The sequence below is a fragment of the Littorina saxatilis genome, linkage group LG12 (assembly GCF_037325665.1).
Source record: "Littorina saxatilis isolate snail1 linkage group LG12, US_GU_Lsax_2.0, whole genome shotgun sequence".
Taxonomy (NCBI): Eukaryota; Metazoa; Mollusca; class Gastropoda; order Littorinimorpha; family Littorinidae; genus Littorina; species Littorina saxatilis.
This window is the reverse complement of record NC_090256.1, coordinates 60,271,372-60,396,640: the sequence shown is the minus strand read 5'-3', so window position 1 is coordinate 60,396,640 and position 125,269 is coordinate 60,271,372. Positions and strand designations below refer to the sequence as shown.

Genomic DNA, 125,269 nt, shown 5'->3' with positions numbered 1-125,269 from the left:
GATCGTAACTTTGTCTGTCTGTGCGTGCGTGCGTGCGTGCGTGCGTCTGTGCGTGTGTATGTCTGTGGTAGAAACTCTAACATTTGAAGACGTCACATTACATTGACGTCACATTATGACGTAAGAGGGTTAGACGTCACGCGAAGGAAGTACTGAAAGTCTCGGTCATTATTATTTTGAGCGCGCCGAGACTAGTTGGCAGTCGTGTCCTTGTAAGTAGGCTACATGCAGACAGACAGATCTAGATCTAGTGTCTCGCTTTCTTGCACAGTTTCACCTATGCTCTTTCTGTGTGTGTGTGTGTGTGTGTATGTGTGTGTGTGTGTGTGTGTGTGTGTGTGTGTGTGTGTGTGTGTGTGTGTGACGGAGTGATTGAGTTTGTGTTACTGTTTGTCGATTTCTTACGTGAGCCTTGATGGCTTCGCCTCTTGTTTCATCTAAACTTAACCGCAATGTAACCTTGAAACTTAAGGAGGGTCAACCAGACTTTGGTTGTGTTTAACAGCCTAACACTGCTCATTATAAACACTACCCTGATTGCTCAGGTGAGTCAAAAATGCACTGGAGAACTACTTACCTCCTCCAATAACAACGGCATCATAAGAAGTTTTCAGAGACTGCAAGCACTGCTTGTTGACACTGCTGTGAAAATGTCGTAAGACTGAAAACTGCCGAGGCGCAGTTAACTTTGCCAATGAATTCATTACTCCGATCTGGAGAAAAAAAGGTGTTTTAATATCAAAATCAGCCGGTTGGCAACTAAGAAACAAGTCGCGTAAGGCGAAAATACAATATTTAGTCAAGTAGCTGTCGAACTCACAGAATGAAACTGAACGCAATGCCATTTTTCAGCAAGACCGTATACTCGTAGCATCGTCAGTCCACCGCTCATGGCAAAGGCAGTGAAATTGACAAGAAGAGCGGGGTAGTAGTTGCGCTAAGAAGGATAGCACGCTTTTCTGTACCTCTCTTTGTTTTAACTTTCTGAGCGTGTTTTTAATCCAAACATATCATATCTATATGTTTTTGGAATCAGGAACCGACAAGGAATAAGATGAAAGTGTTTTTAAATTGATTTCGACAATTTAATTTTGAAAATAATTTTTATATATTTAATTTTCAGAGCTTGTTTTTAATCCAAATATAACATATTTATATGTTTTTGGAATCAGAAAATGATGGGGAATAAGATGAACGTAAATTTTTTTTTACAATTTTCAGATTTTTAATGACCAAAGTCATTAATTAATTTTTAAGCCACCAAGCTGAAATGCAATACCGAAGTCCGGGCTTCGTCGAAGATTACTTGACCAAAATTTCAACCAATTTGGTTGAAAAATGAGGGCGTGACAGTGCCGCCTCAACTTTCACGAAAAGCCGGATATGACGTCATCAAAGACATTTATCAAAAAAATGAAAAAAAACGTTCGGGGATTTCATACCCAGGAACTCTCATGTCAAATTTCATAAAGATCGGTCCAGTAGTTTAGTCTGAATCGCTCTACACACACACACACACACACACACACACACACACAGACAGACAGACACACACACGCACATACACCACGACCCTCGTTTCGATTCCCCCTCGATGTTAAAATATTTACTTGACTAAATATAAAAACCGGTCACGTCGGACCCGTTTGTCAACCCGAGGCCGCTATTGTCTTTTTGGATAAGTAAAAGCACAGGTTCCAAAAAACGCGTCAGCTGGCCGACTGCGAGTTGCGTGTCAAAAGTGCAGAGCACGGGACGCGCAACGCATTTTTCCTATGCCTGTGACCGATTGTAATACCTTGATAAACACATCAAAAATGATCAGAAAGATATAATATTAATGTATACGGACAGCTTACTTTCATCTTGTACCAGCCTTTAAACATGTCTCAGAATGTTGTCAAGAGAAACGGTATGGCCGCAACTGCCACGAGACAAAACCACCGAGTAAAATATAGACTAGTATGTAGGCCTACGTATGCACAAAACACACACAAAGGAACAATGGTGCTGTAGAACCTTTTTGCTTTATATCAATTTAAGTTTATCTCGCCTCTCCTCTCGGCCTCTGTACTTTGGCTATTATAAAATCATACAAATCTCGCGAAATCCTAGCCTTGCTGACTGACTGACTGACTATTTGGGTTTAACGTCCTCTTAGACCAACTGGTCTATATTGGGACAGGTATTAGTAATACGTTGAAGATATGGTGTGATACCAAAGAAACTACAATGGGAACCTTATGTATAATACAGTGTTTGGTGATACTTAGATTCGAATAAAGAGCCCGCTGTGGCTGTCTTCTTCGACACACTAGCATTGGCTTGTCTCGTCAAAGTATCGAAATACGATCATGATAATCGGAGACGAGAGATGATGCATGCGTGTCTTCGACGGTGTTTTCCATGCCCTGAGACTTTCGCTGTGAACGTGGGATCTTTTTCGTGCGCATGTGTGCACACGGGGGTGTTCGGACACCGAAGAGAGTCTGCACAAAGTTGGGCTCCGAGAAATAAATCTCTCGCTCGGAACGTGGGGATCGAACCCACGCTGATAGCGACCAACTGGCTACAAAGCCAGCGCGCTGCCAACTGAGCTACGTCCCCGCCCCCTAGCCTTCTCGCCTGATATGCCAAACGACCCGGCTGAGAAACGGGGTGCAGGGCGTGATGTTTGCACTTTTTCTCGCTAGCTCTTTGAAAATGCATCAGAATTAACTTTGTTTTTACTTCTCTGACTTAAAACTCGGTTCAAAGTATGATCATGTTGTGAAGATACTAGATATATAAAATATTACATGAATATTATTTAGTTTGAGGTTGAGCCTGCGTTTTTAAATCAATGCGAACATGGTCTGACGCTGAACCACGATGCTTTCACTTTCGCTCGATAGCTCGTCGCAAAATACATTATAACTCCGTTATTTTTATTTTCTTTGACTTAAAACTTGGTATAAAGTCAGACATTGTTGTGGAGATACTATATAATTATATAAAAATATTCGCTTATACAGATGGTTCGGCAGAGTGCACAACCAAGAATGGAGGAAGTGGCGTCTTCATTCAAATGCCAGGAAGACCCCCAGAGACACTGACCACACCATGCGGTGTTCTCTGCTCCAACTTCAAAGCAGAAGTTGTTGCCCTCCATACAGCTGCAGACTTCCTCACCTCTCTTGAGGAAACCCCACCCAAGGTTGTCTTCCTCTCTGACTGCCTGTCCGCACTACAAGTCCTCAGTCACTGCCCCTGCAGAACACCTCGTGGAAGAGCTGAAGAAGTCCCTGAACGACTTGTCCCACTGAACTGAGCCTCCGTAGTTCTGCAGTGGATTCCAGCGCACTGCGGCATCGCTGGAAATGAGAAGGCGGATCATGTCTGGCCAAAGATGCAGGAAGACAGGAACAACCAGAAACCAGCCTGTCCTTCCGAGAGACCAAAACCCTCATCAAGCATCGCTGGAAGACAGCATTCAAAGAAAGAAACGGAGGCTACAAGCCAGACCAAGACCCCATCCACCGCCTCAGCCGTGCAGAGCAGACTGCCATCTTCCGGCTGCGTACAGGGCACTGCGGCTTTAAAGCGCACCTGAAAAGGATCGGCGTAGCAGAGTCGGCATTGTGCGATTGTGGGGCGGCCGACCAGACAGTAGAACATGTATTGAATACATGCACAAACTTCACCCTGCTGCGGAACCAGATCTGGCCAGAAGGAGCTACACTGGAGACCAAGCTCTGGGGAACGTCAGAAGACCTGAAAGCGACGTTCCAGTTCACGACAGCAGCGGAACTACGACCCTAGACACAACCGTCGAACGCAGAAGAAGAAGAAGATATAAAAATATTACATGTACATGCTTTAGTTTGAGGTCGCGCAAGGTAGTGCAAGGTCGCGTGTGGTCGCGTGCGGTCGCGTAGTAATTAGTCAGACCCGGGTCATGTGACTCGTACACAGCGCTTCCGGTCTTCACAGCAAGATGAATACTGCTACGACAGTCGGAATCATTTCGGCCGTTTGGGCCTTCATAGGAATTATCCTGCCCATTCTGATCCAGTTTTTGATGTGGAAGTCGCCGAACAAAGGGTAAACTACTGCCGTATTCGTGTTTTAGGGGATAATTCGAAACCGACGCTTGACAAACACCCATCACTCAGAGTCACAAGTGAAGAAAATAAGCATCTTTGAAGCGTAGCTTTTAACTCCTTCCCTTGTTCTTCACAATAAAATAATGTAAGTTTTCGAGAAAAGTTTTGATTTCATATGTTAGTGTCTGAGACATGATGGACATTTCGTTCATTATCAGTGGTTGTTCGCAATGATCCGATTCACGATCATCAATGAATGATGCATGCATAATGCATAGCCTACACAGTGGGGATCAGTTTCATACTGTCATATATATAAATGTAGGTTTAAACACTCGTGTAATAATCTCAATGTGGGTTATGAACAGATTGGGCAAGGAAAGGTTGAATGTCTGTAAGTGTGACAAGAGTGAAACTATTGAACATAATTATAAATATGTATACGTGTACGCACTGGTTATACGCACTCAGGGTGTAGGCCTATACAAGATTCTGACTCCTGTATACCCTCCAGCGTTAACTTCCGGTCGCGAAGTGAATGTGCCATTTGACACCACTTTGCGGTGGGAACGCAGAGCAGTTCAGTTGATTATAAGATTAATGCTAATAGTACAAAAAAACGAAAACAATCTGATGCTGCACGACCTTTGCTGTAAAGTAGATTACATTCTCGGGGTGTACTCTAAAGACCAGACACTGAACCACATCAACACTCGGAGCATCATTCAACACCATTTTGCGAAGGAAAGCTTCACTTTCCATTCATGGTATAAGAATAAGAATAAGAATAAGAATACTTTATTATCTCATAGAGAAATTCAGGGGTGGTACATAACAATAATACAAACAAGACATTGATTTTACATAAAACATATAGCACTATATAACATGGACATCTTTAAAGCACTGCGCTTATATCGCAGGAAATATACGGTTGTACATAAAACCAATACATACATGTACATTACTACTGATTGCACTGGCAGAAGAGGGGCTGAGTCGGGTATGTGGATGTGTTTCCATGTTGCTAAGGGTGATGGATTTGGGGATGAAGCTGTTTTGCAGCCTGAGTGTCCTAGCTTTGTGCGTGCGAAGTCTACGGCCAGAGGGAAGGAGTTCATAGAGGTGGGCTAGGACATGGGACCTATCTGAAGCTATCCGCCTACTCTTTCTCACCACACGCTTTTCATTCATGGTATCAAAGTACGCTAGGGATAAACACACACAAAACTGACACACAAAGCGGCGTATGGGTGCCTAAATGGCGGGGTAAAAACGGTCATACACGTAAAAGCCGTGGGAGTTTCAGCCCATGAACGAACAAACAAACAATGTGAGCGTTAGAAAGTTATTCATTTGCGTGAGCGCGTTTGTATACATGTATCCATGTGTGTATGAGGTCATCAAGTAGTGCTTGACTGCCTTTAGAATTAGAGTAACAAGAGTGACCACCCATGCAATGATGCATTGAAATTGATGCATCGACTTCGTAGAAATTCCGGCTCTAAACACACAAATTTAGGGTGCATGTAGCATGAATCAGGCATGACTTCTCACAGACATGTTCAAAGCTTCACTTTGAAGATTGATTTAGATGGGGTTTTTGTGTGGAAGTTTTCGGAGTAAAGTAGTACCCCAGTGGTTGGTACCTCACCTCTATTTTGTTTATGGCTCCCTCAACATTACAACCCTTTTTCTCTGACACTGACAGAATATTTTCCCTTCTATTTCTTGGTATTTCTTACTCCATATTTCGTCCCCTTCTCTGTACCGATCATCAGTGGACCAATAAGGACTTTTCCCAAAATTATCATGCAAGCAGCATGGACTCACTTTCTACTGATCACTAAACAGAAGTTAACTGCAGTGCATAAATCATTAACGTGGGAACAAAGAAAAAACAAATCTCGGGTCTCGTGTTCAACAGTGTCTGTGCTGATCCAGTGAACCACGCCTCTCGCTTTGGTCAGTCGCTCATGGACATGCTGTGGCCAAGATACGAGTCTTTTCAAGTCTTAAATTGATTTCTACGAACACACAGTTCTTTGCATTAAACTTACAAACCTATCTTTGTTAATGAATGACTTGTCATGTCAGTTCTCGAATGAAAAAGGAACCTCTACTTCAAGAGCTAGTCCAGAGTGCCAGTTCTTCAGCCTGGTGGCTCTGTTACTGGCTCATCAGTTCTTGAGCCACTGCCTAATTAATATTGATGGACGGATTGAAAGTTAGTGCTACTGTTACTGTGTGTTAGAGTTAGAGACTGGGTCTAATAGTCTCCTGCCCGCCCAGCGACCTTCCCCTTGACCCTGCTTGTGACCTCAATGTTTTTTTCCCCCGCAAGGGGTACGGTACTCTCTAAGCACCCAAAACCACAAAGAGAGATAACTGGCGGAAACCTTCCTATTATAGTCTCCTGTATGACGGCTTATACTTGTGCCAAAACCTCATAATTGTAATTATTAAGGGAAAATGAGTAATACCATTTTCACGTGTTAATTACGGAAAATTACTGAATTTTTTCCGGAAAAATTACTAACTTTTACCTGTTAATTACTAATTTTTAGTTTTGGCTCACTTCCTGATGGATTGCTAGTGCCGAAACTAAAAATTAGTAATTTTCCCGTGAAAATTAGTAACTAACAGATGAAAACAGTAACTGACAGCGTTAATTAGTGATTATCACGTGATAATGGGTAACACCAGGTTTTGGCACTAGTAAGCCGTCATACTCCTGGCCGACCTTCCCCTTGACCCTGCTTGTGACCTCGATGTTTTTTGCCCCCGCAAGGGGAACGTACCCAAAACCTCAGAGAGATAACTGGCGGAAACCTTCCTATTGGACCGAATGTGGGTGCATTTCCTGTAGGTGGACTTCCTGCTGGTGTTTTACCTGCATACAGGGAATGCTCCCAGGTGGAATTTCTGGTGAAAAAGACATCAGATTCAGTCCTGTGCCCTCTGCGAGACTGCCAAAACTCATAACTGCTGAGTTGAGTTTTACTTTGATCAGACTGAAGAACCTGTACACCGCCATGATTCTTTACTTGACTACCCAGCAGAAGGTAGAACAGCAAAGCAATTCCACTGAGTGCTAGTCAAGTGGTCATTTACATTGTTGAGTAATGCGTTACATCACATTAACTGCAATCGAAAAGCCACTGCAAAATGTTTTAATTGGCACATGTTTTTACAAATAAGGTGAAAATGGCATTTTTGTTGTTGCAATTTGGAGTACATTTTTGTGTCAGAACATTTCTAAATCATCAAACTTTGGGGAAAAACAGTATTTTTGAGGGTGTAGCAAAATGACACATGGCGTCCAATGAGATCCATGGAAACCATGAGGAACTCTACCTAACCACGTTTTCTGTGAACCTACAGGAAGACCACCTACAGACTATGCACCTGGTTTGTGCTCAATTAGACCCCTTTTGTCATACATGTAGTGACTTACATTAAAATTATGCATACATCAACTGTTGACTTCTTATTTATGCATTTGAAAAAAATCGGGTGAATTGCTTTTTGAAAGTTTTATGATCTAAAAAGATCTTGACAGTTACTGATTTTTGTTTCTTTGCAGGATCATCCAGATTTGTCTCATCCTGACAGCTGTATGTTGCTATTTGTTGTAAGTATAGCTAATACTTTGGTCCTTAACTTCGTAGTCATAACATTAATACATTATATTTAGTTTAACTAAGTGTACAATTCTTGTTAAGTTTTGACGGAAAATCCCTATACTGTATCTTCATAAACAACAGATGGGCAAACTAAAAAGAGTAAGAAGATTTTTAGTTTTTTTGTTTTAAACTGTCAATGTCATAAATATGTCAGTCCTCAAAATAATCGGCTAGTCTTGCTTTCTGTATATAATTTGAAACTTATAGTAGAAGAAGAAGCAATTGGAGAGGGCTTTTAATTCTTTACTCTAATCTGAATTAAATATACAGTGAAGACCCCTAATGTTAAACTTAATAAGACTTAGTAAGAAAGCATACATTAGAATCTCCCTTTTCAAACTCCTACTCCTAGATTTAATATTCCCCCCATGTCAACACCTTAGACTTACTTTCTCAGATTTTGTTTTCATAACGTCTGTAAACGTGTGCCGCCATTTTAAGGCCCACAGCCTCCTTTAACTCATTGTCTCCCAGGTACGGATATATCTATATCCGTACCCACTCATATGGTTCTATCTGACCTGGTACGGATATACCTGTACACACCGTCAGTTCAGTCGCTTCTTGTAACGTCGATCTTACGCCTGCATTCCAGCGTGTTGATACACAGCGAATACACAGTTACTACAAATCTGAGTGACCTGCTGCAGCACAGCTGGTCTTGGCTAAAAACAAACTTGGTCAACATAGTCAAAGGTGTGGTAGTAAGTGTTAAAAGATTTTTTGTTTTAAAATGGGGAGGGGGGGGGTCCATATGATATTGTGTTCATTGGTCCTTGTGTGTTGCAGCTGGATCTCAGTTTACCTGTGTCAGCTGAATCCATTGATCGGCCCACAACTGGAGACCGACCTCATCAGGATGATACAGATGGAATGGCCCAAAGATTGGTGAGTGCGCACACAGGGATGATGTTTGGATTCATTTTCTTCTGCAAATTTGTCTAAATCTAGTAAATGGCCACAAAGGTTTATACAATTTTCTGAAATTTTAAGGCAGGTTTTGGCGTTGACCGTTGTCTTTCTTGTACTGAAGTGCTAAAGAAAATACCAGGGTTAGAAGTGCACATGTGGCACTTGATCTTTCTGTGTGTACTAGTTTCCTATGCACTGTCACTTCAGATGTTATGAGGGTCCTTAAAGGTCTCAAGTTTTCTTGTTTTATTTACAGTCAAAATGCTGTACACACTCTGTTCTAAGACCCCATTTTCTCACATTTTGGGAAGTCTTACAAAGGGCGTTCCATTGTAATCAGAAGCATCCAGAAGTAGACTATTATCTATGTAACTGTAACATCTTTTGACCAGATAACGGATAGATCTTGCATTGCATTGGTGTACACTCAAATACGTCATTCCTCTATTTCAGATTGCCACAATGCCAACCTGGTGGTTCACACTAACAGAAATGGATTATTCATTTGAGGGTGGAAAAGATTACTCACATTCCCAATCCCATGAGAAGGACAAGAATTGTTTCAGTATGTGTAGCTGATTAGATCAAAATTCAAAGTCATTGCTGATTCTGCATTTTATACATGCACAGAAAAAATTCAGCATGCCACAACCCAACAGCAAACTTACGCATGTCCATACGCACGCATGCACATACATACACACACACTAACACACAATCAAAGTTTCATTTGTTGTAAGAGCATTTGGTACACATACATTGATGGGTTTTGTTTCATTTATTGTAGAAACCAGCAAATGATGATAGAAGCACTCTGTCTTGATACAGGATTTTGAAGCTGATTGAATCTTGGGAACATGTGCACATTAAAACAGGATCCTGTAAAATTGTGATATGTTTAGTAAATTGCTGTGTTAATTAGTGTAATCTGAATTGGTGTAAACTATTTCAGTAGTAAGTTGTCTATAGAGTACAAATGAATGACTGACATTAGTGTATTTTTTTTAACCTTTTTTTTTTCTCTTTGATTGAAGTCCTGTTTCTTGGTACACATTTTCAGAATGTTGGTTGTTAATTTATGTATCTTCTAAATTATGATTCGAGAAGGAAGATGTGTAACTGTAGCTTTCACTTTTGTAAAATATGAAACGCATGACCATGTACATGTTTTTCTAATTTCTTTATCAGTTTTAAGCAGAACAGAACGTAGAGAGGGCAAGAGACTGAGTGTGTGGTAAAAACAGATTTTTTCTCAAATGCCTTTCCTTGGGCTGAAGTACATGTACAGAGGGTATCTTTCATGTAAAGTGTTTTTGTTTCCAGCAGTGTTTGTTGTTTTCTTTCAGTTCATAGATTTGTGATTTGAAACTGAAGTATGAGTTTGAATGACTTGCGTTTTGAATGTCAGGAAGATTGTGCATGTAGTTAATAAATGGAAGAAAGCAGATCAACTATGTTGTGTTACATTCTATTTCCTAGGTTGTCTTTTTGTGTTTGTTGTTTGTTTTTCTTTGTGTGTTAGTTGTTTTTCTTTGTGTGCTGTTTGTCTTTCTGTGTTTTTTGTCTGTCAGTTTTCAATGCACTGTAAGTCAATGCATCATCTGGTCATCTTCACGCATCAACATCCAAAATGTGAAAAAAAAGTCCTTTTTTGTTATTTCAAGTTTACTGGACTACATGATGATACATTTCCGCGGCTTACAAATGTACAAAGTTGTATTGACACAATTGAAAATACATATAGGTACAGAGGAACCTCCCTTTTCAGACTCCCTAATGGCGGGGATGTAGCTCAGTCGGTAGCGCGCTGGATTTGTATCCAGTTGGCCGCTGTCAGCGTGAGTTCGTCCCCACGTTCGGCGAGAGATTTATTTCTCAGAGTCAACTTTGTGTGCAGACTCTCTTCGGTGTCCAAACACCCCCGTGTGTACACGCAAGCACAAGACCAAGTGCGCACGAAAAAGATCCTGTAATCCATGTCAGAGTTCGGTGGGTTATAGAAACACGAAAAAAACCAGCATGCTTCCTCCAAAAACGGCGTATGGCTGCCTAAATGGCGGGGTAAAAAAACGGTCATACACGTAAAATTCCACTCGTGCAAAAAACATGAGTGTACATGGGAGTTTCAGCCCATGAACGCAGAAGAAGAAGAAGACCCCCTGATGTAAGACTCCCTTTCCCCCATCCCGTCTCCTTTTAAGAACTTGGTTTTGCAGACGTTAATGTTCCTACCACCTGTCAATTTAAAGACTAGCTCAATTTAACAACGCAATTTTCTCAAGAGTTTTGGAAGTCTTAAAATGGAGGTTTCATTGTGTAACAAAGTAAAATGTGGCAGTTAAAGCTTTTATGTTGAAGTACAAAGTGGATACTGTACAGTATGCATGAGGGATACTCAATATGAGGTGATAAAACATGATTTTTGTAATGTATGTAAACAAGTTACAGATTCATTATGGTCAAGTTCACGCTAGTTTGAACACTAAAATTAATGTTCCCTAAACGCATAGCTGCTTACTGTTGTGTTAAGAAGTTTGCTACTGAATTGATCTCAACCCTTAGGCTGGTTGTCGCGCTACTTTACATATACTGTCACCTGGTTGTCACGATATATGTCACGCTACTGGCTCAGTCTGCTTGGTCGGTTCCGATTACCTCCCATTGTATTGTATTGTATGGGGAGATTTATATAGCTCTTGACGTTCTCTAGGCGCTTTACATATTAATTTCTGCCGTGTGAGATGGAATTTTTTACACAATATATCACGCATTCACATCGGCCAGCAAACCTCAAGCTTTTTAGGGCGAGCTTTCACGGCCTTTATTCCAAGTCACACGGGTATTTGGTGGACATTTTTATCTATGCCTATACAATTTTGCCAGGAAAGACCCTTTTGTCAATCGTGGGATCTTTAACGTGCACACCCCAATGTAGTGTACACGAAGGGACCTCGGTTTTTCGTCTCATCCGAAAGACTAGCACTTGAACCCACCACCTAGGTTAGGAAAGGGGGGGGAGAAAATTGCTAACGCCCTGACCCAGGGTTGAACTCGCTTCCGAGGCAAGTGCGTTTACCACTCGGCCACCCAGACCCATGGATGCGAAAACCTATATGACCGTTTTTCTTTATTTTTCTCTCTGTTAATTCACCAGTGGCTATGTTACATGGGTTACAGAATTGCACTAGTGCAAGGGTTAATTATGGTTATTTATATGGAAATATTCCATCATTTTCAGTTGCTACCGACGGCTCCAGAACAAGTTCAGGTATCATCGATTTTGGACATGACGCTTAGCTCATACCAATATTTCATTATGAAAGTTTTTAATGAAAGAACTTATAACCAAAGTTTGATGATGGGATGCTAAGTACCCTGCGAGTGCCAAAGCTTAGTTGGAAGAAGGAAATTCATGCACCAAAATTGGACATTTCATTATGGGAGGTAACTGGTCCTAGCTCATATGATGGCTCTTGTATGGTTACTTCCCTTGCATCATTGCTTGTTGGGATTAGACAATGTTCGAAAATAACTCGGGCTTGTACGGGTTGTCAAGGAATGTTGACAGTTGTCGAGCACATAACTTGCAAAAATCAGGTGATTCTCTATGTTAACGGGTTATGGGGTAATATGATAGACAGCAATGAATGAGTCAATTATGACGATAAAAAGGAAGTGCACACAAGGAAAACACTTCTGGCTACTGGTACACATAATATCAATACTTTAATGCCTTAGGAAGTTACATTCAGGGTGCAATTGCCCAAGTACTTTTGTCTTGCTTATGGCCACCGACAGTATGATGGGAAACAGATTCATAATGACCACCCATCCCACTCTCCTGCTGGTCCTTAATCTGTCTCCTTCTCTCTCCTTCTTCTTCCCTTTCCAGCTCTATTCTTCTTCTCTCAACTAACTTTATGTATCCAATAATTTATTTATTTATTTATGACTGTTTTTCCGTCTTCAGAATGCATGTGCCTGTAGTTGGTATGAGTGAGTGCGTCGCGTTCTCGCTGTGCGTCTGTCTGCGAGTGTATGAGTCCGAGTGTCTTGGTCAGTCCTTGTCGATTTGTGTTTTGTATAATGTTCACTATGTATTGTATATTTTGTAAGCGCTCAGGGCTATATTTAGATTAGGCGCACAAATGTTCATAATACTGTAATAATAATAATAATAATGAAAAGGGGAGCAGCAGAAATGCCAGATCAGTGGAACCGAGCACAACCACACAAACAAACATGCAAAACACAAAGTGTCAAACTTCTCATATCTAAAATGAGATAACAAGATATGCATCTAAGAGGTAAATGGCCACATGGGTAACAGTTACACCATTGACTTAAATACCAGTATCCAGCTGTCATCACACATGCCCGTTTTCTGTGTTTGTGTGTGTGTATGTGTTCAGACACTTGATTGTAAATGCGCATTCAATATAAGGTTGTAAACACACAAAGCTCTACAACTTCATAATCAAATAAAGTTAACGGAAACTTGAGGCATATCAAATCAGAATCTAAGACACTTTCGACTAGGCCTGCAAAACATAAGTCAGCTGTAAATGATTCAATTACCTTAGAAAACAAGTTAGTAACTTCAACAATACTGTTCATGACTACAAACACAATACACTTTTTCAACTTGGCTGGGGCAGAAACCTTGTTCACTTATGAAATATTTTAGGCATGTCAGAATACAAACTCGTGATTCCACGTAAAATACTGTTCATGATATTGAAAAAAAACACCAACTTAAACACTAACAAAAGCAACTCAAAAGTCCACAAAACACAGCACAGCATCTCAACCGCTGAGGAAGTCCACTTCAGCCTTGACCTCTTTGCCGGAAGCGACGTCAAGGGCACTGACATTGATTTCCGTGTCCCCAAAAGCCATCCGGGCAAGGATCTCACGAGGCTGATCGGCACCCACCTCCACCATCCCGACCTCTCCTTCCCCTCCCGCACTCTCAGAAGCACCTTGACTGTGCGAGCGGTCACGAAGGTCGAGATAAAGAGTTCCGCATTTGCGTACCCCTGGGTCAGTAATGAAGCTAGGAGAGGGATGGATACTGCTGTAGATATTGAGCACGATGAGCATCTGACCAGAGCGTGCAGGGGTGTAGCGACGTGTTTCGCTAGTTCCTAACGACACCGGCTGGTTGATGGCCACGAAACGGTCGAAAATGTCCGTACACCAGTCCACCCCATCTTGGTGTACCCGTTTCTGGACGGGGTGCCGGGTAGGGTCGAAACGGTTAAGGATGCCCACCCCGTATGTCAGCCGCGCGCAGCGTACGCTCACCACCTTGGGGTCAAGGCCGAAGAGGACCGCACCTTAAAAGAGTTAAAAACAAGAGTAGACCAGGTGATATCAGTGACCTGATACCAAACAATTACAACAACATATTCAACAGCCGCAATAAGTTTGATCAAACGAAACGCACAAGTGCATACGGCTGCAATTACGATGGTCATCAGTTATTTTATGTGACCGAAAACTCAAACCAGTTTACCGGCATTATGGCAGAAGATCTAGCCCTAGATCCATATGCGATATATATCAACACGCAAGGCACGGCATCCCAGCTGGATCGTAAAAGAATGTCTCGACGGATATTACGTCATTATCAAAGAACTAGCTAAAACGCATAATGTTAGAGTTCTTCAGGATATAACATCACTTCCAAATGCAATGTGCCTTGAGAAAGAGGCACCTGGCTATAAACCATGGTAATCTTGAACTATAGTGTGTTCAATTCAAAGCTCAAAATTCAGAGCCATTTAAAAAGAATGCCACTGGATTCTGAGCTATGAATTTAACACACTATAGTTCAAGATTACCAGGAAGTAACACACTTGGGAAATTTGAGAGTTGTTTGAGATGTCAACCAATCCAACCCACCCGGTTCTCGCCCAGTGGGCCATCTTATCGTGCACACCAAACATGATCAACACCGACAACACGCTCATGGAAGAGTGACTGACCTCTGAGTACGGCCAGACTGACGTCTTGCGGGATGAGAACAGTCAGCAGGTGACCAAACTCTCGGCGAATCTCGTGCTGCAGGAGAGGAGACTCGGCAAACCCTCCAACCAGAAACAGGTACTGCAGATCTAGTTGCATGAAAAATAATCATGTGAAAAGTTACCACAAATCTTACATTTTGACTCGAAATATCAAGGATTCTAGGCGATACGGTCAAATGCGAGTTTTTGTACTTCTCTCTGTCTCTCTTTGTTTTTCTTCTTCTCTGTCTTATGGCTCTGTCTGTAGGCTACGTCTTTCAGTCACGACCTAAAACAAGGGGAGAAAATCAGGTTTTAAAAATAAGGGAGTCTTGAAATGGAAGTAACGTTACCATGGTTACAGAGGTTCTGAACAATCTCGACCAAACAAATCTGAGAAAGGAGGGGCTAAACAGGGGCGGATCACATCATTTTTTAGGGGGGGTTTACCCCCGGAAAATGTTGATAATAATCAAGGAAAATGGAGCAATCTGAGCCATCAGTTTTTCTTTATTTCAGTTAGTAAATTCTAAGGGGCTTATTGTCCGTCAGGTCTTAATTGCCTATATTGGACATGAATTGGTTTATACGATTCGAGTTTTACGCCCTCACGGCTTTTTGATGTTTGCGTGTTTAGGTGGTATCAGCCATCTGCACTTATGGTAGAATGACCAAGATCTTTAACGTGCCATTGTGGTGACACGGGGGTGGGAGATGGATACCGTCTCTGGGTCTGCACATAAAGTTGACCGGTGTCCGTCCAGGCCCGGATTCGAACCAGCGACCTCACGATCACAAGTCCAGTGCTCTACCACCTGAGCTAGCCGGGCCCCCTTATTTCAGTTTTTATTTTATTTTATTTTTTTAGGCTAGCGGCGGGGGAGGGGGAGGGGGTTCCGGAAACCTCCCTGGATCCGCCCCTGCTTAAAAAAGAGGAAGTCTTAATTTGGGGGGCCCTAAATGGGGGTTCCTATTCAAGAAGACCTTACCCCTGGTGTTTGGATGGTTGAGGACGTCCCCCACGGACTGGCGGATGCTGACGAGGGTAGGTGCGAACAGACGTCTCATGGCGGGAGGGGCCAGGCGCAGCATTCCCTGCAGCGACCACTCCACATCCGGGTCTCCGTGACGTTTCACCGCCTGCTCCACTTCTCCCTACGTCATAAACAATACCAATCATGACGTCATAGGTGATTGTAATTGTAATGATTAGTACTTACGAATGTACTGATGCGTTCCAATGTCTCCCTGACCGTTTTATCGACGATCGCTTCACTGCTCCTGACCTCGTCATCTAAAGCACATTCAATCAGGCATATTCGTGCTGTTCACAGTGGTGTAACGTACTATGAGAGGACGCTTACCAATGCCTTAACAATTGACGGGAATGATCAATTGATTTAACGGCATTCTCTTATCACCCCCACATAGTGAACGACCCACTTTAGCTGCCTGATCAGTAATGAGGGGGTTGGGGGTTGATGTGTGTGTGTGTTTGTGTGTGCCAGTGTGTATGTGTGTGTGTATGTGTGTGTGTATGCGTGTGTGTATGTGAGTGTGAGTGTGTGTGTGTGTGTGTGTGTGTGTGTGTGTGTGTGTGTGTGTGTGTGTGTGTGCAGGGCTGGATCTAGGCCCCGGAGGGGGGGGGGAGGGTCCTGCAAGATCTAGAAGCCCCTCCCCCCTTACCCGGCAACAGTGTACCCTTTTTTATCAAGAGAGACCAAAAATACCCCCTTCAAATGCTAAATTTCAACAGGAGCGTTTTAATCAAGTCGTAATGCACGTGACTCGAACCCACTGACGGGCCTAGAAAACACAAGAATTTCTTTGATCAAGCCGTTCTTCCACGTACCTTTTGTTTTCGAAACTCGCTAATAAAGGTGAAGGGGAGAGAAACATTGAAGGAGGTGGTCTTCAAGGGGGAAGCACCACGCTTGCGGGACTCGAAGTCCGTCATGAGGTTGACCCAGCCCACGGGGAACTGGCGCTTGTACTTCTCCACGAAGTCATCGCCGAAGATGCTGCACAGCAAGGCCTCGAACTCAGCGTCCACGCCTGTTAGAAGGAGGAAGGAGAGGTCTGGTGGATATATTAAACGCGAACGTCGAGGGAGCTGAGTTGAAGCTTTGTTTTCTAGTGCCTGTAATACCTCCGTTGTCGCTCGCAACACTATATCCGTGTGTGTGTGTGTGTGTGTGTGTGGGGGGGTAAGTGTGTGTGTGTGTGTGGGTAAGTGTGTGTGTGTGCGTATGAGCATCAACCGTTGCACGGCTGTTCTCTCATGCACATGTCGTTGGCTTTCTTCTGTCTTGCACATCTGAGTGGCTCTATCGTAACTTTTATTTTGACAGTGCCATTCTTGCTCACCTTTTATCAGTTTCACTGTTACATGTACCATTACAGTTTACCATTGCCCTCATCTGGACTTCGTTTTGCATTCGCCTTATACACCGGCAGCGCCTTATCGATGGCTTTTTCGGAAATTCTTTCTTTCTTTATTTGGTGTGTAACGTCGTTTTCAATAACTCCGTCGGCTTTGTATGGGTTGTGGAAAAGTGAATACCCTTGCTAAAACCTCTGACAAACATTGGCCTTGGAGGGGCCAATCACTGGAGAGGGGTGTGTCGGAAACACGCGGACAGGAGCACGTGTTTCCGAAACACCCTTTGCTAGTGATTGGCCCCTCCAATGTTTGTCAGAGGTTTTGGCAAGGGTATTCACTCTTCCAAAACCCAAACAAACCTGACGGAGTTATTTTCGGAATTCGTCTAGTGTTGGGAGTTGTACAGCGAAACGCCTTGTAGTCCTGAAAATACGGTACATGTTACCTACAGATTTGTGCATGTGGCTGTTCCGTAGTCCTTACCAGTGGATCCGTGAGGCCCCCCCGTGGCACGATGCAGTTCCATCAGCTGACCGCTAGCACTGAGCTCGTGGACAGTGATGTCCACTGTTCCTCCTCCACAGTCCACCACCACGTAGCGAGTTCCTGTACATGTTTACACACACGTATACACAGGTGTTCATTGACGCACGCACGCACGCACTCACGCACGCACGCGCGCAAACAGAAAGACAAACAGACAGACAGGCGGGCACAGTAACAGATATACTGACACACAGATATACAAAGATGCAAATTGACGTTCGCACGCACTCACGGACACACGCACGCGCGCAGACCGATAGACAGACACAGACAGACAGAGGCACAGACAGACAGACACACACAGCGGCAGACAGAGACACAGACACCCAAAGACAGACAGACAGGCAGACACACACACACACGCACACACACACACACACATACACACACACACACACACGCGCGCGCGCGCGCGCGCAGCAAACAATAACTTTCTTGGCTTAGTTGTATGTACCAGAGGTACTGTGACCTGTATCGAATTTGATCTATACACATGTATCGGCGCAGCAAGTGCAACGCAGTGATGCTTTACTCTCTGGAAGTACGGTACCCAGCATCCAATAGTATAAGATACAGAATTCTATCAATATAGAAATACAGGCATTTCTCTGTATACATTTTTTCTCTTTCTCGATATTAAGATGGTGGTCATCGCATAGTCCAAATGAGAAGTGCAAGCACTTCTCTAGTTGCCAGTTTAATATTTATCTTCAATCAACAACTAAGGACGAAAATATACAATGCCATGGACGTTATTGTGAATAAAATACACACATCATCAGACAAATCAAGTACCCCTTCTCCTTTGCTCCCTAACCCCCACCCCCACCAGTGCACCCCAAGGAGATTGTGTGTCATTTGCATCAAGTCGTTCATCCGGAGATTGGGGGTTGGGCATGGAGGGCGGGTGTGGGATTGGCGTGACGGTTGAGGGGGTGTCTTTGGGCTTGGGGCGGTGTTCCAGAGGAGAGGAATCGCATCAACTCCCATGCTTGCAAAGAAGGGTGGTTTCGGTGTTATGCCTATTGCATGTATGAGGGTAAAACAAAAACGTGCTGCGCGACCGCATCATGCTAGACCGGTCACACGGCTTCAAACCATACGACATGCTATTTCCGGTGTCTGACCTATACCGAAACAACAAAAAGGTGCCAGAAACAACCTGCATCATCACAACAGATACCGAAAACAAATCTGCAATATTCAATACTCAGATTCAGGCAAAAAGTACATCGACAAAAGTGCTGAAAGAGTTGCTGACATCAAGGAAAATGAAAACGGACATTCCAACCAGCTAGAATGTCATCCGTTATTCTAGTTCAACATCAGAAACAAGATTAGACTTGGGGTGCTGCAAATATGTACCCAGCACAAGTGCGTGATAAAAAAAGATAGAAAAAGAAGACATTTCAAACAGGCCGGTATAGACACAGAAAGGCTTTGCATTCCATACACACTGAAGTCATAACAGGAGTGCTGGCATGAAAACCATGGGCAGGCCAAGGGAAGCTGAAAGGAAACATTCCAAGGAAGCCAGCATTACAGAATTCAGCTTTTACTCAAAAGTGGGGTACAGATAGGAATGCCAGAGATGGTGGGAAAGAGACTTGTTTTGGACCTTTCATTTTACTCTCCAGTGTTGGTTCGGACAATGAATCCAAGGATTCCGTACTTCTGGACCCGTCTGCAAAATGAGTTTCTGTAAAAACAAAAACACTGACAAAACAACAACTCACGGACCTCGGAATGTGTTCATTAAATAAAATGGTTAGATAATTAATGGGCGATGACAAGAGAATTGAAAAAATTATATGCACATTAAAGCGAAAAGAATACAAACGCTCAAACACGTAACATGAACAAACGCACCACAAAAAACCCTGTGCGTTTTGAAAGAAAATCCCTAATTAGTTCACATACATTAAACGCCATTAACGAACCAATATTCCCCAAACAAAAAAACAAACAAACAAACAAACAACAAGCATCCTCACAAAAGTTGAAATACTATTTCCTGTAATTGAAAAAAAAAGCAACAGAAGGAAACAAATAGGCCTAATCCTTGTCTAACCAAAACACAAACAAGCATAAAAAACAAAACAAAGGACACGCAAACACACAAAATCATGTTGCAGAACATACCAACAGTGAGGTTACTGACGGCAGGTTGGTTACTGCCCACTTCCATTGAACGGCGGGGAGACTGTAGAGGGCGCGCACTGCCTACTTCCGGCATCAGCTGGTGCATGCGCAGTCTCCGGCAGTAGATGGACGCTGCTTCCGGTTCGAGGACAATTAGCAGCTGAGAGGGTTCGTCTTTGGTGAACATGCCGCCCTGAAAAGGAACAAGTCTCAAAATCAGGATCATACCGGTGTAACACGAGAAAATTACTCCCACGAGATATTTACTCCGGAGTAAACATTTCGTACGAAAAAGTTACTCCCTTTACGAAAAAAGCACTCCCCCATTGCACGAGAAAATTACTCCCTAAGACAGGTGAGTTCCGAGTAAACATTTCGTACAAAAATGTTACTCCCCTGACGAATAAATAACGAATAAATTACTTCACCCCAACACGAGCAATTTAACCTCCCATGCCAGGTGTACGAAATTTTTACTCCCTTGTCCCCTGTTAGTCTTGGTGGTGGAAGGGGTGGAAGGAGGGTAGCGCGACATTCGTGTGCGCGAGATCACTTATTGGCATTATCCCTTCGCCCGCATCCCATTTTTGCGTACGAGATTTTTACTGGAAGTAAAAAAAATGGGGAGTAAAAATTTCGTGGAGGGAGTAATTTTTTCGTGCCTTGGGGAGTTCTTTTCTCGTACGAAAAGTGTACTCGGAGTAAGAATTTCGTACGAAATATTTACTCCGGAGTAAATTTTTCGTGGAGTAAAAATTTCGTGTTACACCGGCACCGGAGCTCATAACATAGATTGCAGCACACGGTGAATCCCTGGTAGGTATGCGTACTTGATTAAAGGGTACCCCAACGATCAGAGTTGTTTGAAGGACAGTCCTAGGATGTACATAGTTGCAATTCCAAACTCTAATCGCTCACCTCACCTGAATACAATAATGGACCTTCCTAAAAATCCTAAATACGGTTTCTAGGTAGACAAGGTGAAAATGTGAACCATGTGCCAAAGACCATCCCCCTGCAGGTCGAGGTTGCGCGCGCCATACCACATTTGCCCTGACGGGAAATGATTTATTTAGTCTAAAGCACAAACACATAAAAATCGCCAAGTTTAGAGTTAAGCCAAAATTCGACGAAAACATCGAAATGTGGAAGTGGAAGAAGAAAGCCGCCTACCTGAAGAGCGGCCTGCCTCATGAGCTGCTTGGCGGGCTCCCTCCAGATGGCGGGTACGGTGACCACCCAGCGGACGTCCTGCCGCCTGAACTCCGTGCCGCTCTGGTCACTCAGCTGCTGCAGCGCGTGCGTCCTGAAGAACTCCAGCACGTGCGCGAAGACAGTCAGAGCCGGCATCTGCTCTCCGTTAGCCGCTGTCACCATCGTGTCCCGGCTCAGCTCCTGGGAGGTTGAGGGGAGAAGTATTATTATACAGCAGCAATTGATGAGGAGGCACATTTTGCCCCTAACCGTGAGGGCGTTAAGAAACACTTATCATCATGAGGAGGCACATTTTGCCCCCAATGGTTTAACCGTGAGGGCGTTAAGAAACACTTATCATCATGAGGAGGCAAAAGATTGATCGAGCTAGTTGGTAAGGAAATAATTGTTCAGAAATTAAAAAGCCGATCAGACATTGGGTTGGAAGGTGTTCTGGTGTTTTGGGGGAAGATGGTGGTAGTCAAGTTGTGTATTTTGTACGGCGATTTTGGAAGTAACACTTACTGTTACGGAAGAAGGAATGGTCTTCAGCTAATACCTCAATGCTTTTGCTTATACTCAGTAGGAGAGAGAGAAATAGAGAAAGAGAGAGAGAGAGAGAGAGAGAGAGAGAGAGAGAGAGAGAGAGAGAGAGAGAGAGAGAGAGAGAGAGACAGAGAATTTCATTTGAGATGACTTCTCTCACACACACAAACCAACATAACAAACCCTACACATAGTTATTGCCACCAATGCCACCATCATCGTCACACATCTCAACTACACACTCACCTTACAATGATGAAGCGTCATCTTGAAGCGCTCGAAATACAGCCAGAGGCGGGCCTCGATGGGCAGAAGGTTGTGGTAGTGGTTCCGAGCCGCCAGACCGAAGCTGTGGAAGTGACCATCGGGAGTAAGGAGCAAGGCGGACAAGGTTTTGTGGTTCAGCAGACCAGGCTCTTGCCCGGCCCATCGGCTCATCACGTACACGCTGCCGGGGTCGCGACTGAAGCTGAAGGCGTAGCCGCTGTGCGTTGTTCCAAGGTCGATAGCAACGACAACCATGGGAGGTCGTTTCTCTACTAGCGCCGTGGCCGCAGCTGCTTCTGCTTCGATGTCTTCGTCCATACGCTGGAACTCTCCATCAAAACGGGGCTGCTGGACCTCTTGGGGTGGTGGGGACGGGTAGTGGTGATGCTGGGGTGTGGGGTAGGAGGGTTGGGTCTCCTCTCGTAACGGTGAAGCCACCTGAGGTGGGGTTAGCGGCGGCTCAATGCGACGCGTCTCTTCTGTGTATTCTTCTGTGCTCGCTGTTGCCTTCTTTTCGGGTCTTTTTGACGAAGAAGAAGAGGTAGATGAGGTTGAAGTGTCATGTTGTTCCTCTTTGCTGGTGCGTTTGTCTTTGGTTTGTTTCTTGTCTTCTTTGGTTTTGCCTGTCTTCTTGGTTCTTTTTTCTGGGGTCGGCGTAGCATCCCTCGAACCACCCGTCAAACGGTCTACTGAGCTGTTGATGTCCTCTCTTTGTTCTTTAAAGACGTTATCGTCGTCTTGTGACTTATCTTTGACCTCCTTATCAGAGTTCTTCTCCATGCTGCTCGCGGACGTTGATGACTTATCTTTCTTCTCCTTCTTTTTATTCTGTTCTACAGCGCTCTCAGACAAAGTTGAAGTGTCGCTCTCTCCACTCTTGCTCTTAGCATCACGTTTCTTGGGCTTCTCTGGGGTTGACTCGCTGGTGAGGTCGGAGCCCGAAGCACGTCGTTCAAGAGTCGGTGTGGATTGATGAAGGGGCAGATTGGGGGAAGAGGCACACAGCTTTTCATCCCTCTCCTTCTTTTCTTTGCTTCCCTTTTCTTTCTTCTCCCCTTTTCTGCGCCGGAACGGCCAGTATTTTCGCAGCTTCGATTTCTTCTTGTTCTTGTTGTCACCCTCATGAGAGGTGGCCGACGTGGTAGAACTGACGGATACCGTACGTCGCACGGAGCTTTTGCCTTCAGCCTCTGATGTGTCTTCGTCCGTGTGGTGTTGCTGCACGTGCTCGATCTTGAGGTCGTAGTCTCCAGGAGAGCTGACAGGGCGAGAAGAGAGCTTGCTGTTGTCAATTGGACTTTTGGGGGAAGGCGTTCTGGGTGTGACGATCTTGGGCGAAGGTGTTCTGACTTTCGGACAAGGTGTTCTTGTAGTGCTGACGTTCGGGGAAGGTGTTCTGGGTGTATTTGGAGAAGGTGTTCTGGGTGTATTTGGAGAAGGTGTTCTGGGTGTATTTGGAGAAGGTGTTCTGGGAGCGCTGACATTTGGGGAAGGTGTTCTGGGTGGTTTTGGGGAGGGTGTTCTTGGCGAATCACTGTTTGGCGAAGGTGTTCTTCTTGATGTTCCGACTTTTGGTGAAGGTGTTCTGGGTGGTTTAGGGGAAGGCGTTCTTGGCTTTAAAGGTAACTTCACTTCAGTGACCGGCGCGTTGAGACTTTTGTATATGTCTTGACTTTGAGCGTTCAGAACAGCAACCTCTTTGTTCAGCGGCAATTCTGAATCAAATTTACTGCCCAAATCGACATACTCCTCAGCAAGTACTTCTTGGTCAGCAGAAAGGTTAGGGCTACCTGGCACTACGAGATGAATTTTTGGAGGCACGTCCGGCGAAGAACTTTCTGTGAGTGTTGGCACTACGTCACTGCCTTCAAGGACGCAAGCAGCTGAAACATCAACCGTGGTCTGAGGTAGTTTCGGGAGGTTGGCACTGATACTCTTGCTAGCACGGTCACCTGAGCTCCGTGAACTGTGCGAGGTTCCAGAAGAGGAGGAGGTGTTGGTGTCTGCTGAGGTCTTACTGCTGCCAAATTTTTGCCTTGGAGGCACAGGAGGCGGGCCCGCTTCTCTTCTCTTCTTTTTGTCGTCTGACGAGCTTGCCGATTTATCAGATTTCTGGCCTTTTATTTTCGGTGATTTTTCTTTCTTGCTTCGGTCCGAGCTACTTGAAGCCCTCGATGAGTTAAGGTCTTCCTGCTTCTGCGTCTTCTGTGTCAAGGCCACGTCTGTGTAGTAAATCCCGCTGTCTTCGTAAGGAACAAAGGTCGGAGCTGCCGAGTGTTCATCCTGTGACGGGACAGACATCACGAGCTGCTTCATTGTTTTGGGTTCAGCTTTGTTGGGTGTCGATGCGCCAGAGTCTCGTTTTCCCGAGCGGGGAGAACGCTTGCTTTCGTCATCAGAACTTGTGAAGCTCTTCCGCCCCAAAGAATCTGCGCTTGTGGGTCGCAGCGGCGAAGACGTCGGGAGCGTGCCGTTAATCTTGGGTTTGTCTCGCCGTGGGGGGACCAATGGGGGCTTGCTTTCAGCCTCGCTTGCAGAGGATGCCGACTTGTTGGAAGTGCTGGACTTGCTTTTCTTTTTATTCCCGTCAGAAGAGACCGAGAGATGTGGGGACAACCTGTCCGGAGTCCTGACGGGTTTGGGCGGGATGCCAAGGGCAGCTTCGTGTTCCGCGTCCGATCGGTCCGACAGATCAGACTGTGACCCGCACGTGCGCACAGGCCTCGTTGGAGGAGGTGGAGGGGAGATGAATACCGGGGGTTTGCGGGAATCTTTCTTGCTGCTCTTTGAAGAACTCGAACTTTTGTCAGAATCGGAGTGATCTTTTCGAGAGCCAGTGGAAGGTGAGGGTGAACAACTAGCAGGTTTGCTGTCTTTTCCAGAAGGTGATGTCTTTCCGTTTCTTGATGTGATTCTTGGTGCGGTTTCAATCTGCGTCTCGGGCGTGAACGTGATTGTGACCTCTTCAAAGTCTGGTAGATCAACCTGCTCTGCCAAGGACGTGTCTGTGATGAACTGTGACGAGTTGGTGCTAGAGCTTTCTCTTTCCGCGTCTTTGTTTCCAGAGAAGTCGTGGGGTGTTTGAAATCTTTCGCTCCCAGATGCGTTTGCCTCTTGCTCTTGTGCAGTATACAGCTCATACTGTCCAGCATTTCCTTCAGCAGGGGAAACAGACTTAGTGTCTGATAGTAATACTTCGATACTCTTTTGCTCAGCTGAAGATGTTCGGGATTTCTCTTTGTGGTTTTTGTCTTCAGAATCTGATGATGAAGAAGATGACGACGACGATGATGATGATTCTCTGGGAGTTCCTTTTAGCGGCAGCGGAGGTCGATCAAGAGCAGTGTGAAGGGGCGGCACACTGCTGTCCATGATCATCTCGTCTTTCACCAGGCTGGCCCGCGCTGGCTTCTGAGGTCGGCTGGCAGGCTGCCTTAACATGGGCCCCTCCCCTTCAACATCCACGGGCCATACTGCTTCTTGGCTCTCGTCAAGGGAGCAGCGCTGGTCATGGATCATCACTTCCTCTCTCATTTTCTGTTCGAGTGCATCTGGAGGGTTACAGTGGATGAGATCCAGCTGGTCTTTGCCATCTCCCTGGTCGTTTACGCTAAGAATGTCCGGCTCCAACGAAGAATCCTGGCCTGTGCTTTCTTCTTCAGGGCTGAAAAATGTACCTGAAGAATGCAGAGTGGCGCCGTCAGCGTAGGGTCTGTGCAATCCAGCAGTGGCGTGCGCTTTCTGGTCACATCGGTTCTTGGCAGCAGGCGAAGCGTCTCTGGGTGCAGGCTTTGGACTCTTGTTGTCTGAAGCCAGTAAGACGTGGGGGTCCAGCAGGTCTGGGCGAGGGCGTCCGAGCGAGTCCAACCTCCGCAGCTTCTCGTGCTGACGGACTTCAGTTTTTGTGGCTCCTGAGTCTTCTTTATCTTGGATGCTTCTGTCAGGCTGCTCTCCTCGGTCTGAGGTTCTTGGTTCTTCTTGAACGATAACTGTCTCGTGCTTTTCGAGAGAATAGGCCAGCACAGGCTCTTCTGGAGTAATAAGCGCTTCAATGTGTTCTTCAACACAACTGACAACTTTTGGCATGTCTGCACTGCGCGTCTCTGTGTTTGGTTGCTGAACGGATTCCGTCATGTTGGTCTCTTGAGGAGGAGCGACTTCTTCTTGCTGCTGTTGCTGGATAGAGTCCACTTCAACCTCCATGTACCCCTTTGATTCTTCCAAGGCAGACTCTACTGCTTTAATTGCAACTTGAACCTCCGTATCAACGTTTTTCTCCGGTGTGAATGTTCCTGTATTTTCCACAGATGTATTATTCTGGTTTTCGGAGCTGTCAGCCTTTCCCTTATCCTCGTCGTTCACAAAGTCGTGCGAACCTTGCTTAGACTTAGTGTCACTGGACGAGGTATACGAGAGAGAGGAGGTAGAGGACGAGGACGAAGACGACTTAGATCGTCGGTGGCGCTTGGAGATGCCAGGTTTCAGCTCGTCGTTGTCGTTTTTATGTATGGTAGGAAACATCATCTTGCCGTAATCTTGCACCGGGGACTGGAAGTTGCTGCTGCTTCCGAACACGCTCTCGTCCACAGGGATAGGAGAAGGGGCGCACTCCCAGTCGATCAGGCTGCTTTCCCGCATCACGGTCATACTGTCAGCTCCTGTGATCTCTGGCAATGAGTCATGGACGTAGGCGTAAGTGTCTTCGTTCTTCATCCCAGAAAAACTGTTCTCTTTGTCGTTTGAAGCTCCAGGGTGATGCTGAGCTTCTTGTTGTATCTCTGGTGCTGCTCCTAGCGTAGACTTGCCTATTTTTGAGATTTCCATGACTTCTTCAACTTTTCCCTTGGAGTCCGAGTGTTCCTTGGAATTATCGCCTAGCTGGTCACACCCTGGTGCTTCCAGGACTTTTATGCTGGCGTCCGTCCCGCCAGTGGCACGATCGAGTGAGGAGCCTGCCCCCTCCCCCTCCTTTCTTTTTTCGGACGCGTTGGCATTTGGCTCGCTTGCTCCATCCTCGCTCGTCACTGACGTGGCTACAACAACGATGAGAGAGAAGAAAAGGTTGCAATGATAATGCGGAACCGCTGCAGGCTATGAATTTGAACTGACCGAAGGAGGAGTGTGTGTGTGTGTGTGTGTGTGTGTGTGTGTGTGTGTGTGTGTGTGTGTGTGTGTGTGTGTGCATGCATATCATGATATGTGTGCAAGCATTGGTGTCACGCATTTCTGTACAGAAAAATGAAAGTGCACATGCGATTGGGCATTTTATGCCCCCCAAAATGACAGACGCACACAGAAAAACACAGGCACCGGAACAGAAAGACAACGAATACGGACAAACCCACACATTGATATTCTGCAAAACACACGGATACAAATAGTTTTCCATTGCACCACGAGAAATGTACCTTTCAAAGACCCCGAACGTTTGTGAGGCGGATTTAAAGATAAACTCATGAAGACTCCTTAGTTTGCTTGAATGAAGACGATGTTCTTACATGATGAGTTTGAAAACGAAAGATAACTGAAGAGTGAAATGTGATTATACAAAGTGGCTTGATTAATATGGTCGCGATCGTTTTTAAGTTAGAGGACCCACAACCTTCCGACGGGCTTTTTCAACAGCGACACTTTTGATGATTTATTTGGTCAAGACATCCACAGCCTGCGTTTCTTTTCGCAGAGAGGACGTTGAATTCGTATTTTTTGAAGATATGTTTTTTGGAAGGGGGGGGGGGTGTTGAAGAACTAAATTGTAGCTGTTTAATTCGAAATAAACCACAAAATAATAAGAAACAACGCAGTTCTTGCCTCTGTAAGCGGAACTGTAATGGTTACACGGCAAACATGCAAATATGTTTCATTCCATCATGATTCGATTCGTTCCAGTGGGACTGAGCAAGCACTTTGGCCTTTGGGTCATGACTGAGATTACTTTGTAGGCAAGAAACAAGGCAAAACAAATTTAATACGGGTAGTCTTAGGATCGCCTAGCATGAGGACATATTTTGGACAGTTATACATTCGCATGGCTGACGTGCTTCTACTGTCTGCAAAGTGACTGATTTGTTTTCTTTTGAAGTGAACCCTTTAAACTTCAGGATTGTTGCAATAATTAATTTGTTGTCCACCAAAAGAGGTGGTTTGGGGTATGAGGTGGAAATGTGTTCGGTACCCCCCCCCCTCCCTCCCTCCCCCATCCTCTCGATCATTACCTGACGTGCACGAGGGGACAGAACTGTTCTTAGTTGTTTCTCTGCTGTCTCTGCTGTCCCCTACCATGTAAAACAGTGTAACAATTATTTTTAAACGTGTGAACGTTCCAACTGAAACGAAATTTGTGTTCAGAATAAGATTGGCTTCACTGTGAGGATTGTAAAGTGACAGTTTTGAGAATGTTGTTGTATTTTCTTTTATAGTCTAAATGTTTCATTTTAAAGATACTTTTCCTGTCTTTAATTTGCGTGCTCTATGGTTCCCAAGTGACTTTGTTATCGCATACTACGAGAACACACAGTTCTCTTCATTCGCTTTATTTACATAAATTCAAACTATTACTCGCTAAGGGATTGTATATACTTTTGTGATTGCTAAATTACACACTCATTGTATGTATAACAATACGGTGACTTATTGATTCCCACATTTGTCTCCGCTCCGCTGCTTAAACATGGTTCTCTGATGTCTCAGTGTGCAGACACCTGTCACAGGTGTGAACAAAAAACAACAACACTTCATTATGTCTGTATTATCAAAGCCTCTCCTAGGTAGACAATAAACACTGAGAGAAAAAAAATACCCTGCTTTGATGCCAATGGCCATGCTAATCAGAATGCTCATGGGAGATTACTCCATGGGATTTCTTTTTATATTTAGTCAAGTTTTGACTAAATATTTTAACATCGAGGGGGAATCGAAACGAGGGTCGTGGTGTATGTGCGTGTGTGTGTGTGTGTGTGTGTGTGTCTGTGTGTGTGTGTGTGTAGAGCGATTCAGACTAAACTACTGGACCGATCTTTATGAAATTTGACATGAGAGTTCCTGGGTATGAAATCCCCGAACGTTTTTTTCATTTTTTTGATAAATGTCTTTGATGACGTCATATCCGGCTTTTCGTGAAAGTTGAGGCGGCACTGTCACGCCCTCATTTTTCAACCAAATTGGTTGAAATTTTGGTCAAGTAATCTTCGACGAAGCCCGGGGTTCGGTATTGCATTTCAGCTTGGTGGCTTAAAAATTAATTAATGACTTTGGTCATTAAAAATCGGAAAATTGTAAAAAAAAATAAAAATGTCTAAAACGATCCAAATTTACGTTTATCTTATTCTCCAACATTTGCTGATTCCAAAAACATATAAATATGTTATATTCGGATTAAAAACAAGCTCTGAAAATTAAATATATAAAAATTATTATCAAAATTAAATTGTCCAAATCAATTTAAAAACACTTTCATCTTATTCCTTGTCGGTTCCTGATTCCAAAAACATATATATATGATATGTTTGGATTAAAAACACGCTCAGAAAGTTAAAACAAAGAGAGGTACAGAAAAGCGTGCTATCCTTCTTAGCGCAACTACTACCCCGCTCTTCTTGTCAATTTCACTGCCTTTGCCATGAGCGGTGGACTGACGATGCTACGAGTATACGGTCTTGCTGAAAAATGGCAGCTACTTGACTAAATATTGTATTTTCGCCTTACGCGACTTGTTACTTACTGCAGAAGTCAGGCTGCCGGGGAAAATGTGATGTTGTCAAAAATAACAGTGCTAGTATCATACAAGAATTCTCTTCTAATTTTTCACTGAATCAGTTGACTGGCCAATTAGTTCGGTTTGCGTGCATTATTTGTGTGGCTTTTATAGCTGAAGAAACAACTAAACTTACAAGTAGGCTACATGAATACCTCGACATTCCCAGGAAGAAGGGATGGTTATGGAACCATAACAAAATTGGTGAGTACTCTTTTCGTGTGCTTGTTTGCTTGTTCTTGTTCTTTTGGTTAAATTAAGGATCAGTGTCCCATATTAGTCCTTTAAATGAATTAGTCGTATGAGTCTTAATTTTGCGAAATGAACTCAAGTATAGGCTACAAGAAGTCTGCCACATATGTGACAAAATGATGTGTGCTTCTAGTTTCTTGATTAACCCCACCTTCCTTTGAATTAAAAACACTGAACATGCATTTCAATTTCATTTCGTACTTCTAAACTAGGGCCTATATCAGGAAAGACTCGGTTATTGTATCAACCTGGCCTATTTATTCTTCATTGAAGGGAAAAAACGTGACAAACACAGCTACCCAGCTCTCTCTCTCTCTCTCTCTCTCTCTCTCTCTCTCTCTCTCTCTCTCTCGTGGAGGAGTTGAAGTTTAAAGCTACCTATTTTTTAAACTGGAGTTTTAGGTCCGTGATCATCTCTGACACATTTTGCTACTAATCTTGAGTTGACAGCAATCGCAGAGTCACCTCCCACTGAGGCTTCTGTACATTTTAGATTTATATACAAAAAAATAAGTATTTACTTATTGGAAGGAACAACCTGGAGTATTTCACGGACTTGCTACATCAGACATATTGATGTTTTTAGTTTGTGTATCAATGATTTTTCTAATGAACATTTTATATTGGAAGTAGCCACTCTGAAAACAGACAGAGCATTGCAGCGTACACTAAATAATAAACTACGAGCGCTCCCACAATCTCCTTCTAAACGAACAGACCCTTGACATTCTTATCATTTCGTACCGCTGTTATTTACTGCTCTCTCTTCGCCCCAACTCTCGTCCAGTGCATAAACTTAGTAGTGACCCTTCACCTTAATCACGCCGTACTAATTAGCATGACACACATTAGTGCGTGGGCACACGCAGCTTGCTTGCGTGTAATGAATGAATACTCCATCTAGGACCGCCATCGTAGACTAGGAATATATACAGAAATTATCATATTGGGGTGTGTGTGTGCGTGTGTGTGTGTGTGTGTGTGTCTGTGTGTCTGTGCGTGCGTGCGTGTGTGTATGTGTGTGTGCGGCGTGTGTGCGGGCGTGCGTGTGTGTTTATGCGTGTGTGCGTGTATGTATGTGTGTGTGTGTGCGCGCCTGTGTGTATGTGTTTATGTGAGTGTGTGTATATGAGAGAGAGAGAGAGAGAGAGAGAGACAGACAGAGACAGAGAGAGAGAGAGAGAGAGAGAGAGAGAGAGAGAGTAAGTACAGAGACAGAGAAGACAGAGCGAGACAGACAGACAGAGAGAGAGAGAGCTAGGGAAGTGGGTTGAAGGGTTGAGGGAGAGCAAGTACAGATTCGTTAGCAATACTGAAAGCAAAACGCGACGTAGCAAAGCCCACTGAAGAAAAAAACACTTTGTGTGAGCATGAGGACTCCTAATTTGAATAGTCGTAGACAAAATAATGCACGACATAAGAAGGAAATCCGAGTTGAAGCAGTTATTATGAGTTACTCATTCAATAATCACGCAGATCACTTTTGCACAACACGTAATAATAATAATAATAACGATTACTTATATAGCGCGTAAACCTCGTGTTGACAAGCCCAGAGCGCTTGACACTTACATAATCATAATACAAACAAGGAAAGAGAACTAAATCCGAATAAAACGTAACCATCATATAACCGTCATGTGCTAAGCAGAATAGGTTATAACAATGTACGGTGCAGAATATCGGACAGAGCATGCCGGAAGAACTGAATATATGTGTGCGGAAGAGAGGTAGGAGGTGAGATAATGGGGATTTGCATGTGGGGGGTTGAGAAGGAAGACAATTTGAGGTGGTTAGCGACAAAAGTGAGCGCTCACAACTCGCACTGATTTAAGATAAAGAACCGCAAACACGATGAGGAATGAAGTGAGAAGAAGCCGAGACACCACCAGAATTGTATGTCTCTCGAAGTTAAAAAATGTATTCAACATCACTTGTAAGTTGTATGGCGGGAGAATCTATTAAACTAAAAAAAAAAAAGTAATCCAAGGGTAAGAAGGTCACGGAAAATGAAAGAAAGGCAAGACAGGTCCTTTATGGCAAAAAACGACTTACTTGACGTGTGCCGTGACAACGCCCAGAGAAAAAGCAGCAAGACCAAAGGCACCACAAACATGAACATTATTGCCGCTACCACAGCTGGGAGCATGCTTAATTGGTGATGATCAGCTGGCAGAAACCAAGACGTTTTGAGCTTTTTCAAGTTGCACTGTATCGATAGACAAGGTCGCAGAGACCTATGGCTGCTCCATTCATATTCACCATTGCCAACAGGACCTTGAAAATGTCTTTATACAAACGAGATGAAAACCAGCATTGAAATCAGCACCAAATCAACATGCAATAATGCAATTTAACCCAAAGACTGATCGGGTACATGAACTTGCAGTAAAATAGCACAGCTGCTCTACAACGTCCAGAGCGAACAAAAACCGTCAGAGTCACAGTCAGCAGTGAGGTGTTTCTCCAACCGAAATCGATGGCTTACATCAACAAACCAGTAACCAAGGCGAGGTCTGGGGTTTCGCTTAGAATCCTGTAAAATCATCTCGACAGTTTATTGAAAGGAAAACAGAGGCGTGCTTGAAGATAGATAAGTAAGTGTCGCGGAGGGCGCTCCATATATCTGAGGTCGTGGGAGAAGAGCTGTAAAGGTCGGAGACACCGAGTCGTTCACGAGGCCGTAAAAGTCGTGCTCCAGGCTATTGCGTGCGCTTGTCGACTTCTTCGGCGTACCTCGCTGAGAAGTGAGGAATCTCATTCACTCTGTCTGCGGTTTGATTTATTTGTGTTGGCGGGGAGAAGTTTAGGTTTCGTTTGTTTGTTTATTTGACTTTGCTGCTAGAGTCGCCGGTCGTAAAATGATCAATTTCTGTGTAGGTGCTCAAATCTCAGAGTTGTCAGAGAAGATTTGCTAAGGGTGGAACGTAGATCCCGTTTAAATATGCTCACAACGTAATTCATTCATAATTATGACTTTGGTGGTAGTCTGTGGTCGTAAAACGATCGATTTCGGTCAAATCTTAGAGTTGTCAAAAACAAATTTGCTGACGCTGAAACGTGGATCCCCTTTATTTATGCTCACACCGTAATATCTGTTCCAGAGGAGAATGTTGTCAGCGGTAGTAACCTTGTGGTGTCTGTAATTACAAAGCGATGAATACCTTTGGTTCTGTAAAAGGTAAAACACAGCGATGAGTACCTTTGTTTCGGAAAAAGCTAAACCTTAGATGTAAAAGAACATTTTTGCAATCAATTGACTGATTTCTGAAAGCTTGGCGAATGTATTAGGCAAACAACTTACTGAATTCTGGAAGATTAGCGAATGTTCTAGGCATGTCTTTCTCGATCGTCTCCTTCCTCCTATCCCACGTTGACAAACTCTCACAAAAGCTCCACTATTCATCAGAGGAAGTTTACAGTTGTCATAATTTTTAAAATTGCAAACAAAACAAAACGGAAAAGAAGAACAGGAAAAAGAAGACAAAGACGACGACGAAGAATTCAGGTGCAAGGTCTAAGAAAGGCCTCTTACCGTGAAAGTACATTATGAGGAAATTGATTAGGCAACAAAAAAAAAAAGTGTGGTTAAGGTAACATAGCAAAAAAAAAATAGGGTAGGAAGGTAGGCAATCACTTTTTTTTAAAACTTTTTTTTCTAATGTGCACAAATTAAACGTACTTGACAGGGAAATAAGTGTGCGACTCGAGCGCTTTCGCTTTCATTGCGTTTTCTGCACTCGGGGTTTTTTTGGTTTGTTTTTTTGACAAATGTAATAAAAAGTTATAGGGTTGGCCCCTAAAAATAGGGTAGATCGGGTTACCGTAACCACACCTATTTTTTTTAGGCCTTAAAGAAGGAAGCAGCTAACCCATAGTTTAAGCATGTGCTGTATTGACCGTGACTGGACATTGTAAATCCCGAGATATACGCTGTCTTGAATCGATCGGACATGCTTGACCAGTCCGAATATTTCGTTTTGTTTTATTCATGTTTTTATTACTTAGTTAGTGGAAGAATCTTTTGTAATGTATGTGTGATGGTGTATGCTTTTAATTAAGCGTTGTTGACTATGAATGTAGATGTAAATGCTTGTATAACTGTGTTTTAATTTTAAATGTGTCAAGCGCAAAGAGCATAATTGTAAAGTTATGATGTTGCGCTATATAAATGCTCATTTATTATTATTATTATTATTATAAAAGAGTACGTAGCCGCTGACGCAATGTCCACACGTGTGTCCCTGTCTAGCCATTACAACGCAACCCCTACACTTATTGCGGAATGTGTGTACTTATAATTAAGTGTACTCCGCTGACCACTTGATCTATAGATCTATGATTGACATATGACATGCTTAAAAAAAAAGCTCCCTGGCTTCTCACATTAGCCGCGCGTGACATGCATTTGAAAACAAAACGAAATATTTGGACTGGTCAAGCATGTCCGATCGATTCAAGACAGCGTATATCTCGGGATTTACAATGTCCAGTCACGGTCAATACAGCACATCTTCTGTCACACAATTTCGTCGTCTGATATTCATGAGCTGTTTGGGGTTGTGTGCATGAATTCGTGCGAATCATCGAGCCTAGATGGCGGATATGTCGGTCGAAGGTGGTGGATGTTTTATTGAAGGCGGCGGTTTTACGCCTACAGTTGCATGAAGGGTTTAAAGACAGGCATCCCCCGTTGAAACCAAACATAACCCGAATAGAATTGGAAATCAACAAAAAAGAAAAGAAAGAAAAGAAGAAAAACAACTACAGAACACACATACACACATATACACACACACACACATATATACACACACACACACACACACACACACATACTCAAACACACACACACTGACACACAAACATACACACACAAATACACACACGCACGCACGCGCGCGCGCAAAGAAAGAAAGAAGAAACAAGTCGCGTAAGGCGAAAATACAACATTTAGTCAAGTAGCTGTCGAACTCACAGAATGAAACTGAACGAAATGCAACGCAGCAAGACCGTATACTCGTAGCATCGTCAGTCCACCGCTCATGGCAAAGGCAGTGAAATTGACAAGAAGAGCGGGGTAGTAGTTGCGCTGAGAAGGATAGCACGCTTTTCTGTACCTCTCTTCGTTTTAACTTTCTGAGCGTGTTTTTAATCCAAACATATCATATCTATATGTTTTTGGAATCAGGAACCGACAAGGAATAAGGTGAAAGTGTTTTTAAATTGATTTCGAAAATTTAATTTTGATAATAATTTTTATATTTTTAATTTTCAGAGCTTGTTTTTAATCCAAATATAACATATTTATATGTTTTTGGAATCAGAAAATGATGGAGAATAAGATGAACGTAAATTTGGATCGTTTTATAAAAAAAATATTTTTTTTACAATTTTCAGATTTTTAATGACCAAAGTCATTAATTAATTTTTAAGCCTCCAAGCTGAAATGGAATACCACAGGCCGGGCTTTGTCGAAGATTACTTGACCAAAATTTTAACCAATTTGGTTGAAAAATGAGAGCGTGACAGTGCCGCCTCAACTTTTACAAAAAGCCGGATATGACGTCATCAAAGACATATATCAAAAAAATGAAAAAAACGTCTGAGGATATCATACCCAGGAACTCTCATGTCCAATTTCATAAAGATCGGTCCAGTAGTTTAGTCTGAATCGCTCTACACACACACACACACAGACAGACAGACAGACAGACAGACAGACACACATACACCACGACCCTCGTCTCGATTCCCCCCTCTACGTTAAAACATTTAGTCAAAACTTGACTAAATGTAAAAAGACCATAATAATTATTATCTCACTTCCCAAAGAAGAAGAGAACCTTATAAACTCTTCAGCCTGGGCAAATTTAACTTTCCTCTGTTTTTTCTCAGCCTCGATATTCACACAATACAAATAAATTTGACACAATGGACACACAAATAAACAGTTATGGAAGAAAGGAAAGAAATAAATGAACAGTTCCAGAAGTTACAGGTACCAAAGTTCTTGGAACTAACGTAGGTACCAACTGCAGTGGGGCTCCGATTATAACCCCCCATTCCCCCTTTGATTGCTCAGATTTTCTGTCTATAGTAACATCTGTAATTTTACCTCAACTGTGAGACAACATCCTTTAAGAAGTTATCAGATTTTTGAGTATGCAAAGGGGGGGGGGGGGGGGGGTTCCACCGTAGTGCTTCTGATACTTCTGACTTCAAATGGCGCCCAAGTGAAGGAAAGGGGAGACAGGGGTGCTGTGGTATCAAGAGAGGTCGCCCCATACTAACGGGGCGCCAGATAAACAAAGGCTACGAGAGGAGTGCGTTTCATCAGCGTTTCGAGTGGACCTGAAGTTCCGTCTGAGTCCTCTTTGGTAGAATAGTCAGGGCACCTCCCTCCTCTGTGTTCTCTTATCACCTACGTGAATCCCTATGTGTTACTAAAGGCGGCTGTCTTTTGATCGTCTAGCGAAAAGGTTTTAGATACCGTGTTCAGCCTGTGAAAAAGTCTCCCAGCCATCAAAAACGGTACCTCTGCTGTCCTTTTTACATTTAGTCAAGTTTTGACTAAATGTTTTAACATAGAGGGGGAATCGAGACGAGGGAAAATTTCCGAAATCGTTTTTAAAACTATTTCATCTTATTCCTTGTCGGTTCCTGATTCCAAAAACATATAGATATGATATGTTTGGATTAAAAACACGCTCAGAAAGTTAAAACGAAGAGAGGTACAGTAAAGCGTGCCATGAAGCACAGCGCAACCGCTGCCGCGCCAAACAGGCTCGTCACTTTCACTGCCTTTTGCACTAGCGGCGGACAACGTTCAGTTTCATTCTGTGAGTTCCACAGCTTGACTAAATGTAGTAATTTCGCCTTACGCGACTTGTTTACATTTAGTCAAGTTTTGACTAAATGTTTTAACATAGAGGGGGGAATCGAGACGAGGGTCGTGGTGTATGTGTGTGTGTGTGTGTGTGTGTGTGTGCAGAGCGATTCAGAGTAAACTACTGGACCGATCTGTATGAAATTTTTCATGAGAGTTCCTGGGTATGATATCCCCAGACGTTTTTTTCATTTTTGCGATAAATGTCTTTGATGACGTCATATTCGGCATTTTGTAAAAGTTGAGGCAGAACTGTCACACCCTCATTTTTCAATAAAATTGATTGAAATTTTGGCAAAGCAATCTTCGACGAAGGCCGGAGTTTGGTATTGCATTTCAGCTTGGAGGCTTAAAATTTAATTGATGACTTTAGTCATTAAAAATCTGAAAATTGTAATCAAAATTATTTTTTTTATAAAACGATCCAAATTTACGTTCATCTTATTTTTCATTATTTTCTGATTCCAAAAACATATAAATATGTTATATTCGGATTAAAAACAAGATCTGAAAATTAAAAATATAAAAATTATGATTAAAATAAAATTTCCGAAATCGATTTAAAAACAATTTCATCTTATTCCTTGTCGGTTCCTGATTCCAAAAACATATAGATATGATATGTTGGGATTAAAAACATGCTCAGAAAGTTAAAACAAAGAGAGGTACAGAAAAGCGTGCTATGCAGCACAGCGCAACCACTACCTCGCGAAACAGGCTCGTCAATTTCACTGCCTTTTGCACAAGCGGCGGACTACGGTCATTCTGAAACAATGCAGTGCGTTCAGTTTCATTCTGTGAGTTCCACAACTGTAGTAAATGTAGTAATTTCGCCTTACGCGACTTGTTTTTTTTTTTATAGCCGCCTCGGTGATGAGATTGTACTGCTGAAACTGCGTTAGCCCATTGCGTTCGTGAATGAATGCGTGCGTGCGTGCGTGCGTGCGTGAATGCGTGCGTGTGTGTATGCATGTGTATTATATATGCTATAAGTGCAAAATAGCGAATCCAGCAACAAACACATTTACAACCGTCTTGGAGTGCTACATAATTGATAAAGTATGTGTCACTGGCTTTTAATTGGTGTCAAAGGTAGCTTTTATGACAATAATAAACGCCTAACCGCAAAGAAGTGTCAAAAATACTCGAACCTTTGTGCTTGTATTTTATACTCCAAAAAGTAACTTTTTTCTCACGGCACATTCAGTTTTGCACGTTGACTCTTCGAGGTTCCTTTTCTTCACAAGTTCGACTTGTCCCGTAGTAGCTAGCATACGCATATTTTAGTGAAATTAGTCAGAGCACGATGCTCATGGCAACAAAAGTGGACTTAAAAACCAACAGCAACTATACTTAAAATGAAAACCCCATCAGAAAAATAAGACGGAAAAGAAGTAGGAGAGATATCAAAACACATTCATGCAAGAGAAAACTACATTGAGAGTTAAATCTCCAGGAAGGCATGTGTTTTGCCATAAAAATAGGCTTTCAAATTCAGGAAGGTGAAAGTTTCTTCTTCTGCGACACGTACTACAAATAACTGCATTCGATGTTCAAATCATATATATGATAAATGTGACCCTCCACCACAGAATGAGTCGGATGTCACCTCGTTCGGTTCTGCGCTAGGCCTACTATACGCCTAGGAGTGTCAGGTATCAGTGTGAGGGTCGCCTTAGTCACAGGCTTATAACTCGAAAAGTTGTTGCTCTTTTCACCAGTGGATAGAACATTAAAAACTCTTTAAGAAAATCTAAAAATCTTAAAATCATGCAAAGGTGACATGCGACTCATTCCGTGGTGGAGGGTCACAAATATGTTGTATAAGCGCCGCAAAACCACGAGTAAAGGGACAATCCTACCCGTGTAAGCAATTCGGCTAACCACTTCAGATCTGGCCTGGAGGCTTTTACGTAGGATTACATCACCCCTCCACTTTGACATCTACCAAAACTCAGCATCCTCACAGTTTTCTGTGCAAAGATGGATTTTTTTCAATGAAGATAATTATGTCTGAAAAGCTATTGGTAGTACATACAACTTTGCATGCGAACATTGCATGCTAAAACGCAGGCACATACATAGGCGGGATACCGGTAGGGCTACTTGAGAACAGCACAACATCACCGACAGAAACTGCAGGCGATGAAGAGTTTGCTTCCTGTCACAAAAGAGACCTCATTACCGCACTACAAAACAGAGAGAGGAAGAGCGCTTAAACTACGCTACATTTGTTTGCTCAATAGGAGTTCGGCTTGAAAAATCGAGGCCCAATACGCCCACGGAAGCTGTTACATTTGATAGGGCATTAGTTAAATAAGTGACTAGTTCGGTGATGAGATTGTACTGCTAAAACTGCGTTAGCCCATTGCTCGTGCGTAAACTGCAGTGAGAGAGACAGCTAGAGAGAGAGAGAGAGAGAGAGAGAGAGAGAGAGAGAGAGAGAGAGAGAGAGAGGATGAGATGAGATGAGATGAGATGAGATGAGATGAGATGATATAATATGATTTGTTTTAGGATTGAGGGTTATGGAATAAGTATGCCATACTTGTTATTTAACGCCGAGCCCTCGCCGAGAGGACAACTCGCCTTTGTAGAATGGATGGGCACTGACATGAATATATAGCCAGCAGGTACTGACGTACGCAGTAGACATTTACACACACACATGAATACACGAACCGAGAGGAACACAACCTGACAAAGTTACACAAAAAAGACCAACACAACTCACAGCCGTTGAAGTGCTCAAGCGCAGACAAAGAGGTTGACAAAAGAGACACTAAAACGAAGAAGACAACAACTCACAGCTGTTGGAGTGGATGAGGACAGGCCTGGCAGGACGCACGAGCAGGGAGCTCCCATCAGAAGCTTCTGTTGCTGACCCCGGGGCCACAGTGACGTGCACGTACTGCCCTTGGCGCTTGCCCAGCGGCGACAGCAGCACAGGCCCCAAGTAGGTCACACGGCGTTCCGCGGGCTTCTCGTCGTCCACCATCACCGTGGCCTCCAGGCGGAACCGTCGGCCCGTGTCGTAGTACGTCTCTCCGCGACTGGCTTCCCCCTCCACTGGAGTAGCTCCTGTCTCTCTTGCTTCTGCTTCTGCTTCTGATTTCTTGGTCAAAGGCTGGGTTTCTACGCTCTTTGCTCGTTTTGGTGGCGTTGGTCTGGGTCCACGATCTTTGGTGTCATGTGCAGGTCTGGTCCTATCCAGGATAACTGCTGTGTTGCTGGATGTAGAAAGTGTTTTATTTGCAGAGGTGGCATCTGCCCCTGCCTTGATGGGGTGAGGAGGTTCGCTGGAGCCGCTGCTACTGGTGCTGCTCAAGCGAGGAGAGGCAGTCTTGGGGCTGGTTTTATCGTCGGGAACGTCAACGCCTCTTTCGGAATATTCCACGTTGTTGACAGGGCCTCTCTGCTCCTGGTGAGCTTGTTGCGGTGGTTGAGAGGAGGACACCTCACCAGGCTGCAGTCCCTCGTCGTTGGGAAGATCCGCAGCGCCTTCCTTGGCGGGCAGTTTGGGTCTCGATTTCTTGCCTTTGCTCCAGGTGAGAGCGTTGAAGAGAGACGGCTTCCCCTCGCGTTTGGGTCGTGGCAGGCTGGCAGACGCTCCTTTCTTCCCTCCCTTGTCCTTCTTGTGGCCGCTGTGATCTCCCTTGTCTTTGCTTTCTGCCTTGGGTTTGCCTTCCTTGCCTCCATCGTCGTTGTTGTCTTCCCTGGGCTGACCGTTGACACGAGGGGGCAGTGTGGTTGGCGGCCATTCCGCGCTCCTCGCCTCATCCTCGTTCAGACGACGAAAGGAGCCTGGAGTTTCCTCCACGTCCAGCGACGTCCAGCGTCGTCTTTGCCTACCTGACCACAGCTGTGAACTGCTGGCCATCGTGAGGGCAGCTTTGTATACTTTGCTGTCTATCTCAAGCGTTAGGGCCTTTGCGATAGATGAACACTTGAATCTCTGTTTTGTGTCTGCCGCCCTAGCTATTTGGCTTCATAGTGCCTTTTTTAGGCGACTGCTCAGGTGTGTGTGTTATTGATGCGCCAGGGTGTGACTGTGGGCGCAATTTTCACTTTAGTATCCGTTGCCCTGTTTGCTTATGACCGCCGTTCAAGGTGCCATTTAACGGCAGATGTCGAGTCCTGCATAGGGTATCCAAACCTGTCTTGTCTGACTGAAGCTATTGCCTCCCAAAGATTCAAGCTTTCGATCGTAAAACTCGTCAATGCTCGGGGATTTGTTGTCTGGCCGGCGTCTTGAATGTGTTTCCGCACCTTTTTAAGCCGGTAGTCTGTCGCCTGTTGTTGAAAAAAAAAGGCAAAGTAAAGGGTGTAACAGGGATTGTAGGGGATGCTGGATGCCTTAAAAATATTTTCCATGGAGAAGAAAACTCCAGGAATGGCCGAGTATCAACTGAGCTCACGAAGCTAATTTATTTTTTTAAAAAATCATTTGTACTTGCTTCAGTCTAAACTTACCGTGTCTTATCTCGGTATCACCAAGATGTTGTCAAGATCGATAATGCCCTGTTAAGTCTCTGAGAACTCAGGATGACCTTGTCTGGTATCAGTACAATACTCCAACACCAGTGACATCCAACGAAAACAAATGAATAAGGAGAGAAGAAGCAGAAGCAGGAGGTCATAAACGACGCTCACAGCCGGCTCGAGATGCTGAACTGTATTTCGCATTAATGTGCCGGACTACTTTGCAGTACTTACTTGTGATGGTCATCCACTTCACCCGTCAAGTTCTAAAAGATCAAAAATGCGAAAAAAGGAAAACATCCAGTTCTCCTGCGTGGACGTACACTGACGCAAGTCCTCGCTTCCACCGTAAACACTGCAGTTATGACGAAAACACCAACTGTGAGGGTGTGGTCGTTATTGAGATATATATATATCTTACACAGCGAGAGGTTTATAGAGAAGGAGGAGATGTGATGCTGCATTTTAGAGTACTCTTCGTTGTACGTAATAAACATGATAAGGAGATGGGCATACACGGCAAAGCAGTGACTGTCTAGGGAAACCCGACACTGGCATGCGGAGAACAATAGCTGCCTTATCACCTCCTAGTCCGACCTCTGCTGTCTCAGTCTCTCTGCTATGCTGTTCGCATTCCGCCCTGTTGTGCGCGGACCTCGGATGGGGACTCGATGCCAGTTGTATGTATAACAAGTGTAATGAAGAGATATATTGCCACGGGCAAGAAAACTTTTCCTATGAGTTCTGTTGATGGCACAAGGCTGTCGTTCCCTTTAACAATGTTCTTAAAAACTGTCAGGGTCTTTGAGAATTGTGAAGAATCTAAGAGAAACCAAGCAGCTTAATTTGGAGCTAGCTCCCATGTATTTGAAGTGACGGACCGTCATTCTGACTGCTCTGGCAACATTTTCACGCGTATCTTTTATGTATTTTGCGCATGTTTGAACGATCACAGCCGAGAACTTGCAACAAACCAAAAGTTAAGAAACGATCTGCTTTGTTTGAATGGGGTGCCAGCGAACGCCATGAAGAAGTTTTAATGGGGTTAGGATGTGGATAATCAAGGATACACTCTGATTGATGGTTTAGCTCACAGCAGACGAATCAAAACTGAATAAATTGATCAGTCTTAGATCGCCTCTCCTAGAAACTAACTCCCTTTTCGCAACAAAAAATGCAAATCCAATCAGAACACGGAAAGGTGTTATGCTATGAAATTACTTAATTTAATCTATGTGCTTAGCCATGGTTCCTGTGTATACTCTGCACCAGCTGAAATAAACCGAGTGACTAATACATCATTCTCACAACAGTGAAAAGACCGTTTTACAAAGAAAATTACATAAAAGTCTGTGTTCTCCACACTGTCATTTTTTGAAACGACTAACTTAAAACAACAAACACTGAGCTGAGATGCGCATGGTGGACTCTGCAAAGTTAAAGACCCAGTTGTTACAAATAGGATCTCCACATTTACCGGCAAAACAGTTGTAATTATCCCTTTAACCCCGCTGCGCCTTCTTTTACATACTGAAACAAAACATACTAAATGTTAGGAAAAAAACAGAGAAAACTGTTAAGAATCAAAACTGACTTCAGAGATCAGATCTCAGAACACCTTCGCTCGTACACGCTCTATTATCGGTAAGCTCGCCTCTTTGTCCGTATATTTACTTTTTGTTTTGTTTTGTATTGTTGGTCCTACTTTCATCTGTTGGCCACCAGACATCATGTAAATTTTGACAAGTAAAGCTGTTAATACGTCATCACAAATGTATAATAAACACACAATCTAATATACTTCTGCACCTATAGCGGCAAACGTAGACAAGAAAAGCTACCCTAACGTCAACAGAGACAAAAAAGATAAATCCTTCACACAGTCAGAGACTTCTGCACGCCGAAAGGCTCACATGCAGACACAGCAGTTTATACTTACATCGAAAAGTCATAACAAGATGTCTCCCAACTGAAAAGAAATCCCAGTCAGAACACGATAATAATGTGTGTGCGTGCCTGCATCCAATATCACTTGGCACCTAATGAGGCGGTGGTTGACATCAACACAGTGTTCCCTCTTGACACTGCAGGGTCACAATGACTGCTAACTCAGTAACAGTATCAATGTGGTCCATGCGAAATTAATATCAAACCGTTGTGTTTAGCAGGCTGACCGAGACTGGCTGAGTGGGGGAGTGGTCGTGGTAGTTCCTCTGTCGCAGCTTGCCTGCCCTCCCTTTCCCTCTTCGCCCCCCCCCCCCTTCTAACCTCTCCATTCCCCTATCATCGCCCCTCCCTCTTCCTTCAGTGACTTGGGTCCTCAGATCCTGAGAGGGTCACCACTAGTCTTTGCTCTCCATGCCCTCCTCCCTCGCCATCACCAATCCCTGCGTCTTCTCGACCCTGTCTGTGCTGTATGTACTAATTGATAATAAAGCTAAGCGGTTAGAGGGCCGTTAGATTTATTCACTAACGCTTCAGTTTTTGTGTGTGTGTTGATATGCATGTTTTTTTGGCTCACGTAAGTGTAGCCTATGCGATGCTAACTTTTGTCTGTCTGTGCGTGCGTGCGTGCGTGCGTATGTATGTATGTCTGTGGTAGAAACCACACTGAGGAGCTTGTATCAAATCGCCGGTCGATCATTATCGTTAATTGGACCGCCACGAGCACCAACAGGGGAAGGGGGGGGGGGGGGGGCGGCTGGAAGGGCGCTATGCCGAGTAAAGGAGGGCATTCTATATATATATATACTATATACTACATAGTAGTAGTATGTCGTAGTAGTGGACTGTAGATAGTAATGATCGACCGGCGATTTGATACAAGCTCCTGTGGTAGAAACTTTAACATTTGACTGAACACCTCTTGTTTTTGAGTCACTTGAGAAAAAGTGACTCTATGTAATCGGTCAGTGTTAGTCTGTCCGGCCGGCCGTCCGGCCGGCCGTCCGGCCGGCCGTCCGTAGACACCACCTTAACGTTGGACTTTTCTCGGAAACTATCAAAGCGATCGGGCTCATATTTTGTTTAGTCGTGACCTCCAATGACCTCTACACTTTAACGATGGTTTCGTTGACCTTTGACCTTTTTCAAGGTCACAGGTCAGCGTCAAAGGAAAAATTAGACATTTTATATCTTTGACAAAGTTCATCGGATGTGATTGAAACTTTGTAGGATTATTCTTTACATCAAAGTATTTACATCTGTAGCCTTTTACGAACGTTATCAGAAAAACAAGGGAGATAACTAGCCTTTTCTGTTCGGCAACACACAACTTAACGTTGGGCTTTTCTCGGAAACTATAAAAGTGACCGGGCTCAAATTTTATGTGAACGTGACTCATTGTGTTGTGAATAGCAATTTCTTCCTGTCCTTCTGATGCCTCATATAATATTCAGAACTGCGAAAGTGACTCGATCGAGCGTTTGCTCTTCTTGTTTTGTGTGTGACGGCTCACTTCACAATCATGTACGGTACAAAACGTGTTGCTTCATGTAGTTTGAAATAAGTTAACGGAAACCATGCCTTAGAAGGCATGTGACTTCCCCACCTCACTCCCAACTTCATCGGGGCTTCCCGCTTCCGCCAAGCCTCTTCCTGAAGATTTCTAGCACTTTAGTTTACACAATCTGTGTCTCCTGTTGCCCCCTTTTTTTGTCTGAATCTTACGCATTTCTATTGAGTTTGCTCCGATTCCTTTCACCTCCTGTTTCAAGTTCTGATTACCATGTACTGCCACTTTCATAATATATATATATATATAGAATGCCCTCCTTTACTCGCTTCATCATAGCGCCCTTCCAGCCGCCGCCCCCCCCCCCCCCCCCCCTTCCCCTGTTGGTGCTCGTGGCGGTCCAATTAACGATGCGAGTCTGTTGACACGACCGCCTTGCACACTGGTGGCCGTGACGTCCGTATCACGCTGAAACAATGGAGAGAGAGAGAGAGAGAGAGAGAGAGAGAGAGAGAGAGAGAGAGAGAGATCTAAAAGAATATAGAGAGAGGAGAGAGAGAGAACTCGAACTCGAAAACTTTATTACCGAGGGATGATAGCATCAGGTCCAAATGGTCCTTTCTTACAGCTAGTCCCTACTATAATGCACACATGATAGTGAGAGAGAGAGAGAGAGAGAGAGAGAGAGAGAGAGAGAGAGAGAGAGAGAGGCGAGACAGAGAGAGAGAGAAAGAGACACAGACTCGGAGAGAGAGAAAGAGAGAGAGAGAGAGAGAGAGAGAGAGAGAGAGAGAGAGAGAGAGAAGAGAGAGAGATATCTTAGAGAAAGAGAGAGAAAGAGATCTTGGTAAAACAATAGAGAGAGAGAGAGAGACAGAGACAGAGACAGAGAGAGGAGAGAGAGAGATCTTAGTAAAAGAATATAGAGAGAGGAGAGAGAGAGAGAGAGATAGAGAGAGAGATCTTGGTAAAAGAGAGAGAGAGAGAGAGAGAGAGAGAGAGAGAAAGAGAGAGAGGTATCTTGGTAAAACAATAGAGAGAGAGAGAGCGAGAGAGAGAAAGAGATCTTGGTAAAACAAAAGAGAGAGAGAGAGAAGAGAGAGAGATATCTTAGAGAAAGAGAGAGAAAGAGATCTTGGTAAAACAATAGAGAGAGAGAGGAGAGAGAGAGAGAGAGATCTTAGTAAAAGAATATTGAGAGAGGAGAGAGAGGGGGGGGGGGGGGGAGGCGAGAGACAAACAGACAGTCAGACAGACAGAGACTAATTATAATAGCAAGCGAGGTGGTTGCGATGAAGGATTGCAGATGCGTCAGTCACACACTTATGTTTAGCTGGCCGACTGTAATTTTTCTTGAATAAATAGATAGACAGACAGATAGATAGTTAGTTAGTTAGTTAGTTATTTGGTTAGTTAGTTAGTTAGATAGATAGATTGATAGACAGACTCGTTTTATCTTCAATTGTTCAGCGGTTCATAAGTTATTGAAATCTAGAGTGGACAAAGTTGACAAAACATATAGGCTTCCGGTGACCATGAGCTTGTACGGACGGATAGATAGATAGATAGATAAACTCGTTTGATCTTCAATTCAGCGGTTTAGAAGTTATTGAAATCTAGAGTGGGCAAAGCTGATAAAACATATAGGCTTCCAGAGACCATGAGCTTGTATGGGACCTATAGTCTAACTTGCATGAGGACCAGGAAGGATGGCAACAATTCTGCAGGTGTAGAAGTTATTGACCTTGTGTGTCACAAATCAATGCATGCATTATCAGAGAACTAAGATCTTGGCGCTGATAACCTAGCACTGATGGAATGATTATAACAGAACAGAGGATTTTGTTGTCGTTAGTAATCTTCTGAATTACCTTTCTTTGTCTGTCTGACTCCTTTTGTCTCATTCGTGTGTTGAAAAAGGTGAATGCACGCACAATATGACGGGCACGACTGAACTAAAACGTTAGTATCTGGTTCGAGGACTTGGGAAGAACATATAACTGACACTGATGTAAACGTTATTGAATAATATGCAGATGGGTTAGATACTTTCCTGGAGAGGCTTTAGTTTAATGCCGTTGAGCTCAGTCATTTCGCCCTGGGTCCTGTTAGTGAAACCATGTGTGTGTGTGCGCGCGTTATTGTGTGTATTTGTATGTGTACGCGTGCGTGCGCTCGTGCGCGTTACCCCAAGAGTTGTCAAAACTGCAAACTTTTTGCGACAGATGATGTCGCTTCATGTTTTACCCTATAATGTACAAACCCGCAATATGGACCAATTCAGTGTTTCAGCCGTTCTTAATTTACCTCGATGAAACCCATTAACATCTGAACGACAAAATTACGTACATTTTGTGCAGTGACCGACTTTTCGTTGGTCAACAACGGAGCTCAGTGGTATTTACTACGATGAAGTTGTAGTCTCGGTCTGTAAATCATCACATCTTGAGATGATTTTACAAGAAAACGAAGATGCGTGCCAGAATAAACGATTCGACCTCTTGAGCCCAGTTACGTTCACTTAGGGGAAAGCACACAGAGGGAAGACGTAATTTGGAGTGTTGTACCAGTGCAACATGAGTACTGCAGTTTAGGGTCATCCCTCTCATGTCTGTCCGTTGTTTGCTGGGCATATGAAATATTGATGTGTTTATGACTGGTAAGGAATTGTCCTCATAACACCCAGTGTGAGGCTCATTTTATGGCCCTCGACCTCGATTCTGAATCGGAGAGAGGAATGCAAATTGGAAATATGGTCTATAACCCAAACCAAACTCTGTCTTTCTTGGCTAAAGTTCTCAGGCTTGGCCTCAGGCAGCAAGGAGGGTTGAATACGAAAACGGAAACACACCCAAATTCTGCAGAGTACACATATTTATACGCCCTGAGGCTGAAAACGATAAGCTTATCAATACATGTTTTGCATGTGTTTTGTACTAATTTTGATGTATTTGTTCTTGCATAATTTGTAGCAGAATGTGTAATTTTGAACACACACTCACACACGCCCACATACGGATATGCAGAGTTATACACCCAACCTTTCTTTTCTACGGTGTTTATTTGATTATACAGTAAGTTTATACACACAAGACTTGCAGCATTCAACGTTTTAAATAGATGTGGTTTGATTCCATACTGATATACACCCAACCTCAGTATCTCACACACTTCACAAAATATACATCTTGGCAGCACGCTTTAAGTTTAACATACTATTTAGTAGTACAAAAAATACAGAAAAGTGAGGTGACTCCATGTTTTAGCACGCTTGCTGATGCAACAGTGTCTGTGAGAACGAAAACAATCACAGTGAGCTGTTTCATAAAAAAACATGTTCGGGTCTCATTGGTCCATATATAATAAATGTTACTACAAGTTGTTCGTTCCTTCGCAAAATACTGGAGTATACATTCAACAACCCAATCCCTCTCCCACAATATAGAGAAACAAAACGTTGTAATAAAAAAAATGGAATTATTACACCTGCAGCCATTTCACTCCTTCCAACACAACAGCAGTCTTATCTTTTCTGGCTCGTCTCCTGCTTACTTCTCTGAACTCCTCACCGTCTATTCTCCAGCAAGACAACTCCGTGCCTCTTCTGACTGTTGCATCCTCACCATTCCACACACCAAAACCAAAACATACGGACAAACGCACTTTTACTTTCTGCGCACCCACACAATGGAATTCTCTCCCCTTTCACATCCGCCACTCTCAGTCACCCCAAGCATTCAAACGAGCACTTAAAACGCACCTCTTCAAGAAATACAACCCCTGATTTTGTTTTCTCAGTCCATCAGTAGGCTACATGTAGTGTATTTGTTGTTTTAGTGATAATGTGATAATGTATATAAACATCTAGGGCTGTTTTCAGTATTGTTGATAACATGTTCTGTTTGATTAAGGGTATTCAGCTGGTATTTTCTTGTTTTCACGACCTATTTTATTCATGTTTTTATTACTTAGTTAGTGGAATCATCTTTTTTAATGTATGTTTGATGGTGTATGCTTTTAATTAAGCGTTGCTGACTATGAATGTAGATGTAAATGCTTGTATAACTGTGTTTTAAATTGTGTCAAGCGCAAAGAGCATAATTGTAAAGTTATGATGTTGCGCTATATAAATGCTCATTTATTATTATTATTATTATCTTAGCGATACATAGTTCCAGCCATGAACTTGACACTATTCTTCTTGCCAGAAAAACAACAACATTGGGCAGGGCAGTTTTTTTCTGCGTATTGCTCCTTGTACAGAGGTACACACACAAGAACTGAACAATCCTGGTCTTTCTCTCCCATCAATGTGATCAAACAACGGTATAGTGCCTATGCAGACTCACCCTCAACTGAACTCTCAATATCCAATATCAATATCAATGGTCACCTGCCATAAACTAAAATGGGTGCAAAGAACTTTACTTTTAATTTTGTCCTGGAAAATGGATAACTAGACTAAATGTACATACATGTACACCGTTCTTTTTATCATATAAAGGCAGAAGGACATACAACCTGCATCACCAACTGCTCACAATTATTGCATCGCATTTCTGAACTGTCAGAGACTTTGACTAAAATCTACTCAAAGAATTTAATGACACGTACACTAAGAACAAGTTCAAAGAACCATCGACTGAAGCAGCTTTAAAAGTGGAACCAAAACATAACAACCCCAAAACATCGGAACTTCAGAGTACCAGTAGTAATTCTTACAAGGGGGGACAGTTGATAGGAACTCTCTTCTATTCCTTTTCTATAGCACACACGAAATATATTATTCATAAACGAGAAATACAATTTCAGTGATTTAAAAACACAACCATGAAAGGGAGAAGGCAGTCGAGTCTTTTTTTATGACACATTTCATAAACAGCATTTAAAAAAAAAATTATGCGTTCGACATTTACCTTCTGTGGTGTTGAATGGTTGGCTTGCGAGAGTCAGGAAGGCAGTAATGTTATATCGTACAATTACTATCAACAATTATATCATTCATTACCACCAATCAGTGTCAAAATAGCAACCATATGACATGTACTTTTCAAAGAAAAAGCAACATCACAGCACTGAGACCAGTCAACAAAACATCTCAAACATAAGAAAAAGAAATGAGCACAAAAACATACTTCATGACAGATATAGTATGGTCTCCCCTCACAGTCTCTTGTGCTTGCTCATTAACTTTTGATCACTGTGATGGAACAGCAAAACATTCAAGTACATATACTACATACACACTCAAAATATACATACTGCAAATAATTTACAGACCAATCCACACAAAAATTAAAAATAGAGGATAAAATAAGACTCGATGTCTTGAGCAAGGTAATACATGTATTTTAGAGAGACAAGTTGCCTGATTAGCCAGAGTGCTAAGCTGAAAACAGTAAGACAGAAAAAAAATAATTAAAATATTTTAGAAAACAGATTTACATGTGTTTGACAAAGTTTTTTTTAGAAAAAATCCTTTCATTTGATGTATGAACTACTACTCTCTTTCTCCAAGGAATGCCTACAGTATAAGTCACAGATCAAAGCAATCCTTACACTCATGACAATGTCTCTTAAAACTGAAGAACTAGAGATTTTTGGTGACTAGCAGCTAAGATTAAATAACACTGGTGACACAGCCCAGTCTGAAAACAGAAAACGACACATTTCAATGTTTCAACACATATTTTCTTGTTTCTGTACTGGAGACTTACTATATCACAATATGTTTACATCTTAGATCACAAAACAACAGCTTTATAGGACTTTTTACCTCCAAAACACTCAAATATGCATAGTAAATAGGATGTGAAGATTTATATGACTTCACAGCCACCCTTCTCACTTCGGTGGGAAGAAACAGCAAGAGATGGAACCCCTGGGTTGTACAAGCACACAAACAAACAAAACTAAAAACCTGCAGCACAAACTGGTTCCTACAAAAGGAAGAAATTATGCTACAGCAGCTGGACTCAATTTTCCTGTACTATGAGTGTATAAGCACCACTTATGAGAACATTTTGGACAAACAGACCTCATAAGTACTAATGGTTCCTATATACAGAAGAATTTATTCATCAGCAGACAATTTTTAGGACCAATATCCCTTTGACTTTCAATTTTACACTCTTTTCGGGGAAGAACATGCATCTAGGTAGGATGGGCTTGTCCTCTTCATGTAAGGTGTAAACACCATAGGAACAGACTTTTTCTTTAGCCCCACCTGCAAAGCAAAGGTTTTTTTTAGCCCTCTTTGGGAACAAGATATTCCGTCAAATGAAAATTTATGAAAACCTCTGCAGATGAATTTTATAAACCCATTCACAAAATATTATGCAGCCAAGCTAGCTTCTGAACCTCCCCTCTAAAAACTCCAATCTCACAACAAAATCATGGCAAAGGTCATCAGCAGAAAGACCAGTGCTCATATCACTGAGAACTACACCAGTGTGGCCGTTTCAAATAAAGCCTGACCTTTAACAACCCCCAGTTCAGGTTCTACTGTCGCAAAATCAAATTTTACTAGTATCAACACATTTCAGAGTCCTATTTTCACATTCAATACCCAGACACATTTTATGTTTTGTGGCTTCTTCTAACAAACAAGGCCAGAAAGCAGAATCACTGAATGCTATGAAACTTTTATGAACCAACAGATTTTGTGTCCAATAACACTCAGACACACACGTATACACTCTATCTAGGAACATTATAGATGAACATGTGAAGAGACTTGTCAAAAGCATACATTATGTCAATAACAAATTGCAAAAAAAATAGCTTAAACCAAGCAAAAGTAATCTCCTGATAATTTCTTTTTTTCTTTCTTTCTTTTTTTATTTGGTGTTTAACGTCGTTTTCAACCGTTCAAGGTTATATCGCGATCGCGACGGGGAAAGGGGGGGGGGGGGGGGGGGATGGGATAGAGCCACTTGTTAATTGTTTCTTGTTCACAAAAGCACTAATAAAAAAATTGCTCCAGGGGCTTGCAACGTAGTACAATATATTACCTTACTGGGAGAATGCAAGTTTCCAGTACAAAGGACTTAACATTTCTTACATACTGCTTGACTAAAATCTTTACAAACATTGACTATATTCTATACAAGAAACACTTAACAAGGGTAAAAGGAGAAACAGAATCCGTTAGTCGCCTCTTACGACATGCTGGGGAGCATCGGGTAAATTCTTCCCCCTAACCCGCGGGGGGTTTCTCCCCAAAACAAACAAAATAAAAAGCCTGCATGCTCAGTTATCTGGAGTGCATACACACAGAGTACAAGTACCGGGGGTATTCCCATCAAACTTAATCCCATCACACAAAATAAGTTAACAAATTATGAAAAGGACAGAAAGAAAAAAGGCTTTTCACTATAGCAAACCACACTTGCGGTTGTGACATTAAAAGCACGCTTTGGATTTTGATACAGCATTTTAGTATTTTTCAACCACGCACGCACGCACGCACACACTCTCTCTCCGTGAGCTAAAGCGATTTTCTCCTGGACAGTTTTACGGTATCTAAGGCAGCCGATAGAAGAAATGTGCATGATCTACTGGTACGAGTACACGTCACAGGCACATGAACCAAAGTAGGCATTAAGGATGCATCAAAGTTGATCAATCTCTATGGCAGCACAGCAAGTTCACAATATTCCGGAACATGAATATCACGACATCCACAACATATGGCAAGAAGATTTACCATGCATATTCTTACACAGCCAAGTCACTGTGTGAAAGGCTTTCAAGTTTTGAATTTCAGAGGTGGATGGTATGCTATGTTATCAAATGAACTGAAATGGAATGAATCGATACGTATAAATTAAATGGTAACCATGCCATGGAAGAATAAAAGGAAGAACATTTCTTATTTTTGATCGTGAAATATGCTGCAATTTCAGATGGTAAAACTGCAATCAGTGAAGACACTTTACATTCAGTTTACGTCTGAAAGACTAGACACTTGTCACAGAAACAGAATACTCTATTGCAGCAATGTAAGTACACAGCTTTCCAACGGGACGAAAAAATGCATGTCGCTGCCACTTTGATGCTTGCAGAGAGCACAAACAAGCGAACACTAACAAAATTAAAAACATCATTTACCTAAATACTTGAAGAATATCCTTTCTTTCTTTCTTTATTTGGTGTTTAACGTCGTTTTCAACCGTTCAAGGTTATATCGCGACGGGGAAAGGGGGAAGATGGGATAGAGCCACTTGTTAATTGTTTCTTGTTCACAAAAGCACTAATAAAAAAATTGCTCCAGGGGCAAGAATATCCTTAATCAGGGTCGAAATTTTAAAAGCGTTGCTCAGCTATTGTGCTCAACAAGGGATAGATTGAATATAAATCAATCTGAACAACAGAATCTTCTATAAAACAGCAGTCATGGGACTTTCTTTATTTGGTGTTTAACGTCGTTTTCAACCACGAAGGTTATATCGCGACGGGGAAAGGGGGGGAGATGGGATAGAGCCACTTGTTAATTGTTTCTTGTTCACACAAAAGCACTAATTAAAAAATTGCTCCAGGGGCTTGCAACGTAGTACAATATATTACCTTACTGGGAGAATGCAAGTTTCCAGTACAAAGGACTTAACATTTCTTACATACTGCTTGACTAAAATCTTTACAAACATTGACTATATTCTATACAAGAAACACTTAACAAGGGTAAAAGGAGAAACAGAATCCGTTAGTCGCCTCTTACGACATGCTGGGGAGCATCGGGTAAATTCTTCCCCCTAACCCGCGGGGCGTAGTCATGGGACTAACCTGTTGATAATAAGTTCAACATTCCACATTTAACTAAAAAAACAATGTCGTGGCTGACACAATCTAAATACTCTAAGTAATGTACTATGTAAGTGTTCAGAAAAACAATCAAACCGTTTAGCCATGTAAAAATGGAAGTTAAAAACACAGCAGCCAGAGTTATCCCATAGGTGAAAAATCTGGAATCATAATCAAGCAACATACACACTAATCTTAACAAAGTCGAAAGATTCTTCAGAGGTTTCCGTTAATCATTTCACAAAAATAAAAAATAAACTTTTTGGTGGCCAAAATCAGAAAATATGAGCTTTTCTGCAAACACTAAAAAAGATAACGATGAAGATAATAATAATGTACTCAAATTATCATCTGGTACAACCTTTTTAAAGTGAAAAAAGTAGTGAATGAGATAGCCCCCTAGAAAACAAGAAGAGCAAACGCTCGATCGAGTCACTTTCGCAGTTCTGAATATTATATGAGGCATCAGATGGACAGGAAGAAATTGCTATTCACAACACAATACAGATGTAAATAATTTGATGTAAAGAATAATCCTATAAAGTTTGAATCAAATCCGATGAATAGTTTCAGAGATATGATATTTCAATTTTTTTCCTTCAAGACATACCTGTGACCTTGAAAAAGGTCAAAGGTCACCAAAGCAGACGTCAAAGTGTAGAGGTCACTGGGAGTCACGTTCACATAAAATTTGAGCCCGGTCACTTTTATAGTTTCCGAGAAAAGCCCAACGTTAAGTTGTGTGTTGCCGAACAGAAAAGGCTAGTTATCTCCCTTGTTTTTCTGATAACGTTCGTAAAAGGCTACAGATGTAAATACTTTGATGTAAAGAATAATCCTACAAAGTTTCAATCACATCCGATGAACTTTGTCAAAGATATAAAATGTCTAATTTTTCCTTTGACGCTGACCTGTGACCTTGAAAAAGGTCAAAGGTCAACGAAACCATCGTTAAAGTGTAGAGGTCATTGGAGGTCACGACTAAACAAAATATGAGCCGGATCGCTTTGATAGTTTCCGAGAAAAGTCCAACGTTAAGGTGGTGTCTACGGACGGCCGGACGGCCGGCCGGACAGACTAACACTGACCGATTACATAGTCACTTTTTCTCAAGTGACTCAAAAAACCACGATCTTATGCAGCCAGGCACAGCAACATTTGAAATACTTTTGAATAGACTAGACTTTGAAGGTTTCATATATAACACATCTTTTCTTTGGTTGGTAATAGAATATGTTTATGCTTGTTAATGGATTTGAATGAATAGAACTGTCTGAATGTCAGCCATGTCTGTAAAAGTTTGCTTAGAACTGTGAAGCTGCAAACAGTAAGCCCTTACTACATAGATTACAAAGAGTGATTCATATCAAAAGTAATAAAAAAATTGGTGTTTTTTTAAAGTGAGACCGCTATGACAAAAATACTCATTACACATTGCATAATGCAAACAGCAGACAAACTTTCTGTACAATTCAGACAGTGTGAGTAACAGAGATTCCAATCAATGAATTATGTATCAAGATAAGATGTTTTCAATAGAGATTCTTTCTTTATTTGGTGTTTAACGTCGTTTTCAACCACGAAGGTTATATCGCGACGGGGAAATGGGGGAGATGGGATAGAGCCACTTGTCAATTGTTTCTTGTTCACAAAAGCACTAATCAAAAATTTGCTCCAGGGGCTTGCAACGTAGTACAATATATTACCTTACTGGGAGAATGCAAGTTTCCAGTACAAAGGACTTAACATTTCTTACATACTGCTTGACTAAAATCTTTACAAACATTGACTATATTCTATACAAGAAACACTTAACAAGGGTAAAAGGAGAAACAGAATCCGTTAGTCGCCTCTTACGACATGCTGGGGAGCATCGGGTAAATTCTTCCCCCTAACCGGCGGGGGGTTCAATAGAGATTGCCTTCTGAGATCTGCCGGTAATAATAATAAAAATAAATAAATAAACATAAAGAAAAGGGGAGAAGAATGAAGAAGAAAAAAAAGAATTATTTGCGGATTACACATACAAACTATCCGAATCCCTTCCTCGGAGACATCATAATGTAAGAGAAAATGGGAAGAAAAATCAGGGTTGATCAAAGTGTTAATTCGTTTTCACTTCATTTCAATCAATAATAGGGAGGAAATTATGAAAAAAAAGAAGAAGAAAAGTGATGGGCACTGAAACAGTCAAACCTCTATATGACTTTGGAAGCATTTCTTTCTTTATTTGGTGTTTAACGTCGTTTTCAACCACGAAGGGTTATATCGCGACGGGGAAAGGGGGGGGGGGGGGGGGGGGGATGGGATAGAGCCCCTTGTTAATTGTTTCTGTTCACAAAAGCACTATTCAAAGAATTGCTCCAGGGGCTTGCAACGTAGTACAATATATGACCTTACTGGGAGAATGCAAGTTTCCAGTACAAAGGACTTAACATTTCTTACATACTGCTTGACTAAAATTCTTTCTTTATTTGGTGTTTAACGTCGTTTTCAACCACGAAGGTTATATCGCGACAGGGAAAGGGGGGGAGATGGGATAGAGCCACTTGTTAATTGTGTCTTGTTCACAAAAGCACTAATAAAAAAATTGCCCCAGGGGCTTGCAACGTAGTACAATATATTACCTTACTGGGAGAATGCAAGTTTCCAGTACAAAGGACTTAACATTTCTTACATACTGCTTGACTAAAATCTTTGACTAAAATCTTTACAAACATTGACTATATTCTATACAAGAAACACTTAACAAGGGTAAAAAAAGAAACAGAATCCGTTAGTCGCCTCCTACGACATGCTGGGGAGCATCGGGTAAATTCTTCCCCCTAACCCGCGGGGGGTCTTTGGAAGCATGATGAAGTATTCTTCCTAGCTTAGACACAACATCCATACTGACAAGCTCAGTAGAGTTTGTTACCCGTTTCTACAGCTTTTACACACTGTGCACAATAAACATCATAATTATTATTAACATCTCATTTCTTTGTGTGTTCAACTCCTCACAGACACTAATATCACAAGACAAAGATTCCATAAAAAATGCAAAAATGTACACGCAAGCCTTGGTGCATCAGAAAAAAGCCCAGTATCTACAACAAAGCTTGCATCGCTCCGTAACTCAAAAGACACTGACAAAATTAGAAATAATAATATAAAACAACAGCAGCCTTGCACACGTAAGTGATGCATATATACGTATCGAGTGAGAACATTTTTTTAGTTTGGCATATTTTAAGAACATGATTTTAGTCAATGTTGCATGATTGATCAAAAAGAAAAACACAAACAGTGCACAAAAGAATCGATGTACTAACATGGTAAACTCTTCTTAATTTTCACTATAAAGAATGCTCTTATTGACAAAAATACGGTGTCAAATTAAAATCAGCTTTTACTCTCCTCTGCTTGAAAAAGAATCTGCATCACATCAAACAATTCCAGCAAGGAGACAAACAAAAAATAAATCTAACAAGAAGGGCAAAGCCCATACGACTCACATGCTTTACACATTTTTCCTACCAAAATACATGTGACCTTGACCCAAGGTCAAGGTCATCCAAGGTCATGCAACACAAAGCTGTTAATTCAAGACATAGGAAGTACAATGGTGCTTATTGGCTCTTTCTACCATGAGATATGGTCACTTTTAGTGGTTCACTACCTTATTTTGGTCACATTTCATAAGGGTCAAAGTGACCTTGACCTTGATCATATGTGACCAAATGTGTCTCATGATGAAAGCATAACATGTGCCCCACATAATTTTTAAGTTTGAAACAGTTATCTTCAATAGTTCAGGGTCAAGGTCACTTCAAAATATGTATACAATCCAACTTTGAAGAGCTCCTGTGACCTTGACCTTGAAGCAAGGTAAACCAAACTGGTATCAAAAGATGGGGCTTACTTTGCCCTATATATCATATATAGGTGAGGTATTCAATCTCAAAAACTTCAGAGAAAATGGGAAAAATGTGAAAAATAGCTGTTTTTTAGGCAACATTTATGGCCCCTGCGACCTTGACCTTGAAGCAAGGTCAAGATGCTATGTATGTTTTTGGGGGCCTTGTCATCATACACCATCTTGCCAAATTTGGTACTGATAGACTGAATAGTGTCCAAGAAATATCCAACGTTAAAGTTTTCCGGACGGACGTCCGGACGGACGGACGACTCGGGTGAGTACATAGACTCACTTTTGCTACGCATGTGAGTCAAAAATGTCAGCAAGTCGCATGAAGCAATATCAAAACATTTAGTTAATCTGTTGGCTTCAAACTAAAAGATGAACACTGAACACCAGAGATCAGTCATCTTCAAGATGAGTGAGGCTGGGCTAGCCGAAACTCAAAGACTGAGACGGGCCACGATGCTCTCCACACAGCATGTGAACATCAGACCCATTTCCTTTCATTTTTAGCACATTTTCAGAGTAACCATGACTTATCTATACATTTTTGGATTCAGGAAATGATAAAAAAAATACAATACAATCATTTTTGAATCTGTTGTTAAAATGTTAATTGGAATTTAAATGAGCAAACCAATTAAATAATTAAGTTCTGTTTAACAAAAATTTCAATCAACATTTTTCTCTGAAAGATGGAAGTTGCCACAATGCAGTCTAAACTTGTATTCAAAGCTGGATATGAGGTCATTAAAGACATTAATTAACAACAAACAAATCTGGGATATTATCTGAAAGAATTCACTTAAAAAGTTTCATAAACATGTGGCGGGTAGTTTTCTGGGAATAGCTGTGCACACACATATGTAAAAAGTCACCCTCGTCTGGATTCGCAGTCTATCTGAAAACATTCAATCAAAACCTAACTAACTGTAAGAAGTGACATGAAGGTGTGAGAATCACATCCCATCACAGATTCAATCACATCTCATTCCAGATCCATTTGTTTTCATAAACCTCCCTCTGCACCTTTGGCTTGATCATTTATTTATTTATTAAAGTAATGTAAAACCTCACAACGCACTCAGGTAATTATAAACAAGTCAATAAGTGAGCAGTTCGTCATGGAATTCTCATTTAGAGTATTCTTTGTACACATTCAAAACAAAGAAGTGCCGACAAAGCCCGCAGTATTGAACTTCACAAGCGCGCTCGCAGAGGGTTCAAACTACCCAAACTTGCTAAATGTATCATGCACAAGGGTCATTCTCCCCCTAAACTGGTCAGCGGTGTAATGACCGGTGGTTTGATTGTTTATTGTCTGTCACTGGCATATCCCTCGTCTTTAAAAAGTTCACCCTTCCTTTTTGTTTCCAGATCTTTTAACTTCTATTTGAAAAGTCTTCTGGTGCAGTGGTAGCGATTCAGGAAAGTAAATAATGTGGTTCAAGCTTTAAAAAAACCAACTGTACTGTGCTATAAAACTTTATGACTACCTGTTCCATCAGTTGATAGAGTGCATAATACTTGTTCTTCAAATGAAAAGAGAGAGAGAGAGAGGGAGACTTGCTTATTTTGCCACTACATTCTCTTGAGGGGAGAAAAAGTGGGCCAGGCTAATGCAGTAACCCGATCTCTCTTAATGTTAAGATAGGCTCAACTTATCGAAACAACCTTCATAGCTGGGAAGTCTAATACTGACCAATACATTTCACACTCAGCTGACCAGTTCAAGAGAGAATGACGAAATAACAGGACCTGATCACTTCATTCTGGTGGGTAGTTAAGTGGATGGACTTTGATTAAAGTACAAAGCTAACAAGCTAAGGGCCTGGGACCCCAACTGTCACCGGCAACACATAATGGCAAAATTAATCAATCAGTTTACATGTATCAGATTCAAGAATCTTTAAACATACAGCCAGCACATCAGCTTAAAGAAAACTTGGTTGCAGAGCCGTCTTAAGGGGGAAAGTGGAGATTGCGTACAACATTTAGGACATAATTTCTTGTCTTTTCATCAAAACTAAACTGGCACTCTAAAAACATACAAAAAGTACAATAAAAAAAAGAAAAAAAAGAAGAAAATAAGCATGCACATCAGTCCCAAAATGCTAAGGAGGGAAAATGAACAGTGAACATTTTTGTCATACATTCAATACTTTGAATAAATCAAGGCCATCATTGTGGAGCACGCTTTTCACCGTATGCATAGCAAGTGCTTGGTGGATGACAAGTCAATACACAAATCAATTATCAAATGGAGAAAAATAAAAAATCATTCATGCTTTCATTTTCTCATCCGCATGGAATCACAGTGAAGACTGGTGCACTAGTCTATATCTTAACTCTGAGTATTCAAAACATACAAAGCGAAACAATCCACCTTTAGCCAACACGGAGGGAAACTCAACTCCCTGATTTGATGACCGCCTGTTCACATTTAGCGAAACGAAAAAGGCCTGGACAAGAATATTTTGACTGGCAGGCATTCGAGTGATCTCGAAAACAAGAGAGATTAAAAAAGGTGCCTTTCTGCACACTCGAGTTTTCCCTGGGGAAAATGTAACCCTGAAAGCCCTAGAGAGGTTGAGCAAGGGGTCAGTAGAACTCCGAGTCAGAGCTCTGGTACGACCCTGACTGATCCTTGGCGTCCTGGACACTGCCTGCGGGACTAGTGCCCAGTCCCATCTCTGACCCTTCCAGAGTGCGTGTCGCTCCTGTCAAAATAATAACAAATATTCATAACAATGATGATGATGATAATGATGATGCTTTTAAAAAGAGGGGTCCTGAAAGCTTCCCAACATTCCCTTGCAATATCATGCACAAACTGACTGGACAACAAAAGGCGCATAGCACGCACAGAGACGCAGAGTCAGATCAGAAACACGGCTGTCATTGTGGCTCTGAGTTTCACCCTCAGTGGATGTTGCAGCCTTAAACTGTAAAACATCAAGCAATTTGTCCTGCTCAATTCAATTATATATATCCGACTTATTTCCTACCGCTCAGTTCCCCTTCAGCCAAATCCACATTGTTAGGTGCTATCTTGTCTCTTTAATCTTACTCTTTAATCTAGGCATGAAAAGTCAAAGAAAATGACGACTTACCAAAACCACCTACATGTCCCTCAATTCGCTGAGCTCGCACGATGTTGTTGTTAGGCGTGGCAGGGAAGGGCATGTGGGCTAGAATGATGGCCAGGCAATCGGCCACACGCATGGTGGGGGCGCACGACAAGGCTGGAGTGTGACCTGAGACACAAACACAGGTGTTCCATGTTGAAGGGGGTGAATGCACAACTAAATGTGTCCATACATCATAGATGTTTCCTACATTGCCATACACTGGAATCCCCCTTTTTAAGACCCCACCCCTCAGAAAGACCCTAGTTTCTGTCTATAAAATCTGTACATTTACCTCAACTCAGCGATTCCCTCCCTCCCTTTTAAAACCCGGTATCCTCAGATTTGTTTTTCGGTCTTAAAAGGGTTCCACTGTCCATCAGAAAACCAACTACAATCAGGACGTCAAATACAACCAGCAAGAACACTGTGGACTGGGAGATCCTGGGTGCCCTTTTCTTCACTTCTTTGTCTTGCTTTCTTTTTCTTTCTTTCTTTTTTTGAGCATTGCTGGAAATCTTTAGTGCTCTTTTACCCATTGAAATTTGTAACCAGCTCCCCCCAAAAAAGAGATTTCATCTATGCTTTAGTTTCAGGTGAGTTAAAAAAAAACACGCCAAATTCCTTGTTTTCTTTAGAGGCATTGCTATTAACAAGAAAAGTAAATGCCGGACGGCCTAACATGGCTCATTACTAAGAATCCTGATCGCTCAGGTGAGTCAAAAATAATGTAACATGAAGCAGTTTACTACACAATTAAAAAGTTTCTCCCAAGAAATATGAGTGTAGACTTTTATAATTACCGTTTTCATCCAGTGCTAGCACACTGGCACCTTTGGAAATGAGGTCCTGTACCACAGGCACCAACCCGGTCTTGGAAGCTATGTGAAGGGGCCTGGAAACAATGCAAAACACCATTCCTGAAAAAGTCTGCGTCAGTGTGATCACACACACACACATGCATGCATGCACAAAGAAGTAACAGGAGGAGAAGTAACAGGAGGAGAAGGAACAGGGGGAGGAGAATAATAATAATAAAGTTTCAGAAAATATAAAACCATGCACCCCCCTCCCCCATCTTGAACACACGACCAGTACCGTGTAACTGGCCTTGATACGGAACGATCCAAGGGGGGCAATCTCAGTCATCTGAAAGAGGGAAATCCAAACGCAATCCGCTTTGTTCGATTTTATGGGCTTGGACGATAGAGAAAAATAAGAAAAGCAAAAGCTGGAGTCCAGTCTGGACGAAACTGCTATCAAGAACGCAGAATTGATTTTTTCTGAGTTTTATTTTTGCCGTAAGCGCCATGTTTATCGGAGCAGGAAACTCTTCCAGAGTGAGGCCCCTTCGTTGATGCATGTCAACAAGCATCAGATGTGCGAGAAGCGAAAGCCGCAACTTCAGTTTTAGCTCGACACGGCGCTTACGGCAACAACAAAAACTCAGAAAAAATCAATTCTGCGTTCTTGATAGCAGTTTCGTCCAGACTGGACTCCAGCTTTTGCTTTTCTTATTTTTCTCTATCGTCCAAGCCCATAAAATCGAACAAAGCGGATTGCGTTTGGATTTCCCTCTTTCAGATGACTGAGATTGCCCCCCTTGGATCGTTCCGTATCAAGGCCAGTTACACGGTACTGGCCGTGTGTTCAAGATGCCCCCTCCCCCCCAAAAAATAACAACAAATACACACACAGATAAGTCAATGGTCTTTTTCCTGATTCACTCTCAAATAAAATGGATTATAGAGTACATGTAAACTCCTGAAAGGTCAAAACTAACTACCCGAAAAGCAAATGTTGCAATTCTCTCAAATGATGAAGGATTCGTGCAATAAATAATTCTCTGGCCAGTACTGAAGACACTACTCCAAGACAAAATAACAGCTTGAAGCTACTTTTTATGAGAGCCCTGTGACCATATATCACGGTTATCAAAAAATAAAGATAGGACAAAAAGAAAGAAAGGAAATAAGGAAGACATTGAAATGAACTCCAGCAAGTCTTGTAACTCACGTTTTAAGTTCTACGTTGGCCATGTTCACTGTCATGGAATCATCTATCTTGTCCAGTAACAACAGAGCTATATCTTCTCGACCCTGAAAACAATATTACATGATAATCAGCCAACAAACCAACACACAATCAAACAAAAGAAAGAAAACAAAAAACTCGCATCAGAAAGGATGTCACTGGTCAAATATGTATTTTGATGTAACTTCAGCAAAATCAAAATGAAGCTGCAAAACCAACTGTGAAATAATTAAATCAATCAGTCAGGGAAACAAAACAAAGAACCAACAATTACAAATCCGACAGTTTCTGTGGGGGAAAAAAGGTAAAAATTTGGAACGTATGGCAGGTGCAACCAAAGTGTGAATAGCAAGGACGGTGCACACATTTTTATCCGTTCTCTGATCTTTGCAGACTGGGGGCAAGGGTTGACTGGGAAGTGTGTGTGTGTGTGTGTGTGTGTGTGTGTGTGTGTGTGTGTGTGTGTGCAGGGTTCGACACTAGCAGGGGCGGGGGGCGGAACGCCCCAGAGTTTTGTGTTCCGCCCCAAACATTGCCGAAGCTTGGGGCCCACTCCGCCCCAGGATAAATTCCAACAATGACAAACCGAACATTCTAATGCCAGAGCCAATCACTAAAAATCGCCAGTCAAAGTCGTCACTGAAATTTGCGTTACGATCAATGCCGCAGTCAAGAAAAAAAACCACATTGAAATCGTCGAAGGACAATGCCGCAAGGGAAATAACTCCCAGATTGCACTCTTTAGCGTGAGAGATAAGTATCGCCTTCAAATGCCAAACACAAAATGGGGCGACACATCCCTGGTGTAAAAAGACATGGAAATGAAGATGAAGAACAGGGTTGAGAGAAACGAAAAAAGGAGACCGACGAAGCGCTGTCGTAATTTCAATGTCAAATACAGTAGTTGAAAGAATTTCCCTGGCTTCAGTACGATGAAGAAAAACAGACAATGCATTGCCGCACGTGAATACTGAGAGTGGGCCCCAGATTTTTGTTTTCCGCCCCAGCAATTTCCATCTTTGGGGCCAGTGTGGCCCCAGGCCAAATAAGTTAGTGTCGACCCCTGGTGTGTGTGTTCCATACTTACATGTAAACATGCATGATGAAGGGGAGTGTTATTGTTGTTATCCGAGACAGTCAAGTCGCTTCCGCTTTCCAACAACAGCTCTGCAAACAGTAAAAAGGCAAAATAGAGAAACAGATCAACAAACAGTACAGAAACAGAAACCAGTCAGTGCATTCAATGAAGAAACTCCGTACTATAGTCGGACCTATAAGATGATTTTAGTTTCAGCTCTAAGGTCCACACAGCAAGAACCAAAAGTTTCTCAGATCTACACAGCAAGAGGCATCGTTTCCGTTCAGAAGTGGACAAAAACAAAGAAACATTTCCTGATCAATGAACTGTTCCAGTTACTCATTCAAAAGACAGACAGAAAGATGGAAACAAATCTCTCTAGTCTAGTACAGTTGAACCTATCTCTCTAGTCTAGTACAGTTGAACCTATCTCTCTAGTCTAGTACAGTTGAACCTGTCTCTGAGATCACCTCTCTATAACCACCACTTGCCAATTTCAACCACCCAAGGAAATCCTGACAACGGTTTATCCAACATAATTCACCTTTCCACAGCAACCACCTGTCTATAACCACCACTTTTTGTCAGTCTCCATGGTGGTCATTATAAACAGCAGGCATGGGAATTGAAATAAGAAAAAAAGGCTGAAAATATTTAAGTAATATAGCAAAGTCGATGGTGCGAAGCGCCTAGCCTTACTAGGGGGTTCGGGGGCATGGCCCCCCCCCTCCCCGGAATTTTTTCTCTCCAAAGAACCCAAATGGTGCAATTTGGTGTCATCTGAGCTCCAAGTTTGCCATTAAATTCAGTTTTTAGAACCCTTTTTCGGCGGACACTTTTGCTTTTTTGGCGGAACCACAAATTTCAGCGGAAATTTGCCTTTCGGCGGACAATTCCCATACCTGAAACAGGTTTGTATTAATGATATACTAAAGGCCAGCAACAAAACTATAATGCACAGCTGAAAATAACTGCAATCTGAAAATAACTGCAATCTCTTTATCTTTTTGGGATCCATGACACAAAGGGAAGTAAGTGCTCTTAACATACACAGTAACAGTAAATGAGACATTTGCTTTTATATGCAGGGCCTCACATCCACGTCGGACATCGGACATATGAGTATATTTTTTTCAAATGTCCTATACATTTTTCATGCAGGAGGACAAATGTCCTATTGTTTTTGTCACAAAGTGGTCAATGTCCGATTATTCTATCATTTGATCCGGACATCGTCAGTACTTCTCAATTTACAGTAGTTTGAATGCTATTTTATCGATTTATTGCGAAGCGATGTGTAGCAGACGAAATGAGACACTTTGTGCCTCTAGTACCAAAGAGTTTCCAAGGCTCGCAACTCGGAATGCTCGAAGCCAGTTGAGAGTTGCCTCCCTTCGCGCTTTCCCAAAAAATAACAAACATGCCGCCTAAACGAAAACTGATCCCAGAAAAGGGACAGAAGAAATTACACTTCAAGTCCCTTCCCTCATCATCTGTCAGTAGCACGGAAACTGAGCTTCCTCCAGCCCCAGAGCAGTTAGAGCCCGATCGCCCAGGTGAGAATGACGATCGCGATAGTCAAACATCGGAGCCGAAGAAAGACACTACCCACTCCCTCACCCCCACGCGTAACTTCGTCTCAAGCTGGGCGACATCATTCCCGTGGGTGTCGCATGACCCAGAGAGGAAACTTATGTTTTGCACCTCATGTCAGCACACAGGGAAGTCCAACACTTTTACCGTTGGCTGTTCGAACTTTCGCAAATAGGCCCTTACTGATCATCAAGAAACCAAAGACCATGCTGTTAGTGTGCAAGTGCCATCTCTCCAGAGAGACAAGGAGATAGTTGAAACCTGAGATATGCTGATGCGTGTGTACCTGGAGGGGCCAAAGGATGACATTCACAAGTCACAGTGGGTGGTGAAGGTTGTTGAAAAGTGGACATCCACGAGGAAGCGAATGCTCTTCAGCAAAAGAAAGGAACCAGCACAGTAGTTGAAGTTCAGAGACAGAAACACTGCACTGACTCGATGTAATTTATTTTATATTTTCTGTTACCTTTTTGCCAAGAAAAGTATTTTTGTTCTTTTACCCTCGTGCCAAGAAACTAGTCAAGTTTAATTATATTTACGTTTTGTTACGGGAAAAAAATGTCCTATTGATTTGTTTTTGTTCAGGACAAATGTCCTATCACTTTTACATTGGCCAGGACATTTGTCCTATGCTACCTCTCATGGATGTGAGGCCCTGTATATGTCTATTTTTCACACTGAAGGACAAGCCCTGGCACCATGTACGCACCGACTGCAGTGACATTTCCGTTAGCAGCAGCGTACATGAGGGGTGTTCTCCCCTGCTGGTCTGCCACGTTCACCACAGCACGGTGACTTAGCAGTAACTGGAGTGACTCCCCCTGGTCCGAAAAGGCTGCTGCATGGATTGGGCTCCTGCAAGATATTGAGTCAAATTATATATCAGCAATTAATTTTAAGGCGTTTCCAGTCAGCAAAACGTAGAAGCTTCCTTCAAATCGCAAATTTCTTTACTGTCATTTCAGAAGATTTACCCATTTTTGTTTTCACAGTCGCAGCCTTAAATTTGGAGAATTGCCAAAACTGTTATGGCTATTTTAGCAAAATTGACAAAGAAAACAAATCCCTGGACATGCCTGTATAAGTAATAAATAGTGCAGTAATGAACTGTACAACTCAAATGTCAATAGAAAAACTTCAACAATAAAAAAATGGAGGAACTCATGCACATAGGATCTTGTCTGATTCGCAATTTTACTGACCTTATTATCTTTTCAACACATCCTTCAAAATCTGGCTTAACACTTTGCCTGTCATGATATTCTCAACAAATGAAGTTTAAACTCCTTGTGTAATACACAAAATTACATTTCACAGAAGTAACAGGAACTCATTCCGTGTCATACCATACTCAAAACAATTTAAAAAAAGTTAACTGTTTTTGTCATTTCCAGTATCACATTGAATAGAAGTCAAAAGAAACAGACTTTGCAATGACTTACCTTCCTTTTGAATCCTGACAGTTGACTATAGATTCCCCTAAACTGTCTATAAGCAGCTCTGTACATGTATCGTTGCCATTTATCCTGCAGACAGAAAATAAAACAAAACATTTCCAATGACAAAAAAACCACTATCAAACATATCTTTCCAATCAGTTACTGTAAACAAAAAAGAAAACAAGCAAACCAAATGCTCATTAGACTATCCTTAATCATACCATGAATCAGTTACACATATTGGTACACACACACACAATCAAAAAAACTTTCCACGCTATGCTCTGCATTCGAGAACATGATATGTGTGGCTATTTGACCCAAAATCGACCTTGAAATTTCACGGATCAATCAGTCTTAGGATATGTCAATTGTCATGAGGTCACGAAACCCTGAAATGAGAAGTTTCAAAGCTCCTGCTCATTCAAGGGCATGATTTTCTACTTTTTGACCCAGACTTGACCCTGCTGTGACCTTGAAATCTATGAGGATCAACCAGACTTTGTGCATGTTTGGAGGTTACCAAACCCTGAATGTGTGTGAAGTTTTATACACACACACACACACACACACACACACACACACACACACACACACACACACACACGCGCAAGCGCACACTAATTATAAAAACAAGTCGCGTAAGGCGAAAATATAACATTTAGTCAAGTAGCTGTCGAACTCACAGAATGAAACTGAACGCAATGCAACGCAGCAAGACCGTATATTCGTAGCATCGTCAGTCCACCGCTCATGGCAAAGGCAGTGAAATTGACAAGAAGAGCGGGGTAGTAGTTGCGCTGAGAAGGATAGCACGCTTTTCTGTACCTCTCTTCGTTTTAACTTTCTGAGCGTGTTTTCAATCCAAGCATATCATATCTATATGTTTTTGGAATCAGGAACCGACAAGGAATAAGATGAATTTGTTTTTAAATTGATTTCAAAAATTTAATTTTGATCATAATTTTTATATTCGAAAATTTCTTAATAAATTTTCATTTAATTAATATACTTACCAACTCACATAAATAGCATTAACTTCAGTTTGATGCGTAAGACATTGAAGTACTAACCCTGGAAACAGGGGGAGGTAACCCCCAAATCAAAACAAAACCTTGACAACAAGGCCCTGGTAGTTACCTCCCCTCACCGGTAGCCCGCGCATGCGCGGCACATATCACCGGCAAACTCATTCCCAATGAAACACCACCTTCAACCATTAACAAAAAAACGATTGCGGGGTAGGATGGGAGGGCATTAACTATGTGAGTTGGTAAGTATATTAATTAAATGAAAATTTATTAAGAAATTTTCGATTAAATAACATATTCTTACTACAACTCACATAAATAGCAGATTACTACATAAGGTGGCGGGAAACTCACTTAACATGTTAAGAAACCGGCCTGCTTCAACCAAAACTGGTAAGCAACTACTACCATTGCAGTGGGTACTAAAACACGCACAAAAGTAGTAAAGAAAGACGTCTTAACATGACGTCCAAACACCACTGAGGTGCCATACGAGAATTGTCTGGCAGCAGAACCACCGGATAAAGGGTCCAAGCTCAGGCCCCATGAATTCTAGACAACGCAGAGGAAGAAAGAAAGCTCCCCCCCCATATGACTGCCGCACTCATAAGCCTGTTAATGAGTGTAAAAGCCCATCTAGTCAGGGCTGCCTAGCAATAATTTGATTCTATCCGTCTAAACGCAAGAACCAAAAGGAGCCATGCAAGACAAGTATGTCAAACACTCAATACCTTGAGCGAGACCCAGAAGTATGTAAAACGCTACCCCCTTAAGGGGAAGTGAACACCGACAAAAAGGAGTCTGAGAGCCTTCCTATAAAGAAAGGCCAGCATGTCTCAAAATCTATGGCTCTTATAAAAGAGCTTAAAAACAAAAAGAAATCCCCAGATGGAATTAATTTTCAAAAGACAAAAGCCTGGACGCAGGGCCCTTACCACGCAGGGCGTAGAAAGAGAAAAGTCTTGTCAAAACCTGACGACGTTCCTCCAGAATAACGAAAAATAGACTTCCTACGATAACAACAGTTCGTGAAAAGTCTTAACATCCGCCTGAACTGGAGAATGCTAAAGCTGAAGCCCAGAATCTAGAGCTTGCACTAATGCAGGTGCTGGAGGAAGGGCTGACTGCCCCCCCCCCCCTTCATTTGCACTCATAGAAAGTTAATGATTGCAAAAGAAACCACCAGAAAAGATCAACTTAAATAAATAACCCCTTTTACGTAAAGCCTGTTGAGTCCTAAGCTAGATGAAAAGGCCTAAAATACGCTGTCTTGGTCGTGACTGACGAAAAGAGAGAACAATCTCTTACAAACAGCTAGACCAGAAAGACAGCTCTTAACTCAAAAGAGAGCCGTGCAAGATCGGAAGACAACCAGATATGTCCTCCGAGGCGAGCGAGTAATAAAAAACGAACCTTTGCGTCTCCCCTTGAAGAGAACAAGGAGTTCCAAATGACCACAAGTGAAACACCCTCCACGGAGTGAAGCACTAAAAGATTACGGCTTGAGTAAACCACAGCACCATAGTCCAAGAGGAAACGCTAAATGTTCGCAATGAACCAGAGACAAAAACTTGCCCCTTGTTCGAAGGATCGAGCAAGACAAATGTCGGAAAACATGTGACCTTACTAGACTCTCCCACAAAAGAGTCGAATGACTTCAATTTGCAGGTCGGCGAGAATGCAACCTCTCATCAAGAGATGAACCGAGATTGCTCATCTAAATCAAAGCGACCCTAATCGAAAAACGGCAAAAGCCTAACTCAATTCTCACTAGCAAGAAGCTATGAAATAATCGACAAGAAAGGAAGCAAGCATAAAGTGGGAGCTTGCTGAAGTGCCGAACATGGAACAAATGTCGCTATGTTACACCCTGGGAGGGCGTGAAGCCCGCCAGGCCTAGGAGATGACGTCAGTTCGTGACCGATCTCCTTCCGAAAACAAGTGATACCTGAGAAAAAGATATCAAGCCCTCATCGATGAGAAAATCTCAAGAACGAGCATACGTGTTCCTGAAGTACCCAAACTACCAGAACACTCACCCTCTAATGAACCAAGTTGTGAACCCAACATGATCCAAACGGCTAGCCAAAAGTAGGCTAACGATGGTGCATGACCTGCTTGAGTAACTACCCAAACAAGACCGAGCGAAAGACGCAGTAAAACTTCCTGCGTTAAGAGTCCAAGTCTAGCAAAGACAAGCACTCATAACTTCGCGGGTCGTGGCAGAAAGCACCAATGAAAGACTAAGACTATGAACTGGACCGTCGCTACCCGTAGGTAAGACAAAGTCGCCGAAACCGGCCGTCATGTTGCCCCCAAACCGACTTCAGACACTTCTTGTCAAAACAGAGGAAGTCAAAAGAAAGTCCGAACAACCTCCTCAAGAGGACAAAAACGATGAACGCTCAAAAACCGACAGCTGTCGTGAATGACCTTCTCACACTCGAAAGAAAGTCTGTAAACCGAATCTAACGTAATCAGAAAGCTGATCATCTGACGGGCGCTGTGGCGTGGTGGTAAGACGTCGGCCTCTTAATCGGAAGGTCGAGGGTTCGAATCCCGGTCGCTGCCGCCTGGTGGGTTAAGTGTGGAGATTTTTCCGATCTCCCAGGTCAACTTATGTGCAGACCTGCTAGTGGCTTATCCCCCTTCGTGTGTACACGCAAGCACAAGACCAAGTGCGCACGGAAAAGATCCTGTAATCCATGTCAGAGTTCGGTGGGTTATAGAAACACGAAAATACCCAGCATGCTTCCTCCGAAAGCGGCGTATGGCTGCCTTAATGGCGGGGGTAAAAACGGCCATACACGTAAAATTCCACTCGTGCAAAAACACGAGTGTACGTGGGAGTTTCAGTCCACGAACGCAGAAGAAGAAGAAAGCTGATCAGATTCGCAGTCATCCTGAGAGCAGCAGGAAAAGACCAGAAAGATCCTAAACAATGGCCGAAGCCTTGAGTGTCATGAACAGAGGAGCATCCTTAAGAAAAATAATCCAGAATAATTTTCGCCGCCAATCAAGAAACACCCTGAATATGGCCGAAAACCCAGAACGCGTCTGACCCGCTGAAAGGCTAAAAGTCAGCCGCGGGGATCTACGCAAGCAGTAATCATAGATGCCATCACGTACAAAGCCTTACCATCCTAAACAGCCGCAGCAGAACAGGAAGTAAGATACATGGCATCACTGCTCCCAACAACCTGGACCCCAAAGGGTTGACATCAGAAGTTGCGGACAGGCAAGAACAAAGTGCTACGATTACCTGGAACGTCAAAAAACGAACCAGAAATAGGCAAAATCCCTAGTACAAAACACCCGCAACACCTTGACAGTGTGGGCTGATGCTAAAGCGTACAGTCCTTCACTCCGAAACAGAAGTGAGAGACGGGATACCAAAACCACCAACAACCTGAAACCCAAAGGGTTGACATTGGAAGCCTACTTGGCAAAGAGTCCTTGTTCCCAGAACCATCATTGGCCGAAGCCGTAAATGATTGTCCCCCAACACAGGAGTGACCTGAAGCGGGGAACTCGGAAGTGCAAAAGAATCAATAGAATGATTGGGCCTCCCGTTCAGCTCTGGTTACAAAGCATGATAGGCGAAGTGCGAGAACAATTGTTCGGAGAAGCCAGCCATGGCTGAACAAACTCCGACGCATCCCCATGAGCAGTGAACAGAGGAACGATGCTAACGGCACCGGAACTCAACACCTTAGCCATCTCATAGGCTACAGAGGGCGACTCCCGAAACCGGAAGTGAACGCTAGTCTCATTGACACCCTGGAAATCGCCAAATGCGAAAAGTGGTGCCGCTAAACGAGAGACGAAGTTGTCACCCCTTCTGCAAAGTATCAAGAGGTAACCTCAGCGGCGGCATACAGCGCGCGCAAGAACCTCCTCAACTCGAAAGTTGTGTTCCGCCTCGGAAGAGTCATCACAATCCTCGTCAACATCCACATCATCAACAAAGATGTCCGATGAAGCCCGATCACGACCGGAACCATCATTGCCCCGCAACGGAACTGATGAACTCGCCGTACCGGAACCCTGTGTAACCACACCAAGGAGGACCGGCAAAGCCGAGCTGCTACCATTGCCCGGAACCAGTGACCGGAACCAGAGGTAGTTGGCAATCCGGAAGGGAAGGCGACCGGAAACACACCTGTGCTTTGCCCGAAAGCTGACCCATCCTGTACCCCACCGTACGCAACCGCCTGAGCGGAAGCGTAGGCAGGAAACGGATTGTCGTTACCACCAACGACCGGAACTCCCGTAGGATGCGAACCGGAAGTCGATGGTAACAATGTGAAAGTGCCACGACCCCTCGAAAGGAATCCTGTGGCCGGAAATCCCTTTGCCTAAGCAGTAGAACCCATGTACGAGGAGCCGGACGTATCGGCCCCAGCGCCATGGGTGGGAAAACCGTCGAGACAAACAACACGCTCGTGTGCTGAGTGCCCCGAACTTCCGAAATTCTACCCCGGAACCGGCGGACCGGAACCAGCGGTAGCTGGCAATCCGGAAGGGAAGGCGACCGGAACACACCTGTGCTTTACCCGGAAGCTGACCCAACCTGTCCCCCACCGTCCGCAACCGCCTGAGCGGAAGCGTAGGCAGGAAACGGATTGCCGTTACCACCAACGACCGGAACCCCCGTAGGCTGTGAACCGGAAGTCGATGGTAACAATGTGAAAGTGCCACGACCCCTCGAAAGGAATCCTGTGGCCGGAAATCCCTTTGCCTAAGCAGTAGAACCCATGTACGAGGAGCCAGACGTATCCGCCCCAGCGCCATGGGTGGGACACCGTCGAGACAAACAACACGCTCGTGTGATGAGTGCCCCCAACTTTCACAAGTATACGTACCTCGTCGGCAGAACCAACGGATGAGGGAAAGCCACATCAACAGAGAACACGGCAGCTGACTGCGTAAACCCTGCCAGTGTCAGCAGAGTCACCGACACCAGGCGGAACGCCGTGAAGACGGCACACCAACCTTCCCTGACCTACTGACCAAAGCAAAGTAGGCAATAACACAACAAGAGGGTCGAACGACCCATAACGATTCTATGCTAACCTGGTCGCAAAAAACTCGACCAGATAAACGCCATAAAGAGTGTAATAAAATTAGCCAGCTAAAGATGATCCATACGGAAATCACACCGGCTAAAGCAAAGTAAAGACGAACTGCTCGACAGGTAACAAAGTCCCTGCCCTGCACGTCGCAACTCAAGACCGCCAAGATGACGACTAGAACTCCGTGACGACGGAGACAAGTAGTAACACCAACGCGCAAAGTCGGTACAGGTAAAGACAAAAATAATCTGTAAAAGATAAGTCATAAAACCTAAGCTTACACGACAGAACGAACTGCCCAGCAGGTAACAAAGTCACCTGTTCGACAGAGCTATCGCTAAAGACCGCCATGTTGAAACTACAACTCCGAGAACGGAGAACAAGCTTTAACATAATCACGAACAAAGGCGGCGCAAGCTCAACCAAGCCTGTAAGGAGTAAGTCACTAGACTTAAACTTAACAAAAGAACACACTGCTCAGCAGGGAAACGAAAGTCGCCTGCCTGGCAGCACTACAGTAAAAGACTCCGTGTTAAAAGTACAACTCCGTAAGACGGAGCACGCAGTACAACACCATTTACGAAAAAAAAGCAAATGGCGGCACAAGCTATAACAGGAAAACGTTACAGATAAGCCACTAGACTAAGCTTGAACAACAAAATAACTGCTCGGCGGGAAACGAAAGTCACCTGCCTGGCAGCACTACAGTAAAGTCCGTGTAAACAGTACGACTCCGTAAGACGGAGCACAAAGTACAACGCCATTTACCAACAAATGCAAATGGCGGCACAAGCTATAACAAGAAAACGTTACAGATAAGTCACTAGACTAGGCTTGAACAACAAAATAACTGCTCAGCGGGAGAGACAAAACATGTCTGAGTGAGCAACAGCTCTTTCCCGCCCAAGTGAAAACCAAAACAAACTCCGTGAAAACGGAGAAAGACATTTTCACAAGTGAACAGTTACAATAAACAAACGTTGTAAACAAGAAAGATCTCACCAACAGCTTAGCAAGATGAACCAGGGTCAAAAGGTCGTCCTCACAGGAGACCCAAGGCTGAAAAGCCTAGCAAGTACCAACACGTCTGTACAGCACGGTGTTGAAGAAGGGAATGAGTTTGCCGGTGATATGTGCTGCGCATGCGCGGGCTACCGGTTAGGGGAGGTAACTACCAGGGCCTTGTCAAGGTTTTGTTTTGATTTGGGGGTTACCTCCCCCTGTTTCCAGGGTTAGTACTTCAATGTCTTACGCATCAAACTGAAGTTAATGCTATTTATGTGAGTTGTAGTAAGAATATGTTATTTAATTTTAATTTTCAGAGCTTGTTTTTAATCCAAATATAACATATTTATATGTTTTTGGAATCAGAAAATGATGGAGAATAAGATGAACGTAAATTTGGATCGTTTTATAAAAAAATGATTTTAATTACAATTTTCAGATTTTTAATGACCAAAGTCATTAATTAATTTTTAAGCCACCAAGCTGAAATGCAATACCGAAGTCCGGGCTTCGTCGGAGATTACTTGACCAAAATTTCAACCAATTTGGTTGAAAAATGAGAGCGTGACAGTGCCGCCTCAACTTTCACGAAAAGCCGGATATGACGTCATCAAAGACATTTATCAAAAAAATGAAAAAAACGTCTGAGGATATCATACCCAGGAACTCTCATGTCAAATTTCATAAAGATCGGTCCAGTAGTTTAGTCTGAATCGCTCTACACACACACACAGACAGACAGACAGACAGACACACATACACCACGACCCTCGTCTCGATTCCCCCCTCTATGTTAAAACATTTAGTCAAAACTTGACTAAATGTAAAAAAGGAAGAAAAAATACTGGGGGATACTCACACAGCACAATGAAGAGGTGAAAAATGGTTGCCTGATAACTTTTTGTAGTGGTCGTGTTCCAAGAGAATTTCTACGCAACCATCATGACCTGGAAAAAAAACCCACCCGCAAACAAGATTTATAATGCTGTTCATGGTTACAACAATAAACAGTTCACAAACTTGCCCATACTGTGCGCCTGCACATTTTTAAAACAAAAAAACCCCATATACTTCTTTCAGCTTTTTTTTAAAAATCTTAGTAAAGTTCAGTTCTGTTAGTTGTTGGTTATTGACGTGGTGGACGAGTGGTAACGCACTTGCGCTCGGAAGCGAGAGGTTGCGAGTTCGACCCTGGGTCAGGGCGTTAGCAATTTTCTCCCCCCTTTTCTAACCTAGGTGGTGGGTTCAAGTGTTAGTCTTTCGGATGAGACGAAAAACCGAGGTCCCTTCGTGTACACTACATTGGGGTGTGCACGTTGAAGATCCCACGATTGACAAGAGGGTCTTTCCTGGTAAAATTGTATAGGCATAGATAAAAAATGTCCACCAAAATACCCGTGTGACTTGGAATAATAGGCCGTGAAAAGTAGGATATGCGCCGAAATGGCTGCGATCTGCTGGCCGATGTGAATGCGTGATGTATTGTGTAAAAAATTCCATCTCACACGGCATAAATAGATCCCTGCGCCTTGAGTCCGAGTCTGGAGATACGCGCGCGATAGAAGACTTGATATTATCATGTCCCTTCAACCTGTTTGGCTGTGCAGGACCTATGCAAGATTGTTTCCTTTCTCAGTTTACATGGTGGTCTCTGTCTTTGAAACTATTTACACTTACTGTTTTAGGTCTATCACAGTCAAATGAAGAAGGTTCTAAAAAAGTGCATTACTTTCCACACTAACTGCTTCAAATCTTGACCATGCCTTCATCTACCTGCAATCCATGTTTCCTCCACAGAGAGCTTCATACTTTTCTTTTTTGTCCTGACCAAAGAACGCCTTTTTGGTTGATTTGTTTAAAAAGAGAGAGAGAGAGAGAGAGAGAGAGAGAGAGAGAGAGAGAGAGAGAGAGAGAGAGAGAGAGAGAGAGAGAGAGAGAGAGAGAGAGAGAGAGAGAGAGAGAGAGAGAGAGAGCATGACATGTAGAACCATACCATTATAACAGGCATAGTGCATAGGTGTGAACCCTTTGATGTCATCCATGTTTTCAGCAGGTCCAGCCTGAAACAGCCAATTGAAAAGCAAACTGCAATCTGACAGTTCAGATATCATGTAAAACATACTGCACCTGGTGCTTGTGAATCCTCATCACTGCCTTCAGTGAAAATGTATTGATTGTTTTGATCTTTTACATTACAGCATATCAAAGCAGTCCTGAAAAAAATGTGGTAGCACCAGGGAAACTTTTTAAGAGTTAGAATAAAATGAATTAACAAATGTTATCATCTTAGGTGGAATCTTGTTAACAAATGTTATCATCTTAGGTGGAATCTGGAGTTTGTTGCTTTGTTACTTCTTTGTGTGTGTGTGTGTGATCTTGACTATGTAACGCACACACACACAGTGAGCTACTGAGAACAATTAACAGAAGCAACTACACTAGTACCTGCCACGAAAGGACAGCCTTGGGACCAGCAAAAGGTGTCCCTAGATTGCAGTTGGTCTGCTATGAATAGGTTCATTTTTAGTCAAAACAATAGACAAAGGGAAAACAGGTGTCCTTTATCAGGAGGCCTCACATCCCAGGAACCACTGTATCTTCTTCTTCTGCGTTCGTGGGCTGAAACTCCCACGTACACTCGTGTTTTTGCACGAGTGGAATTTTACGTGTATGACCGTTTTTACCCCCGCCATTTAGGCAGCCATACGCCGCTTTCGGCGGAAGCATGCTGGGTACTTTCATGTTTCTATAACCCACCGAACTCTGACATGGATTACAGGATCTTTTACGTGCGCACTTGGTCTTGTGCTTGCGTGTACACACGAAGGGGGATAAGCCACTAGCAGGTCTGCACATAAGTTGACCTGGGAGATCGGAAAAATCTCCACACTTAACTCACCAGGCGGCTGCGGCCGGGATTCGAACCCTCGACCTTCCGATTAAGAGGCTGACGTCTTACCACCCCGCCACAGCGTCCGTCACCACCGTATCAACAAAGTGAGCAAGCAAACTACACAAACCATAATCATGGCGCCGAAGAGGCCTATATGGCCACACATTGCGGCCATGTGAAGAGGTGTCCTACCGCGATTGTCTCTCAACGTCACGTCTGCTCCGTGGTGAATAAGAGCATCCACACACTCTTCATGCCCATTGGCAGCCTGTAAAGCAAGAGAAAAACAGGATCAACAATCTGTTTGAAATCTCCATGAAGGTCACTTCTGCCAGCCTGACTATGTTGGCGCAGTGGAATCCTCTTGCACAAACATTGCTGTGCAATTCCGATTCTTGTGAATTATATGTGCTCACACTGTTGTTCAGGTACCATGCTGTTTACAATCATCTGTATACTGTATATGAAATTTAGCCAACCCATACCAGATGATCCATAATTGATGCACTGTCTTAAAGGCATATGTACGCGCTCCCGTGTTTACAAAGTGTAGTTTGCCCATAATCGATGTCAAACGCACCATAAGACCATGTAATGACGATATGTCGCCATGCGCGGACCATATACATGCATTACAGCTTGTTTTAGAGTCTCAAAAACTTTGGATGTAAACAAAGACGCGGAGTTATTTCCCTTGCGTCAACGCTACCTCTGTTGGCAAATCTATAAATAGGACGATCCAGATCAAAATGAAAATTAACATATCTCAACATTGAAGGGGTCCTAGACCACAATATTTTGCAGGGAACTTAATTTAGCATGTCTCCAGCTGTTGGTAAAGCAATTAGCGTGTATAGTCATCAAGTACATATGGCTTTAAACATCCAGAGAGGTTCATGGGTTACTGGAATTTCAGATGATTCAAGGGGCAGACTTTTCACATGTAATCTAGCTTCAATCACACTCTGAAAATGGAACATTTCTAAGTAAATTTTCATTTGATTAATATACTTACCCAATTCTCATAAATACATTGACTTCAGTCTCACATGCTAGATGTCGAAAAACCACTCAAATTACCTGCCCTTAGAAGGGTGGTAACCAAGCTAAAAAGAGACGCCATAGCCGTTGCTATGTACTGACCTTGCTCGGTTACCCATAACACCCTGCGCACCACGTGAGCGCCAGCATCCGGAATAATCATTCGAGACTACTCAAACACCACAAGGATATAAGGCAGCGGGGATGGATGGGAGGGTATTAACTATGAGAATTGGGTAAGTATATTAATCAAATGAAAATTTACTTAGAAATTTTCCATGAAATTACATATTCTTACTCCAATTCTCATAAATGCAGATTCCTCCTAAAGGTGGAGGGAACTTACTTATGTCCTTGAAAGAACCTGCCCTGCAGCAACCAAGGCCGGCAACGAACTCGAGCCGTCAAGCCGAGTGCAGGAGATATCCCGAAGATAAAAACTGATGAACACATCATCTGATCTCCAGTAAGCCGTTTGCAAAACTTCGCCTAGGCGACCAGAACGCAACACGGCGATAGAGGAAGCCCACGCTCTGGACTCATGGACCCGAGCCGAGGACAGGGGAAGGACTGAGCCCCCCCCCCCCCCCCCCCCCCCCTCGCAACCCATCTTGTGAGTGTCAATTTTGAAATATCTTGATCACGCTTTGTGTTCAGAGATATAAACAAGAGTTTCTGACTTTTAGCTCTAATCAACTGAGTGCGAGAGAGGTAGGATCTCAAGGCTCTAACCGGACAGTTGGCTAAATCAGGATCACCCAGGGCAAAAATAGTCCCAAGAGGGGGGACTTGAATCCCCGGCGGAGCTTGGCCTGGCTTCTGATTTTTAGCCAAGAAGCCAGGCCGAAAATTCAGTGACACCGAACCATCACGCTCAAAAGCAATATCCTCTGGCAACCCCGAAAGGGCATGAATTTCACTGCCCCTACGAGCAGTGGCCAGGAGAAGAAGGAACAAAGTCTTGCGCGTTAAATTCGTCAAGCTGGCAGCCTGTTAAGGCTCAAATGCCGACGAACGCAAAAAATCCAAAACCAAAAACGAGTCCCAAGCCGGAACAGGGGTTCGTCACTTCACCTCTTGGAGAGCGGCCCCTTTAATCACACTAGCGATCACCCCATTGACATTAATAGATCTGCCTATCAGCCTCAAAGTAGCAGATATCGCTGACCGCCTGACTCTCAAAGAAGAGGCCGAGCTGCCCTGAGCGGACAAGAAAGAGAGGTGATTCGCAACCTGGAGAGAGCGAGGAGCCAAGGCGTTGACCCCAGACTCTCTACACCACTTGGCCCAGGAAGACCAATGCGAGGCATAGACCGAGGAAGAGGAGGACCTATGCGCTTTATGGACCAGTGTCAAATCTGAAGCGCCAGATTTACGTAGCTACGTCCTCACAACCTCCAGACGTGTAGGCACAGGGCCCGTGGGGCGTTGTGCTGAATGCCTGTTCTTGGCTGAACGAGCTCTCCCCGCACCAGGTTTAGAGGAATCGGAGGACCTTTGGCCAACAGCAGCAGATCTGGAAACCAATGCTGCGATGGCCACATGGGGGCTACCAGCAGAAGATCTGGACATTCCAGCTCGGCTTTCCGCACCACTCTGCTGAGCAGAGGAAAGGGGGGGAACGCGTAGGCCTGAGAACTCCATTGCATTGCTTCGCCAAGCCTCCGTGTCCGGAAAGGATCGGAAGCCTCTTGGAGAACCTGGTTGCAAACAGATCGATCATAGGCTTTTCCACCTGAGCCCACAGGCGCTGGAGAGCCCCGTGTGTGATGGTCCACTCCGTGTGCAACACCTGAGAGGACCTGCTGAGCGAGTCCGCCAGTGCATTGAGCCTGCAAGGGAGATATTTCGCGGAAACTATGATCTGGTGCGAGTGGCACCAGATCAGAATCTCGCAGGCTCTGTCTGACAGGGAAAAGGACCGAGCTCCTCCCTGTTTGTTGACATAGGCAGCCACATTGGTGTTGTCGGTGGGCAGGTGCAACCTGACATGCCTGCCCACCACCAGAGGGAGAAAGGCGCACAGACTGAGGGCTACTGCCTCCAACTCCAGGCGATTGATATGCCAAAGGAGCTGCGACTGAGGCCACCGACCCGAGACCGTGTGACCGCCGATGTGAGCTCCCCATCCGGCCATAGACGCATCTGTAAAGAGGTCTAAGTCCGGAGGGGACAGCGCAATGGGAACCCCCCAGCCACCGACACGTCGTGTGACTGAGCCATCCCTGAACAGGGACACTCTTGTCCCAATCCTGAGAGGCCGGATCCCAAAGAGACCTGAGAGCAGTCTGAAACGGTCTCTTGTACACTCTTCCTAAGGGAACCAACGTCGCCATCGATTCCATCTGACCTAGAATCGAGACAAGCACCCTCACAGACGCCTGCTGTCTGCTCAACACAGCCGAGATAAGAGCGTGAAGTCTCTGAATTCTCTTCTGCGTAGGACGAACCGTCCAAGAGACGGTGTCGAACGCCATTCCAAGATAGACAAACCTTTGAGAAGGAGTTACAGCAGTCCCTGCAATGTACGGCCCCCGGCGTGAGCGGACACCTGACATGTACGGACACATTTGCTCGGCACGGAGTGTTTTCCTTCTATATTTGCCCCCCCTTAAACGGACACCTGCAAAACGTGGACGCGGACACTCATTTTCGGTCCCAACAGCAGGTCATACCTCCAATGTACGGACAGACCATCGTCAAATTTTCACCACAACAAAATCGATAACAGAGCAGTCCGGCTCTTGGTACAAAGATCACAGCCGCAATGGCGTGATGACAGTCACTGATAACTTGAGTGCACGTGTACCCATCAGGAGGGGGGTAGTTTTGGTCAGGAGTGGAGTACATGCGAAGATGCCAACATGAAACTGCACTGAGCTCTTTATTCTTGTCTGTTGGACGTAAACAACAGAAACCACAGTCGATGAAGGTCCTGAGCGAAAGAGAGTGAAAAACCGGCCACAGTTCTCAGCATCGTGTGTCTGTGTGTAACCTCTTTCATTGACAAGATACTCTTGTTTCCCCTCAGCCTTGACCAGTGAGTCGGTTGCCTAATCTATGAACCCTTCAGTTGTCTTGCTTTGTCAAAAGTTACGACACAGTCAACTGGTTTTGCTCTGAGTGAACAGTGCAGCTGGCCTCTCTGGCCACAGCCCCCAACAGTACATGGCTGGAGGGAGTGAGAGAGAGGGAGGGGGTGGAGGGGTAGCTGGCTAAACTCTGTGGGTGTCTGATGTCACTGCATGTCAGCAGGAAGAGCATTGGAGAGAAATAGAGAGGTGTACTCTTCCACACAATTTCCAAGCATCAGTTGTCACGGCTTGGGGTAGGCATTAGTGAGGGAGAGTGGGAGCTGTGTTATGTACAGTGTATTTTCGACTGAAGAGTGAAAAGTCACTGCCATGCCACATGATCGGCATGCAGTCAATAAAGCCAGACAAGAAAAAAATAAATTACATGATTATGACATGCAGCTCTATCTGCTGCTATTTATTCAAACTGGTTTTCAAGCTTATTCTTGCAAAGCATCTGCACAAGCTCCTCTGTGCTGTGTTTGTGTGGCTGCTTTCGTATGTCAGTGCATGGTGAGTGTGTTCACTATCTTGAGGATTTATTTTATCTCTTCTTTTCAACACTTTTCATACAAATCATTTTTACAGAACGTTTAAAGAAGTATCAGGAGTTTATTGTTATTGGTTAGTAGCCACAAGAAGTGATTAGCATAGACTCAATCCTGTTGTTTGTGTGTCTCTGTGTGAGTGTATGGGGGAGGGGGTGGTGTGGTCACCCCTCCCGTGACCGGACACCTGCAATGTACGGACAGTTTTGCTATGGCCCAAGGGTGTCCGTTCATGAGAGAGACTGCTGTAACTCCGACTTTGCTTGATTCACAGAGAATCCCAGGACTAAAGCCTGGTCCAACACAACCTGTGTGTGCAAGCGGCACGCTGATTGACTCTGACTCAAGATCAACCAGTCGTCGAGGTACGTCCTCAACCATATTCCTCTCTGCCTGATCAGAGCGGACAACTGCCTGATCACCATCGTAAACACCCATGGTGCCAGGGAAAGTCCAGAGGGCAGAGCCCTGAACTGAAAAATCCGATGGCCCCAGCGGAAACGGAGCCACTTCCTGTCTGCTTGATGCATAAGGATGTGAAAGTAAGCATCCGTTAAATCCACCGAGGTCACCCAATCTCCCCGACGAAGAGCCTCCCTGACCGAAGCCGGGGTTTCCATTCAAAACTTGATCTTCCGAAGAAACTTTTTCAGCAACGAAAGATCGAGAACAGGTCTCCAGCGGCCTGAAGCCTTGGGGACTACGAACAGCCGTCCGTAGAACCCGGGAGAGGCAAGATCGACAATCTCCTCTATAGCCTTCTTGGCCAAAAGAGAAATGATCTCTGTCTCTATGACAGTCCTGGCCTCCTGACTGGCCGGGAAACGAAAGGGAGGAGGCTCCATGGTCAAGGGAGCCTTGTCTTCCTCCCACAAAAGCCGGAATCCCGATCCCACCACCCGCACTATCCACTGGCTGTGCACTGACGCCTGCCAAGCAGATAGAGCCCTGGAGGGGCCCCCTGCCACAACAAGAGTGGGGGGTACAGGGGTGATGTGATCGGGAGCGTCTCATTGGGGGGAGGGCCCCTTCCCTTTCCAAACGAAGATTTCTTCAGATAAGGAGCACCCTTAGACGGTGCCGCCTTATCCCCTTGTTCTTTAGGGCGAGAGGAGCTGTGCTGCTTCTTGTTCCTGAAAGGCTGAGAAGACTGAGACTTCTTTGGGATTTTAAAGGAAAATCCCACAAGATGTCTGTCTTTAGCCTCCTGAACTTCCTGCTGCCTTGCGTCCAGGGCCACTCTCCCAAGAAGAGAGCCCTCAACGAACGGAGAGGAACGAAGCGAGTCCACAGTAGACTGGTGTGAGAAGCCTGCTTGAGAGAGAAGCAGATCACGCCGGGAAAAGACAGCATGAGCATACAGCTTTGCTGACATGCTCATCCTCTCAGAGTTCACAATCCCCAGAGCAGCAAGCAGTGTGGAGATGTCACTGGCTGAGGCATCCTCTCTGAGCCTAAAAGACTCCAAAGAAGCTGCAACCACTCGTGTGAGAGCCCGAAGCAAAGTCTCAGCCATAGAAGCCAACTCAAGATCAAGCCTACCCATCTCCTCAAGTGAGGAGAGAGAAGAATCAGAGAATGTAACTCCCTCCTTTGCGGAGGGTTGTTTTGGCAACAAAGCAACCAACTCAGGCGGAATCGGAAATGTCGCCCTTGGCAAAGCAAAAGTCTGAACAAAGTTCCTAGACTTCACACTCCAGTCCAACTTTTTCTGCACTAACGGAGAAAAAGAAGTGGACTGTGCGTTCGAAGCCAACCATGGGCTAGCCGAAGGAGGCGCTGGACCATGCGCATGCAACAAAGGAAAGGGAGTAGGCAAAAGACCGCTCCCATGACAGGCCGGCCGAGCCAACAGTTGCGACATGTGATAAGCCACGGCTGGAGATTCCACAAAACGAAACGATTGTGATTCATCCCGCGAGGGCCGAAAATCATCCGCAGCGGAAGGGGGGAAAGAGACACCCTGGCCTGAATCCACCACCCCCTCTGGGAAATAATTCGCTGCCACTGAAGCCGCTTTCCTCATAGCTTGTCTAAACCCAATAGGCAAGGCTACAAACTCCTCTTCTTCCACAGAAGAATCCGAATCCCCACCATCCAATGTGTCACCACACAAAGGAGGGGAGACAGGAGAATCAAAAGCGTGCCCCGAACCCGCTTGCCAACCACCACCACCCCCTTGCCCCAAAGAGAAAGAAGAGTAGACAGCCGGCACAGCGCCCTGCCGAGAAGGAGGGAGGAGGGGGGCGCCGAACAAAGCCGCGTCAGGCCCATTGTTCCCCGACTGCTGTGCGGGAGCCTGGCCCCAGCCGACAAAACCGGTCGGGCCAGCTTGAGCTACCACCCCGCATGAGGAGGGAGTTGGCTCGTCGCTGCAGCAAACGACCCCTGCAGCAAACACGGCATAAATAAATCCCTGCGCCTTGAATATGTGCGCGATATAAATTGCATAAAAAAAAATCCCTGCGCTTAGAACTGTACCCACGGAATATGCGCGATATAAGCCTCATATTGATGATTGATTGACTGAGAGGGGTAAGACGGGGTGTGAGACGTGACCGTAAACGGCCGCCCCCACCCGTCAACTTGCTGTAGTCCTGTAGCCCCACCACCCCCCCACCCCAACTGGGGAGAAGGGCGGCTGCTAGCAGAGGACAATAGCGGTACAGACTGAGACGCCAGTCCAACAGCGCCTACCCGATCCTGCCCGTAGGGCGGGAAAGGGTGGGTCGCTACCCCAGCCCCCACCCAACCCCGCCCAGGGGGTGGGAAAGGGTGGGCCGCTGACACAGCCCCCTGCCCCCAATGAGGCAGAGTGGGAACAAGCCCAGGCTGTGACTTACCATGCCCCCCCTCTCCTCTCCCAAAAGGTGAGAGGGCTGACTTCCCGACTCAGCTGTGCTAAAAGCAAGGTGAGCGGGAAGAGACAGACGGGGGGCTAACCCCCTCTCTTGACAGAGAGAGTGTTCGAGAGCAACCGCCGCACTACCAGAAGCAGAGAGGGTTGAACCGAACAGGTCAGGTGCACTAGGCCAGTGCGAAGAAGGAATGGCCGCGCGGCCACCCCCACCATCAGTCGAAGTCACAGACGACGACAACCCCAGCCGAGCTAGGAAGGAAGGATCCCCTACCGCCGGTGGCAGAGGAGGGACCCCAGAACGGGACGCAAACTGCTGCGAAATAAATTCAAACAATTCAGTCTTTAAGGAGCCTAAGGCTGAAGGCCCAGGCTGATTAACCCCATCAGGGGAAGCGAGCTGAGGAGGACCTAAAACCGCCCTTGGAGGGATAGGAACATCAAAAGAAGTGCTATTTGACGGATCTTCGACCCGCATGATAGGCAAATCAACGTTCTTAGGTTTAGTCTTAGGTTTAGCTTTCTTAACCGGGCTAAGAGCCTTGTCTCCTTCCAGTCTCGCGCTAAGTTTAGCTTTGTTGTCAGCCATTTTAACGCTGACGAAAAACAGTCACCCAGAACAAAAAAATTCTGCGTGCCTGTTCAAACAAAAAGCTATCAACCAAACAAAAACAGAAAGATCTCACCAAAAGGTAGATGGACAGGTAGACCCACAAGAAACAGCTAGTCTCACGGACGAGCCGGCATGCGAAGGCCAAAAGTGAGTGACAAAAATCGACACGTCCACCGTGTGCTGTCGAAAGTCTCGAATGATTATTCCGGATGCTGGCGCTCACGTGGTGCGCAGGGTGTTATGGGTAACCGAGCAAGGTCAGAACATAGCAACGGCTATGGCGTCTCTTTTTAGCTTGGTTACCACCCTTCTAAGGGCAGGTAATTTTAGTGGTTTTTCGACATCTAGCATGTGAGACTGAAGTCAATGCCTTTATGAGAATTGAAGTAAGAATATGTAATTTAATAAAAGATTTTTATATCTACTATAGTATCTGCTCTGAAGACTGCACACAAGAGCATTATTTTGATCCGATCATCAAACCAGAGCCTTTTCAGCCATGAAAATAAACTTACAGCTCTGTGCAGGGCTGTCCTTCCATCAGAGTCTCTGGCGTTGACAATAGCACCATTGCGAATAAGAAATACAGCGCTGTCTATGTGACCATTCTCTACTGCCATCATTAGAGGAGTTCTGAAAAGAAAATGTACAGGTTACCATTTAGAACAGATATAAACTACTACACATATCGCCCTACAAGAACAAGTGCCAAGTTTTGGGTGAGTTGTTATTTTTGATCGTACCCGCGCTTAACACTCATGGGACAACTTTGTACAGAGGCGACTCTTGTCATCCAAACAGGAAGATAACATGTACAACTGTTTTCAATCACCTTGCCATATAGGCAGCAATACTCTGTCTTCGGAGGATTTATGGGAGAGTGAGCACAGTTTCTACAAAACATCAACTTCTCTTGACGCTCTAGTTCCTTCAAAAGCAGGCGAGGGAGAGTAGGAATTGCGCGCACACACACACACACACACCAACACACACACGCACATGAACATACACACCACACAGACACATCCATGGTGTGTGTGTGTTAGTGACTTTAAGTCTCCGTGTGTGTGAATGAGTATGTGCGCCTTGAGTCGCCTGTTGGTGAGATATGTGCGCGTTACAAATATTCGTATTATTATTATTATTATTATGACACGCAAGACAGAGTTAACCAGTATCAACTTCACTGCAAACATTTTCAGTCAACAGTGCACAAAACAACAGTACCAGGCAATAACAGTCTCCACTGCAAGCAAAAAAGCTGTCTTACCTGTCATGAGCATCTGTGCAGTCAACAATGTTGCTGTCTTCTGCTGTCTCCAGCAAGAAGTGAAGACACTTGGTGTGCCCATTCATAGCTGCACACAGGCAAACACTACATTTTAAACAAATGTTCATGAAGGGTGACTATTTCACATAAGAGAACATCTTTGGCAAAACAGTACCTCACCAACAATCACACAGGTACAGCCACAATCACATACATGGCTTGTAAAGATCTACCCTCCTTAGCGATGTTGTCAGGATTAATTTTCTCCAACAAAGTGCCAAAATGGTAATTAAAATGTCAGGAATATTCAAATTTCTCGTGTCTTTGGTGTCACCTTTTTTTCACTGTAAAAAAGTTTAGGCAACTCTTCCAAAATGACGCTAACATTTTCAGCAATTTGAAATAGGTTTTGGTGTTTCGCCCACTGCTGACGCAGAATGACATCCTTGCCTCCCCAACATTATATACGCTTACAGACAAAGAAAGAAAGACAAACACACACCTGCAGAGTGGAGGGGAGTCCTGCGAGTGACATCATCGTGTGTGATGATCTTGCTCCCTTGCAGTAGTAGAGACTCCACGCAGTCTGAGCAACCTCGAAAACACGCCAAGTCCAACATGGTGCGACCTGTAACATGCTTGGCAACTGAACACCATTGTTTTAACCCCATGTTCAAAAGAAGGAGAAATAGTTCAAAGACGGTAAAAAAAAAAGAGCTGGTATTGTTGTCTTTGCAAATAACCGACATGCAATATAGATACTCTCACAACAATCTAAAAACAAACATGTCCATTGAAAAAATTTAAAGCAACACTACAATCTAAAAACATGTCCATTAAAAACAACGAAAGAAGCAAATTTATACTATCTTCAGGAAAATTTAAATTGAGACACATTTGTCTTCTTGTTCTTCACGGGCAACTACACACACAATCGAATTTCTTCCAAGTAGCCTTTCTCTTTACAGACATGGGAACCCCCGTTTTGTTTTTGGAGTATTCTCAAACAAACATGGCGTATTTTCAGAAAAATGAGTGTACTCCACACAACATTTGAACATCGATGATTCAAACATGCTTCGCATGAGTCCGTTGCACTGTTAATTAAGTTTACCAATAAATGCTTCTTTCAATGTTTAATGACAAAAGCTGTAATCATTTATCAAATGCCGAGTTATGAAGTTATTTTTAATCATTAACATACACAGTGCCCCAGTAAATAGACAGGAATGCACTTGTGATGAAAAGTAGTTCAGGAAATGTTATCATATTTTTGTTCAAAAGACACTGCTGCTAATTATACCCATTGGTATTGTTCTTGACAGGTAGAGACACAATTCACACAAGCAAATTACACAATAACAATAACTTTATAGTCCATAAAAATGAGTACATTAACACAGAACATTTTCTGAAGAATAACATGACAAATCTGGTAAAATAAGAGAGAGAGAGAGAGAGAGAGAGAGAGAGAGAGAGAGAGAGAGAGAGAGAGAGAGAGAGAGAGAGAGAGAGAGAGAGAGAGAGAGAGAGAGAGAGAGAGAGAGAGAGAGAGAGAGAGAGAGAGACCTCCTACCATGTGCATCTTTGACGTCCAGATTCATCATGTAGCCTAACAGTACATGCAAAGCTTCATTGTGTCCGTTGTAAGCCTGCAACATGACCCCTCTTGTTACTGCATCGTACACATTTACGTTTTCAGTTCAAATATTATGCCCAGCAAAAACTGTTCAACAACTCACCATTTCAACCACTCTCATTCTATTTTTCAGTTAAAAATTAACTCTGAATATGACCTAAAACCTGTTAACAAACTAAAAACATAAAACTCAAGTCACTGCAGTATATCCTGCCTCTGGTTCTATAACAATGGTTTTCTATGGTAACAGCAGTAATACCGGTCAGTTCAGGTGGACTATGCCAACTTAATGCTTAAGATTGGCTGAAGTGATAAAGAAATAAATGGCCGAATGCAGTGTCAGATTTAAGAATGGAGTCTTCCACTGAGAGTACGAAGTAAAATTGAAACAAGTGTCTTATCACTTTTACTAATTTTCCTCAGGGGTAGACTCCACCCTCAAGCAAGACAATAATTATGTGTCCACCTTCTTCTTCTTCTTCTTCGTTCATGGGCTGAGACTCCCACGTTCACTCATGTTTTTTGCACGAGTGGATTTTTACGTGTATGACCGTTTTTACCCCGCCATTCCGGCAGCATACGCCGATTTCGGGGGAGGCATGCTGGGTATTTTCGTGTTTCTATAACCCACCGAACTCTGACATGGATTGCAGGATCTTTTCCGTGCGCACTTGGTCTTGTGCTTGCGTGTACACACGAAGGGGGTTAAGTCACTAGCAGGTCTGCATATAAGTTGACCTGGGAGATCGGAAAAATCTCCACTCTTAACCCACCAGGCGGCAGCGACCGGGATTCAAACTCACAGCCTCCCGATTTGAAGGCCGACGTCTTACCACCACGCCACTGCGCCCGTCGGAAAGACGGTGTGCACCAATGTGCATATACACCAGGGGCTATTGTACTTACTGCCAGGTGGCCAGGAGAGTACGGTGCCCCTCCTCTTAGCAAGTCAGTAGCTGCAGCATCCAGTAACTGAAAACATATATAAAATACAGTGTAAATATATTTAGAAGCATTATAAAGAATAACTGAACTGCACAGCTTGGAAAAGCATTGACAATCCCCCCCCCAAAAAAAAAGAGAAAAAAAAAAAGATCAAAACATCAACAACAAAAAACACAAGCCTAATATGTTTGAAACGTAAGCAGAGTTGAATCAAATGTGTCCGACTTCCAACTTTTATGATATTATTTGCAGTCTAATTATCTATTATGTCACCGATTTGTTTATGTACATTTTGATATTGAGGAATGCAGGGAAAGTTCAGTGATGCTTCTGAACTACCATTTTGCCAGGCAGTTCAGCCAAAGCTAATGATGACTATTATATGGTGAGCTCTGTTTCACATACATGAAAAACTAAAACAAATGTCCATCTAGCAGGAAGCATATGGCAAAAAAACCACTACCATTTCCAGAGCTAGTCTGTGTCCTTTGAGGGCAGCGTAGTGAACTGCGTTGTAACCTTTGTTGTCACGGATACCGGGCCTGGCGTCATGATGTAGCAACAGCTCCACCACTCTGTAAATTCAAGCAAATTAGGATCACGCTCAGAAATCATAATGCTCTTTCAGATTCATGTTTAAGCTATGCTAATTGCAGCTGTGACCTTACAACGTCCTCTACATTTTAAAGATGAGTGTTTATATGTGTGTGGGCGTTAGTGTATCTTTATCTGTTTGGCTGCCACAATTGCCTTGTCAATGATTCTGTTGCGTTGGGGTGTGCACGAGCAGGCCTGGGAATTAGTAAAAGTGGTTTGGGAGTACTGACATCTCGGCCAGGGTCCAGGGGCAGATCCCTGGTGGGGGGACCAGGGGTGCGAAGTCCCCCGGAAATGTTTTGCGTTTTAAGCATTTTTCAGGGCACATGGAGGCTCTTTTCTTACACAACAAGAAGAGCAAACGCTCGATCGAGTCACTTTCGCAGTTCTGAATATTATATGAGGCATCAGATGGACAGGAAGAAATTGCTATTCACAACACAATGAGTCACGTTCACATAAAATTTGAGCCCGGTCACTTTTATAGTTTCCGAGAAAAGCCCAACGTTAAGTTGTGTGTTGCCGAACAGAAAAGGCTAGTTATCTCCCTTGTTTTTCTGATAACGTTCGTAAAAGGCTACAGATGTAAATACTTTGATGTAAAGAATAATCCTACAAAGTTTCAATCACATCCGATGAACTTTGTCAAAGATATAAAATGTCTAATTTTTCCTTTGACGCTGACCTGTGACCTTGAAAAAGGTCAAAGGTCAACGAAACCATCGTTAAAGTGTAGAGGTCATTGGAGGTCACGACTAAACAAAATATGAGCCCGATCGCTTTGATAGTTTCCGAGAAAAGATATAAAATGTCTAATTTTTCCTTTGACGCTGACCTGTGACCTTGAAAAAGGTCAAAGGTCAACGAAACCATCGTTAAAGTGTAGAGGTCATTGGAGGTCACGACTAAACAAAATATGAGCCCGATCGCTTTGATAGTTTCCGAGAAAAGTCCAACGTTAAGGTGGTGTCTACGGCCGGCCGGACAGACTAACACTGACCGATTACATAGAGTCACATTTTCTCAAGTGACTCAAAAAGTAAAGATCAATCAAGAAAGGATCAAAAGAAAAATGCAGTTCAAGAGGTAACCTTCCCATGTTTTAATACTTTTATCCTAGCTCTGGGAAGTAAAAATCCAAAGCTCATTACCACAAGATGATCTTGCAGCATACTCCATACAGTGAACAGGTAGTAAGCATAAAATCTAACACCAAACTCAGCATAAAAAGTCCTACAATGTCTTGAAACATTTGTCTCTTTTCCTGTGAAATCAAGCTACTGTGCATAAAATCCAACACCAAACTCAGCATATCGAGTCCTCTGTACACTAAGTCACACACTTTTACTCTTTAGAGACGCCAGTGCATCTTTCTGCGTTGGCCTCTCGAATGTAAAATCGCGATCGACCCACGCCAAATTCTACTTGTAACGCATTCCTTCATCACTGAAAGTGCCCCCTCGGTCCACAACATCTGTCCTGAAGGCCATTTTTTCCACAGTTTTCAAATATCTTTCCTAGGCGCAAAGACTCTGTGATTGAAGCACATGGTAATAACGACGCGTTCAGGCCGGAAATGCCTGTTAGCTTGAGCGAACGGTATGATCGTAAACGGACCAAAGAGGAATCGCAACCGTTTGAGAATTTAATTTTTTTGTTGTTGCAAACAATGATTTCGTCGTAGCGGAAATTCAACTCGTTGCAATTAGAAAAGGAATTTGTCGTATTTACGACGAAAGGCGTATCATTCCCAGGCCTGAAGAGAGAGGGGTCAAAAAAGAGAGAAAGGTCAAGAGAGAGAAAGATGTAATTAAAAGTATACTTCATAAATGAACACTTACTTAGGTAGTTATATCTTACTGTACACATTTAGTTCACACTATGCTACACAGATTCTTTTATTTGCGTATAAAGAAAAAAAATAAAGTGCTAGTCTCAACAGCTGTGGGAAATGTCAGCACGATTGACTTACTTGGCGTCAACATCGGCAGCTGCAGCATAGTGCAGGGCTGTGCATCCATGGCGATCCGTCAAGTTGACATTGGAGCCAACGTTGAGTAGTATCTGAACACATTGCTGGTGCACGTTGGCTGCCGCATAATGCAGTGGTATTCTGAAGAAGAAAAAATTACAATTAGATGAAGATCTCTTTCATTCACAACATTTTTCCCACTAGCCACAGCTGTATTTTCACTTTTCTGGTTGCAGGAACTGACAAAAGTTTCCCTGCAGGAAGAGATTCTCAATCATGCATCACACGGCAGTTAGCTGTCTACTTTATCATATGGGACCAAACAATCGCACATGTAAGCAGTTTCAATACAGTGGTACCTCTGATGTGAGAACCCTTTTGTGAGAAGACACCTCAATAAAGCACACCTTCTGTTGTCCCTTTGTTTACTAATTATTATCTTGGCCAAATTACACCTGTCATGACAGGCCATTTGCAATGTAGTAACACTTTGGACTGGTCCCATTGTGTTCTTTCATGGCAGGTACCACTGTGTATATAGCACTAGCAGTAATACCTTGCACCCAGAGGGAGAGGGGAAGGTTAAAAACGTGCGATATACATCCTTTTTGCATTTGATAATCCTCCAGCTTTAACAAAAACACTGCTTCTGGAAGCCTTGGGGTGCTTTTGGCACAATGAACTGTCTGATTCAACTGCTGAGCGTGAGATGAAGGTTCACTTCTGCAGCAGAGTCTAGAAATGTGTTAATGTATGCATATCCATGTCCTTTGCTATATGACTGATTGTAGTGGTGAACATAATATTATGGGTACATGTGGGGTATAAAAACTATGCCTGGATAGGTTTATGAGTCACAAACAGCAAGAGATGCTATAACTCTTAGACTCAGACCTCTATTCCTCTCTGATATTTGTTAAAACAGCACACTCCCAGCCTCAGACATAACTTACATACACAAACACTGACCATATGCATTATCCAATGCAAAGGTGTGAGATAAATGAAGATCCAAATTATCAATATCACTATTGATCATAATAAATAAGTTACTAAATAAATCATTAAATAAAATACACAAATAAATCAATAAATCAAAATAAGAAAAAGGACAGTGACCTCTGCAGTTTTCTGGATAGGTATCTGAACATTATCATTAATACCTTTCTTTAACCAAGCTAAACAACTTATCTAATGTGCAGTAAGCATGAATTCACAGAGTAGTCCATAGCTCATTGAAAATGGCAAATAGGATAGTCAGTCATTCCGGACTGATAATTAAGACGACATACCTGCCCTCAGCGTCCTGAAGGTTGATATCGCCCCCCTCTGTCAGCAGGTACTCCACACACTCCACCTTCCTGCAAGAAACAAGACGTGGTCAGCGTTGTTACCTTCTGCTACAGAGGAACCTCTCTTTTAAGAACCCCTAATTTAAGACTCTTTCCCCTTTACTAGTTTTAGGACCCCATTTTCTCAGACTTTCGATTCATAACCTCTGTAAATGTACCCTAATTTTAAGTATCCCTCCTTTTTACATTTAGTCAAGTTTTGACTCAATGTTTTAACAGAGAGGGGGAATCGAAACGAGTGTCGTGGTGTATGTGTGTATGTGTGTGTGTGCGTGCGTGTAGAGCGATTCAGACCAAACTACTGGACCGATCTTTATGAAATTTGACATGAGAGTTCCTGGGAATGATATCCCCGGACATTTTTTTCTTTTTTTCGATAAATACCTTTGATGACGTCATATCCGGCTTTTTGTAAAAGTTGAGGCGGCACTGTCACACCCTCATTTTTCAATCAAATTGATTGAAATTTTGGCCCAGCAATCTTCGACGAAGGCCGGACTTCGGTATTGCATTTCAGCTTGGTGGCTTAAAAATTAATTAATGACTTTGGTCATTAAAAATCTGAAAATTTAAAAAAAAAAATATTGTTTTTAAAACGATCCAAATTTACGTTTATCTTATTCTTCATCATTTTCTGATTCCAAACACATATAAATATGTTATATTCGGATTAAAAACAAGCTCTGAAAATTAAATATATAAAAATTATTATTAAAATAAAATGTCCGAAATCGATTTAAAAATAATTTCATCTTATTCCTTGTGGGTTCCTGATTCCAAAAACATATAGATATGATATGTTTGGATTAAAAACACGCTCAGAAAGTTAAAAAGAATAGAGATAAAGAAAAGCGTGCTATCCTTCTCAGCGCAACTACTACCCCGTTCTTCTTGTCAATGTCACTGCCTGTGCATCGAGCGGTGGACTGACGATGCTACGAGTATGTGCTCTTGCTGTAAAAATGCAGTGAGTTCAGTTTCATTCTGTGAGTTCGACAGCTACTTGACTAAATGTTGTATTTTCGCCTTACTCGACTTGTTTAGACCTGATTTTCTCAGATTTGTGGAGGTCTTGAGGGGTTCCACTGTATCAACTCGCAGACATGGAAATGGACAGTGGTCAACCATGAGGAAAGAAAGGCCTTCAAAATCAAAACGCAAGCAAAACTGAAAAGATATTTTTTCTTTGATTGTTGGTAGATTGTTGAATGAAATGAAGATCAGGCAATGATTCAAACACAGTGTGACGGGAATGCCGTCAACACGATAAAGTTTGCAGCAGCAAAGGCAATCCAGAATAGAATCTGGATTGTCATTGCAAATGCCAGCTTTTCCCCGTATGTCATAATGCATGAGAATGAGGTAGTTAGGATTTCCGTAAGGAGTAAGTTGTAGTTTCGATATGGGCGATGGCCGCCATGTTGTTTTGTCAGCAAGTTAGATGCTGGGAATAAGACGAAAAGTTAACAAACCTGTTATTGTAGCGTTAGTTGAATAGTTGAACGTTTTAAGCAGTAGGAGATGTTATAATAAATATGTTCCCGGGTCATTAGAGCCCGTTTTAATGCTCGGTAGGAGACACGATCGGCTTAGCGACCGACGAAAGTTTGTGTTCTATCGAACAACGGTCTGCCGACCGGAGCAGACGAAATGTTGATCTAATGGGCGATTGAAGCTCTTTTGAATAGAATAAAATTGTAGAGCAAGCAAGTGTATTGAAATGTTAATGAAACGATGTCTGCGGACATCGTAATTGTAGGGAAAGTAGGGATAATGAGGGATTATGTTTTACTGCGGATGATTCCGCGAGAGAGTCGGCCATTGTTGCTAATTTAGCCAATGCGAAACATCAGGACATTATTTTAGAGTTACTAGGTTAGAAGGGGTATAAAAGATCGGAGCGCAGAAAGGTCGTTAGGTTTTGCAGGATAAATTTGACAGAGTAGGGTAAATTGCTAGCAGTAAAGAATCTTGAGATTCTCTTTCATTCAAATAGGCAGAATAGGAGTACGTTTAGCTTCAAAGGACGATCACCACCACTCGGGCCAGTCGAATTGTCTGGTTCCGAGCGATCCAAAAGTTAGGTTAGGAGAAAAATCGTCGTAGATAGATAGAAACTAAACCAAATCGGACCGGGTAGGTCCGACAAATTTAGATAGTTAGGCGACAGTAAACCTAGCGGACATACATGTGCGTCGGTTAAACCCATTGCAGTCGGGTTCGGACTTCGCCTTGTATGATTCCTAAATAGGAGTAGTACTTTGAGATTAGGGCCAAAAACATCGTTGACGAGATAAGGGCTGAGGCCTGGGTTTCTCAACGATCAAAAATAGCAGTAGGAAGTCTCAGACTATCCCTTTAATAAACCTTTAGCCTGGTGAGGAAAGAACTGTTCTTCCGTTTGCAGCCAGGAAAAATAAGTAGCATCCCCGTGGAAATTCTAGACACCCAAACTTTAGCTAGTTAGGGAACAAACATATCCTGTATGGGATCAAGGATTAGTTAGCTAGGCGTCAGACTGCAGAACCTCATCTTAGATAGATTCGGGGGTTGGGAGAATAGGTATTTTAGATGACATCTTACTTGAGCGAAAGCGTGTGCCTGTAAGGTGAATTTTGTATCATGTAATTTGTATTTGACTTACCATTTTATGCTGGTCGTTTGACCGTTTTGATAAATAAACCTGCTCGAAATATTACAACCCATGTGTGGACTCCCTTCATGTTTGATCGGTGTTCAAGTTGATTGAGTTCCTGTTCAGTTTATAGAATTAATTGTTGACCAGTCAAGCCGGAATCTTAGGAAAAGCGAAGAGATAGCAATAGACTAGGGTTAGATTTGCATTGCACTAGGAGATAGGGAAAAACACAACGCGAGGTAACATCATAAAAGAAAAATAACATCAACTGCATGCACTAGTCTGCAACGCTGGGCAGAGAGAAACATATAGGCAAATTTATCTCTCTCTGTTCCTCTTTACAACTTTTACTAGTTCTCGCCGGCAATTAGCTTAGAAACAACAACATAGTAAGCTGTAGAATTAGGAGAACTGCCACAGATGGCGCCGTGACCATTGGATAGAATTTTGACTGGTCAAAAAGGGTCAGAATTGGACCAAGAACGAAATTTTAGAACAAACATTATTTTTCTTAGGTCTTTTTAGGTAGAATAGTTAAAATTGTTACATAGAAAGAAAAAGGAACCCAGTATAACTTGAGCGTCTGTCAAACAGAGGGAGCGAAATGCGTAAAGAATGTATGATTATGATATGATGTGTCGAACAATGTGAATGATGTGTCAGATCTACAAGTGCTAGGTAGAAAATAACCTGAGTAGAGGGTCTTATCGAGATGGGGAATGATGAAACGGGTATGTTGTCGAGTTATTTGTACCCGGCAGTGCATCTGGGTGGGTTATTCCTGCTATTTGGGGTTCTAAGGGCTATTTTTGGCAGAAAAGTAGATACGATAGAACAAAGATGCCAGGAAGATTTCCTACCGTGCGGAGAAACGAAGAATGACACATCGAAACACAATCACATAAATCCACAGAGAGAATCAAGAAATCTTTTCACATATCGTGCGCCGCAATACGCGCAGAAAGCGTCGGTTCATTCTAGCCAAGCAAGGTTTTATTCCTCACAAGAATATGGCTATCAAAGGACGAGAAGTGAGCTTGATCGTCAGCGCGAGTATGTCGAGCATGCAAACAGAAATGAAGAATGCGACTTCAGAGATTACTACGCGCGTTCCAAAATACGCACAGGTCAAACTGAGTGTTGCAATGACTGTACAACATTTGGTGACGTCAATAGACATGACGTAAAGTCTGGGGATTGCGGAGACTGCAGTACAGATTCTTATGGGGATGTCAGACAAGTTCCCTCGGAAAAGTATTATGGTCATGTCAGACGGGAATTGCACTCAGAAGTCTTTACACATAGGCGACAGACGGAGGCGGATAAGTTCGATGGGAGCACCAATGTGAACTCATACTTGGGGAAGTTCGAGCGAATAGCTAAATGGAACGGGTGGTCGTATGAGGAGAAGGGAATACAATTGAGGATGTGTCTCAAGGGAAAGGCGGATTCGATAGTGGAAAGGGTGTTGAAGGGGATGGATGGAGAAGACTACGAGTCATTGGAAAGGGTGCTAACTAAATGTCTCACACCAGTAGGCGCCATTAACATGTACAGGAATGAGTTCAAGAATAGAAGAAAAAGGCGAAATGAAGACATCCAAGAATTTGGACGGTCTATCCAAGAACTTGCCGAGAAGGCATACCCCGAAGACTATAACACCGGCCTAGAAGGTATCCTAATAGACAAGTTCATCGGGGGGTTAGACAACGCAGCAATGAGAGAACACGTGTTGTATGGGAAGCCAAAGACACTCGATGAGGCAATTGAACTTGCCCAAGAGACTGAGTTAGTACAGAGCTACGAGGAGGGTCTGCTTAATGAGCAAAAGGGGGAAGAAAGAAACAAACGGGAAGAGGACGAGAACGTAACTACAAGTATGGAAGCTGTCCTGAGACAGATGAAGAAAACAATGGAAATCTTTGAGGAAAAGATAAAGGGTCACGACAAGAAAACACGGGGTAAGGAAAGCAGCCACGAGGGCAAAGAAAACTTACCAAAGGAGGCTGGATGTGAGGCCAGTAACTCAAACAAGGGTAGAGATTTCGATAGAAGATCTCAAGGGAATGGAACACGGGGGTTCGTTCGTTACAACAGATTTCCTTTTAAGGGAAAAGGTGGTTCCAGGTTTAAAATGGGAAAGGAGGAAGCGATGTCTCCTAAAGCAAACCAAGAAAGAGAAGCAAGTTTTGAAAAGGGTTCTTTGGTTGGATCAGTTGTTCAGAGGAATTCTGCCTCACCAGAAGGTGAGGATGTGGCTGATTCGGCTCAAGACAGTGTGATGGGTACGGGTGACAATAGTAACTCTGGGGAAAGAGTTGTGGAAGATTGTACCAAGATATCAGGAAGAGGGGTTGTGGGGGAAGAACGTGTTCTAGTGAATCAGGGTAAGGCGTCTTGGGAGACGCAGGATTTGACTAGTTCAGAATTGGTGGAGTCACCCCTTGGCAGTTGTGAGAAGAAAGGTCTTCTGATTGAACGTATTTCAAAACTTGATGCTTCAGGTGTTGCAATAGCCCCAGAGGTGGGAGATGATAAACGGGAATCACAGACACAAGTCAAAGACGTATCAGTTGCTCAGAGACCATCTGACTTACTCAAGAGTAGGGATGTAACTGATCCAGTCGATGATGGCCTACTAAGTACCGAAGAAAGCACTAACTCCAGGGAGAGAGTTGTAGTGGGAGAAACATGTGAAGCAGAACAAGAAACTGTAGACGGGGAAGGTACCCTTGTGGTACAAAATAAAGATTTGCAAGAGACAAACGAGACTAAAGCTAGTGTGACGGGACAGTTAGATCCCACAGAGAAAAGAGAAACACAAGACTGCATCAGTTTTCAGAGAGACACGACAGAACAAAGCGGTTCTGACCAAGATGATTCGTACAGGTGCTTTTTACTTGAGACAGAGACAGAAAAGACTACAAATACAGAAGAGAGATCAAGTGACGTGACTAATCTCAAGCAGGGTTACGAGGTGAAGGCCGAGACACTGGGCATTGTCAAAAGAGCAACAAAAGCCATTGTTGAGCTTGTTTGGGAGACAGGGTGGGTTTTGCCGGGTAAAATCAGACCACCAGTCAGACCTCCACCATGGCCACCTCCTGGCTTTTGGTCACATTCGGAAAGAGGAGCAACGAGGTTGCTTATCACTCTGGTATGATTCTGCTAGAGTTGTTCTTGTGTTCGTAATAAGTAGTGTCATTTATCAGAGTCAAAGTGATGTAATCTCTCATATCGTTTTGTCTGGACAATAAGGACATTTTGGGCGAATGTAATTAAAGGGCACCATAGGTCAGTTGCTGTCACAGGTGATTATGTTTTGTTGTCTCAAAGTAAATGTTTGCGGGTGTGAAAGAGAAAGTGGAGTGATAGGAATTGGAAGTGGTATGAATGAGAAAGGGGGGAAGTGTTAAGGTAGGATGTAGACTACGAAAGTCGGCGAAACGAACTGTGCGGAAAGGGGTACTTCGATATCCCTTTGCTTTCCGTCCCGTCAGTTCGTTGGAAAGTTGGTTACTCGAAACCGGTAATAGACAAGGTAAAGCCATGGAGGCTTAATAAGTATTAAACAGTTGGTTACTCAAAACCGGTATTAAGAAAAGCCTAAAGCCAGGGAGGCTTAATAAGTATTAAACAGTAAGTTGGTTACTCAAAACCGGTAACCTTTTTCATTATTCATTGTCATGTAGTTAGAGATGAATTGATGTTGGGTTTGTTAATTGCAACATGTTAAGCGAAACGACATTGTTTCGTGAATCGATTGAGTAAAACTTTATCGATAAAATGTTATATTCAATGTGTTTTATTAACCACATAGAATTTGGGTTGGGGGGAGTGTGACGGGAATGCCGTCAACACGATAAAGTTTGCAGCAGCAAAGGCAATCCAGAATAGAATCTGGATTGTCATTGCAAATGCCAGCTTTTCCCCGTATGTCATAATGCATGAGAATGAGGTAGTTAGGATTTCCGTAAGGAGTAAGTTGTAGTTTCGATATGGGCGATGGCCGCCATGTTGTTTTATCAGCAAGTTAGATGCTGGGAATAAGACGAAAAGTTAACAAACCTGTTATTGTAGCGTTAGTTGAATAGTTGAACGTTTTAAGCAGTAGGAGATGTTATAATAAATATGTTCCCGGGTCATTAGAGCCCGTTTTAATGCTCGGTAGGAGACACGATCGGCTTAGCGACCGATGAAAGTTGTGTTCTATCGAACAACGGTCTGCCGACCGGAGCAGACGAAATGTTGATCTAATGGGCGATTGAAGCTCTTTTGAATAGAATAAAATTGTAGAGTAAGCAAGTGTATTGAAATGTTAATGAAACGATGTCTGCGGACATCGTAATTGTAGGGAAAGTAGGGATAATGAGGGATTATGTTTTACTGCGGATGATCCCGCGAGAGAGTCGGCCATTGTTGCTAATTTAGCCAATGCGAAACATCAGGACATTATTTTAGAGTTGCTAGGATAGAAGGGGTATAAAAGATCGGAGCGCAGAAAGGTCGTTAGGTTTTGCAGGATAAATTTGACAGAGTAGGGTAAATTGCTAGCAGTAAAGAATCTTGAGATTCTCTTTCATTCAAATAGGCAGAATAGGAGTACGTTTAGATACAAAGGACGATCATCACCACTCGGGCCAGTCGAATTGTCTGGTTCCGAGCGATCCAAAAGTTAGGTTAGGAGAAAAATCGTCGTAGATAGATAGAAACTAAACCAAATCGGACCGGGTAGGTCCGACAAATTTAGATAGTTAGGCGACAGTAAACCTAGCGGACATACATGTGCGTCGGTTAAACCCATTGCAGTCGGGTTCGGACTTCGCCTTGTATGATTCCTAAATAGGAGTAGTACTTTGAGATTAGGGCCAAAAACATCGTTGACGAGATAAGGGCTGAGGCCTGGGTTTCTCAACGATCAAAAATAGCAGTAGGAAGTCTCAGACTATCCATTTAAATAAACCTTTAGCCTGGTGAGGAAAGAACTGTTCTTCCGTTTGCAGCCAGGAAAAATAAGTAGCATCCACATTGAAATTCTAGACACCCAAACTTTAGCTAGTTAGGGAACAAACATATCCTGTATGGGATCAAGGATTAGTTAGCTAGGCGTCAGACTGCAGAACCTCATCTTAGATAGATTCGGGGGTTGGGAGATTAGGTATTTTAGATGACATCTTACTTGAGCGAAAGCGTGTGCCTGTAAGGTGAATTTTGTATCATGTAATTTGTATTTGACTTACTATTTTATGCTGGTCGTTTGACCGTTTTGATAAATAAACCTGCTCGAAATATTACAACCCATGTGTGGACTCCCTTCATGTTTGATCGGTGTTCAAGTTGATTGAGTTCCTGTTCAGTTTATAGAATTAATTGTTGACCAGTCAAGCCGGAATCTTAGGAAAAGCGAAGAGATAGCAATAGACTAGGGTTAGATTTGCATTGCACTAGGAGATAGGGAAAAACACAACGCGAGGTAACATCACAAAAGAAAAATAACATCAACCGCATGCACTAGTCTGCAACGCTGGGCAGAGAGAAACATATAGGCAAATTTATCTCTCTCTGTTCCTCTTTACAACTTTTACTAGTTCTCGCCGGCAATTAGCTTAGAAACAACAACATAGTAAGCTGTAGAATTAGGAGAACTGCCACAATGGCTGCGCACAGATCCAAAATCAAACAGATCTGTCCATTTTACAATCTAAAACAAGTCGCGTAAGACGAAATTACTACATTTAGTCAAGCTGTGGAACTCACAGAATGAAACTGAACGCACTTGTGCAAAACGGAGTGAAACTGACGAGCCTGTTCAGCGCGGTAGTGGTTTCACTGTGCTGCATAGCACGCTTTTCTGTACCTCTCTTCGTTTTAACTTTCTGAGCGTGTTTTTAATCCAAACATATCATATCTATATGTTTTTGGAATCAGGAACCGACAAGGAATAAGATGAAATTGTTTTTAAAGCGATTTCGGAAATTTAATTTTGATCATAATTTTCATATTTTTAATTTTCAGAGCTTGTTTTTAATCCAAATATAACATATTTATATGTTTTTGGAATCAGAAAATGATGAAGAATAAGATGAACGTAAATTTGGATCGTTGGATCATGATTTTTATATTTTTAATTTTCAGAGCTTGTTTTTAATCCAAATATAACATATTTATATGTTTTTGGAATCAGGAACAGACAAGGATAATTTTTATATTTTTAATTTTCAGAGCTTGTTTTTAATCCAAATATAACATATTTATATGTTTTTGGAATCAGGAACCGACAAGGAATAAGATGAAATTGTTTTTAAAGCGATTTCGGAAATTTAATTTTGATCATAATTTTTATTTTCAGAGCTTGTTTTTAATCCAAATATAACATATTTATATGTTTTTGGAATCAGAAAATGATGAAGAATAAAATGAATGTAAATTTGGATCGTTTTATAAAAAAAACATTTTAATTACAATTTTCAGATTTTTAATGACCAAAGTCATTAATTAAATTTTAAGCCACCAAGCTGAAATGCAATACCGAAGTCTGGCCTTCGTCGAAGATTGCTTTACAAAAATTTCAATCAATTTGATTGAAAAATGAGGGTGTGACAGTGCTGCCTCAACTTTTACAAAAAGCCGGATATGACGTCATCAAAGGTATTTATCGAAAAAAAGAAAAAAACATCCGGGGATATCATTCCCAGGAACTCTCATGTAAAATTTCATAAAGATCGGTCCAGTAGTTTGGTCTGAATCGCTCTACACACACCCACGCACAGACACAGACACACACACATACACCATGACCCTCGTCTCGATTCCCCCTCTATGGTAAAACATTGAGTCAAAACTTGACTAAATGTAAAAAGAACTAAAGGGAGGAATTTCTCCAATATAATAAAGTTTCATGTCTGAACTCAGCAGTATGTCACTACCATCACAAATAGTGAAATAAAAATGGTATAAATGTTCAGGCATATGTATCTATCTTTAATTTCTTATTTATCTCCGTTTTTTCCCCTTAAAAAAACCAAACAATTCTGTTAAAAAATACAATATCATACTTAAAGGTCCAGAGCAGCGATAGATCGTCATGTCTTTTTAACCTGAACGTGTATTAAACTTAAAGAAAGTCTGTACTGTGCATGCAAACATCATCTAATTTTACATCCAGCAACAGTTTGATAACAATGTCCCTTTTGCCAACGTTTTTCTCCCCCTGGGATATATTTGCTACAGTTTATTCCCCTGGGATTTACGTGTCACAAGAAGCACCCAGTTACTAGGATAGTCTGTCCAATGGAAATGACGCAATTTTGCCCTCAATTTTATTATATGATCCTGCATTCAGAAATGTCCCCCTAAACAAACACCATATTGAAAAACTGTCACTGTCATCATACTTGTTAGCCCCCCCCCCCCCCTCCCCCCCCCCCCCCCAACAAACTAACAGAAAGAAAGATATTATTACGAGAAAAAAACAAACATGGCATAATCAAATCAGATCGAAGTTTTACATGGATACATGACTGGCTCAAAACCTCTCAAATGTTATGGCTGCGTACTAGCTTAATTTTTATTACCTGATACCATATATCTACAATGAAAGATCACATTCATAGTAAGAAATCAAAAGAAAAATTAGACCACTGAGCATTCCAGTAAAAGTGTACAGATATTTTGATGTTACAGCTGCACAACACGCTAAATTGATGACAAAACAAAGAATTTACAAAACAAAAGATAAAGAAACTCAGCTGTATATAAAATTCCCCTCTTTGCAAAAAAACAAAAACAAAACCATGTGGAGATTTAAAAAAGGTCTTGAAAAGCCTAGTAAAGTGAGAGATCAAAATCATGCAGAATCTTGAATACTAACAACACTGCTTTTACTGTGACAATAATATACAGAATATTTTGCTTTGTACACATAATTATAACGGTTGATTTGCCGCGATGAAACATTCCATGTTCACAAAACAGGAATCTTATTAGTGATTATTAGTTTCAACTTGATCACGGGGATTACGTGTGCAGTCAGATCATGTTAGACACAAATAGAGTAACAAGTTAATACTTGTTCAGTCATACTGTCCTGAACACAAAAGTAATGTCAAGGATAACAGAACAAAAGTTACAACAAATATGCACTAATAAAACCTCCAGATCAATTTTGCACATTTTGCCTAAGCATATTATTGCTATCTTTCCACCTCTTACAAGTAACGCTGTTTCTACTACACATTTTTTTTACATAAACTAAAATATATGGATCAAGAAACAAACAGGCATGGGAATTGAAAATTGTAAAAAAGGCTGAAAATTAATAACTGAAGACGCGAAGCATCAAATCGACGGCGCGAAGCGCCTTGCCTTACTAGGGGGGTCAGGGGGCATGCCCCCTCCCCCCCCCCCCCCCCCAGAAAATTGTTTCTCTAAAGAACCCAGATGGTGCAATCTGGTGTCATCTGAGCTCCAAGTTTGCCATTAAATTCTGTTTTTAGAATCAGTTTTTAGTACCAATTTTTGCTTTTTTGAAGAAAAAAAATATATACGTGTATTATATGGTTTAAATTTGTTAAAAAATTGATCTGTTGAGACAAACAGGAAAATGTAACTTGTAACACAATCTGTGCAATCTGGTTTACTTTCAAACATTAAAGTTCAAGTAACTGAGGCAGGCGGTAGCAGTGCGTGAACAAAGTACGGAAAGTGTTCGCGGGCTTTTGCGCAAAGGCAAAAGTAACACGGTGCTTTTTTTGTGTGCCTCCCCCTTTTATTGTTTCGACGGACACTTTTGCTTTTTCGGCGGAACAAAAAAAAAAATTAGGCGGAAATCCGCCGTTCGGCGGACAATTCCCATGCCTGAACAAAGAAAGACTTATTATGCGATAAAAGTTTACTAAAAGTCTATCATGCACTCACTCTTTCTTTCCCATTCTCTCTGAGAGTTTGCCTGGGGTGAAAATTTGGAAAAGAAGAACACTTTTTTGGTCTAATTTAAGAGCCTGAGTCAGTCAGTTACCAACATGCAAATCATCTTTGAAACAATTTTGCCATAAAAATAAATGCAAGCATCTTAAAATACCTCCAACATCTCGGACCTGAGCCTGTTTACAATATCAAAACAAAAAGGCTAGAACATCTATCTAATCTAAGAGCTACAATCTAATAAAAAGCTTACCAGGGAAAAAAAAGTTCTGAGAAGAGAATTCTTTTTAAAAGGTTTAGGTTACAGAACGTTTGGAATAAGACATGCAAAACTCAAAAGATGTTTTCCTCCTGTACAGCCTTTTCATTTTCCCTCAGCTGCACCACTTTACCTTTCAATGATATGGTCGTGATCTCCGTTAATGACAACCGCTAAAGCCTGAATTTCCTGGTCAGATACGGAACATCCAGAAATATTCCCACAAACACTGCAAAAGACCAGAACTCAAACAATGGCTTCAAGCCTCCCTGATAGCAAACGTTCAACAACTGTGGAGGGACAAGTCAGTGCATGTCTTATAAACCTCTTTCTGCACTCTCCAGAAAATATCCTGAATCAAGAGTGACATTCATTTTACAAAATGCTTTTTTTTCTGGGAGGTCAGACGGACAATGCAAGCACACCTCCCAGCCCTCTCTATGCTTCCTCTAATCTTGCTTCTACTCAAAGTCAAAACTCAAGCATCTAGCCACTAGCTGGGTAGAAGTGAACTCCTCAGGCTGGAAAAAAAGTATGATCTGATAAACATAAAAGCAGTGACATTAGCAGACAGTATGTGCACTTTTCTTTGGGGCACTGCACAAAATAGTTCCTGAGAAATATGTTCTCTTTTATCTTTATATGAGCATGAAATACCCTCTCTTTTATCTTTTAATGAGCATGAAATACCCATCACTTCAAAAAGAAATGAAGAGGGGGCTGGAGTAAGAGGGCTGAAAGGTTGCCCTCCAACAGTTCTTTAAAAAATGATCAACTCTCTCCCACATCCACACACATGCATACATATCTTGAACATTTATCTCATGAAGTGAAAAATGATCCTGAAAAGGTTTTCCTTTGCTGAAAAACATAGTTCTCTTATCCTTGACATAGCTTACCTCAATGTCCAAACTTGCTCAAAATCAATATATATATATATCGGTTCAGATTACATGGAAATTGAAGAAAAAAGATAGTTTTTCAAGCAGCAGAGCGCTGCTAGATGTTAGGGTCAGAGAAATAAAAAAAGACAGGAAATATTTCTACAAATTATTGACACATAAGGAATCTAAAAGGTCAGGAGAGAAAAAGGTGCAAACGTTATTCCAAGGAACTTGAAAACTTGTTAATTAAGAAGGTGAGCATCAAAAGGGTCACTCGATACGTAAACATGATCATACAAAGTCACAGACACTCATAAGTGAGTTAGATTCTGAATCTAGTTTTGGAAGGATGAAGAGATGAACCCAAAATCCATCAGAATACAGTAATCAGCCTCAATGCAATGCTTTCAAAGCTGCTCCAAGGATGTTTAAACTTGTACTAAATGTACCACTTGTCCAGAAATACAAACTTTGTTTGTGACCAAACCAAGATAAACTCTTTGGCAGATGAAAAGAGCCTCATGGATCAACACATAATCATTAGGTTGGCAAGTCAAAACAGCAAAATGGATACAAAACCATAGCAATTGCTGTGTCACAAACTGTATAAAAAATCCTTGATTTCGTCCCCATTGACTCTAGAGGCTGATTACTAGTATCATGCCCAGCAAAATCCCAAACGTAACCCAGCTGAAACTTGCCTACAATGGCTGAAACGCTTGAGGCAAGAAAGAGTATTACTCACCCACTACAGGCAGCACCATGAAGGCACATGCGACCAAAGTCATCAGAAATGTTGATGTCAATGGCTGGCATGGCAGCCCGCAGCTTTCTCACGCAGTCTACATAGCCGTTCAATGCTGCGGCATGAATTGGCAGCATGCCAGCGAAACCTCGTCTGCAAAACAGAGGCGGAAACAATTGAGTTAATTAACCCTTTCGCTGCCAATCAAAACTTGCTTATGTGCATTCCTGACTGCCAGGGAATATTGGAGTTAGGGGTGTAATAATTCACAAAAAATTCTAGCTCCAAACTGGCAGTAGGTAGGTAAGTAAAACCAATGTTATTTTTAAAGGAATCTGTTTTTAGTGTCTAATCATGGAAATAATAATTAGTTTGGCTTATAATGATGTTTAAATATGAACTTTTGAAAAATCAGTCCGGCGCATCTTCCGGTGCCTGTGGATCAAACACAGGTGGCTGTTTTGCTTGCTCCAAGAAAGGATTATAATCACTGTCATCTACCTGTTTCCAACGAATCGTCCGAAAGAAGATCTCCCTCTTCCCCTGTCAGTATCCATAATCATTTGCACCACCTGTAGGGTCAGTCTGGCTTTGTTTTTCCCTACTAGGGCCCGGTCGACTGTCACCGTTAGCCATTTTGACGAGTCGAGATTTCTCTCCCCTACCCTGTCGCCAAGGCCGAAAATAGCCTTCAGACGCAAAACCTTGTCACCATTTATGTTTATTCATGAGAATGAGGTATCCTTCCAAGCCATTGGCTGCTATTTGTGTGTCAGCAGTGACGTAGCATTTCTGGAAAATTCCTGAACGGAGAAGACGGGTAAACCCGTCCTAAGGCGCTGCGGCTGCACAAGCGCATGACAGGTATACCCGTCCTAGGGCAGTCAAGGGGTTAAGCGAAGGATAAGAGAGATGAGGTAGAGGTGGGGAGAGACAGATTGTAAGAGACTGTGAGAGAGACAGACAGACAGGGAATATGCGCTGAAAAAAACAGAGGCCAAAATATGGAGATCTTCAAGTGATGAAAAAAAGAATGAAAGTGGAGGTGTGAATGACAAAGCAAGAAAACTGAGAGTGAGAATATATACGTGCAGAGAAAATAGTATTTGTGTGAAGTGGAATTTGCAAGCCAAATTTGGCACATAACAGCTGAAAATACTTCCAACACATGTAACAAAATAAGTGCATGACATCAAAGAAAATCATTTAAAATCAAAGACAAGTTTCATAATGATGTAATGCTACAAGATCAGTTACCCAATAGGTCTCAAATTGCTTTGAAACAATAAAAGTGAGAATTTAAAGATTTTTGTAAATTCTGGTTCTTCTTTTTCTTCTTGTCGATCACTGAAATTCTGGTTCAATTCTTTGCCTCTATTTTATCAAACTAATTTTTCAACACATACTACATTCAAGGGGGACAATCCCAACAACTTACTGCATAGGATCAGCTCCCTTGTCGAGGAGGGTAGAAATGAGCAGTTCATGGCCGTAACGAGCCGCTACATGCAGAGCAGTGTTACCTAGGCGATCGGTGGCGTTGATCAAGCACCCTGTAAAAAAGAAGTTCTGCAATTCCTGATTTCAGCACATTACTCTCGCTCAGTGAAATCCGCCAAAGGAAAAAAACAATCAAACCAAAAAATGTTTCACCTTCCCCCAAAATCCACTCTAAAATGAAAAATAATGTACTGCATGCTCATTATGCATTCTTTGCATTTTTGAGCAGAACTTTTATCAAGATTATAATAAAATCATCCCTTTAAATGTACATGATAAAACAGTACATTGTACATACTTTTCTGAAATATCTCTGTCAGGGCTTCTAATTTTATGGGCTGTGCAAGAGTTGCACCCCTTAAAAACAATGAGGCACCGGTAAATTATGACAAGCAATTACAAGCGCCACAGTGAAATATAAGCTTTGATGTGCATTGTCTCTGCAGTGTCCGCTTGTTAATAGATTGGGTTTTTTCTTTCAAAAATATGCACACTGGAGCTCAAGATCACTGCTGCCATGATCGGTTGACTGCGCTTGACTGCGGACTGTAGAGGTACCACGCATAAGGCGACTGTACTGTTGACAACTGACACTTACGAACAATGCAATTCACACTACAAACAGCTGAAAAACAAGTGTACCAAATAACATTCATTAAGATTTGCTATGTCTTTTAACTGCATTATTTCACAACAGATACACATTCTCTACAAGAACACCTCATCACCCATGTTTAGTTCCCAATACAGAGTTGAATAACAGCACACGTACATGTTTTCCGGATACATTTCTATGATTTATTTGCATTGTGTATTAAAGGAATCAAACCTGGCATGCTGGAACTCTAAAGGACTGGCTTCATTCTCACTCACATGCATAGTAACTTGGTAAGTAATGAACAATTTATAACATGCCTTTGAAAATTAGCTCATAAGGGGCAGCATACATGACACAACACCCCCCCCCCCCCCTCCTCCAATTAAATTAAAACAATGGAAAGGAATGACTGGGCACTATATTTAACTGCACAATTTACGATTTCACCCCTTTCAAAACCTTTCTTTTTCAGACCTTCTATTCATAAACTCTGTAGAAATAAAAATGTTTTCTTAAATTTGAAAGATTTTACAATTTTCTCAGTTTTAAAACGAGGGTTTCAATGTATATCTGATACAGTTAATAAATCGACACACTCATGCATGATTTTCAGAGAATGCGGCTGTTACCCAATTGAAATTGAGACCAAATGTGGAATGTTGGTATTTATGGTATTGTCTTGTTTGTGATATAAACAATGGTTTATCTAAAATGTGTATCCATGTATACAAATATGTCCCACCCCCTTCCCACCACCATCACAAGCCTCCTACTCAACACCTTCTAAATTATGAAAAAAAGAGAGATGACATTTTTTCCCCCACAGGAACCCTAGTAAAGCGTGCACAAGTTTCAAAACTCCAGCTTCAAAACTATCCAAGATAACCTAAATGTTCAGGTTTTTTTTCACGGAAAAACACTGCTCAATGCTCAATACTAAGACTCGTGATTACTCAGATGAGTGAATTACCTAAATTTAATCAGAGAATACTAATCAAAAGAAGGGAAACCAGCACTGGAACATGACAAAGGACAAAGTAGAAATTAATTACGAGTGCATGTAATTGCACTACAAAAAAACTGACCAAGGTAAGACTAAGAAAATTAGTTGTGTTCAAGCCAAGACAGACTCTCACCATGCTCAATCAGAGTCTGTGCTCGAGTAAATCTACCATGCAGGGCGGTCATGTGTAGCGCTGTCCGGCCATCCTCACTCTGCAACAGCAAACTGTCAGGTCAAAAACAAACAAGCAAACAAAGACACAAAGAAACGCAGGTCTCTGTAACACTAACACAACTAACTACCCAGATAACAAAATGCATAAAAGTCAGAATGATACACTGTGAAATTTCTCAATAAAGACAAAACAAAGAACCAAGACACACGCTCTGTTAAAAAATAACACAAGCTTAGATGACAAAATGAAGCAGCTATCATGACAAACAAAAACCCCATTAAAAAGGCAATAAGCCAAATTCAAACCAAGAAGCGGTCAAGAACAAAAATCACACTGAAAAACACATGAAGAACAAGCACAAAAGAATAGCTTTCCTGTTTTCCAAATCTCAGTTTTCTCTCCTATAAAGACAATAACCTCAGGTTTAAGTGGTGCCGTCTTGTTGTTGTTTTAATCAAAGTGACAAAACTGGGACAGAACCAATTCAAATTTTCATTTCCCTCACAAAGACAAATTGAAAAAAAAAATCATTCGTATTAATGAGCGCCTATTCCGATTCTCTACACCCATTGTACTACACCTCACACAGTAACTAAGGAAATACTTCTACTTATGTTTCCCAAGCTCTACAAGCCTCTGCAAATAAAGCCATCTTGTTTGTAATCTTTAGGACCTAAAGGGGAACCAATGCAAAAAATAAACACAAATATGTCAACGACACACTCATCTTTTTCTTTTCCAGACTTTTTGAGAACTTTTTCAGTGAATAATAATAAGTACACCAACATTCCTACAGACTCATGAATACTGGAAATAAATGCTTACTTCTCTAAAAGTCATGCACATGCTCTGGGAATGATATATATATATATTGGTTTGGTACGAATTATAAAATCTGGCATTGTTTAAATGGTTTGTTAAATCTTGGGTCTACACAAAAATGTCCATAGAAATTCTCAGCAGAAAAACTGCCTCACCTTCTGTTACCAATCACTGATGAGTGTGCCCCCCCCTCCCCCAAAAAAAAGAAGAAGAAAAAAAAAAGCTATTTTTAAAACAGAACCATCAGAGTTTGATCACTGAATGTCTGCATTAAAGCTTCTTGAAAAGATGCACATCCTCACAGTCACACACCTAAAAACACTGCCAAGGGGACATGCATATAAAGAATAACAGCAGGTCTGGCATCCCACACAGCCTAGGTCAGTCAAAGTTAAAACAGGCTGCCACTGCAAACAGCAGAGGTGTTATGCACAAGGTTTGGAGCCACAGCCATGCCTAACGTTTGAAACCTACTGTGAGCCCCGATCAGAGGGCAATTTGGAGAGCACACCTGCTCCTTATGGCTTGGTTCCTGCACAGATTATTGTACATTTACTGTCTCTGTTACCTTGGAAATAAGTAAAGACTAGCTTGGGGTGCCTTGCATAGCAGAGTCCATTTTCTGAACTTTCAGTTTCATCCTTTTTACATTTAGTCAAGTTATGACTAAATGTTTTAACATAGAGGGGGAAATCGAGACGAGGGTCGTGGTGTATGTGTGTGTGTGTGTGTGTGTGTGTGCGTGTGTGTGTGCGTGCGTGCGTGTAGAGCGATTCAGACTAAACTACTGGACCGATCTTTATGAAATTTGACATGAGAGTTCCTGGGTATGATATCCCCATACGTTTTTTTCATTTTTTTGATAAATGTCTTTGATGACGTCATATCCGGCTTTTCGTGAAAGTTGAGGCGGCACTGTCACGCCCTCATTTTTTAACCAAATTGGTTGAAATTTTGGTCAAGTAATGTTCGACAAAGCCCGGACTTCGGTATTGCATTTCAGCTTGGTGGCTTAAAAACTAATGAGTGAGTTTGGTCATTAAAAATCGGAAACTTGTAATTAAAATTATTTTTTTATTAAACGATCCAAAAACAATTTCATCTTATTCCTCGTCATTTTCTGATTCCAAAAACATATACATATGTTATATTTGGATTAAAAACAAGCTCTGAAAATTAAAAATATAAAAATTATGATCAAAATTAAATTTCCGAAATCGATTTAAAAACTATTTCATCTTATTCCTTGTCGGTTCCTGATTAAAAAAACATATAGATATGATATGTTTGGATTAAAAACACGCTCAGAAAGTTAAAACGAAGAGAGGTACAGTAACTTGAAGCGTGCTATGAAGCACAGCGCAACCACTGCCGCGCCAAACAGGCTCGTCTCTTTCACTGCCTTTTGCACTAGCGGCGGACTACGTTCAGTTTCATTCTGTGAGTTCCACAGCTTGACTAAATGTAGTAATTTCGCCTTACGCGACTTTTTTTTTTTAAAGAGGGGAGGGGGGCTGCAGCTGCCCAGTTTCATAAATGTAAATGTATGGAATCAGAGGCTTCAAACTAACGCTTGTAGGTTCATAGTCAAAGACAACATTTGTTGATCCAGGCAGTAAAACACCCTTCCTGGATGCCTTTCACCAACAATCACTTGTTTCAAATGCAAGAACGTAGAAGTGAATATCCTCTGCTGTAACCTGAATACACCATACTTTGAAGAACAGTGTAAACTATACCAACACTTTATTCTTTCTTTCACCATAACATGGTAGAAAACAGACCAGATCAAAATTGCGGTGAGAAGAAACTGCAGGCTTATGATACAGACAACTAACAGTGATACATATCATAATTAATGTTAAAAGAATTTTCAAAATACACTTATGAACAAAAACAAACAAGAAACATTGAAACTGACACACAAACAGAATACAAACCGGAAATGAACACTGAGGGGACAGTTCATATTTTACCTGTGCTTTTGTGTTGGCCCCTTCTGACACAAGGATTTCTAAACAAATGCCGCCGTGAGTTGAAGCTGCAGCAAAGTGCAATGGTGTCTGAAATCGGAAAGACAGAATTTGTACTCATGAAGCTGGGAACAAAGTATGACAGTCTTATGCCTGGGTGCTCGAACTGTCTTTATCTATGAGAGATAAATAGTCCAGGAAGAGCAAGTGGTTGTTATAGTGATGAAAGAAGTAACTTCTTGGCAGTTTTGCTCCCTGGGATAATATCAAAATACATTCAACATGTTTGTTAAACAAACAACTAACCATTGTCACATGAATGCAAAATGAAAAAAAAAAAAAAGCCCCCAAAAGTGGTTTTTTTCTGTCCTGCTACTTATTATCTCAACAAACATGAACTTACCATGCCCTTGTGGTTGACGGCATTGACCTGCGCCTGAAACTCCAGCAGTTTACTGACCACGATGTCCTGACCGTTGAGACAAGCGACGTGCAGTGCCGTGTTGCCGTAGATGTTGACCGCGTCTACCTCCACCCCCAACTCCAGCAGCAGTTTGACCACGCTGATCTGACCGCTGGCTGCTGCTGCGTGGAGTGGAGTGTACATCTGCACATGGACCAAACCATGTCTATAAAAAATATTATGAATCGAACTTGCATGTGCAGAATTTTGACAATTTTTGTGTTCTGTATTCTTCCCCAACATTCTGACCTGCTGAAAAATAATTCAAAAGTCACACAAGATGGCTATTCAGCGAATATCTTTTAATACTTTGTTCCTACTGGCCTCTGTAGCATGCCAACACTTCTCCATTTAACTTCAGAATATGACTGCTACAGTTTGCAAAGCTGCTCATTGGAGGGACTTAGCTACACTCCACCTTTTTGGTGGCATCCAGTAAACCCCTTCCCCCCCCCCCCCCCCCCCCAGTGTTTTCATGCTGACCACAGCAGAGAGCCAGTATTTCAAAATCACTTGATCATAGTATGCAGTTAAACCCTCCCCACCTTCACCTTATGCCATTAACACCCCCCCCGTCTTCACACTACTCAAGTTTCCTTTTTTTTCATGCATGCATGGTTTATACATATGCAAAACCTAGTCTTCTGGGATACAGAGCTCTAGACATATGAGTGAAGAACACACCATTTTGTCCCTGCAGTTGAGCTCGGCGCCATGCTCGACCAGAATCCTAACCACCTCTGTGTGGCCCATGTAGGCTGCCCAGTGAATGGCACGCCGGTCTTTCTTGTCAAAGGCGTTGATGGTGGCTCCTTTCTCCAACAGTAAGGTCGTCATCTGCACAAAAACAGAACCATTGTCACTGGGTACTTCAAGCCAAGTTTCCGAAGTGTTCAAAAAGAAATGTTGTCGATAATTTTATTTCATCTGAAAAGAACTGTTTGTTCTGATTCCAAAAATAATCATGCAAAGTGCGTTTTTTAGTGTAGAATTTGAAACTCATGGTGAAAGTCAAACAATAAAAATCAACCAAGCACATCACCAGCGATCTCCTCACACAGGGCTAAATCTGGTTATTGTCTATCTTTTCGTACATTGCTTCTTGTTTCAGCATTTTCAACGAGAACTTGTAGTTGGTCTCAACAACAGATTCAATCAGCAACCTTTGAAGAGATTGTTTCAACCAATCACGGGCCTTGGCAGTGTGACCATATAACTACTTGATAGTAAACTACTGGTGTCTGTCGAAAATAAGGGAGTTGCCTGTCAGGGGAGAGAATTCTTCTTCTAAAGACATGCAACATGTTGTGGTCCTTTAAGCGAAAGTAGAAGTATTGATGCCAGTTAATGTTAATGCCTTTTTTCATTGGCAAACTATGAGATTGATTGTGGAGCTGAAAGTCCCAGGCTGGGTCACAATTGTAGCTTAAATACAGAAATGACGAAGCACATGTCAAAGAATGAGAGATGGTCAAAACAGCAACATCCAGAAATGCACACCCCAAAAACGTTTTGGATGTTGTTCTTGATGCCAGACATATAATGAAACACATGTATCACAGTCGTATTTTAAGGACCCGAAGCACCACGATATTGTGAAAGTCCACTTCATTCAAAATGTTCAGACGCCAGTTATTCCCTACAGCAACAAATGTCTTGTGTAGCCCCCTCTTGCCTGGTCCCTCGCAATAAACCTACGATGGTGACCTGATTCAACTGCCATGACAAAAACAACAACCAAGCAACAAATCACATCACAAACAAAATGTTATACTCACCTCTTTATGCCCATTAAAGGCAGCATGGTGTAGACTGGTGCGACCAGCACGATCCGACACATTGACATTGGTGAGGAGGGGAATGATGTACTCTGCGCAACGCACAGCATTGTTAGCCGCAGCCACGTGTAGAGGTGTCTGCCAGTTCTTGTCCCGAGCATTGACGTCGGCCTTGTGTCGCAGCAGTACCTCCACCGTGTCCTGCATTTGTTTCAGAAGTACGTTCGCTTATTCAGTCAAATCAGGATTTTAGAGGAACAGAGATTGAAGGGTCATCTCGGAAATAAATACACTCTGCTGTTGTCTCCTATTAACCTTACATCAACAAGAGGAAAAACCATTTTCAACAATAAAATACTTGAATTCAAAATCAACAGCCAGCTACACGTTCTAGTCTTAACAATCGCAAGACAAAATGAAGCACTTACATCGTCAAAACTACTTCTCTCATAATCTACTCATGAACATGAGGACACAGACTTTGAGTCTGGCTATAATGAAAACATGACGATTCACTATTTGTAGAACAAAATATTGGATCGTACATCACTCTTGGCACAGCAGGCTCTGTGTAAGGGTGTTAGCCATTTGTTGTCCTTAGTGTTGACTCGGGCTCCACTCATAATGAGCAGATCTGCAATCTCTGCCTCCCCGCAGTATGAGGCAGCATGGAGTGGGCTACGTTTCTCCAGATCCTGAAACCACACAATTTACAACCATGATGTGTAATGTACGTACATGTAGATGATGTACATGTTTTTGGCATGCCAACACTGCACAAGGTATAGATGCCCACTGAAATTTACAATCCCCTTCATTGCTTTGAAGCTTTAAGTGTCACACATTTTTTCATAACAACCTTTCTACATTCTTGAAATTTTCATAACATTTCTGATAGCTTCAGCAGGATTTGTAAGATTTGCTAAAGGATGCCAAATAACTAACTTAACAGAAGATGGAGAAGGAAAGCATCTCTTTTGTAGCAAAACTGTTCATCTTTGCAAAAGTAACTCACATTTTTTTCTCTTCTGGATGAAGAGGTTAAATCTGTAGCAGTCAGTATCAATCTTAAGACCACTGCTTTGTAATTTTGGTTACTGCAGGTTTTATTGCATTGCTGAAATCTTTCACTTTGCAACTGAGTTTCACCTGCACTTACAACGTACATACTGCTTCTTTCTGCAATCTACTTTCTTGTTCATTAATTGCCTCTCCCTAATTCTGCAAGAGTAGGGATGCAAACTGCATTGAAGATTACAAGAATGGATATTCATTTTACAGGGTTTTTTTCTCACCCAGGAATATTGCCTCTCTCACAGTTACTCTACAACTAGTACAAGTGAAGCCACTTTGCTCTGAGAGGCCAAGCAAAGGTGGTGTGGGTTATTCATACAGGACACTTCTAACCTGACATGGTCTCAAGTATAGTCTTCAACAAATACTGTGATAGCGAACTGTAACATTTCAACATGACTGTTAACTTACCACTACCAGAGAGGCTAAAGCTACTAAAAAAAAGTTGTAGAGAGCTAAAACTAAGTTACTGAAAGTCAAAGCTGAAATAATTAATTCACACATATTAGTTAAAATATAAATCACAGTTGACATTCCAGAAAGTAAAATAAAAACAAAACAGACGCTCACAAACAAACAAAAAAACACCTTCAAAACCATTTGATTCTTTCTCAAATCTCACTGCTTAGTTATAAGTACAAAACCTCTTCCAAAAAAAAATAAAATCACCCACCTTGTGTAAAGCTTCTAAAACAAGTACTTTTTCACAATTTCCTTTCACCTCTCTGCGTTCATTTCTTACATGATAAATACATACAAAATTACATTCCCTTTACTGAAGTTTAACAAACTTCGAGGTGTTCACTTGATTTACCTGGTAGTTGACATCTTCTTTCTTGTAAAGAAGTGCCCGTACTTCTTCTGGATCGCCATGGAAACAAGCTTGCACTAGAGGTGGCTGAAAAAATAAAATCAGAGAACCATTACCTAAAACAGTCACAAATCAACATCGATTGTGTGTAAGCCGGGAATGCAGAAGAAGAAGAAGACTGTGTTAAAAAAATCTTAGCACTCTTAAAAAAATATAGCATAGATAATGTATGCACATCATATTCATAATCTTCCAGCCCAGTTTGAGGCAGGTAACTTGAGGATCAAGCCACGTTGTGATGATGTTGCATGTGGAGCCGGCACGTAGGACTAACCTGCTGCTGATCTTACAAGTTACATGTTCAATTTATCATAATAGTGTGTACACACTTCACTGCTTTTGTGTTAAAACTAATAGTATTATCAATACCACTTCCAGCTGGGAAAATAGCAGCAAACCAACCAGTGAACAACATTAAGCAGTGCTGTGACTCCACATTATGCAACTCTAGTCTAAACAGTAAACTTAAACTTAAAGGCATAATCCCTTCAGTTGTATTGTCGAAAGACACACACTACAGGCAGCTAACAAGTAACATACAGGTTTGCTTTTTTAACTGTGAGTGTGACTGTGAGGCATAATCCAGTAAAGCCGTTGAGTTTGAGCAAGCCGTTGAGTTTGAGCACAGAGGGGCCTTCCATCAAGTCTTTCATGTTCATAACTAACTGAACTCTCAGAGTGTTTTTGAAAGAGCAAGAATGTCTTTTATGTAAACATACACACACATAGTAAATTAGTAATAGTATATGACCATGATTAGAATTTGTCCCACCACAAAGAAAAAGTGTTGCTGTCACTTCAGAAGGACTGTTGTAATTGATGTTAATTCCACTTGATAATTGATGTTAATTCAACTTGACACAGCTGATTGTTAGCCAGTATCAAGGATAGCTACAGACTTCCTTCAAGGAAGTACGATTATGAATACCCTAGACTATAGCATCATTTTGGAGAAGACATGCATACAAAATGACATAATTTGGATCATATCGATGTGAAACCGAAAGTAAAACCTAAAGCAAAACCTCACCCACAACTACCTTTGTCCTATGTTCTCAAAACAAAACACAGGAACAACAATAAGATAAAGCAAATGTAAACTTCTTTTTTTTTCTTCTTCTTTCTTCTTGTCGTTCGCCAATGAAGCAAATGTAAACAAGAGGCGAAGCCTTCAAGGCTCACGTAAGAAATCGACAAACAGTAACACAAACTCAATCACTCCGTCACACATACACACACACAGTAAGCATAGGTGACACGGTGCAAGAGTGCGAGACAGACACTAGATCTAGATCTGTCTGTCTGTAGCCTACTTACGGGGACACGACTGCCAGATGGCCAGATCGACACTGCGCTTTCGACAGCGCTTCCTCGCGCAAACACTGGAAACACGCTGTGCAGATTAACATGTAAGAAATCTCCTTTGGCATCTTCTTTATCTATTTTTCTGGAGCTACGAAACCGAACAATGTGAAATCGTCTTCTCCGAATCGGCGAACTGCAGCTCGGTGATAACTGCATGTATCTGATTCTATACCACAATCCTTCACGCGATCTGACCTAACCTTGACCCCTGACCTGGTCTACATACCACACACGACACAAACCAGTCAGCTGTTTTTACCCCCCCAAAACCCTCCACCACCCGTTTTCTTTGGATACACACTTTAACTACATACGTGCCGACGAAATGTTGATCATTGCTTCAATACTTTGAAGCTGTTGCTTGAATAATAACCAGGTAAAATTAGTATTTCAGTGTTCAGTCAAATGTTAAAGTTTCTACCACAGACATACATACACACGCACGCACAGACAGACAAAAGTTAGCATCGCATAGGCTACACTTACGTGAGCCAAAAATGTAAAATCAAAATGGTACTCTATGAGCAAACTGACAATAAATATCTACAATGTCTCATACTTCTTTCTAGCTTATCAGCAATTAAAATCAAGAACATTTGAAAGCACACCATCACTGATGACACTGACAGCATAGGACAGGAGTTTAGGACACACTTTGTGTGTGTGTTGGTCTGTGTGTTGGTCTGTTAGTGGTAAACTTTTTTTGCCATCATCTCCCCTTTTATCCTTGAAATGTCTTGTTTAATTGGCAAAGAATAAAAGATACAGATAGTCATTAAATAAAATGAAACCGGGCTTGCAATTTTGCTTTGTCAGAATTCGATCCATCTTATGTTGAACCTTTCAGTTCATTAACTGATTCCTTGGACCAAACCTGAAATTCTTTAAATTTCTGCATACAAATTCTCATAACATGTACCTAATGAACTAGCAGTAGCACAAAAGTCACAGTGTTGGTGACGCGCCCAATATTGACCAGTGCATTGTGAGAGTCAAATCATGTAGAGTTAATCCTACCGGCTTGCTTTTGCATGCTAAGCTTATTTTACAAATCTGGGTTAAGTTTACATCCTACACAGCTCCTTAGACTTGTGCAGTAAAAGGCATTTCATTTTCAACAGATCTGCCTTTATTTAAGAAGTTAGTTGTACTTGTAGCCAAAAAGACAGATTTCTGACAAGTGTACAACTACAAGCTACAAGATATTTTTACAACCCCTCTCCTGGCTGGACTTGTTTCGGTAGTTGTTATCAATAGCTACACACAACTCAGATCTATCACAGTATCAAAATCTCCAAAACAATAGCACTTGGTAAATTAATGAATAATTGTGTCAGTCCACATCAGGGTCTTGAAAATCCTAAATAAAATCAGTATAATTTACAAAACCTAATCAACCTCTCCCCTCTCTGTTTATAAAACATGCCTCTCTCTCCCAAGAAAAGGACGTCTAATTCTAGTAAAACAAGCAAAGGCGAGTACACTTAACTGCAAAAATATCACTGCAAAGGAGATTCTGGTCCTGCACCAAACTTAACTGTTTACGAACCTTCATCAGATGCACATGTACCGCTTAAGGTAAGCTAATATACACACCCACTGGATTTATTCTGCATTACTTCTACGGTCACTAGGTCAGTAAAGAGGGCTAGGGTCAGGGTTTTCCACTTCCAGTAAAAGTAAACCACATAGACACATGACTGAGTCTGAAGCAACTAGCAAGTGTCTGTACAGTTTTTTAGGCTTGTATAAAACTGACAGTGTACTGCTCTTCAAAATCGTACCACAGTACCTCCAGTGAGTCACAAAAAGCTGTGGTGTATGCATGGAGTTCACACTAACACTAGTACAGTTGGGACCCGTACAGTTACACCTACACTAGCGCAGTGCAGGTCTGCATTCCGCAACTTCAGTGGAGTAGCTGCAGCAGGCCACTAGTTTCCGAAATTAGCTTCCCTAACTATCGTCTGCAAAAGCAAACAACTCTATATTTAGCTCCTGACACTTACTTGCAGAACTTCCCTCAATGAGAATTTCAACCGACCTACTTTTGCGTGATGTCTCGATTTCCGATAAGGACGAGTGGAAAGCAAATGTTGAAATTTGTGAGCCGTGCAGCGTTATAATGATCAGTTTTCCGAACTTTTTGGCAGAAGCACAGCCCATGCACCCGTTTCCGAACGCTACTGTTGATTAGCATGACGTATACTTGAGCAAGAAGTATCATGTGCTACGCCTCGATCGTCAAAAAAGTGACGTGCATTTTCCGTCTGCTCGAAGCCAATTCACACGATCATGCTTTGCTTGCCTGGGCTCGCTCATCAACACACGTCAGAATTGACTGAAAACACGCCAAATCCTTACCTCATCCTCTAGCTGTTGTACTACGATCGTACCGAGTCGCATGGCCATGTAATTTTATTCGTGATTTTTCCGCTGCACCATAGGAGCACTTTCGGTAAAACAAACTTATCTGACAGAGTGGGAAGTTACCACCTTGCCGCCATGACAGAAACTTCTTGCGTCTCCCTGATTGGGGGAGGGAATCACGTGGCTTTCACCCAAGAGATGGATTTATCTTTCCTTTGCCAATTCTGAACGTCAGTAATTTGTTAAAACTGTGATAACGTATTTCAGATTTGTTTTCCCCCTTACGTTAAACTGGCATAAATGTACATGAGGGTAAAGTTAGTTTTTCACAAACCGGTACCGTCAGCGCTGTTTAAGTCAGTGAAGACTATATATATCAATCAATCAATCAATATGATGAGGCTTATATCGCGCGTATTCCGTGGGTACAGTTCTAAGCGCAGGGATTTATTTTTTTTATTTTAATTTTTTTATTTTATGCAATTTATATCGCGCACATATTCAAGGCGCAGGGATTTATTTATGCCGTGTGAGATGGAATTTTTTTTTACACAATACATCACGCATTCACATCGGCCAGCAGATCGCAGCCATTTCGGCGCATATCCTACTTTTCACGGCCTATTATTCCAAGTCACACGGGTATTTTGGTGGACATTTTTTATCTATGCCTATACAATTTTGCCAGGAAAGACCCTTTTGTCAATCGTGGGATCTTTAACGTGCACACCCCAATTTAGTGTACACGTGACGAAGGGACCTCGGTTTTTCGTCTCATCCGAAAGACTAGCACTTGAACCCACCACCTAGGTTAGGAAAGGGGGGAGAAAATTGCTAACGCCCTGACCCAGGGTCGAACTCGCCAACCTCTCGCTTCCGGAGCGCAAGTGCGTTACCACTCGGCCACCCAGTCCTCCATATATGAATGATAAGAAACCACAACAGTGTTTCTAATTTTAATTTTATTTTATATATATAGTCTATATACGTAAATATTGGGTTTTTTTGGGTGCATCTTCCATCTTCGACCATTTTCCTCAGATGTATCAGTCTTGAATGATGCAACACTTCCAACATCATATTTTAGATTAGGTGACGCGGCACACACTCATTGACTCGGACGCATCGGCCGTGGCCGCCGGCGGGCACTCAGTGCCGCCCACCGTGGCTACTGACACTGACTCAGTAACTGACCGACACACACACTGACTGCGTCACACTGACACACCGTGGCACACACTGTGACTGACACACCGTGGCACGCTTTGTGACTGACACACACACAGTGACACACACCAGGGGCGGAGCAGTTAAGCCCGACTCGAAGGGGGCCGGCCGGGTTACAACTGACCTGGGGTCCAGGGGTCTACTGACCCCCGGGTGGGGCACAGGGGCAACGCCGCCCCGTTGGTGGGTCTGGAGAATTTTAGCTATTTTATAACCAATTTGTGGCTTTTAGTCTTTGATTTTAAACATGATCATTGAACGGGTGTCAGCAGCCACTCATTCATTTCTTTTAAAGTTAGTATTAAAATTTATCCGAGTCTGCACTGATATCTGCTCCCGATTGACATCATATAGTATGGTTAGAAGGAAGACAAGTCGCATAGGAGTGTCAGTTAACAATAACAATAACAATAACAGCACTTTATTGTCCATTAAAATATTACATAAAAATGGAAATTTTTCTTCGGCACACCCTGCCTGCCTGTAAACGATTATAACAACAATTGTATAGGACGACACACATAAAAACATAAAACATAAAAGGGATACAATCAAATATGATATTGCACTATGTGAATTTACCCTCTCATATCACAGGAATTGGGTTTCACAGCAGAGTAATCACATTACAAATATTTCACACACACCTTCACATGTACACATTGTTTGTTTTTTCCCAGCCGACCAGCCTCTACGTGATGCGAGAAGAATTTAAAATGGTGACTGCAGAAGACAGGAATGACTTTTTAAACTGGTTTTTGCGTGCCAAAGGGACCTTAGAGGGCCCCAAAGGGGGGGTATCATCACGATCACGGGAAGGGACATTTTCGCTTTCACGATCACAGTTACCTTGATTTTTGTTTTCACGATCACGAACACCAGTGGCAAATCACGGTCACGGTAAAAGTTGCATGTACAGAAAGCACGTGTCAAAGTAAACACAACCACACAGCAACTCGCTCCTCTGGATATATTGTTTATTCAACACAAAGTGACAACTGTTGCACTTTTTTTATTATTATTTTTTGAATTCTCTTTTATACACACATAGAAATACATATCATGATTTGTAATCAGTAACAAGAATGTTGTTTTCATTGTGTTTTTTCTCTCTCTCTCTCTCTCTCTCTCTCTCTCTCTCTCTCTCTCTCTCTCTCTCTCTGTCTCTCTCTCTCAGTCTCTCTCTCTCTTTCTCTCTCTCTCTCTACACTCATACACATTCAACTCCCACACCCTCACTCACACACATGAATATATATATACTTGCACAATTTCACATTTCCAGAGCTAAATCTTGTAAACCCATTTTCTCAAAAACTATTGGGTGGATTGAAATTAATGTACATGTATGTATGTGTGATGGGCTCTTTATTTTCAACTTTGCCATACAATTTGAGGTACACCATCGCCTGGGTTCGTGGCCTTGAATAAAAAACAGGAATGCTACAGGCCAAAAACGGTTTTACCTGAAAGAAGCGCGCAGTGCCAGTGGCGAAGCCACAAGCGTGAGCCTGCGAAGCAGGCGAGCCAACTAGGGGGGTCCGGGGGCATGCCCCCCCGGGATTTTTTTCAAAAAACGGTTAAAATCTGTGCAATCTGGTGCATTCTGGGCATCATTTTAGGGGTTGTAATAGCAGGGGTGAGTTTTGGCGCTCGCCCGCTCGCCCCCGGCGACTTCAAATCGCGTCTGGCGGGTTCGAAATTCCTCTAAAATCGCCCGCCTGGCGAGTTCAAATTTCGCTGAAGCACAAAGTTGTTAGGCAACGTAGTCAATCGGAACGGCCGGCGAACAAATATCTCTGCGGGCGATCTCAAAATCTGTCACTTCTCTACTGCCCACTCACCCCCCCCCCCCCTTCCCCCACTTTCAGAAGGACTCAGGACTACCACCAATCAAGGCCAGACACATTGGCTAGACAGCTACCCCCCTCCGCCTCACTTGACCGTGTCATCACTCCTCCAGTGCCACGAGCCGCTGGCGATTGCATCAGCAGTCAAAATAGTTAAACCCCCCCTTCGTCCTCCCTCTTTGCGCTATTCACTTCACCCCCTCTCTTATATCTTATCCTGCGCTCACCAATCCTTCAGAGACTTTCACATGTTATAAAACAGTTTCCTCTCAGATAAAAACTCGGTCATTGACCCCGAGTAAGAAGGTCAGTGTCTCGACAGGCAGCTGTGTTCAGGTTGCAAGTACCGGTCATTGACCCAGGTCTCAAGGCCAACCAGCTTTTACAATGCATCTGCCTTTGATCTGACCGCCCATCCAGAGCAAACATATTCCCCCTAGCCCTCTGTATTTTTCCTTTGATGTGCCTGCTATGTACCACTGATCCAGTTTCTGGGAAATGTATAATTATGTCATTGACTGCAGGGATACTCATTGAGACCATTTTCCAAAATATGTTAACACCAGCTTTGCTGACCAACTTAGTACAAGTAGTGACAGTACTACTGCTGTCAATTATTTCCCTTCAACTAAGGAAGTAAAAAAAACCAACCCGATCCACTATATGTGATAAAGAAGAAAAGACAGACCTTCAACAATAGGACAAGGGATGCAACTCTGCTGAATCAAAAGCATAAAGATCACCTGTGAACTGTTTGTTTTCATTAGGAAATAGAAATGAAATATAATGCTTTTGATTATTTATGACTTAAGCTGTGGTAAATTTGGCTGGTATGCAACTTTTATACTTCTGCTTGATCTGAACAGTAATATTAATAACACAGACATAAAGAAAAAGAAACAAAACAAGAAAGCAACTTAGAAATTGTTTTTTGTAGTCAGCTTTTTATACTTGGTTTTACACAACAAAAAACATAATTTAAATTAAAAAAAAATGCTGATTTACTCTTTTGTAGTGTGTGTTTATGTGGTAAGTAGAGTTCCATAGTAAATTACTTTGTAAATTGTGTGGTAGGGGGTACATAAAGGGGGTAACTTTTAGTGAGCTGCCCTACACGCCACCAGGCGTGAAAGGCAGTAAGTAAGTAAGTTTTAGTGAGGTTTAGTGTGTGATTGTGTGACAGGGTGTGAATGTGGTTTTGATTTCTTGTTTCTTTGTGGCGGCTTTTATTTTAAATTCTTTATAAAAACAAGGTTAATTATCATTATATTAAAACATAGCACTTTAGTCATCAAGTTTTGTGTGTGTTTGTGGTAGTTATTAGTAGTGCAAATCCACATGTATGCATTATAAGTATGAATGTACGTCTTTTGTGTATGTGGTTAGCACGCGACGAGCCGCTGGGGCGGTTGTAAGAAATCCCGGCAGGTTGGGGGCCGGTTGGGATTTTGGGGGGCCGGTTCAATTTTTGACTTACCGGCCCCCCTGGCCGGTAGCAAAAAAAGTTAAGGTACACTCCTGTAATAGTGTTGTGATCTTGTTAAAAATCCCATTTTAGCCTCCCCCCACCACCATTCAACACACCTCTAAACTGGTGAAAACAACACTACTGTGCGCTGGCTTCATTGAGACCGGCGCCCGGTCGCGTTGCGCGATATTCACATGGATCGTTTTTGCGGAAATGTTTCAACTTCACCGGAAAAAAATTGACTTTACCGGATTTTGAAAACGGCTTTATCGGATTTCCGGCAATTACCGGAAAAGTAGCATGCCTGACAAAATCCCCATTCCAACGAACATGACTTTGATCGTCTTTGACATGAGGATCAAGTGAACCAAACTGGCACGTCTCCCCGCCATTGTTTCTGAATTTAACCCATTGTAATTGTTGATATTGAAGTTTACAGGCGCTAAAATAAATCCAAGCTTAATGCAAAGAAGCGACAATTAGAATATATGCCAAGCGTGTCCATGTTGCTGGGATGAAAAACACATTTCTAGTTTCGGTTTTGGCTACACGCAGACTCGATCTCGAGCCAGTCGAGGTCACACTGAGCGAGTGCAGCCGGACGTGGCAATGTCGACAATGTCAATGATCTCACTCAAACGCAAAGACCTTGAACAAATTTCAAGATCTTTGCCTACATTCAGAACAGTCATAGAGCAACATATAGATCAACATACCTTGATATTTCGTCTTCGGAAAGACCGACCCGTAGCCTGACCTTTCCACCAAGGAAGGCATTCTCGCCGCCTGCTT

The 125,269-nt window shown here is 42.6% G+C and overlaps 4 protein-coding genes across 6 annotated transcripts in view; 1 reads left to right on the top strand and 3 right to left on the bottom strand.

The window, feature by feature from the left end:
* The window catches only part of LOC138982433 (pyridine nucleotide-disulfide oxidoreductase domain-containing protein 2-like), an 18,602-nt gene extending 17,894 nt beyond the window's left edge, over positions 1 to 708 (bottom strand). For both annotated transcript variants that reach the window (XR_011460868.1, XM_070355713.1), the window contains exon 1: positions 578 to 708. Coding sequence is in view for 1 of the 2 variants with exons in the window: in XM_070355713.1 (XP_070211814.1) it covers positions 578 to 704 (127 nt within the window). In the remaining variant the exon portion in view is untranslated. The remainder of the gene's footprint in view (positions 1 to 577) is intronic.
* Positions 709 to 3,925: 3,217 nt separating this feature from the next.
* On the top strand, positions 3,926 to 10,130 carry LOC138982432 (V-type proton ATPase subunit e-like). The gene is made up of 4 exons (XM_070355712.1): positions 3,926 to 4,083; positions 7,672 to 7,719; positions 8,561 to 8,659; positions 9,137 to 10,130. Coding segments are annotated over exons 1-4 (255 nt in total). The 5' UTR covers positions 3,926 to 3,976; the 3' UTR covers positions 9,138 to 10,130.
* On the bottom strand, positions 9,716 to 43,304 carry LOC138982431 (serine-rich adhesin for platelets-like). Of its 2 annotated transcripts, XM_070355709.1 has the most exons (11): positions 43,088 to 43,304; positions 39,475 to 40,959; positions 21,752 to 26,805; positions 20,939 to 21,160; positions 19,766 to 19,958; positions 19,242 to 19,322; positions 17,561 to 17,683; positions 16,547 to 16,749; positions 15,684 to 15,849; positions 14,674 to 14,802; positions 9,716 to 14,022 (listed from the first exon to the last, which is right to left on the bottom strand). In XM_070355709.1, the coding sequence occupies exons 2-11, from the start codon at positions 40,544 to 40,546 to the stop codon at positions 13,490 to 13,492; spliced, it is 7,776 nt and encodes a 2,591-aa protein (XP_070211810.1). In that variant the 5' UTR covers positions 40,547 to 40,959; positions 43,088 to 43,304; the 3' UTR covers positions 9,716 to 13,489. The 2 variants fall into 2 exon arrangements, with proteins under 2 accessions (XP_070211810.1, XP_070211811.1); XM_070355710.1 differs by lacking the exon at positions 19,242 to 19,322.
* Positions 43,305 to 47,644: 4,340 nt separating this feature from the next.
* LOC138982435 (serine/threonine-protein phosphatase 6 regulatory ankyrin repeat subunit A-like) lies at positions 47,645 to 120,072 on the bottom strand. Its single transcript, XM_070355715.1, has 28 exons — positions 119,927 to 120,072; positions 116,141 to 116,224; positions 114,798 to 114,947; positions 114,253 to 114,453; positions 113,159 to 113,311; positions 112,415 to 112,618; positions 112,015 to 112,101; positions 109,175 to 109,253; positions 107,379 to 107,493; positions 105,941 to 106,093; positions 92,433 to 92,501; positions 91,141 to 91,281; positions 89,035 to 89,146; positions 88,533 to 88,598; positions 87,564 to 87,639; positions 86,490 to 86,615; positions 85,988 to 86,075; positions 85,233 to 85,350; positions 76,712 to 76,852; positions 75,685 to 75,751; positions 74,551 to 74,638; positions 66,584 to 66,667; positions 65,851 to 65,996; positions 63,558 to 63,637; positions 62,453 to 62,535; positions 61,240 to 61,331; positions 60,422 to 60,565; positions 47,645 to 60,028 (listed from the first exon to the last, which is right to left on the bottom strand). Exons 1-28 carry the CDS (start codon positions 119,972 to 119,974, stop codon positions 59,910 to 59,912), a joined length of 3,114 nt encoding a protein of 1,037 aa, XP_070211816.1. The 5' UTR covers positions 119,975 to 120,072; the 3' UTR covers positions 47,645 to 59,909.
* Between the last annotated feature and the right edge of the window lie 5,197 nt (positions 120,073 to 125,269).

What these genes read in the sequence shown, in the direction of transcription:
- LOC138982432 (XM_070355712.1), top strand. Translation starts at nt 3,977, where the DNA reads ATGAATACTGCTACGACAGTCGGAATCATTTCGGCCGTTTGGGCCTTC. An exon ending in TGGAAGTCGCCGAACAAAGG is followed by an intron (nt 4,084 to 7,671) that starts GTAAACTACTGC and finishes GTTTCTTTGCAG; the next exon opens with GATCATCCAGATTTGTCTCA. An exon ending in GCTGTATGTTGCTATTTGTT is followed by an intron (nt 7,720 to 8,560) that starts GTAAGTATAGCT and finishes TGTGTGTTGCAG; the next exon opens with CTGGATCTCAGTTTACCTGT.
- LOC138982431 (XM_070355709.1), bottom strand. Translation starts at nt 40,546, where the DNA reads ATGGCCAGCAGTTCACAGCTGTGGTCAGGTAGGCAAAGACGACGCTGG. An exon ending in CGTCAGTAACCTCACTGTTG is followed by an intron (nt 19,323 to 19,765) that starts GTATGTTCTGCA and finishes TTGTTTTTACAG; the next exon opens with AAACTCATTTTGCAGACGGG. An exon ending in CAACCATCCAAACACCAGGG is followed by an intron (nt 14,803 to 15,683) that starts GTAAGGTCTTCT and finishes TCATGCAACTAG; the next exon opens with ATCTGCAGTACCTGTTTCTG.
- LOC138982435 (XM_070355715.1), bottom strand. Translation starts at nt 119,974, where the DNA reads ATGGCCATGCGACTCGGTACGATCGTAGTACAACAGCTAGAGGATGAG. An exon ending in CCTGCTGTGCCAAGAGTGAT is followed by an intron (nt 114,454 to 114,797) that starts GTACGATCCAAT and finishes AAACAAATGCAG; the next exon opens with GACACGGTGGAGGTACTGCT. An exon ending in CTTCAGGACGCTGAGGGCAG is followed by an intron (nt 91,282 to 92,432) that starts GTATGTCGTCTT and finishes TTTCTTCTTCAG; the next exon opens with AATACCACTGCATTATGCGG.